A 144,179-nucleotide genomic window follows, 5' to 3' on the forward strand; every position below is an offset into this window, starting at 1 on the left:
TTGCCAATGCAGGAGATGCAAGAGATCTAGGTTCAGTCCCTAGGTATGGAAGATCCCCTGGAGTAGGAAATACAACCCATTCATTCTTGCCTGGAAACTTTCATGGACAGAGGAGCCTGGGGGGCTACAGTCCATAGGGTCACAAAGAGTCAGAAATGACTAAGCAACTAAGCACACACATTTCATTTGTCAAAGGAGGTACCTGGTAAATAACCTTAAAATCCTGGGCCCTTAGGAGAAGGATGAGGCATTTCAATTCTGGAATTGAGGCTAATAGAGTTCCTCATCTCACTTCCTATCCTGGGATAGAAAATTGAGACCATTCACACTCATAGCTTAACTATTGGCACTGAGAACTGAGGTCACCTGTGTCAAAATGACAAATTTACTCCAGGCAATTCTTTTCTAGGAAGACAATTCTATGAAATAGTAAATAATTTCACCATTTCCTTCAGGAACTTCTTAAAATGAGGTATAATACTTCATCTTCTCATTTTCCCATATTCTTCCTAATTTTTTAAGCTTGCTTTATATTTTGAACTAAGAGGCAAATGATAATTTTCAAGATAATTGTCATAAAATAAATGGCATTTTGAAGATAAGATTTAACTTCAAGTCATTTTATGTTATATTTAGCTAAGAGGAAAATTTTCTCTCCCCATCCCGCAATATTTTTTTTAATATACAGCCCTGGAATTTTTTATTTTAAATGTTAAGTGACTGTTATACATCTACTTAAATTACTTTTAATACAATTCACAAGCTATTATTCCTGAAAACCATTTCTGAAATGCATTGACAGTTGGCAATGTGTTCATTTCTTTGTTAACAGAAATGCCATTATTTTGGACTGCTCCTAAAGTCATATAATTAGAAATTTTGGTCCAGAACAAGAAGTAAATAAAAAATGTATTCATCTAATAGTAGATGATAATAGGTAGAGGTGACAAAGATGATGATAAGTAATAAACAACTAGATATAGACATTCATTTTACATTTTTATTCCATGTGTAAATTATTCTATTAATTTTAGCAAATAATACACTATGTTTTTCAGTGACTTAACAAACACATCTCTTAAAAATGTCTATAACTTTAATGTATAGACATTATGATCTCAAAATGAGCTGTACAAAATGTATTTTTATTATTTATACGTTCCTGAATGTGTTATATGAGATTAAGAGACAACTTCAAATAAATGAATTTTACTGTAAAGTTTACTATTAAATTCATAATCCCACAATTCATAGTCTGTTACTCAAATCATGATAAATATCAAATTATCTATAGTATAAGATTTTAAAATATTAAAACTAGACTGCACAAAGATAATTATGTTTTGTAGAAAATGGATTGGTAGGCATTTTATTTTTTTTAGGCATTTTAAATTGATGCTTATCAGCAACAAATTTTTTGCTGAATAACAATTATTTTTGTTAAAAAACTCCCTTGAGGCTTAATGTATATACTTTTAAGATCATTTTGAAGCATATTTATATAACATAAAATTCACCCATTTTAAGTGTAAAGTAGTATGGTTTTATTAAGTATATAGAGCTGTGCAACTACTACAGGTGTAAGCTTTGGAACACTTTACTCACCCTCCCAAAATCCCTCATTCCCCTTTGTGATCAAGCTGTTCCTCACCCCCCAGCCTCAAGGCAAGCACTGGTCTGTCTTCTGCTGTTGTATTTTGCTTTTTCCAGGACTTCACATTCATATTTCCTATGTCTTTTGTGTCATTTAGTTTTTTACTTGTCATTATATTTGTAAGATATTTCTACATCGTTCTGTGTGTCAATCGTTTATTTTGCTTTATTTGCAGTTGTATTCTGTTGAATGCATATGCCACATTTTGTTCACACATGGACCAGCTGATAGGTATTTGAATGTTCCTATTGTTTGGTTACTATGAATAATGCTGCTATGAACATTTGTGTACAAATCTTTGTGTGGACATATATTTTCATGTTACTAAGGTAAACCCGTAGGAGTAGAATCACTGCGTCACGTAGTAGGTGCATGTTTCAATTGTTAAGACACTGAGAAAACTGTTTCCAGTAGCTGAACCACTTTTCACTTTCACTAGCAGTGTATGAGAGTTTTAGTTGTACCATATCTTCACCAACACTTGATGTTTCAGTCTTTTTGAGAAATTCTACTATGAGTACAGTAGTATCTTACTGTGGTTTAAATTTGCATGTCCTTAATGACCAATCAAGTTGGACATCTTTTTGTGAAGTACCTGTACAGATCTTTTCCATTTCTTAAAATTGATCATTGAGTTGTAAAAGTTCTAAATTAGGTCTGGACACAAGTCCCTTGTCAGATATATGCTTTACACATATTTTTTCCCCAAGCTGTAGCTTGCCTTTTCATTTTCTTAATGATATCAATAAGCAAAAAATTTTAATTTTTTAAAGTCTATATATCAGTTTTTAAATTTATGGTTCATGCTTTTTGTGTGTTATCTCAAGGTCACAAAGTTTTTCTTCTACACTTTGTTCTACTCAATGTATGTGGTTTTGCTGTTACATTGAGGCCAGTGATCTATTTTGAATTAATATTGGTATATGGAGTGAAGAGCGATTAAAGTTCATTTGTTTTCCATGTGGGTATATAGTTATTCCAGAAACATTTCTTGAAACGCCTATTCTCTTCCAATTGACATTCTTTGATACCTTTACTGAAAATCAACTGACCACATAAGTGTAGGCCCCTATCTGGATGCTCAATTCTGTTCCATTGATCTATATGTCTATCCTTAATCCTGCAAAACAGGATAATGTTTAGAGAAAACTAATCATGTTCAATACCTTTCACTGAAACATACAATTTCTCTAAATTTAAATATAATAATAGGCAAACAAGGATGATTAATCTTTCCTTACAATGTATTCTTTACTACTGTCTAAAACAAAAGTGATAATTATTAGATCATTTTGGATATTTTTACTGGATGTGGAAAAAATAAAAGGAAAAACCTATTGTCTGTTGTAGTAAACTCTTATTAACTACTGTGAAGGGTAAATTCATTAAGAAGAATAATTTCCAAATTTAAGAGGGTTAAATAAATATGATTATGAGAAAACTAAAGCATAGTAAGAATACACATAGTTCTATTAAACTGGTTAAAGTCTAACCACAGATGAATTACAACCATGGGTATAAAACATAATATTAGGTGATGTAATGACAGAATCATTGTCAGTAATTTTGAGAAATGGAAACCACAAGACATGATAGAAGACTGAAGATGCACAGATGTTTTCATTTTCAAAACATAAAAAAATAGATTCTAGAAACTGAAGGCTAATAAGCATAATATCTAAAGCTGATAAAATTAAAGAGATAAAGATATATTTTATCAACAATTTTTTCAAATGATCATTGGGAGATAAAATAACTTTTCACCAAACTAAATCCCTTAAATCACACACCTGAAAATGACTATTACAGACCCTGAATTACTGTGACTAGTAAATATCTTTTTTTTTTTTTAAGTAAAGCAATCTCTTTCATGGGAAAGGAGGGTTTACTGTTTTCTGATAATCACAGGAAAATACATTTATCCAGCTCTAAGATTTCAGGAAGATGCCTTCACATGCATCTTGCTATATACCTTTTAAGTATATACCTTACAGATGTTGGAACTAAAGACTAAGAGTTGTGTTAAATATAGATTGTATGACCAGTAAATAATGCAATGGACTCTCAACTTGAGTCAGGTTCTGACTTTGATGTATATACTCTTCCCATATGTTACAATTTCTTTGATTAATCCAAAGACAAAGTAAAGCAAACTCAAACCTTTCTCTGAGAAATCATACAATGGAAAGAAAGAAAATAAATGAGGTAAACAAACAATGGTATCCAAACAAAATTATTTTTAAAATATTGTGTACAATTCTAGATTTAAAAAACAGAAAAACTTGGGACTTCCCTGGTGGTCCAGTGGCTAACACTCTGCACTCCCAATGCAGGGAGCTGGGTTTCAAGCCCTGATCAAGGAACTAGAATCCACATGCCTCAACTAAGAGAGTTCACAAGCCTCAACTAAGACACGGTTCAGCCAAATAAATAAATAAATAAACATATTAAATATTAAAAAAGTAGAAAAACTTGCTGAATGGTACTGTTCTCAAATTATCAAAATTGATGCCTCCTTCTCTGTGCATGGTAAGCCTAGAGACATCAAGCATGCATGTACATGCTCAGTTGCTCAGTCGTGTCTGACTCTTTGTGACTCCATGGACTGTAGCCCACCAAACTCTTCTGTTCATGGAATTTTCCAGGCAAGAATACTGCAGCAGGTTCCATTTCCTCTTCCATGGGATCTTGTCAGCCCAGGGACTGAACTCACATCTCCTGCATCTCCTGCATTGGCAGGCGAATTCTTTACCACTGAGCCACCTGGGAAAGGGACACCAAGTATAGACTAAGAAATACCCAGAAGTGGAATATATGAATTTTGAAGTTCAGGGAAGAGTTAAGGCTAATAATATGAACCTGGACCAGTCAGTCATTTGTGATATTTAAATCCATGAGACTGAAGAGATCACTAGGAAGCGAGTATAGACAGAGAAGACCAACAAGTGGGTCTTGGGACATTTGGAAACATAAGGGAGATTCATTAAGCAAGACTGATTGGAGGCAGCCAGGGAAGTGAAGAGAAAAACACAGGACTGGGTCCTGAAAACTAAATGAAGTGTTTCAACAGGTGGAAATGGTCCACTGTGTTAAATGCTTCTGAGAGAGCAGATCAGATAAGACCGAGACTTGAAGCAAAGTGGAGATGGGACAAGAACAGTTTCAGAGGAAGAGGGACAGAACCTAACTGGAGCTGGTTCAGGATAAAATGAGAAAGGACAAAACAGAGACAGACAGTACTTTTAAGAGTTTTTCTATAGTGAGGAGCAGAAAAAAAAAATCAGAAGTTGAAGGGCAATATATGATCAATGGGCAAATTGTTTGTTTTTTTAGGTTGAGAAATTTTACAACATGTTTCTAAGTTGGTAAAAAAAAAAATAATCCTATAGAAAAAGAAATATTGATGAGGTAAAAGAGAGGGGAAAACATTTTAGCAGAAAAAGCCTGGAGTGGTTTAGAAATAATAGTATTTGGTGCACAAATGGAGGATTTGGTGTGAGTTGGCAGTCCATCCATTTCACTCAAGCAAGGCAGTGTATACAGGTACAGATGTTGTTTGACCAATAGATTTAAGGAGGGTTTCAGGAAGCAGACACTGAGAAAAGTGAGGAACCTAAAATGATTACTGGGGAGTGACTTCTATGAAAGGAAAAGACATGGGTTGGGGGAGCCATCAGACCACTATGTAAATAAATTTTTAAAAAAACTACTAAGCTATCATTTTTTTAAAGACATATCCTCAGACATAAAAATACTTAGAAAAAATATACTACACATACAACTGTCCAGAAATTTTTTCTTGAAAATATGACAAATGATTGAGCAAATAATCAAAACAACTCTCAGAGGGGAAATCGTGTTATGAAATGGCTGGTAATCAAGTAAAACAAAATTAAGTCTAATTACTTGTTTTTAATAAATAGCTCTGCAACTTATATTAAAAACCAAAGGCTTAGATAACATTTAAGCTGGATCTGAAAACAATATTTAGACAGATGAAGAACTGGGAGAAGAGCATTACAGACAGAAGGAACAACATGGGAGCATTTCCTTAAGCCTGGAATGGAGATAAGCACAAATTAGATGTGACAGGAATCAGATCGTGCTGTCTTGCAAGCCATGTTAAAGATTTGGAGATTTAAGTATACTGAACATTGGTCATATATTTTGGGTAGAGGACTGACATATCTGCACTCTATTTTAACCACATCATTCTGGTTGCTCTTTAAAAAGGCAGGTGGGAGGCTGGGCAAGGATGAAAACTGAGTGGCTACTGAAGGTAAGAAATCATGCTGCTTGGACCAGGAAGGAATGTAGAGAAGTAAGAAGTGGTAAGCAGTTGATAAATTGGAACTCTGTATAGAGAGGCTCAATAGGACGAGCTAATGGACTGCACGTACATGAGGAAAAGCTGAGGGAGACTGCAGAAACAAAGATGCAGAATTTTGACTGGGAGGGTGCTAGGGCTGTTTACTAAAATGAGAAACAAAAGATTATCATGGTGGATGTTAGCATGGGGAAGAGAAATGGGGACCAAGAGCTCTACTTTGAACATTTTAAGTATGAGATGCTTTGGAAACATCCAAACGAAGATGTTAAGAAGTTCAGGATAGTGGTCTGAGTAAAAGATACATTTTTGGAAGTCTTGGCATATAGAAGATACTTACAACTACAGTAAATGAATATTACCTGCAAAATGAAAAATGAAATCCTAGCATATAAGGGTTAGATAGAAAAGAAGAAAATAAAGGATATGTAAAAGAAACAAACCATGACTTCAGAGAAAATCCAAGGGAGTGTTAGAATCATGAGTCAAGAGCAAGAAGGAAGTATTCAGTTGTGCAAAAACTACAAAAAGTCTCATAAATATGAAGACATGCACATTTTTGTCAGATGTTGCAACATAAAGGCTAATGATAACAAAAACAGTTTCAGTTGACTTGCGCTGGCAGGGGTGAAACTTCAGGTTGTGGTGGAATTGAGAAAAAAGAGAATGTGAGGAAGTGGAGACAGCTTGTTTCAAGTAACTCTTCTGAGAAATGTGGCCCTGCAGAAGACTGGAACAATATCTTGGAGAAAGACTGGAGAGAGACAAAAGCTCCAGAGAAGTTTGTTGGGTTTTGATTTTCACTTTAAGGATGGGAGATACAAGTATACATTTGAATACTGATACATAATCTGATAGGAAGTAGTTGAAGATATGAGGAAGATAGGGTTTAACTGAAGGAGTGAAATGTCTTCAGAAGGCTTTAAACCCACCAGTAGACTGAGAGAATGTAATCTTGTTTTCACCAGTCAATAGTTTTTGAGTGCTATATGCAAAGCTCACTACTAGGCACCAGTGCTGTAAAAGTGAAGAAGTGAAGTGAAGTGAAATGAAGTGAAGTCGCTCAGTCGTGTCCGACTCTTTGCGACCCCATAGACTGTAGCCTACCAGGCTCCTCTGTCCATGGGATTCTCCAGGCAATAGTACTGGAGTGGACTGCCATTTCCTTCTCCGGGGATCTTCCCAACCCAGGGATCGAACCCAGGTCTCCTGCATTGTAGACAAACGCTTAACCATCTGAGCCACCAGGGAAGTAAAAGTGAAGAAGATAGCCAATAAGCCTGCCCTCAAAGACTGTAATTTTTAATGTGGAAGAAAGAAAACATGTAAACAAGTAAATTAATATATAAGATTATTTTGAATATTAATAATTGCTATAAAGCAGTCAAGAGAGTCCAAGTACTAGAGCCAGACCATGCTCTGCATGCCTCCGTGTGTTAGCCAAAAACCAAAATCAAATAGGAGCTTCCAAATCTTGTGACCCAGGCAAAACTCCACTTCTCTTTCTTTTAAAACTCATAGCCTCACAAGCCATTCATCACAAGCCATGGTCTCCGTACACATCCCTCACTATCCAGCCATTAATCCCTATACTGATTTGTACATCACATTTCCTGAGTCAATCTTCCATCCCTCTCCAGTGCACAAAATCTTTCCACCCTGAGTCCTTCTGGAACACAAGTCATCAACCAAATCATATTTCCTTAATGTCTTCTTTAAAATATTCCTTCTACTAAATTTATTTACTGAACCCTGTCTCTTCGCTACAGCCCCTGCTTCAAGCAGTGGTAGTTTTCCCTCCCTGTCTTCATATCACAGATCCTGACAGTGCAGTCAGTGTTTAGTGCTTTATTAATGCTTCCAGAACATTTTCCTTCCCTCTCCCCTCATCTTTGAATCTTGTACTGTCAGACTACTGCACCCATTACCACTCTTGTTGAAGTTACCTTCCAACCCCACAGTTTACTCCTCCCTTGATCCTTGAACATTTTAGCTTCTGGACCACTTCACTCTAAGATTCCTCCTATTCTTACTCTTGGGGATTTTGAGATTCTCACTGACAATCCATCCAATACCTTGGCCTCTCAGTTCTTTAGTCTCCTCTCCTCCAATGACATTGTCTTTTACTCTGTTACTCACCCTAAAATCATTCTAGATTTTTCATTACCATTAATTAATCTCTATATAATCTCAATTTCCCTGGTGCCTCAGACAGTAAAGCGTCTGCCTGCAATGTGGGAGACCCGGGTTTAATCCCTGGGTCAGGAAGATCCCCTGGAGAAGGAAATGGCCACCCACTCCAGCACTCATGCCTGGAAAATTCCATGGACAAAGGAGCCTTGTAGGCTACAGTCCATGGGGTTGCAAAGAGTTGGACACGACTGTGCGACTTCACTTCAATCTCAATTTCAAACATTCCATCTTCTAATCTCTACCTTATTTCTAGAATCTCAATTCCAGACACCCTTCAATACCATTGGGATCTACAATTCATTGATCCTACCACTATCTCATTGTCTCTTACCCTTTCGCTCATCTCCTTATTTCTTTCTCTCTCTCTCCTTGGTATTATGGGTTGAACTGTGACCTCTCTAAAAATATGCTGAAGTCCTAGTACGTGTACATAGTAGTCCCCAGCAGCTGTGAATGTGATCTTATTTTAATATAGGGGCTTTGCAGATGTAATCAATTGAGGTCATTAGGATAGTTCTTAATCCAACATGACTAGTGTCCTTAACAGAAAGAGGAAAATTTGAACACCAACACTTAGAGGGAAGACCACCACGGGAAGACAGAGGTGAGATCTGAACTATACAAGCACAAGCCAAGGAACACCCGCTATCGGAAGCGGGAAGAAGAACACGGCCCTGCCAACACCTTGACTGCACATTTCTCACCTCCAGAACTCTGAGACAACACACTTCTGTTATTTTAAAGTACTAACTTTACGGTACTCTGTTACAGAAGTCCTGTTAAACTAATACACCAGGTTAAACTATATATGGTCAGATAATGACATTATGATAAAAGGTATTAAATGGCCAAATGATAAAATCATTCCCATGCATACACTCTGAATTAATTCCCTTGTCTCTCACTTTATTGTGCTTGACTAAACAATAAACACTGATAAAATTCCATTTTCATCTTTCTTCATGACTACACTTGCACAGTAAAGCCTGGTTTAAGAAAAATACACAACCATATTGATTGATCTTACATAAAATACATGGTTATTAAATGCAATTGGACTCTAATGGTCCTTGGCAATTATACTGTATTTCTCTAGTCCACTCATTCCTCCTTTCTCCTATGAAACTATTTCATCTCTCTCTTAAAAATCTCCAAAAACTCCTCCCTAATCCTTACTCAGAGTAAATGTCCTATTTCGATAAACTTTCTAAAAAAATTTCCACAAGCTCCCAGGACATCATCTTATCTACATGTCCTCATGTTATCTACAGGTCCTCATGTTCTTTGCCTTCCATCTGTGTTCTTAGCCCTTCCCTTTAGACAATACATTATCCCCTTCTCTACTCAAAGAAATTGCTCTAAAAATGTCCTTTCCTTCCTCTACCATAAAACTTTCCTTCCCTACCAGATCATTTCTACTAGCTATTATTTCTCCCTTCTTAAAAAAAAAAAAAAATCAACTTTTTCTCCCACTTTACTTTCAGCCATAGCCCTCTCTTCTTTTCTCCATAAAATAACATCTACTTCAGTTTACCATGACAGTTGCAGTTTACATTTTATTATTAAATACTGGTTTAATTATTAATAGTGCCCTTTTCAAATGCATTCCAGTTTGGATTGTAAATTACATAGCTAGCTTACCTCTTCGTGTAAAACTCCCTAAAACTGTTGTCTGTCTTCATTCTCTCCAATGTTTCACCTTTTATTTTCTCTTGTGCCCCACGACAACCAGATCTTGCCCCCACAATCATCTTTTTGACCTCTGAGCAGCATTTAACAGTCAGCCATTCCCTCCTTCATAAACATTGTCTTCATTAGGCTAAATTTTAGGGCACCACTGTCTGATTTTCCTTCCATCACCACTTCATGGTCTCCTGTCCTGGTTTTTCATCACCTTTCTGGCCTCTGAACACTGGATTGGCAAAGAGCTCATTCTTTAAACTTCTGCTTTTTATCTATATTCATTCTCTCCTTACTATTCTCGCAAGCTATTTAGGGATGGAACTAAAATCCATCATACCTCCCCAACAACACACACTCAGAGTAAAGAGATGCTAAAATAACAATAGATGGTTCTTAATTTTGTCTAAAGAAGAGACTTATCTTCAAGGATTTTGCTTTGCTGAAGATGGGTGTGTACATCACAGCTGAGTGTTTCAGATGCGAAGGCTGAACATTCTACTAGGCATTTAAGTAAGATGCTCACATTAGAAACCATGGATCAACCCTAGACTCTTAGCTTTCATATACCATGTCCAACCCAACAGCAAATTCCCTACAGCTGCACCCAAAATGTATCTAGGCTCCAACCACTTCTCACCACTTCTGTTCCTTTAACACCTTTGATCCTATACCTTTCAGTTGCTAATGTCACACAAAATTAACATCATTATACATTGTGTCCAAAAACAAAAACTAATAATTTTTAATGCATTGTCCTCAAAGTATACAGAAAATAAAATCTGGAGTTACAAACCAAAGTTACAATAATACTAGCCATTGAACTAATTTATTTTTTTAATGTATTAGTCTCTTAAATCTTGTATAAAACAAAGAGTGGAGTCACACACCATTGTTACAATAATACTAGATGTTATAATTGTCTATATATTTACTTTTACTGAAACTTTTATTCCTTCATATGACTTCAAGTTACTGTCTAATTTCCTTTCATTTCAAACTTTGTATGCCTGATTTTTAATGATGACAGTCACTACTGGTAAGAGTGCTCCTGAGGACACTAACTGTGTTCAAGCCTTTTGGAAAGTAGTTTCTATCTTGGAAAATTCATGGTCTTCGATGCAGTTATTCCATTTTTGGAAATCTATCCTAAGAAAATAATCCCAAAATATAGGCAATCTTTTCGAACAAAAATGTTTGTTAGAGTTACTTACATTAGTGAAACAGTGGCCAAGACCCAGATGATTAATAATAGAGCAACTGTTACATAAACTTAGTATATATACTCAATAAGTCTTATATAATAATAAAATTATATCTATAAAGCATTCAAAGTGCTATGGGGAAATGGTTCATAGTATATTAAGAAGAAAAACTATTCCATGATTCAGTTCAGTTCAGTCGCTCAGTTGTGTCCAACTCTTTGCAACCCCATGAACTGCAGCACGCCAGGCCTCCCTGTCCATCACCAACTCCCGGAGTTTACTCAAACTCATGTCCATTGAGCCGATGATGCCATCTAGCCATCTCATCCTCTGTCATCCCTTCTAGTCCTACCCCCAATCCCTCCCAGCATCAGGGTCTTTTCCAATGAGTTAACTCTTTGCATGAGGTGGCCAAAGTACTAGAGTTTCAGCTTTAGCATCATTCCTTCCAAAGAACACCTAGGACTGATCTGCTTTAGAATGGACTGGTTGGCTCTCCTTGCAGTCCAAGGGACTCTCAAGAGTCTTCTCCAACACCACAGTTCAAAAGCATCAATTTTTCGGTGCTCAGCTTTCTTCACAGTCCACAAACGTAAATGCCAGGCAATTTGTGTAATTATAAAATAAAATAATGAGATGTAACATTGATGAAAACATACTTAGTATACTCATATTATTAAGATACTTTAGAAGTGGACAATCCTAGCAATTATGCTAAAAAAAAATACAATGAGGTTGTGATAGGTAGAATAATGCCCCCCCACAATTCACCTCCCTAGAACTTTTTGTTGTTTTATGTGCAAAACTTTTTGTTGTTTTATGTTATTTGTTTTATTGCAAATATAATTTAGACTTTCAAACATGGAGATTATTCTGGATTATCCAAGTAGCTCAGATCTAATCATAGGAGTCCTTAAAAGCTATGAATGTTCTCCAGGGATGGGGGAGCCTGGTGGGCTGCCGTCTATGGGGTCGCACAGAGTCGGACACGACTGAAGTGACTTAGCAGCAACAGCAGAAACAGAAGAGATGAGACAGAATGGGAAGGTCAGAGAGATGTGAAGTGTGAAAAGGACTCAACCTACTGTTGCTCACTTTGAAGATGGCAGAAGGAAGTCTCAAGCTAAAGGATATGGGTGGACTTTGGATGCCAAGAACAATTCCAAGTTGGGAATGACAACCAGCAAAGAAATGGAACCTCAGCCAAACCTGCAAGGAACTGATGTTGGCCAACTGAATGACTTCAAAGCAGATTCAACCCAGGGCCTCCAGAAAGAAATGCAACCGGACTAACACCTTGATTTCAGATTCTCGTGACTCTCAGAAGCGTTCCCAACTGAACCATACTGTACCTACTGAACTGTGAAATAGTAACTTGTAGTTTCTTATGGCAACAGTAGGAAACTAATGCAGAGGGTGAAACATAGATCAGCTTAATAACAAATGACATAAGCACACTATAAAGAGGAAAGGAATACATACCTTTCACTTTTTTCTTTTTTTTTTTTTTTGCTGTGCTACACAGTATACGGGATCTTAAGTTCCTGGACCAGGGATCCAACCTGTGCCCCCTGCAGTGAAACGCAGTCTTAACCCCTGAACCACCAGAGAAGTCCCACCTTTCACATATTTTTGATCATGGAGACAACATGCATACTATAAAAGGAAGCTTAATAGTATTCCTGGATGGACTGAGAGAGTATTGTGCTTAATAAAATACAATAAACAAATACTTTGTTATTGCTAATATGTGGAATCTAAAAAATAAAACAAATGAACGTATTTTATATAACAAACAGAAACAGACTCACAGATACAGAGCACAAATTAGTGGTTATCAGTTGGGAGAGGGAACGGGGTATGGAAAAGACAGGGTATATTATAGGATACATTGTACAGCACAGCCATTATTCTGTAGTAACTTTAAATGGAGTAAAATCTATAAAAATATTTAATCATTATACTGTATCCTTAAAATAGTATTAAGAGGCTATCACCAAAAAGGGTTAGAAGGAGAAAAAAAAAGGTTGTCATGGGTGTCAAACCACTCTAATACAATGATTTGATAATGAAAAGATCAAACGGTCTGGTCATTCAAGGCAGTTTGGGAATTTGGGTGCAATTAAGAAAGGTAACTAAGCAGTGGATTGTTAAATACAAATGTTGAACCAACCTGTGAGCTTGGGTATCTGGAAGTAAATGTGCTGACTCTGATCAAGTCATACGGTTAATAAAATCATTTAATTATACTTGATCTTAGCCAAAGGCCAAGAAGAGGTATTAAAACCATTTAATTATAGATCCACATTGTGTCACTCTTTTCTCAGGTCAGCACCTCTAGATGAAGACTGACTGCGAAGACATGAAACTCATTTTCCTGGTGCTGTGTGCAAGGTCCTTGGGACGAGAATAATACAGGTAGTCTAGGTTTAGATAGGAACTGGCAGGCTATGGCCAACTGCCTATTTTTGTGAAGTTTTACTGGAACATCGCCATATCCATTCCTTTTCATATTGTCTGCAGCTGTTTTCACTCTGCGATGGCAGAACTGAGTAGCTGTAACAGATACCACATTGTCCACAAGATACCATTTGGCCCTTTACAGAAAAAAAAAGAAAAAACCCACCTGCTGACTCCTGGACTAATGAATACAAGGCTTAAATGAAATGAGGTAAATGGAAAAATGTACACTGAGGTTTAAAAAAAATAAATTACAAATATAAAGGACAGGAGAGACCTGACTCAGCAATAACATATGAACGAAAAAGTCCTAATGGTTACAAACCAGTACATATTTTGTATGGACGGGAAAAAGTCCTTAAAAACCAAGTAGACATATTCTTGTGCTGTGCTAAGTCACTTCAGTCATGTCCAACTCTTTGTGACCTTATAGACTATAGCCCGCCAGGCTCCTCTGTCCATGGGATTCTCCAGGCAGGAATACTGGAGTGGGATGCCGTGCCCTCCTCCAGGGAATCTTCCCAACCTAGCGATTGAATCCATGTCTTCTCTGTCTCCTGCATTGCAGGTGGATTCTTTACCCACTGAGCCACTTGGGAAGCCCCAAATGTACCCTTAGATTACCCTAGAAGAATCAGTATCTGGACCAGTAGTTGCAGTTCTTCTGGCATTAACCATGCTCCAATACATACTCTTCTCTCCAACCTGTTCTCTGCCTAGAACCTTATCATTCTGGTTAATGAACACATCTTTCAGACTTTAGCTTAGATATCATCTCCTCTGCAAAGCCTTTGATTCCCCAACTGTAGGTTACATGTACTTACCTATTGTGGCATTTAACTCATCATATTAAAATTGAAATTTACTTGTCTAGTTCCCTGTGTGGGAGATTTAATCCATGTGGGCAAGGACAGGTAGCTGGTATCCTAATACCAGACTCAATGCCTGCCATGTAATAGTTTTAAACATGTTTTGGGTTAATGAATCCCATTATAGTTCTCATCAGTTAGACCACATGGTATTAAGTATTCATTTGAGCAAACTGCTGGTTCCCCACTCAAATCTATCACTTCCCTGCAGGCAGAGCCCTAATTTTAACCAGTGGTGGTTTTGGCAGGAATGTGATATACTTCAGTAAGAGACATGACGGCACATCTGATGAGGAATTTCTGAAAAGGAATTTTACTTTTAAAAATAAAGAAAGTCACCAGTGTACATTTTTATATTATTTGTGCTTCAACTTCTAAAATGTTCACACAAATGGCCTCTGGGCATATTAAAGAACTGCACAAAAAGTGGATCAAAACAAAAATCAAAGTGGAAGCTGACTCAGCAAAATATATTAACAAGACACTGAATTCTGAAGGCAAAAAGTGGGGTAGAGGACTTTATAAGCATGTAAGAATTGTGAAGTATTAACTGGACCCCCACTAAAATTATAGGAAAGGCTTACACATATGATTACAGTTACTCTTAAACATCTGTGCTAATGCAGCAATTATCTACCACTTTTAAAAGATATACTTGGCATTGGCATGTTTTTATACTGAGAATATGGCAATGCCTAAATGGCACCCCACTCCAGTATTCTTGCCTGGAAAATCCCATGGACGGAGGAGCCTGGTAGGCTGCAGTCCATGGGGTCGTCAAGAGTCAGACATGACTGAGCGACTTCACTTTCACTTTTCACGTTCATGCATTGGAGAAGGAAATGCCAACCCACTCCGGTGTTCTTGCCTGGAGAATCCCAGGGACGGGGGAGCCTGGTGGGCTGCCATCTTTGGGGTCGCACAGAGTCGGACACAACTGAAGCGACTTAGCAGTAGTAGCAGCAAAGTTCTGTAAAGTTACAGAAAAAGGAAACTAAAAAGTTGCTTAGCTTGCTCATTCTGTTTCCCTCTTCAGAACCTTTTGCCTTGCCTTCATAGTTCTAATGCATCATACAGAAAACCTCTTGTTCAACAGCAAGGAAAAGAGAAAGTGAAAATAAACCAGAGTGAAGAAAGCACCAAATGATTATCACAATGTTACATACACTATTAAAAGCAAATGTATTTAAGACAAATGCTAAGATGCCACAATATTATTGCTATGCCAATAAAATTTCTCCAATAGCTCCAAGCTATTGGAAAAGTCCTGACTCACTTTTCTGTAGAAATTGGAATCTTAAGATCCCCACAGATATACTTTTGTGGGCAAATCATTTATAGAACTGAACTTCTGTACGTATGTGCCAATCTTTGCACACTGACCTGAAGACTGTCCGTTTCCATTTTGTTCTTTAGACTTCGGTTCTTATGACACACCAAGTGAATTTCTTCTCATAGATCTCTCTCTTAATGACTGGAATTCTGTTCAACATTATTTCCTTACACTGGATTTGCTCCCTATGGTTACTTTTAAAAACTTCTGCCCTGATAATACTATGTATATTTTAATTGGAGTTATTTTAAGTATTGTGAAAAGAAATTTGACTTTGATCAGATCCCTAATGCATTTACTTCACCTATATCCTTCAGGGGTAATTTTGATCTCTACTTATTCTTTAGTCATATGCGTTCTTATTTTTACAATTCTTAAGGTATCTTGAGTTCTTCGTTACATCAATAAAACAATTCTCCTAAGTGGCTGAAAGAAGGTTGATCACTTCACTGTATAATCCTAACCTCCAAAATGCTCAAGTATATTCCTTCACCTAAACCATCAAATATGTCTTCACATAAAAGTGAAGAATTAAAGTCAAGAATGAGAAATCTTATTTACCGTTCAATAAAATGAAAATAAAATCTAATGTATAAGTTACTTAGTATCATCTTTTTATTTAAATGGTTTCAAAATCTTTTAAAACCTATTACTCCTCTTGCTGATTCAATGATACTTTTTCTTCCATGACCAAAAAACTATCATACAAATGGAAAAAAAAAGACATTTAGTTGATTTCATATCAATATTTCTTAACATTATTCTCCTAAAAGAGTTTCAAATTCTCAGACTGACCAAAACTACACAGGAGTGTTGGCAACACTTATGCCGAATTTTAATACTGTAACATTAACATGAATTTCCCTCCACTGTACAATGATCCATTGGATAATACCTAATGCTTTCTAAAGTCACCACACATACATTTTTGCTTCATATTACCTTAATTTTTGTACTTCTCAAAAAGGCAGCAAAATTTTTTCAAATGTCAAGTATCATAATTTAATGAAACTGGTGTTTTGAAAACACTACTGCTTTAGTATTTCTATATATCCTGTATGATTCCAACTTTTCATATTTTATCCTAAAAGGAAATTGAAATATAGCTCAAAATTTACTCTCTTCAGCATCCCTGGGTGCAAGGTCAAATGAGACTGTTCATACCTTAAGAAATAAGGCACAACTGATCTTAGGTAACAATTTCTAAAAACTGAAAACTATTTCAGCCACTACTCTCTTGGCCTTACTTCCATTCTGTTTAGTGAACAGGACTGGCAGATCTAAACAGCCACAACACCATATGCTACAATCAAAGCCAGATGACATTCTGGCACTAGCAGTTGTAATGAAGTGGTGCTAATTTTCAGTTCTGTGATGATTTGCAATAAATTAAGTAGAATTTCAGATTCTCAAAACTCAGAAGAGTGTAACAGAGCAAATTTCTCCATTCTCCATCTTTTTTCTTGAAGCTTACTCCTCGGAAGAAAAGTTATGACCAACCTAGATAGCATATTCAAAAGCAGAGACATTACTTTGCCGACTAAGGTCCGTCTAGTCAAGGCTATGGTTTTTCCTGTGGTCATGTATGGATGTGAGAGTTGGACTATGAAGAAGGCTGGGTGCCGAAGAATTGACGCTTTTGAACTGTGGTGTTGGAGAAGACTCTTGAGAGTCCCTTGGACTGCAAGGAGATCCAACCAGTCCATTCTGAAGGAGATCAACTCTGGGATTTCTTTGGAAGGAATGATGCTAAAGCTGAAGCTCCAGTACTTTGGCCACCTCAGGCGAAGAGTTGACTCATTGAAAAAGACTCTGATGCTGGGAGGGATTGGGGCAGGAGGAGAAGGGGACGACAGAGGATGAGATGGCTGGATGGCATCACTGACTCAACGGCCGTGAGTCTAAGTGAACTCCGGGAGATGGTGATGGACAGGGAGGCCTGGCGTGCTGCGATTCATGGGGTCGCGAAGAGTCGGACACGACTGAGCGACTGAACTGAACTGAACTGAACTGATGGACACAAGCAGTCTGCCACTTTTAATAACTACCACCTCCTACTCTTATGCCTAATGTTTCATCTCCCTTCAATTCCAACTGAGAGGAAAAACATCCTTGATATCTCATCCATTATTTTATTATTTCAACAAATTTATTGGGAACCTACTACGTGCCAGGCACTGTATGAGGCACAAAGAATACAAAGTTGAACAATGACACAAAAACATAATTCCTGTCCTCATGGAGTTTACAATCTAGAGGCTCTACATTAATCAAACAAATATATATAAAATTACAAAGGTGTTCAACATTAAATAGAGGTCATGTGATAATGTAATTTTTTTCTTACTCTGAAAAAAATTAGGGAATGCTTCCCTGAGGAAGTGATGAATGAGCTGAGATCTGAAAGACAAAGAGGAGTTAACTAAATGATGAAGGTATTTCAAGCAAAAGAATAGCATGAACAAGGGTTCCTTTGGTGGAAGAAGCACTTTAATTCTCACTAGTTTCAGATATTTAAAGTGCAATAAGAGTCAAATACAAAGTAAATTAAACAAGGAGCACAATGAAACTAAGAAGTAGTAATAACTAACTTCTCCTAAATGCTTTTAAGGTGATGTGCCAGTCTCTGCTTTAATGTTTTGAGGTATTAACTCTTTCAATGTTCAGAATTATAAATAGCAGCCCTAATAATTGATATCATAGGTAACATAAAATATTTTTGTTTCCATCTAGAGTTAGGTGAGTTACCTTGATTAAAACTGCACTTCAAAAAAAAAAGAGAGTGAAATCTGCCTGCAGTTTAAAAATGAATCAGAAAGGTCAGAGTAGCTTAGGAAGACCAACTAGGAGGCTACAGAAGTAACTGCAGGCAAAAAGTGCTAATGTTAGTGTAGACCAGAAAAGTGGTAAATGAAGAGAAGTAGACAAATTTACTAGGTAAAATGAAAGGATGTGGTAATGAACTGATTGGGGAGGGGGTGGTTAGAGAGAGGAAGTTCTAGGTTACTAACTTGGGAACCACTGACCACTGTGATGGTGGAACGTTAGATTGGATACATTAATAAAAACTTAAAGAGGAATATTTAAGCCTTGTATTGACAAGTACTGAATAAAAATAACTACAATAAAAACCCAAAAGAAGTTCTGATTACTTTTGTCACATATATTTGCCTGCAATCATATAAAGCTATTCTTACATGGCTTAAATAATAATGTTCCATTACACCTAGTGTCACATGGTGATCTTTTGAACACTACAATGAGAAAAGATAAAAATACAATACCAAGAATATGTTTTTCACATATATGAACTTTAAAAGAAAAACACTAATATAATTTTCTTCCCCTGATTACTAACATCTCTGCTAGGGATTTAGCAAAGACAAGGCAATTTTAATTTTAATTTGTGGTCATTTAAAAACTCTAAGTTTATTACAGGTTGATTCTTATATTTCTCATACAGCAAAAAAGATTGAGACTAACTTAAAATTCTCCCCTTGTTTTTCAAGTAATTTGTTTTTATATACACACATCTTTTAAAAGCATTATATTCATCTTAAAAGAAAAAGATAAAAGACCAATAAATGATTCCTTTCCCTACCTCTGGAAAAATATATGAAATAAGGAATAAGGTTAAATAAAAACATATAATTGGGATTCCAGTGAAAAGAACAGGTTATTAATTGTGATTTCATTCAAGTCATTTGTTCTTTCTGAGCCATAAGGTCTTTATTAAACTTTTAAAATGTAAATAACACCTACCTCACAGGCTTGTTGTGGGAATTATACAATGTTTTTGGAAATGATTTATGAATTTTAAATCTCTATAAAAATAGTAATCACTATAAATTTTTAAAAATCTAACAAAGCATATAGAATATTCAGCTTCATATTAATTATTATCTCTACTGTTTATATGACTTTCTTGAGATGGCCAAATAAACTGAAAATAAGAAAAACATTCAGGATCTATAACAGTAAGTAATTATAATACATCATAAATTTAAAGTTCATATAGAACAAATATGTCAAATCTGAAAAACACTGCAAGTTCTAGAGAAGTTCATGTACCATCAATCTTGCTTTTCTATAATAGAGACTGCTTTTGTTGAATATATACCTATAGATCAAAAGTACTCTACTAAGGATATAAGCTATACATTCAAAATATTTAATTAGACCTTTGCTTTTAATCTAAAACTATACCACAGTCTTAGATTAAAATGGTTTAACATGATTTCTAAAATACTCTGAGGTAAAATAATAACAATTTAACTTGTTCTTTGCTATATCCTTAGCTCCCAAAACACGGCCTGTATTTTTAAATAATGTTAATGAAAATGCACATTAAAGACAAAAAAAAGAAGGCCAGTACCATTTTCAATAAAATCTAAAATCACTCTAACACTTAATGTAAAATGAAACATATTTCCTTCCCAGTATTTAGATATAGGAATGGCTATATAAGTCATGCCAAACAAGCAAAGCACCATAAAGTATCCTAATGTGGTTGAAAATATGAAATTTTTCAAGTAACTTAAAGAGCAGTCCAGCTGTTTCAGTTCTACCTTGATTATATTTATGTTTAAGAATGTGAATTTTAAAATAGACCCCACTTAGTTTAATTCTACCAGAAATATATTTTAAATTGTTAAAAGCCTCTGTTTCTTAAATACTCATAAACTTTTATTTCATAATGCATGATTGAGACTCTCTCTCATGTCGGTTTCAACCTTAACAATCCCTAGAAAATAGAATTCAAAATTTACCAGTTATTCTTATTTCAATATATAAGTCACATAGAACTTTAATCAAAACTAGCATTATAAATTCAACATGTGCAAACAACCACCTGTTAAGATACTGTAGGAATGGTATGAAATCATTTTATGTATGTGAAAAGAAAATTCTCTGAAAACATTCCCCTCCTTAAATAGAGGAAAGGCAAAGATAAAGAAATAATATAAATAGTATTAATTAAAATTCTTATAGTTACAAACGCTGCCGAATTTAGCAGGATAGTTAAATTACTCTTTGATGTCTAACAATACATGTTTAAAGGAATGTACAAGTAATGCTTTTTAAATCAGTTGGCCATATACTCTAATGCTTTGCTTTTTTACAGTTTGTGCTTTTTATTTTAACATTTGTACCATCTTCTTTCTTGAAAACTATAGCTTCAACTTATACAGCATACCCATCACTTAAAATGATTCTTTTTCACATTTTCAAGTTACCTCCCACGTTCTGTAGGGTGATGATTTTCCAGAGTTTTCAAACCCAGCAATTAGATAATTTATTAATTTGATTGGGCTTTTTTTTAAGTAATAGTTATAGATTTAAGTACATAATTTTAGCAACACTTAAAATGTAAGCCTCCTTTTATTTTACGTTAGCCATAAAAGCATCTGAATCTCTGTAAATAATAGCAAATTATTAACAAAGTGATAAATAAATTCAGCAATCTGTGAGAACACAATAGATTTTCATTTTTCTTTTTAAAAAATGTCTATAATGTAATATCAAAATTAGGAAATGACATCTCCTATTCATGAGGCATAGAATTCATCTTACAGTATGCACTGACTTCCCCTATATCACACCAGTTTAAAAGAGGGTTAAACCCTAAAACTCAAAACAACCGAAAGATTGTAATGCCCGTACCTAGTATTTTCTAAACTGGTTTTGGAATAGTCACCACTTCATTACATTCTATTTCATTTTATTGTCTTTTCATGAAAAGGAAAGTTTCCCATTAATTGGTAACATCACATTATAAATATAACCTCCACAATCCAAAGCTATAACTTGAATTTCTGGCTGCCACTCCTGATATTCAACTGATGGAGAAGAGCATCTTTTTCTAAGTGAGCCTCTGCAAGAGCCGTTTTAGCTTTAGCCAATTCTTGTTTAAGTGATTCATTCTCTTCCATGAGCTGAAATGATAAATTTGGAAAATAAGGAAATGTAACCATTTTCAGGAAATACAGACTATTTATACAGTATCTAAAGGTGTGACCCACAAGTCAGCAACATTACCCAATGCTGGTGAGGGTGCACTTAAGCTGAAAATTGCTCTGAGAAGTTATTTGGACGTACCAAGCACTTACAAATGTCTGTTAAGTTCTGACCCAGCAATTTAAAACACGAATTAACTCCTAAGTTCCAAATCTAATAGTGATTTTGTTTAATTTCAATTTGCCTTAAGACGCTGCTGACCTCACTCCTTCTTGCTAAGCCTCTCTCCTCTTTCACCTTTCATGTCACAGACATTTCTTGTTTACCCCACTCTACCTATGGACTTTCATCTTTCCCTCTGATGTTTAAGAACTCTTAAGTTTTCTGCATTCTATTAAAGTCCATAATTGGTGGTCTTCTCTTATCACGTGAGTCACTCTCTTAGATGTTCTCTTCTACTCCTGTGGCTCCAAAAACTATATAGTCTGATATAGGGCAAGCCTCTCTTGAGCTCCAGACCCACATTCTGAAGATCTCACTGGACATTTTCATCTAAATGTCAATAGGTCTTCTCTCATTAAGACTCAGTTCAATCCTCTTGGAACCATTCTCTAATCTCTAATGAAGAAAATGTGATAAAACCTTCTCCACAGGAAAAAGTATTTACACAGATACTTTAAAATATATGCATTCAACTTCAAAGAGTTCTCAGATTTCTTTTAGGTGCAGCTTAAGAATGCCTGTGTCACAGACCAAATTGGGTATTTTACCATACTTTCCTAAACTCTAGTACATATAACACATGTACACTGTGGCTACTGTTTACACACTTCTACTTTCCCATTCAATTCTGAGTTTCTCAATAGATAGGGAGTGGTATTCTCTTCCAATTCTATATCCTTAGCTTAGAGCTGACATCTAACAAATGTAGTTTCATCAAAGAGAATTAAAATCCTGCTGGATAGAATTTTATAATAGCAAAAAAAAAACAAAGCAACTCAAATATTGACAAATGTTAAGAGTAACCTTTAGAAATGATAATATATCCATACCCATATTAATGTGCCATTAACAATAAATATGAAGCATTGACTATACTTCAATAAATATAAAATAAAATAGATGAAGCATATGCAGCAATATGGAAAACATTTGTTAAACAACGTTAAGCAAAAAGTGCAGATTCTCTACCACCTGAGTCACCAGGGAAGCCCCACAGCATATATACTAGGATAGCAATTGTTTAGAAAAATTATGGAAAGAGACTGAGAGGAAAAATTAAAAAAATACTTATAGCACTATGGGAGGTTACAATATGTCAGAGATGTTTTAAAATATTTTTTCAAAATTCTGAAATATTATGATACTTTTGTAACTTAAAAATAAGACATCAAAATGAATATATCCTCCAATTAGCCTTCACAGATACCAGAAATGGCACTCTCCCACATTTCCTCCTTGATCTTCTTTTAGACTACAACTCCTGTGAAGGCTGGGAATGGCCATACCTTGCTCAACACTGTATCAACTAACTGCCTAGTACATAACAAGCACTCAACAAACGTGATTTAAATAAGTAATAAATAATGCCTAATAACTATGTTAATTGCTGAACTGAATGAGTATGAACTAGGTTTCCCATTACCTGTTCCCTAGTAAAGTCAAAAGAGCACTCAGGAAGGTTGGCTGACTGCGAAGGCCAAGGAACTTCTGGGCTCGTCTGAGTGGCTTGAGTGACACTGTTTTGTTTCTTCAGATCACACTTTCCACTGGTATGCAGCACTGAATCACTTTTGACATTTTCTTCCAAATCATTTCTAGTGTTAAGCATCTGAGAATCTAATCAGACAAATAAAATATTCAGATAAAATTTCTAAATACTTGATAAATCTTAAGTTCTCTTGTGAAAACCTATTTAAAATGAGTATGTCATAGTATGAAGACATTATTATGAAACAAAAAACAATAAAGTCAAATAAAGAAAAAGCTCATTCATTGGAAAGATTAACAAACTCAAAATCAAAAGCTCATCTGCTGAAAAGAAGAATAAAATTGAAAAAACCTTAGATATATAGACCAAAAAATAAAAGATAAAAAGAAAAAAATTACTAGAATCAGAAATGAAAGAAGGGACATTACTATTGTCCCTCTAACAGCAATAAAAATAACTATATAGGAATACTGTGAAGAATTGTATATCAATAAATTAGATAACTTAGATGAGGTAGAAAAACTTCTACAAAGACACAAACTACTGAAACAGACTCAATAAGAAACAGACTAAATCAGTAATCAAAAACAAAACAAAAATATATTCAGAGAAAAGCCCAGGCCCAGATATGGCTTCAACAGTGAATTCTACCAAACATTAAAAGAATATCAAATCTTTACAAACTCTTCCAAAAAATAGAAGAGGAGGAGCATTTTTTAACTCACTCTATAAAACCCTGATTGCAAAACCAAAGAAATCATAAAAAAGTAAACTAAAATCAATATACTTAATATAAATGAATACAAAAACCCTCAATAAACATTAGCAAACTGAACTCAACAATATAATAAAAATAATTATAGGCCATGGCCAAATGAGATTTACCCCAGGAGTGCAAGATTGATTTAACATTCAAAAAATAAATTAACATCACATCAACAAAACAGAATAAAACAAAAGCCACATGGTCATCTCAACAGATGCAGAAAAAAGATATTTGACAAAACCTAGTACTTTCTCATGATAAAAACAGCAAACCAGGAATAGAAGTTCCTCAATCTATTAAAGGAAATTTTCAAAAATTCCACAGCTAGTATCACACTTAATGGTAAAAGACTGGACGTCCCCCCTAATATTGGGAATAAGACAAGGACGTTTTCTCTCAATACTTTTACTCAACACTGTCCCAGAGGTCCCAGGCAAGGTAATTAGGCAAGAAAAGGAAATAAAAGGCATCCAGATTAGCAAGGAAGAAGTAAAACTATCTCCACTCACAGATGACATGATCTTGTACATAGGGAAAAAAAAATACAGAATCCACTAAAAACTCGTAGAGCTAATGAACAAGCTTAGCAAGTCTGCAGGATATATGATTAATATACAAAAATTAATTGTTTTTCTAAGCACTTGCAATGAATAATTCAAAATTAAATTAAGAAAACAGTTCCATTTAAAATGTTATCCAAAAGACAGGAAATAATTTTACAAATCAACATTTTTTCTAACTTTTTGAATCACAGAGAGTCAGAGCATATAGGTTGCAAGTGAACAGAAGCCCAAGTCAAACTTGTTTTTAAACAAGGAAATGTATGTTTCCATAATAGTAGAGTCAAAGTGATGGTGCTTCAGGTATGGACAGATATTGGAATTCTTATGATGTCCTCAGGAGTGTCATTCTGGAAACCTGACTGTACCTACTTTTCAGGTCCACTTCTCTCTTCTTCTGTGTTAGTCCAGTCATATGATGGCAAAGGTAACCTCTGGTGACCAAACAAGTAAGTTTTACAGCCTGTGACCCCTTTGCTCTCAGTGTCATTTTCAATTCACACACACAAGACTCAGAATGCTTGGTTCACAGTCCATTCATGTTATCATTCAGTGTCCCAAGGGCTGAAATCTTTTGACTGGTCCACCTGGGTCCCTTTCCCACTTTAGTGATAGGGCCATATGATTGTCAGGTTCAACCAAAACCACACTTAACTGTCGTGACAGAGAGGTAGTTTATCAAACCAAATTATATTAAGAAGACAGAAGAGTAATATCTGTTCAACATAATTTTTCCCCTTAAAAATATTCCCAGAAGGTGTCAGCTAGGTCAAAGAACAAAAATACTTTTTAAAGCTTTTGTTCATATTGTCAAATTACCCTTCATAATGATTCTAATAATTTTACCCCAATTTTTTATGTATCAAAATAGTTTTATGTACATGGGTAAATGTCACTGAATTGAGTTTTGGTCTGTTCTTGAATTCATATTACAGAAATCTCAAATCAGAAACTACTTTTTACAATATTGTCCTGTACTGATTATGTTTTTAGTAATATTAGTTAGAAAAAATACACAAGAACTGTTGTACTGGGTCAGACTAGCATACCATTCAGCTTGGTAGGGACTGTGAGGGAAATCCTAAAGTACTACACCATGAAAAAGTCAAATCCTCTACTCTTTCAAACTCAAGAAACTAGTAACACCCCTAAAATCTGACTTGATTATGAATTTATCACATACTTTTGTCTTTCAAACTTAGAAGAGCAAAACCCTTCTTTTAAATGAAATCTGATATAGAATGCTAATATAAAGTAAAAACAAAAAAAAAACAGCTGTTACATAGGCTGTAGTGAGGAAAACAGGGTCCAAAGCCCATTCTATTTAGCCTATATATCTCACCACTCACGGGATCCTAAGAATAATAAAAAACCACTGACCAAAACAACTCTGAAATCCATTTTATTTCAAACATTGGGAAATGAAACGAGGAGAGAAAACGGGAGCAGAAAGAAAGAAGAGAAGAGGAAGAAATATGGAAAGAGGAAAAAAAATGAGATGGAGAAAAAGGGAGGAGAGATTTAGAGAGTGGAGAAGAATGAGCATGGGAAAAAAAGGAGAGAGAGGCAGATGTAACTGGAGACAAAAAGGGAGAGTTAACTGTGAATCTGTTTCTGTTCTGCACATCCACTCACTTGTAGTATCATTTAGATTCCACATGTAAGTTAAATCAGATAGTATTTCTTTTTCTCTGACTTACTTCACTAAGCTTAATATTCTCCAAGTCCATCCATGTTGCTGCAGATAGCAAAATTCATTCATGGGTATCTGAAATTACCTGTTTGCTAAATTCAAATTTATATTTACATATATATGTGTGTGTATATAGATACTGGGTTGGCTAAAAAGTTCATTTGGGTTTTTCCATAACATCTTACACGCACAGAGAGAGAGAGAGGCATGTTAAAGTTTCTCTATGACAGTAGTATCTCAATATGCTATGATTCCATTTCTCTTTATTTCAAACAGCTTTCTTTTATACATTTTCAGTTATGCTGTTACATGGATACATACATTTCTTATGACTAAGCTACATTTTAGGAGATCTTTTATCAATATAAAATTTCTCTCTGAGGCCAATGACTTTAACAGGCACCTCACAAAAGAAAATAAACAGATGGCAAATCAGCATATGAAAAGATGCTGTACATAATATGTCATCAGGGAAATGCAAATTAAAACAACAGCATACCATGACACACCTATTTAGAATGGCCAAAATACAGAACATTGACAACACCAAATGTAAACACAGACACAGAGCAACAAGAATTCTCATTTACTGCTGGTGAGACGGTAAAACGGTACAGTCACTTTCTTCCAAAACTAAACATACTCTTGACCATAAGACCCAGCAATCACACTCCTTTGCATTTATCCATAAGGCGCTGAAAACTTATGTCCACACAATTCTTTACAGCAATTTTATTCTGATTGCCAAAATAAGGAAGCAACCAAGATGTCCTACAGCAGGTGAAATAAATTGTGTCACATCAGACAACGGAATATTATTCAGCAGGAAGAGGAAACGAGCTAGTAAGCCTCAAAAAGGCATGAAGAAACCTTAAATCATATTACTTAGTAAAAGAAGCCAATCTGAGAAGGTGACATACTGTATGACTCAGATCTGACTCTGGGTATCTCTTGAAGGTAGAGCGGATAAGATTTTAGGTGACCTATTATTTTTCACTTCAAAGATGAGGTTTTTAATTTTTACCGATTTCTAAGTAGTTATTCTCCATAAAAGCTTGGTCCTGTTTGAGTTCAAAATCCTATCATCTCTCTGAGGATATTAATTATATTTCTTTAAAAGTCTCAGCTTTTCTTCAGTACTCTGAAGTACTAGAACACTCTGTTCTCCTTTCTTACAAGGTAAGACTTGAAGTTTGGAGATCTTAAAGTATCTGGGAGCGACAGCCATACAGCCAAGCCTATCTTCTCACACTGAAGCTATCTTCGCCTGAGCTTTTATCAGTAATGAAGCTGCCATTTTGATCTTTTTCGGTCTGACTTCTGTTTGCTGTAGCTGTTCCCCAAATTGAGAGGAAAACTCTTCAATCAAGAGTTCCCCACAAACTGATTCCACCTCAGCAATAGTTCTCTCATGGTTTCTGGCTACAGAGTTTTCTAGTTTGCCTCTTTTCAGTCCCTCACATTTCACCCTCAATTGATAAAGTGAAACTTAGAACACCTAAGTCTACCAACTCAAGCTCTTTCCACACTACCTTATAAGACATAGTCCTTACATTAGAGACCTTAAAAATCCTATTAGAATGGAGATACAAAAGTTAAGCAGAACTAAATACACAGTAATATACTATAAAGTAACTAATGTATAGCAAATAAGTACTCAAGAACTTAAGAAGTCACATTAGGTTATGTGGAAGGGTTCACTGAAAAGTAGAAGCGTGAATGAACCCTGGAAGGATTTCATTCAAAACACATTTGTAGAATAGATACTAAATCAATTGTAGATGAGTTATTTCTGAGGTAGAGTTTCATACATGGATGATATTTTATCACAAGGTACTAAGTGTCCCTCAATCATCTACTACTACATATGTACATAAATATAAAATAGTATATAAAAGTATAAGTCAACAAAAATAATCAGCATGTAAATAATTTCAAATTTCAGTAGGTGTTCACTTAAACTGCTTTCATATATACCTCTGATATGAAAAGAGCCATCATCATTTCTCTCTACCACAAGATGATCAATATGAACAGTCACAGGAGCTGGTTGAAGGGATATCGTACTACTACGAGGACTGTCATCCTACGGGAAAGAAAATAGTATTGGCATGTTGCTATTGAAGTAAAAGATAAAATCAATCATTTTCAATTAGTCATTTTCTTAAACACTACTTCTACCAAAAATATTTTTAATGAGCTAGAAATATATCTTTAATATGCTTTAGTTGATACAGTGAGAAAACTGCCCATTTTATTTTGATATTTTCTAATTTCTAAGAAGAATCTCTACACCATCACCACAAGGACCAACAAGTTCATATTGTTAGGCATGAATCAAAGTCCAGTAGGCTAAATGAACATTTATAAAATGAAAATATAAAAATATTTGTTAACATACTTTTAAATTTATTTTTGTGTTAGAAACTTGTATTTTCATTGGCATCACTGTTGCGACTGTTTCATCTTCCAAAAAATGTTGAATATTCATAAGAGAAGACACAAGAAACTCAGTGCTAAAGTTTTCTATATGGCATTGCAGAAATCCATTCTTTTCTGCAAGCAAAGAGTGTATTACAGCACCAGGCCCACTTTCAAATCTCAGAGTAATCTCAGGAGAGGACTTAGAATGAATTACAGCTTTATGATCCGAACCTATGAAAAAAGAACAAATAAAAATTGTAACTTTATATTACAACTCAAAAACGTCACTCTCAATTATTTGTCATTAAGAGGTCACTGTCACTTTGAATAGTATTAAAGCAATAATAGATTACAATTTTAATATGTATTCTTAGTTTAAATGATTACAGTTCATATATAACACATGGCTTCCCAGGTCGCTGAGTGCTAAAGACTCCGCCTGTCAATGCAGGAGCTGCAGGAGATGAGAGTCAGATCCCTGGAAGGGATCAGGTAGATCCCCTGGAGGAGAACATGGCAACTCCTACCAACATTCTTGCTGGGATAATTTCATGAACAGAGGAGTCTGGCGGGTTACAGTCCATTTGGGTTGCAAAGACTGGGATATAACTGAGTAATATATTCAACCCTAATTTCCCTAATTTCCATTTTTACAGACAATCTTCTACTGCAATAATGCTGTCTCTATTTCTTATTTGTTTGTAACATGCAAAAACATGCCACAATATAAATCTGACATTCATAACTCAGGTATTTTGAGTGTGTCTGAGTGTGTACATATCTATACATTTATAATATAACAGAAAATTGCAATGAAGAAATAGTCATGGCATTTAAAGTGACTCAAGCCACTTCTCAAGAAATGACAAAAGCCTGAATATTTGTTTGTTCTTTATTAAAATCGAGCCCTTAAATAACTGGAAAGGAAAACAGAGAAGACCTCATTAAAATGTTACTATTGAATTACAATCTTAAAATTACATTTATACCAAAGGAAATACAGATATGTTTATGTTTATGTTTATATTTATATTTACTTATGCCTTGGCCTTTTTCTCAAAAAGAATTTGAGGTGGATTACAGAGCTATAAGGACTCAAGTTCAAAAAATGTTGTTTAATTTCAATAAAGAACCCATAGAATAGCTTTAAAAATAAGAGTTCCTCGTGGAACTACTTAAGTGAATCGGCCCTCATGGTAAATAAATATTTTTCTTTATTTTACATTATTTAGCTCCAAAAAGAATAAGAGGCAACATGTATATCGCACAATCAGAATTAAAAAATAAGCAGGGAATGGAAAAGTAAAATAGGTAGTAAGATTATTAACTTAAACTACATTATTTAAATTTCTGTGCCAAAGGTAGACCAAAAATAGCTTTCTAATAGCAAAGGGAAAATACAATCAGTTTCATAATCCATAGAACCCATGACGTAAAAACAAACTGTTCTGGAAAGGTGAAGCTATTTTATTTATTGAGGTTCCAAGTTATCTGTCCCATGGGCCCTTATAAGAAGACCCCACTAATCAAATTCATGATGAAAAGATGTTTATTTTCCCTCAGTATGTATGTAAATACTTTGGTCTTACAGAAGTCAAATGTATACATATCTATGAACGGGAAAAGGGTACAAGAAATTAAAGATATGTATATTTATGCACCAAGGATAGATCTCCTTACACAACACAAAGTGGAGAGTTGTTTTAAAACTTTTATTTCAGATAAAAAATGACATTTAATTAATGCCAGCTCTACTTGCTAAGATTCAAAATAAACAGTATAGATATCAGAAGAGTTCAAAAAGACTCCCAGGGAATTCTCCTGGTAGTCCACTGGGTAACACTTGCCAGAGGCCAGGTTCCATCCCAGATCAGAGAATACAAACCACATGATGTGGACAAAAAGAAAAGAAAACAAAAACTCTCAAAAAATTCTTCAAAAAAATTAAGAACTCATGTATTTTTAATTTTTTAAAATAGAAGGTAAAAGAAATGGCCACAAATTCATAATGGTTAATGTTCTTTCCTGTATCAAGAAAACCAAGAGTTAACTAACTTGTCTATTTAACAGTAAGAACAATTCAAAACAAACAACTTGGTAAATGTGATTTTATTTTGCCTTTTACCTGTCTATAACTACACATGTCTGTCTAAACACACACACACACACACACACACACACACAGATATACTCACTCCAGGGACCTGAGAGCCATAAATCATTTCGAACAAAAAGAGTATTTAGAGCAGAGATAAAACAAAATCACTCCTCCCTACTACCTCTTATGCCATGAAACTTTAAAAAGGCTTCCCACTAAAGGGATCCCAACTCTACACATTATTATAGAAAAACTAAAACAAAACCAAAAACAACTTTAAAATTTTAACTGTTCATGTCAGAGTGACAGTGTATATAAACTGTAAATCAAATTACAATCTTTGTTCATATGGCTTATTAATGTCTTAAATGTTCACTAAACTATTTTTTTCTCCTTTTCCCTTTATTCTCTTTCCCTTTCCTTTCTTTTTTGTTATTTTGTTTATTTTTAAACCAAGACAGCTGTAAATAATAATAATAAGGTATCAGACAGCACTGCCTGTACAACCCATACATACAAGGCATTTCAAAATAATTTCTACAGTTAGAAACAAGTGAAACAAAGCAATAGGACATGGTAATAAGTGGGGTATAAAGCAAAAAGCTGTGCAAAAAGTGTTTGGTTGGGTACAGAATAAGGTTTAGCTTTTGAAATTTAACATTCCATCTTTTTTTGTTGTTTTTTCATCTACTATAAAATCTTTCCAACTATATACATTGAATACTTAGCTTCTTTCATTTTGTATGCTATTGGGATTGACATTTCCTAATATGAAATTCATAAACTGCAAGGCCTACACATAGAAAAAATCAGGAGGTAATTTTCTTCTATGATTCTGGTTTATTGACAAATGGCACATTTACCTGCAATTCCCAGGATGTGAGGTGATAGCATGTTTGTTTGATATGCAGGATTGCAAGTATTTCAACATGTGTTATATCAGATATAGCATTCTGTATATGTAGCAAAGAAAAATATTACAGCTCAGTGACTTCAAAAGATTAAAAAAACTGAACACTGTCATTTAAATTTCTCAGTATAATTATTTTAATAAATTCATGTCTTTAAATGACTGAAAACTATGAGTGATAATTCCACATAAAGCTTGAAAAAGGAATGATTTAATGTGGTATACCTCGTCATACACTGCACGTTTTATTGCTTATATCCCTCTGTATCTAAGAGAATGTGTTGATCTTAGAATGAAAATCCACAAGAACAGGATACATGATTTTATCAAATATCAAGTACCACACCAGACTCAGGAAATACTTGCATATAAGCAAGATAATGGAAAATAAAGCAAGATAATTCAAAAGTCAAAAAACTAAGATCATGGCATCTGGTCCCATCATTTCATGGCAAACAGATGGGGAAACAATGGAAACAGTGACAGACTTTATTTTCTTGGTGAGAGAGTCATTTCCTAGGCAAGTTGATAAGAAGTCTAGGGGTCCCCAAGGAGAGAGGGGTCTGGAATTCTCAAGGAGGAAGAAAGGACAAACTTTTTTTTTCCCCTCTACATTCCTTAGGATTATGTATCCTGCCTGAGGACAGTCTCTGGATTAAACCTTCTGGCTAATCCTGTTATCTTAAAATGTAAATTATGGGAGTAGGTCTAGTGAGGTCTTTACAACCTCCAGACATTCTTTTGATTCATTGGAGAGTATATAACTCCATTGCTAACACTAGCAAGGGGGTATTCTTTCTGCCCCCTTCTGATGCCTATGTCAGAAGCTTTCTCTATCTCCTTTATACTTTAATAAAACTTTATTACACAAAAGCTCTGAGCAATCAAGCCTCGTCTCTGGCCCCGGATTAAATTCTTCTCCTCTGGAGGCCAAGAATCCTGGCATCTTTTCGAGGTTCAGCAACAACCTTTCATTGGGTTCCAAAATCACTATGGATGGTGACTGCAGCCATAAAATTAAAAGACACTTGCTCCTTGGAAGAAAACCTATGACAAACATAGACAGTGCATTGAAAAGCAGACACATTACTTGGCCAACAAAGGTCCATCTAGTCAAAGCTATGGTTTTTCCAGTAGTCAGGTATGAATGTGAGAGTTGGACCACAAAGAAGGCTGAGCACCAAAGAACTGATGCTTCTGAACTGTGGTGTTGGAGAAGACTCTTGAGAGTCCCTTGGACTGCAAGGAGATCCAACCAGTCAATCCTAAAGGAAATCAATCCTGACTATCCATTGGAAGGACTGATGATGAAGCTGAAACTCCAATATGTTGGCTGCTTGATGCGAAGAGCCGACTCATTAGAAAAGACCCTGTGATGCTGGGAAAGACTGAAGGCAGGAGGAGAATGGGACAACAGAGGCTAAGATGGTTGGGTGGCATCACCAACTCAATGGACATGAGTTTGAGCAAGCTCCAGGAGATGGTGAAGGACAGGGAAGCCTGGCTTTCTGTAGTGCACGGGGTCACAAGGAGTCAGATGTAACCAAGTGATACAACAAGACGACAATGGAATACAAAAATTGACACTTACTCTAGTGTGGAACTAATTTTGACCTTTCAGGATTACTTTATCACTCTTGTCATGTAAAAAAAATCTTAGTTTTCTCAAACCTATCATTTCAAAGAATGGAAAGACTCAAAAAATTAAAGATGGAACTTAGCAGAAACAAAAAGAAATTAGAGAGTACCTCTTCAATAGATTGTGTTTCTAATAACTTAAAGTACTTTATGGAAATATGATCATCTAAAAAAACAAATCTTTTGCATTATTATAAATAAACATCATTTTCCTTTATTTACATCAAAGGTAGAACTGCTGATGAGTCATATATATTAAAAAAGAAAACAAGCTTAAATCATATTAAAGTCTTACCTACTGGACGATGACTAAGGTAATGCCGTAGACTGATATTGCCTAACTGATCTGGTATCACTTGGTGCACTTGAAGACAGATTTCCGTATCTTCACCTCGGATGTCAATTTCCCCATTAACACCAGTAATTTTAAATACCACAACTGACATCTAATAAGGATTGCATAAATATTATTAGTATACCAAATAATTCAAAACAAAATTTAGGAGAAAAACAGGAAACTACTATAACCTCTAAAAATACAACTGTGACTTAATAAAATAAAAATATATTTGTGACCAACAGAAAGCAGTTATTATATTACAGTGATAAACTTCCACTTCCTTTCTTTCTGCTCAGTCAAGAGAATTGCTTTAGGTCACAAAGATTAAATATATGATGGCTTTGTTATATATTTTTCATTAGCTTTTCATTAAAAGCTGATCACATTTTCCAAGGCATCCATAAGAATACTTCATTAGGTAAAGAGGGCTTAAAATAAACCAGTAACATATTTCTTTTGTAGACAGCCCCTCATAAGGACTGACTACCATCCTTACTATCAAACTTTTTCACAGAAGATTTAATCAAATTAAAATAAAGGTCAAAACATAAAGAATGGAAAAAGGATAGAACCTTTCCTCTTCAACACAATTTTTAAAAAAAATTTAGAAAAATGAAAATCAGAGAATAACAATTCAGTAAGAGTGAAGGAAAAATTTCAAGAATAGGAAGAGCAAAGTAAATTACCCACAATCTCAGTCAACTATTTTTACATATCAATTCCCATAAATGGGTACATATTGAATATGAGATAAAGTTGATCGCATTTCTCTTCATAGAATGTGTCTGAAAAGATTACCAGGTCATCATGACTTTCTTGAGCACCCTCTGAATTTGTACTGATAGCGTCTGGAGAGGTTTCACCATAATTCTGTAGGTTTGCACTGGCATTTGTCTGATCAGCTGGGCTCTGGTAATTTGTAGTTGAGTTCTTTTTAATACCTGAAATAAGATAAAAATTAATAAATTAAAATCAGTTTATACATGATCCAATAATGTTACATTTATCTAACCAAAACGGACTGTTCCTTCAACTCTTTCTCAAGTATAGTCTTATTTAAGAAGAAAAGAAGCAAAGAAAAATTAAATTGCAGTTAGTCAGCAAAAAGTAAGAAATAACTTTCCACAATAAGGTGTTAGAGATATTAAACCCTAAACTTAGTAAGAAAAGAAGTCTGCCGTAGCCAACCACAGTCTGTGTTCTTCCTATTGCAGGTGTGGTGCTGGCAGTACCTAGTCAGCCAGCTTTGCCTCCTCTGTTCTATCCAACATTCAGTGATCCCAGTCTGACCATTTCATGTCCCTTTTCTGTATCCTACAGTTCTCCTACATGAAATTAATACTACTATTGTCAATGTGATTATTTTCCATCCTTACCAACCTGCCTTAATTCCTCAATGTGCTCTTTTTCAATATTTCTCAAACTCCCTGTGATAAAAGATAATTTTTTAAAATTTGTGTTCATAACAAATCAACACTTTTTAGAAATACCATAAAAAAGAACTATTGAAATGAAAATGAATCTAGAAAAATGAGAAGAGCCAAAGACACAAAACAAAGCCTCATTTTTTTTTTTCACTTCAATCATGCCTGGATTCTGACTTTATGTTAAAAAAAAAAGAAAAGTTAATAATTCTAAAAATGATTTCAAGGATTAATTCACTGAACGACAAAACAATCAAGTTAGTCATTCTCCAAACCCTTTTGCTTACATGATAACATTTTACAAAGCTTTACTTTGTTGTTGTTATAAACATCTTGATCATAAGTCTTCACAACACTTCACTAAATGCATTATGGAATGAGTATCATTTTCATTCACTGAAAGAACATTCTGCTGAATGTAACTTGCAAGCAGCTTGTTAAAAAAATTTTTTTTGAGATGTACTTTATAATTTGACATCTGTGTACACTACAAAGTGCACCATCAAAAGACTAGTTCACCATCCATAATGATAAAACTGATCTCCTTCATCCATTTTGACCATTTCCCCATCCCCTTGCCCTCTGGTAACAACTAATCTGTTTTTGTATCTATAAACTTGTTTTGGCTTTGTTTTCATGTTGGTTTTTAAAAAATATAACCCACAATATGTTTGAAATCATATAGTATTTATCTTTCTTTGTAATAATTTTTATTATATTTACTACCATATATAATCAGGTTCTAACTCAGTGCCTGACAAAGCAAGTAGGTGTTCAATAAATTACCTATTGAATGGATAAATAAAATGATTTTTAGGTCAGAGAAATGCATATAAATAAAACTGTAGTATGAATAAATTCCCACATTTCTCAGGGAGTTCCTAACACTGCCAGAGGTTAAGAAAATTTCACTAATAAAATAATATTTAGGATAAAGTAAAAAGAAAGAAAAAAAGACTATTTTAGAAAGACTGAGGAAATTTGTCATAGTGAAGAGGATGACAGACTGATATATACTGTATAGTAAATATTACAGTACAACTTAAGTGTAGTAAGCACATGGGAAAACAGCAGAAATGTAAGCTGGGGCCAGGTCACACAGAACATTGTCAGTAACATTAAGTTTCTTTTTAAATTAACAGCCTTATAGCAGTTAAAACTTATCAGGACTAAAATGGAAATTGACATGATAATATATATATTTTAAAAGAATATTCTGCCTATGAAATGAAAAAAAACTGGGGAGACTAGTTTGAAATTTGTGGCGGGCTGGCAGTACAGCTATGGGTTTGTTCATTTATAAATATGTATATATATTCAAAAATACAAATTCACAATATATATGTGTATGTAAATGTGTGTGTGTGTGTATATATATGTTAGTATTCATATGTGGAAACATACATGAAAGTGAAATGAAAGTGTTAGTCACTCAGTCATGTCCGACTTTTTGTGACGCCATGGACTGTTGCTTGCCAGGTTCCTCTGTCCACAGAATTTTCTAGGCAAGAGTACTGGAGTAGTTAGCCATTCCCTTCTCCAGGGATCTTCCCAACCCAAGGATCAAACCTGGGTCTCCTACCCTCAGGCAGATTCATTATCATCTGAGCCATCAGGAAGCCATGTACACATACAAACATGTATATAAAAACACAAAGAAAAATGTCTGGAATTATATATACCAAAAGTCAGTGGTGGCTATTTCCAGAATGGGGAATGGTATCAAGGGCAGAGTAATGGTGGTATTACAGTGATACCTTAAATTTTTACTCTAGATATTTCCATAACATCTGATGTTTCCTTAAATGAGAAAGAACTCATATATTTCTTGTAAAATTAAAACAAAACACAGAAAAAATAAGTCTTTTCCTAATGAAAATAATTTTAATAGAAAGAAAATTATTACAGTTAAAGAGAACTATGAATACACAGTCATACATCATTTAAGCGTTACACATAAAATCAAATGCCTTTGTATTTTTCAACATCCTAAGAACAGTCTACAGCTAGAATCTATTCTAAGACAGTTATTAGAAATGAAGATAAAAATTTATGAACAATGATACTAATTATAGCATCTTATAGCTGTGAAAAAAAATAAAAACAATCTAAATATCCAGTATCAGGGAAACAATTAAAAAGTCAGGGTCCATTCTTATGAAAATTTAATAATTTAAAACTGGTAAAAAAAAAGGCTGAAAACCATATATATGGTGTGATACTATATATACATGTATGGAAATATATATATATATACATTTACAAAATAAATTACAATTGGTATCTCTAGATTGTGGGACTTTTGGGTTACTCTCCAAATTGTAGTTTATATTTTCCAAATTTTCCACATTGAGTGGTAGTCACTTTTATTATTTAATTTTCAGAAATAAGAAAATCACTGATACTTTCTGAGAATAAATGGAGATGTTTTCTATAGGAACACTGTAGAAGCATCATTTGATCACAAAATAGAAATCTTCTATTAAAGTACAATCTTAAGCCATAAAGGGGGCAAGGGAACTAGGAAATAGAGCTATCTGAATCGAGAATATATTTCTATGACCCCTATCAGTACCTCATCTATATTTAACTGGTAAAGTATGCTGGGAAGATTACTGTGAATGGGCTACAAAAGGGCTTTTTGTTTACATATAGTAATCATTTCCCAAGTCTGGGTTGCTGGCATAGCATACTGGTTGGTTGAAAGCTTAGGTTCCTGAGTCAGACCAACTGAGATCCAAATCTGCCTCTATTACTTATCTGGACATTAATTTCTCCAAGCTTCAGTTTCTAAAGCTATGAGCTTTTCTAACCTAAGCTGTTTTCAACTATATCAATAGGCTTTTACTCTTCATATGCAAAGTAATTCATATTTGCCTCTCTTAAACTTTAAGGTCTGTACAGGCAACTATTTTCTGGCTACGGTCCACGGTTTTATTCCTGTTCACAAAGTCCCCAATGTCTCAGTGATGGGGATGTGTCTAATACTAAGTCATTCCTAATGGTCTGTACTGGGGCATTCATTGCTTCTGAATAAAATAGGGGAATCATGTAGTTCCATCATACACTATCATGTATGAAGGAGAATTCTGGTTATGGGACTCAAAAATCCATTCTGGAAAAATTACAGTCATAGAACCACAGTCACAGAACCACATAGATCCATTTGGGAAAAATTACAATCATAGAACACATAGACTGGAAAAATTACAGTCATAGTTGAGAATCCATCATGCAAATTAAGCCCATCTAAGGCTACAGTTTTTCCAGTGGTCATGTATGGATGTGAGAGTTGGACTGTGAAGAAGGCTGAGCACCAAAGAAAGAATTGATGCTTTTGAACTGTGGTGTTGGAGAAGACTCTTGAGAGTCCCTTGGACTGCAAGGAGATCCAACCAGTCCATTCTGAAGGAGATCAGCCCTGGGATTTCTTTGGAAGGAATGATGCTAAAGCTGAAACTCCAGTACTTAGGCCACCTCATGCAAGAGTTGACTCATTGGAAAAGACTTTGATGCTGGGAGGGATTGGGGGCAGGAGGAGAAGGGGACGACAGAGGATGAGATGGCTGGATGGCATCACTGACTCGATGGATGTGAGTCTGAGTGAACTCCGGGAGTTGTTGATGGACAGGGAGGCCTGGCGTGCTACGATTCATGGGGTCGCAAAGAGTCGGACACGACTGACCGACTGAACTGAACTGAATCAAATTCCAGATACAGGGGTCCCTGTGATAGAGGCTAGTAGCATTAATGATCTAAATGACTATATATAAATAACTTTATGATCTAAATGACTATATATAAATAACTGCTATACGTCGTCCATAAAAAGGAAGGAGTATCTGGTCAAAAGATGCACTAGAACAACTATTAGGAAGTTAAGTACAATGTTCTTTGTATTGTGTGTGTATGTGTGTATAGATTTTTTAGGCTATGACTGATTACTGAGTATAACTAAAAACACCTTAAATGGCACTTCTAAGATTTGTGTGTATATAAATTCTTAAATTGAATTGCTTTACCTTTTTCCAAAAATATATGACTATCACTTCCATCACTTTCTAATAGCTGTTCTTCCAATATCATGCTGTCAAGTGAAATGGTATCCAGTGAGGTTTGTGAGGGGCTTCTTCTCATGTTCTTATAAGAAATAGAGAGTGGAGCCAAGTTGGGTAGGCAACGTTCCTTAGGTTTTCCACTGTTAAAAAAACAAAAGTATCAGAAAATCATCACATAAATGGAATGAAAGAATATGTCAAAAATATATATATATATAATATACACAAAGTTTTAAAATTATATTATCTAAGGATAAGCTCAAAGTATTTTCATATTCTGAAAAACTTATTTTTCCATGTGCTAATTTTAACAATGCCTCATTTTTCATGGTTTTCTGTCCAAAGCCAAAAGATACTCATAAGCTCATGCACATGCTTGTGTGTTTGTGTGCATGCACACAACACACAAACATACACAATTAAACAAACTCCCAATCCAAATCCAAGAGTAAGTCATTACCTGAAGGATGATTGTGATTTAAGCGTTCTGATGATGGGTGCTTCTTCTTTACTGATTTCCACATTCTCAGAGAGTGAAGCTGTTTCTGGAAGCAAATCTTCAGCCTTAAAGATCGACTCTATGGTTTCACTTCTTTTACTAGTTAAACTATTTGAAAGTATGTTCTGATTACCACCATCATCAAATGACAGTATACTTGAATCTTCTCCGTAGTTTAAGACACTATTTGAATCTGTGTAAGATGAATCCTTTTTGCCACTTGTTTCTGATCCAATTTCTCCTGAGCCACTTTGGCAAACAAGTCCACTACTTTCATCTTCGCTTATTTTCCCTAAATTTTTATCTGATAAATAATCCGGGAAAGAAATATCTTTTTGCAGATTTGTATCACTAGCTGATTTAAAAAGCAAAGAATCCTTCATAGGGACATGGCTATGGTCAACACTCATAGATCTGTTGTCTGACATATGATTAAGAGTTACACTTCTAATTTGATTTATTCCACTACTAACTTGTTTTCTTTTTGAAGACAAAAATTCCCCATTTTCTGCAGGCAGATAATCCGGAACCATTGGGCTCACACTTTCAGAGACGGGAGACTTAAGAGTATTTGCTTGATCCACAGGATGTAGCAAAAGAGCCACTTCTGCACTTTTAAGTAAAATTCCAATGCAAACAGACATCTGACTAGCTGGACTGCCAGTCACAGCTTCTACATCTTTCCTTAAATTCTCTGAAAGCAAAATAAGTGACTCGTGGAGGAAAAGCAAGAGCAAATACTGGTAGTGATTGATTTGCATACTGACATGTTTACGAACGTGAACCAGGACATGAATATCTGCATCTGATGATGGTGAAAAAAATCTTAAAAATGTATCTGAAGAAGGTTTCTGATCACCACTGGTCAAGGGATCAGATTCTGTACTGTAATACTCCTTCAAGAGCTTTTTTCGCTTCCATCGGCCAGTCAGATCACTAGACTCACTTTGTGATGTATTTAGAGAGATTTGATTACAAGTCTGCAGCAATTTTTGTGACACTGCATACCTTTTTGGTTGACAAATCCAGATGGAAAGAGGGAAAGAATCTACAAAATTTATTGGTCTTCCTTTTCCACTTTTCATCCCTTCATAATCTATCCAAAATTGAGAAAAGTACACAGCCCAAACATCCGTGGCAGCAGAGGTTTTAAGAGTGTGTTTACTCAACTTGGGGGTAACATTGCCTTTATAAACTTCATGCAGTTTAGTATCCTGTTCATGAGCATGTCTCTGGAAGATTGGATGCAGAAGATTAAAATTGTCACCAGATTTGGGGAAACTGGTATATGTTTTACTGAAAAAATCACAATCTTTGAAGTCTTGAAATAAAGCTTCTAAATCAGAATGTCGACAGTTTGGACAGTGTCTTGTATTTGTAGCAATCATTTCAGAACTCTGAATAGAAATTGCACGTGGTTGATCTTGATGACATTCAGATTTCATTTCAGAAGGAATAACAAACTAGAAGAGAAAAAAAAAAACTAATCTAGCCTGACTTACAAATCCACACAGCTTGAAGATAAAATAATATGACAGCACAGAAATCCTTTTTGACATTTCTCCCCAAAACACTATTTTTTTATCCTGACATAAAATATTCTCTTCCCCCAAATTTGATTAAACCAAATGAAAAGGCTTAAATGATTAACAACTAAGAAAAGAACCAAACGGGAAAAAAAAACACAATGAAAGATATACGTAACACACATATTTGTAGACTATCACAAAATAAAAGGGACAAAACTGAATTAAGTCAAGTAAATCAATTATTAAATGCTTACTATGCCCTGAGTGTGTATGTATTTATGCCCTGAGTATATAAGTGCCAAGTTTGGAAAGAGAATTTTTTGTCATAATATTTTAAATTCAAGTGATCTGGAAGATGACTAGATAAGTAAATGGAATGACTGGATAATTGTCATTTGAGCCATTTATTTGGGAGAAAACTATTAAGAAAATAACATAGGAGTATAGGTCAAACTATTTAGTAAAATTATTTTCTACAGATAATAAAGCCCAGTCTTCAAAATACTTACAACAAAGAGTTCAAACTATACTACTATTTTTTTTAGCTTCCTTCCTTTAAAGTTCAAATATCCATGGAACTCTGATTATCAACTACTTGGTGGCAATAAAAAGGAACTTTCTATTATCTTTAGATATTAATAACAGAATAAATGCAACAAATAAAGCCCAGAAACAATTTTAAAACTTCACTGTATTATTTACCCTTATTAAAAAATTTTTATCAGCTCTGGTAAGAAGCGGGGTGAAAAAATGACATTTAGGATTTCCCTGGTGGTATAGTACTTTTTCCTGGAAAATCCCATGGACAGAGGAGCATGGTAGGCTGCAGTCCATGGGGTCGCTAAGGGTCAGACACAACGGAGCGACTTCACTTTCACTTTTCACTTTCATGCATTGGAGAAGGAAATGGCAACCGACTCCAATGTTCTTGCCTGGAGAATCCCAGGGATGGGGGAGCCTGGTGGGCTGCCATCTCTGGGGTCACACAGAGTCGGACACAACTGAAGCGACTTAGCAGCAGCAGGTGGTATAGTAGCTAAGAATCCACCTGTCAATGCAGGGTACACAGGTTCAATCCCTGGTCCAGGAAGATTCTACGTGCTGCCAGGCAACTAAGCCCACGTGCCACAAGCACTGAAGCCCACATTCTAGAGCCTGTGGCCACAACTACTGAGCCCACACACTGCAACTACTGAAGCCCGTGTGCCTACAAACTACCCTCTGGAACAAGAGAAGGCACCACTCTGAGAAGCCTGCACACCTCACTAAGAGTAGACCCTACTCACTGCAGCTAGAGAAAGCCTGAGCACAGCAACAAAGACCCAGTGTAGCCAAAAATAAAACAGATTATGAAGAAAAAATAACTTATTTCTACTGCTTACCTCCAAATGGATGAGCAGTGGAAAAAATAAGAAAAGAAGAAAAGTAGAGAAAGAAGGAATGGGGAAGAGAAAGGAAGCAGTCCCTTAAAGCTTCTATAACTGAAAACAGATTAAAATTAAGATTGCAGAGAAGTTGATTTATATTTGAGTACCCATCTTAAATCCTGGAAATTACAATGCTGTTAACTTTTCTTCTGTAAAAATGGTTTTATTCTCACAGCCACTTGTTTATATGGTACCTTTAGCATTAAGCCATCGACTCGAATATCAACATGCTCATCAGATTTTGAATTGTCATTCAACTTGTACACAGCCATAAATTGATTAAGACTTTGTTTTAAATCCAACACAAACTGATTTAACCATAAAATACTTCTTTCATCCACAGTAAACTGTAGTGCATTCAGCTGGCTATAAAGGTTGGGAGATGGAACTGTAGAGAAAAAAAATTTAGAAAGATTTTTAATAAACCAATAGTTCTAAATCTTCCCTGAGAACAGAAAATACATGTTTAAGCTTTATTCTTTCCACATTAACATTAAAATGTTTTACAATGTTATTTACAAAATTTAAGTGATACTATATGTGGAAGGGGATGGTAGCAAACATGTCTGGAGAGACAGGAAACATCTTCAATGCTTCACCAATAGAAAACTATACAGTTTGATCTAAATCTGACTGCATAAATAAGAGGTATTGTTTGGATTTCTTTTCCTAATGTTACAGTCACCAAGAAGCAAACTTCAAAAATTTTACCTTCTTGCTCAAAGTATCAAAGGATCACATCAAAGTTGTGATCCTCAGTCACATATTTCTACAAGGATTTACTATCTGACTTAATCTGAATTCTCTAAAATGAAAGGACCAAGCCTAATGACTAACTTCTTATGAAAGTGATAAGTGAGACACAAGTTTTATTCTCCACTTAATCCTAAGCCTAGAACAGTATCTGGTGCCAAGTAAAAAATCAAGTATGTCTTGAATAATCAAACAAATACACTCATAGATCCTCCAAAACATTGGACTCCTATGGGTTGAACAAATGTTTTAGTGCTAATTTATGTTAAACGAATATTCATAATTAGAGTGTATCACTCCCTGAAATCTGTATCTATTGCTGCATAAAAGCCATTATCATTTTCAGAGTATTTTGGTGAAGATCTTTTATTCCAAAATTTCAGACCTATTCACTTTTACCAAAGCAAACAGTATGAATATCTAGAACTTTTAAACTATGCTAATTTAAGGAAAATAACCACAAGGTGTGAGATACCAGTAGAGAAATGACATTGTAACAATGTCTTGAAGAGGATGTTTTTTCTTTTATTCATTTACTTTCTTTCAGCAGATTCAAAGAAGCCAGCTACATTAAGTGTATTGTATTAGGCACAAAGAATATATAAAAGGTCACAAATCTTTCCTTTAAAAGTTCATGGATGATTACAAGAGACATATATGAAAGGAGAAAAATTAAAGTACAACAGAGACATCTTATCAGGGATGTGGAGGTGCTTATCTTCTAGGATAGCAAGGAGGTGGGCTGCTGAGGCAATCACGTTGAGGGGAAAAAAGGAGAGGGAATCTCAAATATAGATTAGTGATAATGGCAGCCATAGAGAGAACTAGAGAGTAAATGTAGTTGAGAAGAACAGAAGAACTCTGACCGCAGATCTGAGACAGAGGAAGAAACTTAGTACACTAGGCAGTAAAAAGATCTATATGCAGTTTCTAACAGGGGTCTGCTTATGAGATAGGTTATTACATAGCTATTAAAGATACTTAAAATAAACTTGTAGAAAACTAGGATCATTAAGGGGAAAGGTCAGAATGTAAATCAAATATGTTAAACAAATGCACACATTCAAAACAGGACTAATAACACTATACTCACTGTTATGGTCTGAAATGCATCCCCTCAAAATAGGCACCCTGAAGTTCTAACTCCAAATACCTCAGAAATAACTGTATTTGGAGACAGGCCTTTTAAAAACTTAATTATGGTCGAAATGAGTTCATAGGGGTGTGCCCTAGTCGAATATGACAGGTGTGATAAGAAGAGATTAGAAAACGGACACACACACAGGAAAGATGTGAGGAGACAACCATCTAGAAGGCAAGAAGAGAGGTCTCTGAGGAAACAACCATGCCAACACTTCGACCTAGAATTCCAGCCTCTAGAACTATGAGGAAATGCATTTCTGTCATTTAAACCACTCAGTCTGTAGTATTTTACTATGGCAGTGTTAGCAAACTGATACACTTTTATTAGCAGAAGTTCTCTCTAAATTGTAAGCTCACTGGCATATTTCTTTTTTTTTAGGGGGGGGGTGTTCTTTATATATAATATATAATGAATGCACATTATATTTATAATTATAAAAAAAGATTATATATTTTTGAAGTTGGAGCACTTAACAGAAAGATGAAATGTGAGAACTGCAAATGAATCCCTCCCTGTACATAGGGATTCAATGTTATGTTCTTTATTTCTATATATGTGAAATTTTCCATAATAAAAAGTTAAAAGTAGTTAAACATAACCAACCAGTTTCACTCCTAAATATTAGGGGGCTAAGATTCAAATTGCTGTGAAGGTATTTTATATTTTTATCAGAAGAAAATGTATAGATTATAGAATATTTTAATTCCCCTGGTGCACATTAACAAAACTGATAAAAATAAATGTAGATTAGAAGTCAGAAATCTTGGAAACTATAGGCTTTACTCTGAAGAAAAATTACTAGTTCAATGAATGAGACATTATTTAAGGAAAACAATGGGGGGTGTTGGAAACAAAGGGATTATCCAATTACAGATAAATGACTGCAAACAACTAGAGGACAGTGAAATACAATTTGGGGGTGAGGATGGGACGGGGTGGGAAGAATTTTGATTTAGAAAACCTATACTTGAGTTTCAGCTGTGCCACTTTATTCTTTATGAGGTGCTGAGCAAATGCCTTAACCTATCTTAATTTTCACAGTTTCTGTCAAGAAGGTAGAAGAGAAAACACATTTGAAACATACAAAAAGACCATTGAAAAGCATGAAGATGGTGAGGATTAGATCCTAAACAATTGGTACAAATGAGGATTGAAATAAAATAGCTTGATATTTTTTTTTTCAAAGTAATTTCCAGGATATCTTCTTTTTTTACAAAAAAGGCATGAGCATCAGAAATTCCCTTTGAAACTAAAAACCTATATTAAGTGAATAATAAACAAATGGGCTAAGTAGGCCAGAGAATTTGGAGTTCTACTTAAAAATTAACCCACTTAAAATTAAAAATAACATAACCCATTTCATTTAAACACCTTTTTTCAACTATGATTTTCAACTGAAATAATGAAAAAGGTACCACATAAACAATGGCAAATTTTTGTTTGAAGAATCAGATGAATTGAGACAATAGCAAAGAACATAAATGTACAGTCATAAAGTAGCTTACAAATAAAAATTCATGTAATTCAATGTTTCTAACTAAAGACAAGTGCTAAAAGTTGTCCAAGGTATACATCTAGGTATCAAAACCCATCCTCCCAAATTCTCTACAGTTAAATGGGGAACTTCATCATTCATTTTTCAATGAAATATAGTTTTATATAAATGAAATATAAATGCATTTTACTGAAGAAAAAACATTGATCTTATTCTACAAATAATCTAACTTTCATTCATTCCTTCATTGAACAACAGCTGCTAAGAACAAAAATGAGTCAAACCACAGGAATAAAATTAAGCATGAATACTACACAGTTCTTAATATGAAGGATGCTACAAGCTAGTAAGGAAAAAGAACACAGAAACAAATAATAAGTATGTAAAAATGCTATACTAGAGTTATGTACAAAACGCAATGATTATAAGGGTAAAGAACAATAGACTTCTGTTTTTCTTTTTTCACATTTATAAAACTCAAAAACTTAGAATGAAAAAAAAAATCTTCATGAGTAATGAACAAATAAAAACAAAATAGGAAATGCTCTTACTTGGAAAATCCTTCCCATCTGGATAGTAGTACTCTGTGAACTCTATATAGACAGCTGACATATCTTGTGGAAGATACAGGGATTTTTTATTGCAAGAAATCATACTTTTAGGGGAAGATCGACATTGTTCTGCTGTAGAGACCTAAAAAAGAAATTAAGTTTATTGAAGTAACACTAAACAAAGCCCTTTCCACCAAAGATTTATGCAACACAAACATCACTTCAAACACTTAAAACTATTTCCAATAATTAACTGCCACTGTAATCTTTATTATATATTTAATTTCACATTAAACTCTTTTAAAATAATACAAAACAACTTATAAAACCATAACCTCTTTGGATTCTCATCAATTACAAACTCAATTCTGTTCAAATTTCTTCGCAAATTTACTACTCTGAGGCTTACAACAACAAAATATTTCTGTAAGACAGTATAAATATATAAATGGCAGAGTCAGGACAAGATTCAAGTTTTAAAGACTAGACTACTTCCCAACTACGTACTTCATAATAATTCTCTACTATAATTCATTATTATGAAAAATAATATAACTATATAAAGACCTTTAGTTTAGAATAATAAAAAAATTATGGAGATGGACAGTGGTGATAATCACACAATAATGGGAATATACTTAATGTCAATGAACTGTACACTTAAAAATGGCTAAAATGATAAATGTTATGTATATTTTACCACAATAAAAATTTAAAAATAACAGTACAACTATGAATGCTCCTGTCAAACAGTCTGAGCTTTCTTCCAAAAAAGCTATTAGTTTTAAGATTCACGTTACACATCTTTCGCTCTCCACAAAACAGCTAATTATAATTACATCAAAAGCATGTATACAAATCTCTCCAAAGTTCAACAGATAGCATCTTATCAATTTCATTTATTTATGCTTGCTTAGCAGACCCAGGGATGTACCTCAAAGTTATTACTTTTTTGTTCATTCAACAAACATGTATATTTCTCACACAAAGTAGATACTCTTCACTGGTTTGTTTCCTTTTTATAAATTGCTAATCAAACCTTCTGAGTATCTGTACAGTCTTCTTAAATTTAAGTCAGTCCCTTATACTATCTAATAAGTTTTTCTATGTACTCATGGAAAAAAATTCTTTTCAACTCTAGAGTGTCAAGTTATTTTAGTAGATAATAGTTTTTTCCTTTTTCTTTTAACAGTTAAAAAGTTTTTCAAATTGGGATGAACATACTATCTTATTTTCTTCCAGTTACTTTTGCTCTATTTTGGTTCTCTGTATATGTGGGATTTCTTTATTATACTTCATCCTTAATTATACTGGATTATGGGTGATCCTCCTTCCCCATTTCCATATGAACTTATTCAAATATAATGCATTACATATAGAATACTAAGAAAGAAACAATTGCACAATAAGAATATAACTCTTACATCAACGCATCTCCAAACTGGCATCATTGATATCTGAGGACAGATAATTCTTTGCTGTGGGGGCTGTAGAATGTTCAGCAGCATCACTATCTCTACCCACTAAACATCAGCAGCAACCCCCTCCAGATGTGACAACCACTCCCCAGCTGTGACAACTGTCCTTAAACATCATCAAGTATCCCCTGCAGAGCAAAACTGGCCCCAGTCATAAATTACTAAGTAAAATGAAAACTTTTCAGATAAAACCAAGTTTCAAAGACATAGACTTATCAAAATATACCAGAATAATTCACAAATAATTTATACTTGAAATTCTTTATTAAAAAAAAAAAGGGTCATGTCCCTATTGTATCGGTCTTAATGATTGGGATGTCAGACCATGTTGTATAATTACAGCCTGAATAATACTGTTAGTATAAATGGGACAGAGTTCTTAGCTAAAAGTATTATTCACAGGATAACCAATACTTAGTTTGATTAAGCAAAAACTGTATTTTAGTTTCCTCCATGAAGACCTTTGTGTAATATGGAATATGGCCTCCAAAGAGAGGTCTGTCTGGTCTTTGTTTCTGCTCTTAGGAGCTAATTCTAAACTCTTGGAATTTCCTATTCATGGAAGACCTCTGAGACCACAACTGATAGTACATGCTTTACAAAATGACTCAGAATGGGACTGACCACACTTGATAGTCTTAGTGGTATTTAGAGGGTGAAGGCTTGTGTCATCTGGAATCAAGTCCACCCATAGAGACTGAATTCAACTACATGGGCAATATTTCATGCATATTATTAAATGTTCATCCTGGGAGGCAAGGATGTTCTAAACTTGGAGCCCTCTCAAACTTCACTCTAGGCTCTCTTCCTATTGTCTAATTTATATCCCTCCCCTGTAATAAATGAGACACTGAGCATAACTGATTTGAGTGTGTTCTGTGAGTTTTTCTAGTGAATTCTCAAAGCCGTGGGCCATTCAGGGAAATCCGAAAACCTATGGTTGGAGTCAGAAGTCTTGTGCAGACTTAGCAGTATGGCAAACTGAGCACTTAACCTCACATTCTGCCTAATTCTGGGTAGCCATGCAAACAAAAATCAACGAACTGGTATTTCTACTCTAATTTAGTCATTTCACAAAGCTGGTCAAGATATTTATAAATAAAATGGTGGCACAATTTATAAGAGCTGCTTGCAGGAGATACTAACGGTGTTTATCAGAAGATTTAATTTAAAAAATAAAACATACCTGGTATATATTGAAATCAGCAAGTCTAACTACAACAGAACTAGACATTAACTTCACTTTGGATTGTTGAGATAACGCTGAAGGCTTTTTAGAAGCCCCTTTCAGAGCTGAATCTTTCTCTGTGGGAAACAAAAATTCCTTTCAATTTAGAGTAAAATTATTTTCAACAGTCACTCTTCTATTGTTAATCAGCTACTAGAAATACAGATGAACCCTAATTTCTCAAACAAGATAACATATGTGGAAACACTTTATATATAAACTGATACAAGAATGTAAGTTGTTATGATGATTACTTTCTTATTTGTGATGACTGTTCTTTAAATGGGAATCATACTTCTATCACACTTAAGAAACTCTCATACAATAACTTTTAGTAGAACTCCTGTTAAAAAGAGAAATCTACCTGTCATTTAGGAGTCTGTAATATTCTACAGGGGTATTACTTCTATTAGTTATATTAATTTATAAAGTGCTTTTATTTATAATCCTATGATCTGAATGAGGTACAGGTGTTCTAGACATTAATTAAACACAATACTTATTTACAGAAAATACCATATGGTGAACATACACACACATTCACACATATACACACACACAATTAATATTAGGGGAATGACATAATGTTGTTATAGGTAAAATACCTGTTTGTGTGTGCTGGGGAGAGGCATGTGTTGGGGATTTAGGAGGTGAACCTACATTATGATCCTTTACAGCCTGTTTAAGCATTTCAACGTTGCACTCAAATTCATGTAACAACTCATTGGCCCATCCATTTTTTGTTTTGGTTGCATCACTAAAATACATCCAATGATTACAACTATCTCCTGTAAAATGAATAACAAGTATTTCACTGAAAAATACACTTTTCACATATTCCATTATAGCAAAGCTTCTGATGCTCAAGCTGAAACTCCACTCCCTAGAAAAGACCCTGATGCTTGGAAAGATTGAAGTTGGGAGGAGAAGGGGATGACAGAGGATGAGATGGTTGGATGGCATCACCGACTCGATGGACATGAGTCTGAGCAAGCCCTGGGAGTTGGTGATAGACAGGGAGCCTGGTGTGTTGCAGTCCATGGAGTCACAGAGAGTCTGAGCAACTGAACTGAACTGAACTGAAAGTTTATAGTAATATATTTATTTTCTCAAGGGATTCTTTAATCTTTCAATAAATTTGAAGTTTTCACCGACTACAGACATTAATCTTCCTATAAAATATGAGTAAAATATTTAGAATTGAGAGAGTATTAAAAGAAAATAACCTGGGAGGATTTGTATCTAGAACCCAGGCTTAGCAGACCATCACTCAAAGTTTCAATAAGAAGCAGCACTGGCGGTCAACCTCCATTGAATGCTCACCCACCTGGCATAACCCCATTAGATAGAATCCTGGAAAATACCATAGAGAAAAAAAGATTCTTCATCAAAGACGTGTTGTAAAGTAACTGCTGATATACTGATATATATATATATATATATACATATATCTTTGGAGGAAAAATTTTAAATCAGGATTATTAGGTTTTTCTGTAGCAATTAAGAGAAGTAATATCTAGGTAAAAGGGTTAAGAAAATAAAATCTACTTTATGACTATAAGTTTTACCTTGCAAATAGGAAAGATTTCTATGGTAAAAATTATATTCAATATATGTAAGTAACCAATGAATCAGGAGGACAGACAAAGCAACACAAAGTCCTTCAAACAAAACTCTAAATAGCACAACCTTTAAATTCTATCAGGTACTGACACAGAAATGAAAAATATTGGAAAATTGAAATTGTGAAGAGAAAAATTTGATCATATTTTAAAAGTCCTAGAAAATTCTTTATAGCTATCTGTTTTTCCTTATTTGTATGAATTAAAAAATAAAAAGTCACATATCACCAAAATGCAAAAATGGATAAAAGGTCAAATTACTTAATTTGGCCATAAACATACATATTTTAGTTTTCATTATTTGGGGAGGGGGAGTATCTATCAATATGTGATTAAGGAATCTGTTAAATCGTACCTATTGATGAAATTTAGAAAGTACAGAAAAGTTTCAAAAAAGGTACCTGGAATCCTAAACTTAACTAAAATCACTGTTACCCTTTTGCTTTACTTTATTTTTGAATATACATAATTTAAAATGCAAAACATATTAATAACTTTCTTTTGTCACAGCTAACAAAATAGTACAAATGTAGTCTTCTATATTCTGATCTTTCTCAATTTCTAACAATTATACTTGCTAATAATCTACATAAACCTCAACATAAGCTACATGAATGTTTTCTATGGCAATTATATTTTCTTCATAAGATACTGGCCAGGGGAAAAAATATCAAGTGTCTTGATCTGTTTTCTCCTTAAAAAATTAAATAAAAACAAATGCAATAGATTGGCTATATAATTTAAAAGCAAGATTTACATAATTTAAGGAAACTATTATACAAACCTGCTTTGTGATAAGGATAATAATCTATAGTTAGCTGTGTAAAAGACAGTTGCATAGCCCCTCCAGTGATACGTCTGTTTGACTCTGGGGAAAGAAAAAAAATGAAATTGAAAGAGAGATAGAGAAAGAAGGATTAAGCAAATATCAGAAACATTTCACTTACCACATTGGCAGTCCAAGCAGTGACAACTGTCTCTGTTACCAAGGTTAATACAATAAGAATTTTAAGAAATGCATTCAATCAGTAAATATTTATTGAGCCCTTATCATATGCAAGTACTAAGCTAAAAGGTAAGGATACAAGTTAGCAGAACTTTTATATTTACAACCCTAACCAGAGGCCAAGCACTGTTTTAAAATTTTTAAGTGTACTTATTTGTTCTTCATGACGAACCTATAAAACAGGTAACATTAATATGTTTACTTAACAAAATTAAATAGGTCAAGGTTGTACAACCAGTAAGTGCAGAGCTGGTTTTGAAACCAGGAAATCAACCACTACACTACACCATCTTGCCTCCTATTGAAGAAGCAATTGAATCTACTAGTTTAGGTGAGGAGAAGGCAATGGCACCCCACTCCAGTACTCTTGCCTGGAAAATCCCATGGACAGAGGAGCCTGGTGGGCTGCAGTCCATGGGGTTGCAAAGAGTCGGACACAGCTGAGCGACTTCACTTTCCCCTTTCACTTTCATGCACTGGAGAAGGAAATGGCAACCCACTCCAGTGTTCTTGCCTGGAGAATCCCAGGGACAGGGGAGCCTGGTGGGCTGCCGTCTATGGGGTCGCACAGAGTCAGACACGACTGAAGTGACATAGCAGCAGCAGCAGTTTAGGTGAATTATCTAAAGTCACATAGCTACATTAAGATTGGAAGTATCTAAAACTGTTTCTATTCTGTTACGTCTGTTCATATATTTTGTGTTTTAGATTGCACATATACATGAGTTATAGATAGGGTAAGGGAGAACGGGATAAAGGCAGTCAAAAGGTATAAACTTTCATAGTTATCAGATAAGTAAGTACTAGGAATATAATGTACAACATGATACATATAATTAACACTGTTGTACGTTATATATGAAACTTAAGAAAATAAATCCTAGGAATTCTCATCACAAGGAAAAATTTTTTTAATTTCTTTAATTTTGTGTCTATATGAGATGATAGATGGGCACTACATTTACTATGATGGTCATTTCATAACATAAGAAAGTCAAATCAATATGTTGTATGCCTTAAACTTATGCAGTGTTACATGACAATTATATCTTGATAAAACTAGAAGGAAAAAAATTAAAAGGTTAAAAAAAAATCCAAAGTAAACAGTCAGTTTAACTCCAACATAAAAATCAAATATTAAAACAGCCCGGACAGTATTTCCCTAGTGGTGTAGTAGATAAGAATCTGTCTGCCAATGCAGGGGACGAGGGTTCGATCCCTGGTCCAGGAAGATTTCACATGCTGTGGAGCTATGCTCTAGAGCCCATGAGCCACAACTACCAAACTCACAGGCTCCAACTTCTGAAATCCAAGAGAGGCCACAGCAATGAGAAGTCTGAGTACCACAATGGAGACCCAGCACAGGCTAAAATAAAAATAATAAAAAACCCAGCACGGACTAAACAAATACAAATTACTGTAAAGCTATGTACATACTCTCTATATTAATTTAACTCCAATTTATCTCACCTGGCAGAATTTCTAGTATAGAACTACAATCACATATTTAAAACACCTAGAGTCAAATTGCTTCAGGTTTTTAGTAAAGTAATATGGTATGTATGTGAGGGTGTATGTGTGTGTTTGTACATACACACAACACTGCCAGCAGGTTTTGAGGCAGCACAAAGTAATGCGTGCTAAGTCGCTTCAGTCATGTCCTACTCTTTGCGACCCTATAGACCATAGCCCGCCAGGCTCCTCTATCTATGGATTCTCCAGGCAAGAATACCGGAGTGGGTTGCCATGTCCTTCTCCAGGGGATCTTCCCAACCTAGGAATTTAATCCGTGCCTCTTAATGTCTCCTGCACTGGCAGGAGGGTTCTTTTACCACTAGCACCACCTCAAAAGTCTACACAGAGTAATGAAAGACAGTAATTCTTCAGCAAAACTCAAGTATTTATACTAAGTGGGTAAAATAAAGATGATAAGTAGCAACATGCTCATTAGATAAACTTGTGCCAGAAAATAAACTCTTTACAAACTTATGAAAAAGAATTTCAGGCCCTTCTGGATTTTAGAATAGCAGAAAACTGATTATAGATCTGTAGTATGAGGAAGCTATTTTGGCAGAGGGGTTTTCTCCTTAAATAACATCTTTTATTCTATAAGGGACCAACCTAGACAGCTTATTAAAAAGCAGAGACATTGCTTTGCCAACAAAGGTCTGTCTAGTCAAAGCTATGGTTTTTCCAGTGGTCATGTATAGATGAGAGAGTTGGACTATAAAGAAAACTGAGTGCTGAAGAATTGATGCTTTCGAACTCTTGAGAGTCCCTTGGACTGCAAGGAGATACAACCAGTCCATCCTAAAGGAAATCAGTCCTGAATATTCATTGGAAGGACTGATGCTGAAGCTGAAACTCCAATACTTTGGCCACCTGATGGGGAGAACTGACTCATTTGAAAAGACCCTGATGCTGGGAAAGACTGAAGGCAGGAAGAGAAGGGGATGACAGAGGATGAGATGGTTGGATGGCATCACCGACTCAATGGACATGAGTTTGAGTAGAGCTGGTGATGGACAGGGAGGCCTGGGATGCTGCAGTCCATGAGGTAGCAAAGAGTTGGATACAAGTCAGCGACTGAACTGAACTGAACTGAACTGATAAGGGAATATAGAATGAGGAATGTAAAAGAGCTTAGAAAATACTTTTCTCTGTTTTTTGGCTTATCACTTAACCTTGACCCCTCATTTTGATATTTTGGTTTGTTTTAACTATTTTTAATTTGCCTTTCAAATCAGTAAAACAGAAGATGCCACCTATAAGCCGAATGACACAAAGGTAGACAAACAAGACAACAAATCTCTCCAAACTTCAAATCTTCTTTAACCTTTTCTGCTCCACCTTTTTATTTGGCAGCTGATATCTGGTTGCCTGAGAAGGCAGGATAACATCTATGGCTAAGTATCAGGGGTTGGTCTCAATATTCATTCTCACAGTTATAAAAATCCAGAGCAACAACTTTCATAGACATAGTTTTTGATTCAGGTCGGAGGCCCACAGGTTAGATACCTCCATTTAAAAGAGTTTCAGCTTGGACTTCCCTGGTGGCAAAGCAGACAAGAATCCACCTGCAATGCAGAGGACACAGGTTCGATCCCTGGTCTGGGGAGACTCCACGCACTGTGAAGCAACTAAGTCCGTGTGCCACAATTACTGAGCATTCTAGAGCCTACAAGTTACAACTACTGAAGCCGAGTGCCACAGCTACTGAAGCTTGTGCCCTCTAGGGCCCACGAACTGCAACTACTGAGCCCATGTGCTGCAACTACTGAAGCCCGTGCACCTAGAGTCTGTGCTCCACAAGAGAAGCCACTAAAATGAGAAGCTCATGCACAGTAACGAAGAGTAACCCCCGCCTGCTGCAACTAGAAAAAGCCCACACAAAGTACTGAAGACGCAACACAGCAAAAAATAAAATAAATAAAAATTTAACAAATCATAAATAAAAGATTCTCAGCTTGATTCTCGTGCTCATCAAGGTTTGAGAACCAATGTCTTAGAAGTAGGACATTGAAACCTTCTAACAATTATGGGCCAGGGATGCTCTGAAGGATATACAGAAATGCCTAAAACCTAGAATACAGAAACACAGATTTTCAAAGTGACCAAAGGCAGCTCCCTGTTAACCCATTACCTGTGTCCACTAAATAAGGAAAAATAAGAGAAGCTAAAGCTAAAAGAAAACACTTTCCTAACTGGAATTTGGCTTCCTGACCAAATTTAGGGAAGATCTGGAGTAAGGAGACAAAAAAATTTAAACAGTCACATAGTTGTGTTTATATGCACAGTTCAGTATGCACAAGGGGGTAGAAAATAGTAGATAAACCATCATGCTGAAAATACACATGTATCACTTTTCAGCCTTTGGGCTAAAATCAAGTGAAAATATATGTGCAAATAATTATGACTTGAGTATGGACTAAAATTTAATTTATGAACAATTTCAAAATTATGAGAAAGCTAATTCAAAGGCAAGTCTAATTTTTCATTATCTTCTAAGGATGTCAGTCTTTAAAAAAAAAAAACTAATTTTACCATTAGCATTGATAGCTAACAATTAATTATGTTGAGGCACTAAATAGCAAAGCAAAATAAAATTTTATACCAGTATATAATCCTTAAAATTATACCTTTCATCTATGTATCTCAATAAATGACAAAATTATGACCAGTTATTTTAAGAGTACAGACTATTCATTACATATGAAAAACAATCCAGATGTACATTAAATTTTAGAGAAAACCAAAATTGTTTCAAATAGCAGTTTTTATTACCTTTTTCTTTAGCATGAATATCATCACATATGTGTAGATCTAGATGAGAAATCACTAAATGATGGGAGGTTTCTTTAACATCAAAGTCACTGAACAGTTTCACAATTGCGTCATTTAGATCAGGAGCATTTGAAGTCTGTGGTGTCTTCGCATGCTGGGTAGATGGGGCTACCGCAGAGCTCTAAAAGATTTAAAGCTGCCTTGTCACTGGAAGTTAAATATTTGTCATTCCCCACTCAAGAAATCTTAAATATTTTTAATAATAAAGTCATAAAAAATAAGCAAATACATTTTATTTTGCATTAGTAACTAAGTTTCCCTAAAATATTTTCTAGATTATATAGGAATAAAACTAAAACCTAAAAACTAGAGAACCATAAACAATCTGAATATGAACCTAATCTGTTTTAGTAAATATCTGAATAGCTATATTCACATATTTATAGCCCTTCCTGTTTGAGAAAATATATTTATTAACTATTAAAGGCAGCTTATTTAAATATTATTAGTTCTATATATTAAAAATGAAAAAAATGCAAGCCCTGTGTACATTAGCTACATACACTATTATATGCCCTGAAGAAACAAATAGTTACTTTGTAAGACCACTTGTAATATAATTTAGTACCACACGTGCCCTTAAGAGGTGTGGTATGTCTTCTGAACTTGAAGAAGCCAGAAAACAGCAGAGGTTTATAACAGTTTGTGAGTTCACATTCTTTTCTCCCCGAAGAGAGAAAACATAGTATACTGCTGAAGTACAAAGACATTTGTGAACGTTCAATAGCTTAAAATAATTCTATATATATAACTATACTATGAGATGATCTGTATATCTGTTAACCATAAAACTATACATGAAGCTTTGGTAACAATTAAAAGAAGACCATATTTGTTATTTAAAATATTTTTAAACTTTCTAAGAACAATTTGTTAACAAAAGTATAGTAATTTACAGAAAATTAAAGTACTATATACACAGCTTATATACAATACATACCTTCTTCATAGTAAGAACTATAATCATACTGTAAAAAGAATTTCAAAGTGTACTCAGTAAATGAGAATCTCGATGAAAATGACTGGGGCCACATTATTTAAAGGAAAACAAAGATGAAACAGTTGTGAAGCCTTAAATTCTAGGGATTCAAGTAAGCTTTTTTACTAATTATTAAACTGATTTTCATCAGAAAAATCACTTTTTCTTATGTTTTCCCCCATCCACCTTTAAAGCTTTACAGACTATTTATGTCTATGATGGTAATATTTTGAAAGAAAACACTCTCCTGTATTGCTTTAATTATATTTCCTGTCTTTCATCAAGATAAATACTGATACAGATAAAAACATAAGCATTAATCTCCCTACAAACTCTTTTCTTCGAACTAAGGTACATTCAGGCTTTTGGATGCTATTTGTAGGGGGGGGAAGTGGGCCACTATAAACTCTTACCTCATGAATAATCTTTAAAAAATTCTCAATGTTCAAGTTCGCAAACCTCTCAAGTTCTAAGCTGAGCAAAGGAACACAACTACTTCACTCTCTAATGCACACTCTTGGCACCTCAAATGACACCTAAAATAGTGATGTGACAACTACCATCGAAGAAAGAGACTCCGCAGCAATGTCAACGCTAAGTGTAACTACTAAAAATATTAAGGAGCGACCAAAAAAGACTAACTACTAATGCCATGGAAGAAAACTATAGCCATTTGCTACTACATCCTTTCTAAACTATGAAATAATGCAGATGCTTAGGCAAAAAAAAATCTGTACGGAAATAACTCAAAATGCTAACACTGGTTTTGTTATGGTAGTAGCATTATAGAATTTTGTCCTTGTTTCTCATTTTCTAACCTGTATCTTTATATAGCTTCCTAATCTATATTCTATTTTATATAACGACATCTATCTACATATTGCATAAATAAGCTATAGTAACAACACTTTGTCTATTGATGTTGTCTAACATCAACACTTTGTCTATTGATCTTTCATTTCAATTATCATCTCTGTTAATGACATCCTAAATTATAATACACAAATCGTCATTGCAAGCTTTAACAGGCTAGTGTTATGGTGGTAATACTGCAAAATATTACCTCCTGTACTTCCTCAATTATTTTTTTCCACTCCAAAATGGAACTCATTATTACCTTTTCTTAGCCTTATGTTCCCTAATCAAACCTGCTTCCTTCTGTACTTATTCTTCTGGTTAATGGAATTACTAAATATTCAAGAAGTTTTCAATTTTTCTCTCTTCTCTATCCTCAACTGATAAAACACTCAAATATCTTTCCCCAATTTGGCTTGTTTTTTCTTCTTTCAAACCATTACTAGAGATCCAAGTCTACCCCTTCCCTAGAGTGGCAGCCTTCCTACTCTTCAATCTACCCTCTTATAATATCACCATGTCATACTTAACTTTTGTTTCCTATTTAAAAACTTCCATTGACTTCTATATGCCCATGGGAAAAGTAAACATATAATGCCCGTCATGTCTACTGGCCACTTCTGCTTAAACTCAGGCTAGTTCCCTAGGAAAACTCTATTCTATGCTATGATCCAGTACTCAGTTCATCAAACTTGTAAAATTAGATTCCCACACAGAATTATATATGAAGACATCTTATTGGATAAATATTAATTATTTGGTAGAATGAAACAGGATTCACCATCAATTCTGTTTTTATAGCTTAAAGCTCTGGGAAACTTTGTTCACATCAATAGGTAGGCTGGAATGAAATCAACTTTATTTTAGCAAAGCAACGTGATCCTTTGAACTCTTTCAAGTTACATGCCAGGATTCACATAGTGATCTACTGTAAAAAAAATTATTTTTAATAGTCTAGCAGCAAACATTTATTAAATCTTCCTTCAAACATGTTGAAAGCAAAGAAGTGGAAATCACCTAATGTGTTAGTTTGTCACTGGTCATTCACATCCTACATGGACAGCAATATTTCAAATTGCCTGTCATTTCCCATAGATTTTTGGGTCAAAACCCTCCTGTCCGCCTCACCATGCACCCCTGACAAATCTATCACAGTGAGAACCACGATGAGTAAGAAGAATGCTTTTCATTTGTAAAGTAGGATACTAGGATAGGCGTAATTACGGAACTGGAAAACCAGACTGACATCTTAACACAAGAAAGAGTATACATCAAAATGAAAGATGTGAAACAATTTTCTTAAAACGGGAAGCTGTCACATTCACAAGGCATGTGTATGTCACTCCCAAAAATAATGCTCTAGTAACACTAAACCTCTTATCTTTATCAGATAATACCATGCTCTCTATCACCATTCCTACTTATGTAGATTCTATTTCCTCATTTGAAATATCCATTTTCTCACCTGTAAACTCCTACTCATTTTTCAGACTTAACTTCATTATCCTCTTTGTGAAACCTTTCCAAAGTCCATCCACAAGCAGTTGATTAAAACTTCTCTATCCTTCAATAATCTCATCCCTCTTTTTTTTGGCTGCTCTGAGTCTTCATTGCTGTGTGCAGGCTTCCTCTAGTTGCAGTGAGCAGGGAGCTACTCACTATTGTGGTGTGTGGGCTTCTCATTGCAGTGGCTTCTCCTGTTGCAGAGCACAGGCGCTAGGCATGTAGGCTGCACTAGTTAGGCTCACACGCTCCAGAGCATAGGCTCAGTAGTTGTGGTACACGTGCTCAGCTGCTCCACTGAATGTGGAATCTTCCCAGTTGTTCTTGTTGTTCAGTTGCTCAGTTGTGTCTGACTCTAAAGACTGAAATCCCACAGGCTGTTCCATCCATGGGATTTACCAGGCAAGAATACTAGAGTGAGCTGCCACTTCCTCCTGGACCAGGGATCAAACCCACATCTACTGCACTGGCAGGCAAACTTATCCACTGTACCACCAGGGAAGTCCCTCATCCCCATTTCTAATTCTGCACTCTAGCATTTATGTTGGACTGCAATGATCTGTTTTACATTTGATTCCCCATTACATTCCGAGCTCCTTGAGGGCAGGTTAAGACAATATTTATTTTCACATCAGCAGCATCTAGCCCTGCACCTGATGACAAAGCAGGCAGGCAGTAAACAATGACAATTTGACAGGCACAATAAAGCCTAAATTACCACGTGTCAGCCAGATCACCAACCAAGTATGCATCTAAGATGTAATTATTCTATTTCCAATGACATAATTCACAGAAGTATGATTTCACAATATCCACTAAGTTTTTATTGGACAGATATAAAAAGTCAATCGTATTCATAAAATTATCAAAAGACACTACACACTGGGATTTCCAATTTCCCTTCTACAAAAATCTTCATGTTAAATTCTCAGTATTTAGTACTAGGAAAGGTTAGAAAACTTTTTCTTTTTAGGAAAAAAAACTAGTAATGCTTCTGATTTTAAGAAAGTGATCATTATAGCTTCCTCATTTTTGTCCCAGCCATCAGACAATTCTAATAGCTTTATGTTCACCTTCAGCAATTCCCTAGGGCTTTTATGTCAATCCTTACATTCTCTCCCTTGACTATAATTACCTAGGATTTTTTCTTTTGGACTTTAGTAATTTTTAACTACTGTATTTTTTTAAATTTCCTGAAAATACGTATTTATAACAGCAAAATACTTTTATGTTATCATTAAGCACAAGACCAAGCACAGACCTGCAAATAAGATATGTACTATATAGACAGAAATATATTTGATATATAAGAAATTTTAAGTATTATAATCTATTTCACATAGAGAAAACAACTAACCATTCTGGTTTTTAAACCACTTACATGTAAAGTGAAGTGTTTTTCCTATTAACATTTAAAAGCATACCTGTGTAGGTTCAGGAGCCATACTCTTCCTCTGTTCTGTTGATTTTTCTATTGCTTCACTAAGAGATTTTGCATATTGTACCATAGCCTTCAACTGGGAATCCGTTAAAACCCATAATAAGTCATCCAATATTAGAACTAACTTTGTTGCAATGACATTGCAGTCCTTTAACTGTCAGGGAAAAATTATTCATAAAATTAAGCCAAGTAATAAAACTTAGAATGCACTTATATTTTTTAAAAGTTAAAATTTTTTCAATGATTTAAATAAACGCTTCCTTTATCACCAAATATTTGTTGAGTTCCTATAATATGGAAGAAATATTTCCTAGTATTGGAGATACAGTGGTAAAAAAAAGACTGACAGGTTCCTTTACCTTAACAGGCACATGTTACACAGGTATAAGCATTTATATAATTTAATTCTGCATGTATAGCTAAAATCATGTAATTACCAATGTTAATGCAACCCCAACTGACCACTGAACAATGCAGGGGTTAATGCATAAAACTTATAGTTGGCCCTCTGTATCCAAGGTTCCTCCATATCCAGGGTTCCTCTGCATCCTCGGGTCCAACCAACCTGGACCATGCAGTACTGCAGTATATGCTATTGAAAAATATCCACATATAAGTGGACCCATATAGCTCAAAACTGTGTGGTTCAAGGGTCAACTGTAATTCTAGCAGAAAAGGAGGCATTAAAATTAATTAACTAAAATGCTATTTTAACCACATTTCACAATGTTTGTATTAAGTGGCATACTCTGAAAAATTCTTTCAATTGAGCCATGTTTTTTAAAAAGTGATTACCTTCCCACATTAGATTTCATCAAAGTCTATGGTGGATTTTCAAATGTTGACATCCTTAAGCAGCTATCTTCCATATTTATCTAAATATCCAGTCATATCTTAATAGCCTTCTAAAACTAGTAGTTTTGGTTACTAATAGTGAAGACTTTACTGTTTACCCACTCCTGAGGAATATTCAATAGGAGACATAAAATTATAAAAAAGCTACTATTCAATAAATATTTTGTAACTGAGAAATCTATTCAATTTATCAAAAATAAAAATACTAATATTAAACCTAATGCTATCATCACACCAGATTTCTTCAAATATTGCTTGAGGTACTATATTTCCTTTTATTTTGCACTGTTTTAATAGGCCAATATATCACCTATAAATAATTTAAAATTTTTCATCAATTCCAATAGTTAGCACATGAATCAAAAGGCAACCCTGTTAACTTACTCTTCTTTTAAGTGTGACTCTGATTTTTGATTGGTTGGTTATTAATCGAACAGGAGCAAGCATAATTTCAAGATGTGAGCTTTGGGTAGCATCTGCCTCTATTCGAATCATCTGCCAATTTATTTCCTTAAAGGTCAAAACCTAAAGGGAAACCAAGAGATTAGTTTCACAAACACAAAATGGAATAAGAAAAAATGTAGATTTATAAAAACAAAACAAAAAAGTTGTTACAAAAATGTATCTTGTGGGATTTCTCTGGTGGTCCAATTGTAAGAATCCACCTTCTAATTCAGGGCACATGGGTTCAATTCCTAGTCGGGGAACTCAGATCCCATGTGCCATGAAGCAACACATGTCACAGAGCAACTAAGCCCCTGGGCCAATTAGAGAAGCCTGTGGGCAGCAACGAGTGAAGACCCTGTGTGTCACAACTCGAGAAAAGCACTCATACTGCAGTGAAGACCAAGTGCAGCCAAAAAAGAAAATGCATCTCTTCACAAATTTTCACATGATATTCTAGATCTATTCATTATGCTTTAACTTTTAATTATATACTTTCAAATTCAGTAACACATCTCCATAATTATATTCATCATCTGTAAAGCTGCTGACACTTTTATTTTAAGTAATTTAATTTTAATATAAAACACAAAGAACATCTGAATTATGTAACCAACAAGAATTTAACAAAACATATTTTAATTTTGTAAATTTAAAATTCAATTCTGAGTAGCTTAGAAGTTAAAATAGGACTCATTAACTCTGTAAGTTGAAAGACTACAGTAAAAACATTAAAAATGTACATTTTATAGTTAAACAAAAATAATACAGAGAAAAGTATAGTTTACAGAAAAAAGTAAATCTAGTAGTATGTGAATATAAGCAACCATAAAAAGTAATTATTTTAAATGTACCGTAATATTAATCAATGCTAAAACATTTTTAAACAAATAAAGAAAAACTGAATCTTTACCTCTCCTCTCTGTGGATCTTGAATACGAGTAAATCTTAAATCTCCATGTTCCCAGTTTGCATTTACACTATAGATTCTTAGCTGGGAAAGTTCAAAGGAGGCATTAAAGGCTTTTGCTCCAATGCGAATGACAATAGAATTTACAGAAACAGTAATTCCTTCAACTACTTTTTCCGCAAAGCCATATTCACTGGGAAAACACAGCAAAATATAATGCATTAAAGCCAAAAACAAATCATTAAAAGTGAAGAAGTTTTCCGTTAATATTCTCACACAAGTATACAAATTGCCATATTACTCATTTTTGTTTAATAAAATGAATTTTTGTTAAAACAGTCTAGTCTCGTTGCATGCAAGTTACAAAAGAAAATGCTATTTCAAAATGTTAAAGGTTTTTAAAATTGGTCTCTCTAAATTATTATAATCGCCATCCAAATTTGTCTGCTTTAAAAAGCATTAGTGTAGAGAACTGGCATCAATAAAGTAAATAAGATGGCTAAATTCCTGACACAAAGAAGGCTGTAAAGGCCAACTGGAATATAATCTCGCAGTTTAGGGATAAGGCCAGAAAAAGTTCACATTATAGAATTCAATTCAATAAATATTTACGGAGCATCTACTATGTGAACAATGCGAGGACCTAAGAAAACCAAAACAGAGTTGTGGCATTATGGGGCTTGAAAGTTACTTGGGGAGGAAAAAAAAAAAAAAACATATCCTAGTAACTGAAACATGAGAGAGTTTGTCTTTAGGTGCTTTTTTAAAAGGAATCACTGGTATACTCAGTAGAGGAAGAAACTGTTTATAATTAATGAGAAATATATCCAGAAAAGAAAGATGAACTTTTCTCAAGGAGAGATAAGAAGGAAGGAAAATCTTAAAACAGGGAAAAGCACAAGCAAAGAACAGAGAAACGATAAAGGTCATGTTTCAAGAATAAGTATACATGTATATATATTTAAGTATATAAGTATGGCTGAGTCCCTCTGCTGTCCATCTGAAACTATCATAACATTGTTAATCGGCTGTACTCCAATATAAAATAAAAAGTTTTTAAAAATGGTAAGTACAGCAAGACTTAAATACAGACTAGACTATCGATACATTTTTGCAGGGGGGTGGTGAAAGTTTTTGCAAAATTGGCACCTTACTTCAATCATGACCATTATTCCAAAATCTGTATCAGATTTATTGCTGAAACTTAAGACTATAAAATTCAAATGTCCATCAGATAGCTCTACTTGGCTGCTTCTCATATATTTCAAAGCCAACATCCATAAAGTGAGGTCATCACTTTTACCGATCATGCACATTGTTCCTCTATACCTGTTACGCTTCTTGATTTACTATCCTAATGAATAAATAAAATTACTTATCTTTCCTAAAATTCAGATGACTTATCTTTTAAATCAGGATATACTTTGTAGCTTACATTAGGACTGTATGAAATAATGCTTAAGAAGCAAGAAGACCATCCCTGGACTCATGATGCTTTAAAAGGTGTTTAAGTATTATTTGTAGTATTATAAATAGTAGTATTCCCAAACATGTTTGGGAACGCATATACACCCGTGCTGGATTCATGTCAATGTATGGCAAAACCTATACAGTATTGTAAAATAAAGTAAAATAAATAAATAAATAAATAAATAAATAGTAGTATTATGGTATTATTAATACTATTAGAAGTCTATGAGCCTCAGTTTCCTCACTTGTAAAATGAAAATAATAGCTATTTCAAAAGGTTGCTGTGGTCTTTAAGCAATATGTTATTTGGGAAGAGTTATTATGACCCTAAGAACAAATATTGGTCACTTAGAAATATTTCTGGAGTTGGAGGAATATTTTTATAATAATCTGAGAATACCCTTTGGAATATTCAAACCCATCTACTCTAATCTATGCACATTAAAAAGTTTTACAATTCTATTGGAGGATTTACCATCAGAAGGGTAAAGGCTGAATCAGTGACTAAAGTCTACATCTTTCTGATTATATCATCCAGTATAAACTAAATTTCAGTTTACAAAAATCTGAGTTTGGTTAATCTCTACATAGACATCTATCTCCATGTGAAGTGAAAATCAAATCCCTGAACTTACAAAGTTTACTAAACTACCAGTCTATGGGAGCACTGTTGGCTTACAGGTCCTACAAAGAAGGAAGGGCCAGCCTATTCATTGTTAATTTCCCTCTATTTTAATCTCTTAGCTAAAAACAAAATCAAATGGATCTGTTTTTTCCTAAATTGCATGACTATAAAGAATTGAAGATATATATTCATATTCTTGACAACCATTCTATGAATCATTCTATGAACCATTAATGAATCATTAATTTCAAAAAAGGAGCCTAAAAAACCCTGTAGATTTTTATAAGCACCCTAAATGACTTACAATTTGGCAAGTGCGGAAAACATAGAAATAGATTAACACACAAAGCCAAAATTATAAAGCTTGTTGGTACTATAAAAACATCAATCAGGAAATATAATGTCAACTGCTTAGCATACAATAATACCTAATTTGTGCCACACCTAATTAAATCATTTGTTTATAACAACTTTCCTGATCTACTTTTTCCCTTTTAATAGTCTTATAAACATCTCAGTTTTTCTCCAATATTTCTGACTAGCCGATTTTAAGATCAACTGCTCCTACCTGGGCTTCCCTGGTGGCTCAGCTGGTAAGCAATTCACCTGCAACGTGGGAGACCTGGGTCCGATCCCTGGGTTGGGAAGATCCCCTGGAGAAGGGAATGGCTACCCACTCCAGTATTCGGGCCTGGAGTTTTCCATGGACTGTATAGTCCATGGGGTTGCAAAGAGTCAGACACAACTGAGCGACTTTCACTTTCACCTTTTTCTCCAATATTTCTGACTAGTCAATTTTAAGATCAACTGCTCCAACCTACCTTACCTAACCTGAAATCATAATCTAAACTTTAAATCTCAAATTACTGGAAAATACATAGACTACAAAAATGTTAATGTGAAAGCTCTTTTCCCCATCACTATTACCTATAGTCCAAATATAAACTGTATATCTGATAAATCTGGCTTTCAGTCAGCTCTCAGCAGTGGATGGATCACCATTCGATTCCCATGTGAAAAGTCACTGATCAGACTGTAGGTATTCTCACAAAATGCATTAATATAAAGATGGTTCAACCTTGGTAAAAGAGAAGGAAAATGTGAGAGAGAGTATGTGTGTGTACCTGTATGTGCACATTCAGTCTCAAGAAGAGTTTATCACTGGTTCTACACAGCCCCTAGAATACTGTAAATGTCCAGGGCTGCCATGTTGTACAACTTGAGGCACTAATCACATTAAAATCTATCTAAACTTTTTACATGAAAATCTGTATCACCCAAAAATAGTGCAGAAAATCTGTTTTGAAGAAATTATGTATAAAACAAGATTCAAATTTACTGAATGCAAAGATAAATAGGCAAATTTTTAAGTATCTATTTTTTAAGAACCATTCTAACTTCTCAAGATGGCTTTGTGAAATGCTCTCCTTTACTTTGTGAAATGCTCTCCTTTACAGGCTTCTACTTTATTAGCATCTGGTTTTTATCAAAATTCAATCTGTATAAAGTGTGAGTATTCTATATTTAATGAATTTTAGAGTAACCCAAAAGGTCTATACTTTTTTAAGGCATGAACTTAACTCTTAAGAGTCATAAAAGAAAGGTCCACTGATGCACAGAACAAATGTTAAGCAGAGAAAGTGCTCAGAGACCAAATAAGAGACTATCTGATTTATAGAATGCCTAAGCTCTTCTTCCATTTTCTGCTGCTGTTCTGCCTTTGACTGATCATTATTATTTAATATCAAGGAAAGCAAGATGAATGAAAGAGGCTAAAAATCAATTCCACTACTTTTGCAAAATGTTTACTAAAACTATAAAATGTTTGATGGGAGAAGTGACTGAAATAGAGACTGAGGCTATGAAATTTTATTTTATGTCCTATTACTGCAGATAACAGAGCTGACTATAGAAAAAAAATTCCCTTTGCCAATTATACATATTAATGGATAGCTTACCTTTGTCCTGAAGCAGTTGCAATTGGTGATGGGCCATTTGGGTTTCGTGGTTCTTCACATGTACTCATTTCCATTATTACTTTATCCAAGGACTAATAAAAACACATTTAAAATATAAACGTTAGATATTTTATTTTATGTATAAGGATATTATTTAAGACTACTTTCTCACTCATTTCTTTAGAAGCAAAGAAAATAAAGCAGAGTCATTTTAAATGTCTCTCTAAAGGTCTAAAAAGAGAAAATGCTCAGTCCTTTCTCAAGGCACTTATCTGCTGGAAAAGCTTATTATAGGAGTACAGGAGAAAAAAACTGTAAGTAGTAGCCATATCGGAGAAGGCGATGGCACCCCACTCCGGTACTCTTGCCTGGAAAATCCCACGGATGGAGGAGCCTGGTGGGCTGCAGTCCATGGGGTTGCAAAGAGTCGGACACAACTGAGTGACTTCTCTTTCACTTTTCACTTTCATGCATTGGAGAAGAAAATGGCAACCCACTCCAGTGTTCTTGCCTGGAGAATCCCAGGGACAGGGGAGCCTGGTGGGCTGCCGTCTATGGGGTCGCACAGAGTCAGACACGACTGAAGCGACTTAGCAGCAGCAGCAGCAGTAGCCATATACTGCTGAGACCATCAGGTTTCACAGAAGCATAATTGCTAACCTCAGAATGTACATTACTAATTGATAAATTACTTACTTGTAAACAGGACTAAACAATCTCTAAAAGCTTCTCCCAATCTAAAACCTGAGATTTAAAACATGTAACTATAAAAATATGAAATATACAAAAATACGAAAAAATAAACACTCTCATAATGAAAAAATTCCTCAGGCTAAGTTTTTCTTGAAGAAAGATCACATATCCTTAGTAGTCATCACTAACACATCTCCAGTCATCTCTTCATTCTCTATTTAATGTTGAACTTGTCTGAAACTGCCTTATGTTGTTTACTTGTTCACTGTCAGTCTCCTTATAAAAATATAAGTTCCCTCAGGGCAGAGGGGAAGCATTCAGTAAGTTTTGGCGGAATGAATGAATCAGTAAATGACCAAACAATCAACTTTCCTTAAACAGTAAAGTACATTAAAGAACATATTATATATTATATCAGTAAAAGCAGAAACATAGAAAATCTGGATCAAACTTTATTGAAAGAAGAAGCCCACAGTATGTCAATAAAGAGTTAAAAGATACAATAAAATATACTAACTTAAAATATAATATTCTAGACATGAAGAACTTTAAAGACCCTCTCATTTTAAAGTTTAAATTTCCCATTTAAAGACTGAGAAAACTAAATGCTATCAAAATAGAATGAATGCTAACAAAGCCATAAGGTACGTTTCTAAGGAACAAAATATTAACAGAGTAATTATACACAAATATAAATGCTTATTTCTGAGGCAATTCAGAACTTACCAAACAGATGGGATGTGTTTTCAATTTTGTCCATGGTATCTATAAAAGAAAATTTTTCTTTAAAATGAATCATCAAAAAAGTAATTTAAAACAGTAATCAACACAAGATGTTTCCTTAACATAGTGATAGACATACCAAATTATATCAGATGACTTAAACTGAACAATTCATTTATATTCTTGAAATCAGCTACACCTATTTTATTTTTAAAAAGATTATTATCCTTATTTTCTTGGTCATCTTTTTAAATAAAAATTTCAGGTTCTACTAACATTAATATTATCTAAAAAATAATATGGTTTTTTCTTCAGTTCTGAAAGTACATTTTGATTTTATACTTTAAGAATTCTCGGCAAAGCTTAATCAGTGTTTTGCTCATTTAATAATCTTTTAAATTCTAGAATTCCAGCCAATTTCCTTGTAGATACTCAAGACAAACATAAAAGTGAGACCATTAATGTTAAATGGAAGTAATAGCAAATAAATAATGCTCAAATAAATTCTATAGTAAGGATATTTTTTGAAAACATTTGGGTTTGTGGAAGATAGAACAAAAATTAAAGGTGACCATCAAAGGATATAGCAAACTTTCCACAATCATTTCTGTATCACCCAATTTTAATTTTAATTTTAGCATGCAGTATTTTTACTGAGTAGGCTCTCAAACTAAGCCTAATCTTTAAAACAAAGAAGTGATATGATATGATTAGAGTCAAAGGTAATAAAAAAGCTTAAGTTTTAATAAGCAGGAATAATATTAAAAAAAAAACTTTAAAATTATCAAAATAAGAAACAAATGGGGAAAAGAGACAAATTTTCAAATAAAAGTATAATGTCCAGAATAAGATAACTTATCAGTCCTTATGCCTTCATTTGAAGTAGACTCTACTTACTACAAATTTAAGCTGTCCCATTTGACAACAAATTCTATGAAGAAAACTTAAAATATGTACCAAATTTTAAAAATTATTTTAATAAACTATCAATATTGCTTAAATATGAATATTAAATTTTCAATAAAATTAATAATTAATACAGAAAAGAAAATATTTATTTTAAATGATAGGGATGAAATAAATAAAATGAAAACAGAAAATGCCTTGTACAGATATCAAAGTCTCACCCTAATCGATGCTTTATTACAAAAAACTTTGTTGATAGCAAGCCATGTTGGCAAATCCAACATGTTCTGGAGCACCTCTTCATCCAATTCCAAATTCTTTAGTTCACCTTCTCCTTTAAGGGTACTAAGATTTATCTTGTCAGGAGATAAATTTTTGGTAAATCTGAAAGAGAATATATATTGACATTTATTTTAGTGTTAGTTACTGTACTGCTGAGTCATTCTTGAATATATACAGAGCATTAAGAATGTAATAGTGGACTTCGCTGGTGTCCAGTGATTAAGAATCCGTCTGCCAATGAAGGGGGTGTGGGTTCAATCACTGATCCAGGAAGATTCCACATGATGCAGGGCAACTAAGCCCGTGCACCACGACTACTGGGCCCTCACTCTAGAGCCTATGTGGCTCAACTACTAAAGCCTGCACACCCAAGCTTGTGCTCTGCAACAGCTCTGCAACAGGAGAAGCCGGCACACTGCAACGAAGAGTAGATCCTGCTCACCGCAACTAAAGAGAGCCTGTGAACAATAACAAAGACCCAGTGCAGACAAAAATAAGTAAATAGTAAGAAAAATGAATGTAATACCAGCATGGGCTTCCCTGGTGGTTCAGCTGTAAAGAATCTGCCTGCGGTGCTGGAGACCTGGGTTCAATCAATGCATTGGGAAGATTCCCAGGAGAAGGAAATGGCAACCCAGTCCAGTATTCTTGCCTGGGAAATCCCACGGACAAAGGAGCCTGGCAGGCTACAGTCCCTGGGGTCACTGAAGTTGCTGGGGTCACAAGGGCAGGACACGACTTAGTGAATAAACCACCATCATACATTTAAATATCTTAGAACCAGATACATTCAAGCTCTAGTTCTTATTATCTTTCAAACTTATGAATAATTGGTATCTACTATTTTTCATGTATTATGCAAGGATTTGAGCCAGCCTCTACTACATTTTACTTTGCTATAGATAATATCACAGCAGTGAATATTCTTATTTTACCAACCAATCCACAAGTGAGGTAAGGAAATGCTGTCATTGTTCAGTCACTAAGTCAAGTCCAGCTCTTTGCAACCCCAGGGACTGCAGCACACCAGGCTTCCCCGTCCTTCACTATCTCCCAGAGTTTGCTCAAACTCATGTCCATTGAGTTGGTGATGCCATCCAACCAACTCATGCTCTGTCACCCCCTTCTCCTCTTGCCCTCAGTCTTTCCCAGCATCAGGGTCTTTTCCAATAATTCAGCTCTTCGCATCAGGTGGCCAAATTATCAGAGCTTCAGCTTCAGAATCAGTCTTTTCCATGAATATTCAGGGTTGCTTTCCTTTAGGACTGACTGGTTTAAACTCCTTGCTGTCCAAGGGACTCTCAAGAGTCTTCTCCAGCACCACAGTTTAAAAGCATCAATTCTTCGGCACTCAGCCTTCTAAATTCAACTCTCACATCCATACGTGACTACTTGAAAAACCATAGCTTTGACTATATGCACTTTTGTCAGCAAAGTGATGTCTCCATTTATTAATACACTGTCTAGGTCTGTCATTGCTTTTCTTTCAAGAAGCAAGTATCTTTCCATTTCAAGGCCACAGTCACTATCCACAGTGATTCTGGAACCCAAGAAAATAACTGTCACTGTTTCCTCTTTTTCCCCATCTATTTTCCATGAAGTGATGGAACTGGAAGCCATGGCCTTTGTTTTCTGAATGTTGAGTTTTAAGCCAGCTTTTTCCTTCGTCTCTTTCATCCTTATCAAGAGGCTCTTTAGCTCCTCTGCTTTCTGCCATTAAAGTGGTATCATTTGCATATGTCAGATTATTGATATTTCTCCTGGCAATCTTGAATCTAGCTTACGAGTCATCTAGTCCAGCATTTTGCATGATATACTCTGTGTAAGTTAAATAAGCAGGGTGACAATATACAGCCTTGACCTACTCCTTTCCCAGTTTTGAACCAGTTCATTGTTCCATGTCTAACTATTGCTTCTTGTCCTACATATAGGCTTCTCAGGGACACGTAAGGTCATCTGATATTACCATCTCTTTAAAAACTTTCCACAGTTTTTTGTAATCCACATGGTCAAAGGCTTTAGTGTAGTCAGTAGAGCAGAAATAGAAAACTGACCTTTTCCAGTCTTGTGGCCACTGCTGTGTTTTCCAAATTTGCTGGCATATTGAGTGCAGTACTTTAACAGCATCATCTTTTAGGATTTGAAATAGCTCAGCTGGAATTCCATCACAAAGGAAATGAGATATAACTCTTTAGAAGTAGAAGCAGCAGCAGATGCCACCACAGCCATTCATCATGCCAAGTAGTTAATGAAAGTGCCAAAAGTCACATTAAAGATTTGACCCTGAATTCTAATTAAAGAAAGCAGATTCTCTATAATGATTTAAAAAGGAAAGTTCTTAAACTTAAAAGAACAGACTGAAAATAATAACAGAACAACAGCAAACATTTTCCAAGGGTTTAATGGTACCAGACTCTTCTCTTTGAGTGCATGCATTACTGATTCTCATGATAACCCATTAGAGTCAATACTACTTTTATTCCCATTTTTTACAAGATTAAATACGAGAAACCAACTTGTTTGCCCAATGTCACAACCAATAAAGATGATATTAGTAATAACAATAAATTATACATGTATTTTAAAGTACTTTCATATATATTAATTCTTAACACAACCCTGAAAGGTTAAAAAACTGTTAACTTTACCCAGCTTTACTTTTTCAAAAGTGAAACTATTGACAAAGTTAACTACTAGCTAACAAAAAAGTTATTAGCCAGGCTTCTACCTTTTTTTGATATTAAATATTAAAGCAACAAAATGTACTGGGTTATTTACATGCCCCACACACCAATAAGAATCAATACACACATTCTTCTGCATTGACTCGAACCAGAATTTCTTGAGTCAGATCTTATCTGGATTCATATCTTCTCTCAAGATGTCAACACATTGACTTTGTCAATATAAAGTTCATGTTTAACTCAGAGTTGATCAATAATGCCAAGTTGTTTCAAACTTACCACAAATCACGTTTGATTTGAAAAAACAAAGTTTCCTGATAGGCTGCCATTTCTAAGCACATAGGAATGACCTATCATTGCCTCAAGGCAGAATATTAGCGCTTGAAGGGAGCTAAATCAGTAAGTATTGGGTTGGCCAAACGAAAAAAATCTGAATGAACTTTTTGGCCAACTCAATACTTCCCGAGGATTCGCTATTCAGACAGATACACTGGCAAGCAGTATACTCCAGGTTCCTGCCTTTGTGAAGCGCTCAGTTTAGTTGGTGAGGGAGATCAAATAGCGTGACCAAGACTGAATACAGCAGGGGTTCTTAATCCAGAGGTTCTTTGAAATAGGGACTTTTGAGCTGATATCTAAAGGATGAGTAGTAGAAGTTAACTAGGCAAGAAAAAGAAGGGGACAGGAAAGTGTTTTCCAAGTAGAGGGAATAAAACGTACAAAGGTTCTGAGGCAGGAGACAGTATAAAGTAGAACAGAAAAGAGATCAGCATCTGGAATGTAGCAAGAAGACCAGAGAAATAGAAGATAACTCTTGAAGGACAAAGAGAGGGCTGATTACACATTCGTCATTCAATAAATTTTAACCAGTATCTACAAAGTTAAATATATAATAAGTCAGAGTCTGATAACTATGGAGGAAAAAAAACAAAGCAAAAATAACATAGGAGGATGTTTTCATTTTTAAAAGAGTGGACAGGAAAAGCCTCATTAAAAAGATAACATATGGGTAAAGAGCTGAAGAAAGCCAAGGAGCTAGCTATGCAAATATCTAGAGGAAGAAAACTCTAGGCAGAGTTAAAGCTAAGGACAAAAACTTGAGGTAAGAATACACAGGTCTGCGGAATAGCAAAAAGGCCAAGGTGGCTGGAGGAAATGAACAACGGCAAAATGAAAAGAGATAAAGTTAGAGAAATAACAGGGGCCAGATCACGTGGGGCCTTTTAAGCCACTCCAAGGACTCAAGTTTTTACTATGAATAAAAATGAGAATGACTGGAGACGGTTTTGACTAGAACAGGATAGCAATTTTTTTAAGGATCACTCTATCGAGAAGAGATGAAAGAAGTACATGGACAGAAGCAGTGAGCCCAGACAGGAGACTACTACCACAATACAGGTAACAGAAGATGGTGCCTCGGATCAAGTTGGGAGAGTAGGAAGTGGTAAGAAGGGAACAATTCAAGACATACTCTGAAGGTAAAGCAACAGGATTGGATAATACATACTGAAGGCAAGGATGGCTCCAAGGTTTTTGGTCTGAGCAAAGAGGACAGAGTCACCAATTATGGGATTAAAGACAGAGACAGAGAATTAAGTTTTGGATAAAGATTCAGAATTTAGGCTTAGAATAGTTTAATTAAGAAACGCTTATCAGATATTCAAGAGAAGATACCAATTAAGTAGCTAGATATTCAAATCTTATTCAGTAGCTACAGATACAAATTTAATAATCACCAATGTTATATATGTGCGTCTACAAGATAGAGACAAAAAAATGAAATGGCTCAAAGACTGTGGTCAAAGACTACTAAGAGGCCAAGGAGCCAACAAAGGTGATTAAGAAGGAAGGGCCAGTGAGGTAGGAGAGAAATCAGTTTTGCTTTTTTTGGTGGGAGAAAATTCAGCAGGCTTGTATGTGGACAATAATGATGCAGAAAAAAGAAAACTACTGATGGGCAGACAACTGATATAACAAAATCCTTGATTAGAAGACAGAGTACACAAGAAGACAAGCTGGCTTTGAAGAGTTTTGATTTTTGAAAGGCAAGTTAATATTCTACATATGTAAAAAACAAAGTAAGAAAGAATGTGAAGAGGAAAACACCTAAAACTGAAAGTAACTTGAAAAAAATGAACCTAATTGTATTTAAAAAAAAAAATACTGTAACCATACTGAAGGGGAAGATGGGAAGAAAGGACAAATGGACAGATGAACAAAAACTAATCTGAGTAACTCATAACTACCAACATCTGACTATGTATCTTTAGTGTTGGGCAGGGAAGAGTTGTTAGCGGAGAAATCAGGCAACATCTTAACTGGCTATGGTACAGGAATGTTCGTCTCAGTGATATTTACAAAAGGGAAAAAGCACCTAAATATCCATAATAGTCCCTTTAATTGTGATATATTATACCTACATATATATCAAGTGTTGTGTGTGTGTGTGTGTGTGTGTGTGTGTGTGTGTGTGTGTGTGTACGTGCGCGCAGCTCTGCCCTGTCCAACTCTTTGCAATTCCATGGACAATACAGCCCACCTGGCTCTTCTCTCTGTGGAATTTTCCAGGCAAAAAAACTGGAATGGGTTGCCATTTCCTACTCCAGGGTTCTTTCCCGACCCAGGAATCAAACCCATGTATCTTGTGTCTCTTTCACTGGCAGGCAGATTCTTTACCACTAGCATCATCTGGGAAGATAGTATCAAGTAATATACGTTGCCAATTATATAAAGAAATAGTTACACTATACAGCCTGATGAAAATTCAAGGTTCAAAATTATATACTGTGATTTCAACTATATAAAAAATGCATTATAAAATCTCACATCAATAGTACCTATCATTGGTGAGATTTTAGATTTATTTCTTCATCTTTATACTTTTCTGTATGGTTTAGTATTTTATAAGGAGTATATGTAACTTTGAAAAAGACAAAACTTCAACAGAAACCCAAAAAGACAAACCAAGCAAAAGTGGTGATGGAATGATTAAAACATGTTATTCACAAGAAATCCTATTTTCAATTTAGTTCATACCAAAGGGACAACACCTGCAAAGAGCGCAGACCTTAAGGTCAGACAAACAGATGTGAACTCTAGTTAAGCTACCTGCTGTGATATCTCTGCCTCAATCTGCTCATCTGTAAAGTGGAGAAAATAATACCAACCTCAAAAGATTTTAGTGAGGATTAAAGATAATACATAAAGTATTGGGTACAAAACAGACATTGATAATACATAAAGTAATGGATACAAAACAGACATTCAATTAAGAGTCTTCTTTCTCCTGCCCTGCTTTTCACTGAGATTAAATTACAAAGGCACTGAAGTTCTCTGGTGGTCCAGTGGTTAAGAACCTGCCTGCCAATGCAGGGGACACAGGTTTGATTCTTGGTCTGGGAAGATTTCACATGCTATGAGGCGACTAAGCCTGAGCTCTAGAACCCACGCTCTGCAACAAGAGAAGTCACTCCAAGGAAAAACCTGAGCACTGCAACTAGAGAAAGCCCGGGCACAGCAAGGGAGATCATGCACAGCCATAAATTAATTCATTTAAAAAATGTGTTTAAATAAAAACGTATGAAGGCACTGATTATAGCTTTTTAACTGGAGCAATAACAAAAGTTCAAGCTTAGGAACTTCCTGATGGTTCAGTGGTTAGGGTTATGCACCTTCAGCACTGAGAACACAAGAATTTGATCTCTAGCCAGGGAACTACTATCCCACAAGCAACAGGGCCAAAAAATAAAGTTCAAGTTTATCCAAATAGTACTTTAAACATGTTAATATTGCTCATCTATTAAAACATTTTGAAGAGAAAGCTGAAGATATAATGCTGTCACATCCACAGCTATGAGAAAGTTGGTTTCTTATACTGGGTAGGCCACGGACACATCAAATTATTTCTCTGCTATTATTCATATGTAAGGCTTTAATTTACATATGTTTCAGTTTTAAACAAATGTTTCCCAATCATTTATTAATATAATTATGTTCCTTCCAAAAACAGAGACAGGAGAATGGTTCCTCAGTCACATTTCTTATATTTCTTAATTGATGGAGGAAAAATACACTGTAAGTGTATGCTAGGCAAACAAAGGAACAAAAACCCACAAAATAACATCAAGGCATGGGGGAACTATGTCTCTACCTATGCTTTGTCCAAGTGTTGCTATAAGCTCTTTGGACCAAATTGCCACTCCAGATAATTGTATTTTTCTACTAAACATTATAATTGAGCAGGGTTATAATACCAGAGCCTGATCCTAAAGAGAATCAATTGTTATCTGAAATAAACCTCTTTAGTTCACTAAAGACTCATTTAAAGCTCTAAAAGGTATATAAACATTTTAAACCAAACGTTTTAAAAAATGGTAAAACTCTAAGTCAATGAATTAAATTTCTGAATAATTAATTATTTGGTTGAGATGAGGGAGAGGTGGGAGATTAGAAACACGAAATCTATATAAAACCAAAGTAGATATGTTAAAGACTTAAAGTGAGGGTAAAAAAGAAAACTGATTGACCTGAAAATGTCAAAATCATAACAAATGCAGAGAAGAAAGTCAAACATAATAAAGATAAAATTGGCACAATTCTTACTGATTTTATTTTTAAAATTAGAACACACCAGAATGTCCCATTACTATGTATATTATGCCATGTAAAGAGATTTATTTTAAAATAAGCAGGTGTTATTTTAACATTGGTATTATATGAAATAAAATTTAAAGGTGAATGTATACATTTTACTGGTTAATATTATATTTTTAACAATGTACCAATTTTAAAGCTAACTTAATACCTGCAAGCTAATGTCTATTTCATCCAAAATCTTCTTTAATTATATATATTACATGAAAATAAACTTACTAGTTTTTTCATTATTAACAACAAAATAGCTAAGTAAAGGAATAAAATTTCCAGGCAAATGCAAAGAACAGGTTTGATTTATATTATATACATTTTACAATCAATACATAATGAGAGTCTAAATTATGTATAAAGCACTGTGCAAGGTAAATATTTAGGACAAAACAGAGGTATAAATTTTGTATCTAATGTTATTGTAAATTTTAGTCATGATTTATTTGAAATTTCATCAGATCCATTTCATAGCTATACCTAAAAAAAAGATTATAAATTATTTTATTTGCTAAAGCAATCTGAAACAGATTTATGAAATGAACTATCTCTAGGTTAACTGTACTATTTGGGGGTAAATCATAAAATTTTAGTGTTAAAAACCATCTTAGAACATAGTTTATAAAGCCTTTTCTGAACTACCTACCTTCTTCCACAATTATCTCTTCACATTCAGATAACAAATCCTCGGACATTCTTTTAAAACTTCATCAGCTAATACACATTTCTTGAATTATTCACCTTCTCCTGAAAGTTTTTATGGTTCCTATTATAGTACATGTTATTAGAGATTCACATCAATGCCTACTATTTTTCTAAACTTAGGAAGTGGCTATGCTACTTGATAATATTTTTCTCAAATAACAACTATTATTAGAAACAATCATTTTAATTCTGGTAATCCATGCATGGAAAACTAGATTTTACAGGTAATTTAACAACACATGTTGAACTGTATAATTTAAAAGTTTAAAGCAGGCACAATCTAAAGTTCTTGGATAGGCTTCAAGGGGGGTTTTGAACACCACAATGGCCAAGAACCATTGCTTTAAAGCAACACGATTAATTTTAACCATCCAGAAAATAAACTACCACAATACCATTGTGTTTGATTTAATTAACTTATTTTTAAATTAATTTATTAATAATAAATACCTCCTAGGGTACCTGCCCAGTTACTAGTGATTCCATCTTCTCAAAGGCTATAAACATAGGGAAAACATACAGATCTAAGACACGTTAACATACGTCCTTGGTTATAGGTGATTTGATCTAGAGAATGACAAGGCATTTAGATTCTTTAATCAGATTTCTTCCTTCAGAAATTTAAAACTAAAACACTACATTAGAACCAAACTGACAAATAAGAAAGATGATGACTGAGAAACACAAATCCAACATTTTAAAACTTAAAAGATACCATAAAGATTCTTCCCCCATCATTATTCCATTCTCTCCAATTGGGCCCAGCTAAAATCCTGAAACAAACTAGTAAGTGAAATCACTAACTAGTATCTCAAGACTGTGTGTCCCTACAAAAATTACATTCTCACTGTATATGAAAAGATATTATAAGAACCAAAATCTTTATGTAAGCAAATCTAACAATAGCTTCTGCCTGACTTTATTAAAAATAATATTTCTAGAAGAGTACCTTAAGACCATATGGTAAAGTTGTACAAGACAGCATGCTATTGCAGCACGCTCCCAAAATCTGCCAAGTCCTTTGGCTAAGATCATTAAGTTGTTAATCTTCACCTAATTACATCCTTTCACAGACCATGGGCTTCATCAGGCAGCCATAAAGATTTCTCCAATTGGGATTTCCATGATGGTCCAGCAGCTAAGACTCCACACTCCCAATGCAGGGGGGCTGGGTTCAATTCCTGGTTGGAAAACTAGTTCCCACATGATGCAACTAAAGATACTGCCTGCTGCAAAGAAGGTCAAAGATCATGTGTGCTGCAACTAAGACCCAGCACAGGCAAATAAATAAATATAAATATTTTTAAAAGATTTCTCTAATCAAAACTAAGAAATAAATGAGGCTTTTCTAAAGAAACCCCTATTCCGTTTCTGCCTTATGTGCACGGCAAGTTGCTTCAATCTTGTCCAACTCTTTGCAGCCCTCTAGACTGTAACCCACACCAGGCTCCTCCATCCATGGGATTCTCCATCAAGAATACTTGAGTGTGTTACCATGCCCTCCTCTAGGGGATCTTCCCAACCCAGGGATCAAACCCATGTTTCTTATGTCTCCTGCACTGGCAGGCAGGTTCTTTACCACCAGTGCCACCTACCTTACCCAATACCCAGTTGTACCTCCTTTAATCAGGCACCCTCCTCTTAAGGCTAGTTGCCTTCTTGCCCCACTTTGTGCTTCATCATCTTCAGGCTCAAAAAGTGAATTAGTTGTTTTCAAAATTTTGGATATGAACTACAGTACATACATATGAAACATTTTCTTGAAGTAAAGTTTAATATAGTCTGAAATTTTCCATTCTATTTCCTTCTTTTAAAATGGTCATCAACAACACTGACTGTACAAGGCAAACTATGACCCACAGTTTAACAAACAATATGTAAGAAGTATATACATCATGACCAAGTATTCATTCCAGCAATGAAGGCTGGTTTAACATTGAAATCAATTAATATAATTCACCATATGAAAAATAAAATCACATGATGATCTCAGTAAAGGCATAAAAAGGCATTTGACAAAGTTAACACCATGAATGAACACATAACTCTCAATAAACTAGGAACTGAAGAGAACTTCCCCAAAACTACAAAGAACTTGTACAAAAACTCTAGAGTTACAATCATACTTATCAAATGCTTTTTTCCTAAGACAGAGACAAGACAAGGAGGTCAGCTCTCAATACTTTTATTCAACACTGTATTAGAGGTTCTAGCTGACATAGGAAGGCAAAAAAAATAAAAAATAATTTTAAAATAATAAAAATAAAAGTCATTCAGTTTAGAAATAAAATAAAACTATTTTTTTCCAGATGAATTATCATTTATGTAGAAAATCCTATGAATCTTAGGACAAAAACAAACCCAAACTACCAGAACTAATAAATGAGTTTAGCAAGGTTATAAGATATAAGACTAACATAAAAAAATAAAATGAATTGAAGACACAAGAAAGACTCCCAGTGGCCAAAGCTGGAAAAATCTAGGCAACAAAATGCAATTTATTGGATTATAACTCAAAGTATAAAATAAATATATGTGAGTCTACATAGATAAAAACGTATGACTGAATAAGTAAATAACTGGGGGAAAATTGATAAACCTCCTGCACAGAAAAATTTTTAATTGCTTGTAAAATATTCCAACCTTACGGAAGTGGAGCAGAATTCCTCACTCATTTTGTGTTAGCTGCATATAGTACTTCCTTCCTTCCAAAACATATGGTATGAAAGTGAGGAATAGAGTAATTTTATAGTGGATAACCTGACACACAGTTATCAATCAGATGATCAATGCAACATCACCAAGAAGAGATCTAAAAACACATATAGACTGAAGGTCAAGAGAATGAAAGAAGATATTCTAGGCATGGAAATCAAAAGAAAGCCAGAGTAGTAATAATATACCACAAAAAGTATACTTTAATACAAAGACTGTAACAAGAGACAAAGAAGGAATTATATAGTGATCAAAAGATCAATCCAAGTTGAAGATGCAACAATTGTAAATATACATATATGCACCCAACATGGGTATCCCAGGTGGCGCTAGTGGTAAAGAATCCGGGAGACACGGGTTCAATCCCTGGGTCAGGAAGACACCCTGGAAAAGGGCATGGCAACCCACTCCAGTATTCCTACCTAGAAAATCCCATGGACAGAGGAGCCTGATGGGCTACAGTACATATGGTCACAAAGTGTTGGACACGACTGAAGCGACTTAGCATGCACACCAAACATAGGAAAACCTAAACATGTAAGCAAATATTAACAGACAAAGAGGAAGAAACTGACAGTAACACAGTAACAGTAGGGGATTTTAACACCCTACTTATATCAATGGGCAGATGATTCTGACAGAAAAATCAATAAGAAAACACTGATCCTAAGTGACACATTAGAATTACAATCACATGAGGCTGATTGATATTTACAGAGCATTCCATCTAAAAACAGCAGAATATAAACTATTTTCAAGTACACATGGAACATTCTTTAGGACAGATCACACAATAGATTATAATACAAGTTTCATTAAATTTCAGAAGACTGAAAACATGAAGCATCATTTTCAACCACACACTATGAGACTAAACATCAACTACAAGGGAAAAAAAAAGAACAAAAAGCACAAACATGTGGAGGGTAAACAATATGCTCTAAACAACCAGTGAGTCACTGAAGAAGTCAAAGAGGAAATTAAAAAATAACCTACAGACAAATGAAAATGAAAACACAATGACCCAAAATCTACAGACTCAGCAAAAGCAGTAACAAGAGGGAAGTTGACAGCAATACAAGCTTATGTCAGGAAACAAGGAAAATCATAAATCTAAAGAAACTAAAAAAAGAACAAACAAAACCCAAAGTTGGTAGAAGGAAAAAAATCATAAAGATCACAGCAGAAATAAATAGAAAGAAAAAAATAGAAAAGATAAATAAACGAAGAGTTGGTTTTTTGAAAATTTAAACAAAACTGACAAACTTGTAGTCAGGCTCCTCAAGAAAAAAGGAAGGGCCCACATCAGCAAAATCAGAAATGAAAAAGAGGTTACAATTGACACCACAGAAATATAAAAGATCATAAGAGATTACTACCAATAAATATGTCAATAAAATGGACAGCCTAGAAGAAATGACAAATTCCTAGATATGTACAATTTTCAAAGACTGAATCAGAAAGAAATAGAAAATATGACCAATTACCAATAGTAAAAGTGAATTAAATAATTTCAAAAACTCCCAACAAACAGAAGTCCAGAACCAGAGGGCTGGCTCTTCCTCCAGCTGGTAGAATTCAGCTACAGGAATTCTACCAGCTAGAGGAAGAGTTAACACCTATCTCTCTCAAATTATTCCCAAAAAACACAGAGGAAGAAATACTTCCAAACTCATTCTACAAGGCCTGCATCACCCTGATATCAAAACCAGACAAACACATCACAACAAAAGAAAATTCCAGGCCAAGATCACTGATGAACATAGATGCAATGCTCCTCTAGAGAATTATTAGCAAACCAAATTAAGCAATACATTAAAAGCATCACACAGCATGACTGAGTGGGATTTGCCCCAGGGATGCAAGAATGACTCAAAAGCCACAAAACAATCAATGTGAAAAACCATATTAACTGAAGAATAAAAACATATGATCATCTCAACAGATACAGCTTTTGATAAAATTGAACAATTATTTATGATAAAAACTCTCAACAAAGTGGTATAGAGGGAACATAGCTCAACATAATAAAGGCCATATATGACAAATCCACAGCTACATCATACTTAATGGTAAAAGCAGAAAGCATTTCCTCTAAGATTAGGAACAAGACAAGGATTCCCACTCTTGTCACTTTTTTATTCAGTATAGTATTGGAAGTCTTAGGCACAGAAATCAGACAAGAAAAATAAATGAATAAAAGGAACAAAATTGGAAAGGAAGAAGTAAAACTGTCACCGCTTGCAAATAACACGGTACTATACATAAAAATCCCAAAGAAACCAAGAAAAAAATACTAGAACTCACTGATAAATTCAGTAAATTTGTAGGATACAAAATAATATGCATAAATTATTGTATCCTTATACACTAACAATGAACTGTCAGAATGAGAAACAATCCCATTTACCACTGCATTAAAAAAGAATAAAAGACTTAGGAATAAACCTGAGGAGGCAAAAGACATGTCCTCTGAAAACTGTAAGACAATGACAAAAGAAAGTGAAGACACAAATGTAAAGATATAATGTGCTCTTAAATTGGAAGAATTAATATTGTTAAAATGACCATACTACCCAAGGCAATCTATAGATTCAACGCTGCTGCTGCTGCTGCTACTGCTGCTGCTGCTGCTGCTGCTGCTGCTGCTGCTGCTGTTAAATCACTTCAGTCGTGTCTGACTCTGTGCGACCCCACAGACGGCAGCCCACCAGGCTCCCCCGTCCCTGGGATTCTCCAGGCAAGAACACTGGAGTAGGCTGCCATTTCCTTCTCCAGTGCATGAAAGTGAAAAGTGAAAGTGAAGTCTGAAGTCGCTCAGTTGTGTCTGACCCTCAACGCAATCCCTAACAAATTACCAACAGTATTTTTCACAGGACTAGAAATAATTTTAAAATCTTAAGAAAACACAAAGCCCTCAGACAGCCAAAATAATCTTGAGAAAGAACAAAGTTGGAAGTATCACACTGCCTGATTTCAAAATACTCTACAAAGCTACAATAATCAAAACAGTATGGTACTGGCACAAACACAGACACATCTATCAATGGAAAAGAACAGAGTTCAGGAATGAGCCAACACTTGTATAGGCAATTAATCTACAACAAAAGAGGCAAGAATATACAATGTGGAAAAGACAGCCTCCTCAATAAATGATGTTGATAAAACTGGACAGCTGCATACAAAAGAATCAAATTGTACTAATTTCTCACACCATGCACAAAAATAAATTTAAAATGGATTAATAAAGACAAATGTAAGAACAGAAATCATAAAACTTCTATAATAACACATAGGCAGTATGCTCTTGGACACTGGTCTTAGTAATATATTTTTGGATATATTTACATATCTCTTCAGGAAAGGGAAACTAAAGCAAAAATAAACAATGAGACTATATCAAACTAAATAGCTTTTATACAGTGAAGGAAACTATCAACAAATAAAAAGGTCACCTACTGGATGAGAGAAGATATCTGTAAACAATTTATCTAACAAAGGGTTAAAACACAAAATGAAGAATTCAAACATTTAAAAAAGGTCAGAAGACCTGGATATTTTCCCAAAGAAGGCAGACAGATGATCAAAAGGAATCTGAAAAGATGCTCAAAATCAGTAATCATGAGGGAAATGCTAATCAGAACTGCAATGAGATATCACCTCACATCTGTAAGACTGGCTATTATCAGAAAAACCACAAGTAATAAGTATTAACAAGGATGTGTAGAAAAGGGAACCCTCATGGATTGTTGGTGGGGCTGCAAATGGGTACAGCAACAATGGAGAACAGTAAGGAGGCTCCTCCAAAAATTAAAAACAGAGTCGCTCAATTGTGTCTGACTTTTTGCAACCCATGGACTGGAGACGGCCAGGTTCCTCTGTCCATGGAATTCTCTAGGCAAGACTACTGGAATGGGTCGCCATTCCCTCCTCCAGGGCATTACCCAACCCAGAGATAGAATCCAAGTCTCCTGCATTGCTGGCAGTCTCTTTACCATCTGAGCCACCAGGAGCTATCACACAATCCAGCAATTCCACTCCTGGATATTTATCCAAAGGAAACTGAAACACTATTTAGAAAAGATATATGTACCCCTATGTTCACTGCAGCATTATTTACAATAGCCAAGATATGGAAGCAACATGTTTATCAAAGGAATGTTACTCAGCCATAAAACAGATACAGAGAATGAATAAGCGGTTGCCAGAGGGGAGAGGGACAGAAGAAGAAGAAAAATAGGTGAGGGACATTAAGCAGTACAAACTTCCATTCACAAAATGAACGAGTCATGGGTGTGAAATCTACAGTGTGGGAAATACAGTCATAAGTATGTAATATCACTGTATGGGAAAAGATGGTCAACTAGACATCGCGGTGATCATTAGGAAATATATAGAAATGCCGAATCACTATATTTTGCAACAAGAACTAACACAGTGCTGCAGGTCAATTACACTTCAAAAACAAATAAACTTACAAAAAAGAGATGAGATTTGCGGTTACCAGAGGGCAGAGGGAGGGGTAACTAGATGAAGGCAGTCCAAAGGTACAAAAGGAAAGTTATGACCAACCTAGACAGCATAGTTGGACTGTGAAGAAGGCTGAGCGCTGAAGAATTGATGCTTTTGAACTGTGAAGTTGGAGAAGACTCTTGAGAGTCCCTTGGACTGCAAGGAGATCCAACCAGTCCATCCTAAAGGAGATCAGTCCTGGGTGTTCATTGGAAGGACTGATGCTGAAGCTGAAACTCCAATACTCTGGGCCAACTCATGCGAAGAGTTGACTCATTTGAAAAGACCCTGATGCTGGGAAAGATTGAGTGCAGGAGGAGAAGGGGATGACAGAGGATGAGATGGCTGGATGGAATCACCGACTCAGTGGATGTGAGTTTGAGTGAACTCCGGGAGTTGGTGATAGACAGGGAGGCCTGGCGTGCTGCAGTTCATGGGGTCGCAGAGTCAGACACGACTGAGTGACTAAACTGACTGAAAGGTACAAACTTCTAGTAATAAGATAAGTAATACTAAGGATGCAATGTAAAACATGATACAGATAATTAACACTGCTGTATATTAATATGAACATTAAGAGAGTAAATCCTAAAAGGTCTCATCACAAACAAAATTGTCTTCAATTCTTTAATTCTGTATACATGTGATACGATTGATGCCCACTAAACTTATTTTGGTCATCATTTCATGATGCATGTACATAAAACAAATTATTATGCTAGAGAACTTAAACATACAGTGCTATATGACTTCAGTATAATTAATTATATATCTCAATAAAACTGGAAAAAAAATGATAAAACACACTGATAATATGTACCCTAAATTTGACAATAAAAATGGCTCTCTACTTTTGTTGTGTTTTTGCCAAAAACCCATAACCCATTCTAATTATGAGAAAAAATAGATAAAGCCTGTTGGAAAGACACTGAACAAAATATCTGACAAATATTACTCAACTCTCAAGGTCATGAAACACAAGGAAGTCTGAGAAACTGTCACAGCCTGGAGGGGCCTAAAAAGATACAGTGATTAAATATAATGTAGTATTCACAATGGGTTCGTAGAACAGAAAAAGGATACTAGGCAAAAACTAAGGAAATTTGAATAAAATATTGGCTATAGTTAATAATAATTTATATAAATATTTACTCATTATTGTGGTAAATGTACCATACTAATGTAAGATGTTAACAATACAGGAGATGCGCTAGGGAATGTATGCAAACTCTCTGTACTAGCCTTAGAACTTTCTACAAATCTAAAAGTATTCTAAAGTAAAAATCTCATTTAAAAAATCATTGAACTGCATATGGGAAGTTTATCTCAATAAAAAGTTACTGCAATAAAAGTGTTAATTATGGTTCCATATGCTAGCAACAAACAATCAGAAAATTTTAAAGTATCATTTACATTAATCAGGAAGCAACAGTTAGAACTGGACATGGAACAACAGACTGCTTCCAAATAGGAAAAGGAGTACGTCAAGGCTGTAGATTGTCACCCTGCTTATTTAATTTCTATGCAGAGTACATCATGAAAAACGCTGGGCTGGAAAAGCACAAGCTAGAATCAAGATTGCCGGGAGAAATATCAATAACCTCAGATATGCAGATGACACCACCCTTATGGCAGAAACTGAAGAGGAACTAAAAAGACTCTTGATGAAAGTGAAAGAGGAGAGTGAAAAAGTTGGCTTAAAGCTCAACATTCAGAAAACGAAGATCACGGCATCTGGTCCCATCACTTCATGGAAAATATATGGGGAAACAGTGGAAACAGTGTCTGGGAGATGGTGATGGACAGGGAGGCCCGGTGTGCTGTGATTCATGGGGTTGCAAAGAGTCGGACACGACTGAGCGACTGAATTGAACTGAACAAGTTTGAAATTTTGAGAGATAAACCTGACAAAGGGTTATAAGACCTACATACTGAAAACTAGAAGATACTGCTGAGAGAAATTAAACAAGACATAATTGTATAGAGAAATAAAACAAGTAGGTAGATCAGAAGACAGTATTGTTTAGATGTCAGTTCTCTCCAAACAGAATTATGGCTCCCAAGCAAATATCCAGCAGACTTTTTGGTAGGAATGATGAGCTAATTCTAAAATTTACATGAAAATGCAAAAAACCCAGCATGTCAAAATAACTCTGAAAAAGATAAATCAACTGGAGGCCTTGTCCCACCAATTTCAAGCTTATTTAAAAGCTACAATAATCAACACAGTCTGATATTGGAGTAAAGACAAATAATCAGTGGAACAAGCCCAAGTTTATAGTCAGCTGATTTTCAACAAAGGTACAATATCAATTCAGTGAGAAAAAGATGGTATTTTCAATAAATTGTGTTAGAGCAACTGTTTAGCAATATGCAAAGAGAAGGAAAAAAGAACTTTGATACTTAATCACACCACAAATAACAAATTAAATGGATTGCAGACTAAAATCTAAGAACAGAAAGTATAAAACTTTTGTAGGAAAATGCTGGAGAAAAAGACTTTGAGCTTGGTAAAGATTTCTATAACACAACAAAAAGTTCACAAACCAAAAAAGAAAAAAATCAACAAATTATACTTCAACAAAATTAAAAATTCTGTGCATCAAAAGATACTATTTCTACAAAACAAGCCACAGACTGGCAGAAAATATTTACAAACATATATCTGAAAAAGGACTTGTATCTACAATATAGAAGGAACTCTTACAACTCAAAAGTAAGACATCTCATTAATTAAATAGGTAAAAGATTTAAATAGACTCTCAAACAAAAGAAGTCATAACAGATAGTGTACAAGCACACTGAAAGATGTACATCATCAGTCAATGCTGCTAAGTCGCTTCAGTCGTGCCTGACTCTGTTTGACCCCATAGATGGCAGCCCACCAGGCTCCGCCATCCCTGGGATTCTCCAGGCAAGAACACTGGAGTGGGTTGCTATTTCCTTCTCCAATGCATGAAAGTGAAAAGTGAAAGTGAGGTTGCTCAGTCGTGTCCAACTCTTTGCGAAACCATGGACTGCAGCCTACCAGGCTCCTTCGTCCATGGGATTTTCCAGGCAAGAGTACTGGAGTGGGTGGCCATTGCCTTCTCCATCAGTCAATAGGAAACTGCAAATTAAAAACCACAATCAGATACCGCTACTTATCCACTAAACTGGGCAAAATTAAAAGACTAAACTGAATGCTAGTGAAGAATGGAGCAAGTGGAACTGTCACACAATTGCTGGTGAGAATATAAAATATAGACTTTGGGACACATTTATTTAAGAGAAATGAAAAGTATATGTCCTCACAAAGATTTAAACATAAATGTTCACAGGAGCTTTATTTGTAACAGCCCAAACTAGAAAGAACCCAAATAACGATTAACAGGTGAATGGATAAACAATTTTATTGTGGAACTGTGGCATACACACAATGGAATATACCCAGCAATACGACATAATGCATAAAACAACATAGGTTAATTGCAAAATAATTATGCTGAGGGGAAAAGGGCAGGAAAGAAGTATACTAAATGATTATATGAAATCCTGGGAAATACAAACTAATGTAAGTGAAATAAAGTAGATCAATAATAATAACAGATAAGGCAGGAAGACAGGATGGAGAAGACTACAAAGGAGTATAAAGAAATGTTTGAGAGCACAAATCAAAATTTCAACAAACTGTACACCTTCAATATGTGCAATTTATTGCACAAAACAACTATATTTCAATAGAGGTATTTAAATCAGATATTTATATAGGTAATTATATATATCCATATATATATATATATATGGCTTCCCTTGTGGCTCAGCTGGTAAAGAATCCGCCTGCAATGCGGAAGACCTTTGATTCCTGGGTTGGGAAGATCCCCTGGAGCAGGGAAAGGCGGCCTGGAGAATCCCTTGGACTGTATAGTCCATGGGGTCACAAAAAATCAGACACGACTGAGCAACTTTCACTTCACTTATATATAACTGGTTATACTAGATTAGTTGACTTTAATTGTATAATATAAAAATAATCAAGCCAAACAAACTGTAAAGCAAATATGTGTGGGTGTGTAATTCTTAATAAAAAAGAATGGACTAGCTAACTTAATAAAATATAAGGAAATGAGAATTACTAAGGTCTTTGAACCATGGCTTTTTGAAAACCACACCATTGCTATTGTCATCTAGATTTAGAGCCAAGTGAAATAACTTAGTAGAGCCATAGGAAGTATTTATACAAGAAAAGAATATAAAATAATTTTACAATTTTAGTGCTGGAAAAGTTTCTCTAATTCAAAGTCCTCATTTCACAGCAGAGAATGTGAAGCCAAGAGAGGTTAAGTTCATAGTTCAAGGTCACACTAAGGCAAAGCCAAGACTACAATCAAATTTGTACAATTTTAACTTAAGAGGTATTTTAGGATCAATTACCATTCCATTCCCCTTCATGGATCTCAGCCTTGTCGTGACAAAGGGGCTTGCATAACTCAATGAAGCTATAAGCCATTCTATGCAGGGCCACTCAAGACAGATAGGTCATAGTGGAGAGTTCTGGCAAAACATGGCCCACTGGAGAAGTGAACAGCAAATCACTCCAGTATTTTTGCCCCAAGAATCCCATGAACAGTATGAAAAGGTAAAACGATACTATGCGAGAAGATGAGCCCACCAGGCGGAAGGCACCCAATATGCTACTGTGGAAGAGTGGAGAAATAGCTCCAGGAGGAATGCAGAAGCTGGGCCAAAGTGGAAATGATACTAGGTTGTAGATGTGTCTGAAAGTACAGTCAGACGTGGTGAAAGTAAAGCCTGATGCTGTAAACTGAACAATATTGCATAGGAACCTGTTAGGTTCCTAAATCAAGGTAAATTGAACATGGTCAAGCAGGAAAAGGACAGTTTTCATTCCAATCCCAAAGAACGGCAATGACAAAGAATGTTCAAACTATCATACCACTGCACTCATTTCACATGCTGGCAAGACTACGTTCAAAATCCTTCAAGCTAGGCTTCAGCAGTATGTGAACCAAGAACTTCTAGATGTATTAGCTGGGTTTAGAAAAGGCAGAGGAGGAACCAGAAATCAAATTACCAACATCCACTGGGTCATGGAGAAAGCAAAGGAATTCCAGAAAAACATCTATTTCTGCTTCATCAACTATGTGAAAGCCTTTGACTGTGTGAAGGATCACAACAAACTGTGGAAAATTCTTAAAGAGATGGGAATATCAGATGAGCTTGTCTCCTGAGAAACCTGTATGCAGGTCAAGAAGCAACAGTTACAAACAGACATGGAACAACAGACTGGTTCCAAATTGGGAAAGGAGTATTCACCCTGCTTATTTAAAATCATATGCAGAGCATATCATATGAAATGCAGGGCTGGATGAATCACAAGCTGGAATCAAGATTGCTAGGAGAAATATCAACAACCTCAGATATGCAGATGATACCACTCTAATGAAAGTGAAGAGAAACTAAAGAGCCTCTTGATGAAGGTGAAAGAGAAAAGCGAAAAAGCTGGCTTAAAACTCAACATTCAAAAAACTAAGATAGCATCCAGTCCCATCACTTCATGGCAAATAGATGGGGAAAAGTGGAAACAGTGGCAAATTTTATTTTTTTGGGCTACAAAATCACTGCAGCCACAAAATTAAGACACTTGCTCCTTGGAAGAAAAGCTATGACAAACCTAGACAGCATATTAAACAGCAGAGACATTACTTGGCAGACCAAGGTCGGTATAGTCAAAGTTATGGCTTTCCCAACATGTATGGATGTGAGAGTTGAACCATCAAGAAGGCTGAGCACTAAAGAATTGATACTTTTGAATTGTGGTGCTGGAGAAGACTCTTGAGAGTCCCTCAGACTGCAGGAGATCAAACCAGTCAATCCTAAAGGAAATTAACCCTGAATATTCATTGGAAGGACTGTTGCTAAAGCTCCAATACTTTGGCCACCTGATGTGAAGAACTGACTCACTGGAAAAAACCCTGATGCTGGGAAAGACTAAGGGCAGGAGGAGGATTGGGGCGACAAAGGATGAGATGGTGGGATGGCATCACCCATTCAGTGGACATGAACTTGGGCAAACTTCAGGGAAGGCTGGCATGCTGCAGTGCATAGGGTCGCAAAGAGTTGGCCACGACTTGGCAACTGAACAACAAATTTGTTTTAAAAAACTTACAAGGATGGGACAAGGATCAAGATATGCTCATAATAAATTCCTCCCCCCCTTTTTTTTGAGCATTCACAATTTGCAGAGTTTATTTGGCTTGGTTATTTTTGTAATATGCATGTAAAGAAAATCAACCAATCCTGTCTAACTAGTTTTTCCACAGAAACATTCAAAGAATGGAAAGGCTGCAAACTGGCAGCCTGTGAGCTGTGTTTTGCCCACAGACATGTTTTGTTGGGCCTGCACAGTGTTTCTAACAACCAGAATATGTGGCTAACATTTAAAATGGGTAGATGTTACGTTAAACCTGGGTTTCTAAATTTCGTTGAAATGTCAGAAAACCTGACACAATTAGATATACATTCTTCAAGGCAAAAACTGAGCTCTGATTAAGCTCTTGGGTAACTTAGACAAATGAGACAAAATTAATGCTTTCAAAGACCTCATGATTTACTATTAGAAGCAATCACAGAAATTATTGTAATGTTTTATAGTCATACTATGTGTCAGGCAATGAGTGACAGATATTATAATAAAAATGAGACTAGGTTAAGATGGAGGAGGGAAGAGGTCATCAACTTTGTTAAAGAGCCTACTGCTTTGGAAAGGCTTCATGGAGGAGGCAGCACTGGAGCCACGTCTTTGAGAGTAACTTTTTGCTAGGTGACCAGGGTAGAGGAGGACATTTCAGATAAGCAGCAGCATGTTCAAGGTTATCATATGCAGCCAGCACAGATGAAGCACAAGGCTAACAATAAGGTAGTTTGAAAAGCATAAGGTAGTTTGAAAAGAAATGATATGTTTTGAAAGCATAGCAGCAGCCAGATCGTGAAGAACTCTTGTATCTCATGCCAAGGAATGCAGGTTTCATCCTACATATCAGTATTATTCCCACAGTGCCCCTGAGGAGACTGCTCATGATTCAACCTAGGTGGAACAGAAATAAAAAGGGTAAAGATATGCCAGCTGAACCCCACTCCCAATTGCTGTTTCAACTAGAATGAGCCCTACTACTATTCTACACAGTAAAGTTCTATTTATATTTCTTTGGACAAAAAATTATATTATAAACCAAAAAAAGAAAAAAAATTTTAAAGCTTGAACATGAGCTACTGAAAAATATTTACCAAGAAATTAAATAAGATTAGTATTTTGTCAAGATCTCTCTGGCAACAGTTTCAAGAATGGAATAAAGAAATATGAGAAGGGCTTCCCCGGTGGTCCAGTGGTTAAGAATCCACCTGGCAATGCAGGGGATACCAGTTCAATTCCTGGTCCCTGAAGATCCCACATGCTTCAGGGCAACTAAGCCCATGCACCAGAACTACTGAGCCTGCAATTTGGAGGCCGCAAACTGCAACTACCAAGCCCATATGCCAAAACTACTGAAGCCCGGGTACCTAGAGCCCATGCTCCACAAGAGAAGCTATTGCAATGAGAAGCCTGCAAACTGAAATGAGAGAAAGTGCGCAGGCAACAACGAAGACCAAGAGCAGCCAATAATAAATAAATAAATTTATTTTTTTAAAGAAGCATGAGAAATGAGAATATTTAACCTCAACTGATCCAAGAAATTATGATTTAAATCTGGGTAGTGACAGTAGAGATATTCAAATCTTACTCATATCTACTTTGTAGCAAATAATCTGCTATATGCTATATTCAGGATAAAAAGATAAATTCAAGAGTTATTTAAATAAAAAGAGACAATCACTGATTAAAATGAGAAGGTTAAGAAGAAAAAGGAATTAAGCTTCGTAGGTGACTTGAATAAAAGCAAAGACAGATGTGATTTAAGCTTAGACGAAAATCACTACACCTTACCTTCAATAAGCTAAGCACAAACCAGACCAAAAAAGAAATGCTAAGGGGGTGTAATCTAGGCAAAGCAAAATTTACAGCCATGACTATACTTCCAAAGCAAAGGTCCCAGAGGATTTGCTAGAGGTACACACAAAATCAGAACCATCCTTGAATGCCACCAGAAACAACAGAAGTTCTTAACTACCAATATCTTAACAATCTCAAAGGTTTTTCTAACAGTCTACTAAAAGATAAAGCTTGGCATTCTTCATTGGCAATTTGGATAAGATCCAGATAACCGAATGATGATGGAATCAAGAATATTGGAAAGCAAACTGTCGGGAGCCACGTTAGGCATTACTGACAAAATGGAGGCAGGGCCCCAACCCCCTCTCCTCATCCTGCAGGCACGGTCCCGGGATGAAGGAGTCAGGTCTTGTGATTCTGACTTGTTCTTTCCTTTCTTCGGTTAAGTTGGCTGGGAAGAATGTTAAGGTGCTTATTGTTTTTGAGAAAAGCATGAGAAAGCACAAAGCCTTCTGCAGTTGTGCCCAGAAAATAATCTATAAAGTAACCACTGACATTTGTTCAAGGATCTTTACCAAGAATGTTCCAGGATGAGCAAGTAGGCCGCAGCTTGTGGCCATGGGAAGGATTGTTATCTGAGACCTGTTTGTGAGGGGAATGTTTATGGCAAAAGAAGTTTGCTGAGCTTAGGGTTTAGGAATAATTAAGAATAGCTAGAAGCCTTTTTAGGAGATAGTGAGCTTAAGATGCTAGGGGCAAAGAGGATTCAGAAAGATAAGAAATAAACTGAGGAATGTGGTATGCAACCCAGACATAAACATGAGTTACCATGTAATCACAAGTTAAGAATAGGACAAATAAGAGGAAGTAGATAATAGATAGTAAAGCTTTCACCAGGAGTAGGGACTCTGAAGCAGGAACTCTGTTTGAAGGGCAACAATGATTTCTGGAGATAATAAATCTGGGTGAGGGGGAACTAAAAATGTCAAACCTCTGACCTAATGCTTTTGTCAAAGTATAAAAGAAAACCTGAAGCTTGAAATAAACATGCAGCCCGGCACCTTGAGTCAGAGACTACATCATTCCCCGTAGACACTGCTCATCCCTTCAGGCTGATTGCCTGGCTGCTGGAGCTGGACTCTGGCAGCATGCAAGAATAGTGGAAAATAATATTTAAGTCATCACACCTACAACTGCCAGCCAATAAATGGTCAGCAGGTTTGTCAACTGTTCCATTACACCAAGGATAAGTATGTAACAAGTGGTTCAATTCTGCTCATGACTAGTCTTCAATTATGAATTTCTTAGTAGACTTTTAGAGGTCCAAAGTATTTAAGTGTATAAATTTCCCAAGCATGAGAAGCGTTCAAATGTAAGTTTCTAGGTTTTTCATTGAGTCCTAGACTAAAAAATTTAGCGCTATTTCCATGATTCTGGTTTTATAGCATAACTGTTTTCCCTGATTTTTAAAGGGCAGTGGGAGAGAGAAGAAAAGATTGGGGTGGGAGCCCTTACATTCTTCAAAATGAATTCTGTTTTCACAGCTGTTCATGAGAGTTATTTCAATGTCTTTGATAAAAATTATAACCAACATTAAAAACACAAAACTTTGAAGTTCTTCAGTGAATTGGTCAAAACATTCTCTTTATGAAAAGAGCCTTCATACCTCATTAATTACATTAGACTATAATGCCTAACCCATTAAAGAGTAGATAATGTTAATTACTATTTCCAAGTAGCTGACAATAAGTTAAAAAACTCACTCATGCAACATCAGAAAGACCTGGTTATAACTTTAAGTGCATTGCCAAATCTTATCTATTAGAAGACATTCTAAGAGAATTGCATGGGCCTGTAGCTACATAGTTAAAAAAAAAAAACATGAAATTGGAGTCTGACTACAACAAAAAGAATTAGAAAATATTCTCAAACTATCTTTATGTGGGCACAGGAAGTGCTTGCATTTACAGAGAGAGAAGAAAAAAAAATGGGGAATAGAAGAATTACCTGAGGGCAGGAAATTCAGACAAAAGGTCCCTACTCCTGGTGAAAGCAAGTAGTCAGTTGCCAGGATTTCTTAGACTCCTCTGGGACTCATTTGGGTGATTATGAAATTCACAGCACACCAATCTCCACCACAGCCAGCAGGGATCGCTGCAGGGAATGGGTACACAGGGGACACAGAAGGGAGCAAGTTTAAGGGAAGGAAGAGGAAAGGAATGATATGATAAAAATATTTAGCTGTGAGTCACTTTAAAGAAAATACAGTTGTATTTCACACTGGAATAACTATAGGCAAATGCTGCTTAAAATCTAAGAAAAATTAATCATTTATGATTTTCTTCATTCTCTCTACCACTGGTAGCACTACTACTCTATTAAATCAATATATTTTAAATTTTATATTTAAAATAATATTTAACAAAAATGAGACAGCTTTGCTATACAAAAGTTACACAAAGAATGAACTAAATAATTCAATATTAAATGAAACCAATTAGGACAAGCACTCTAAAAGACAAGCAACCTACAAACTGTCAAAATTTTAACTGCCAGAAGGCCCAGTTAAAACTATAATGCTAATTTCATTTCATAAAGAATACTAAAGAGTAAAGCCACCTATGAAAAATAACCCACAAACATCAAGACTGTAATATTGCTAAAAATGTATGCAGCTTTATAAATACATGTATTTATGACCTATGTGTTCTATGATGGCAGATGTATAAATTTGCAATAGTATAAATCTATTTCTCCAGTCAGCTAAAAATGTTTCTGAACAACTACCATGTACCACAGTACTGTGGCAGATGCTAAAGATACAATAGCGAACCACACAAGCACAGTCACTGCCCTCAGAATTCAGAGCCTATCAGGGTTATGCTGCCCTTAAAGAGATGACAGTCTAGGAACTAATAAACAAGAAGCTTTTGTTCTAAAATAAATAAACAACAGTAGAGGAAAACACCATAATGTTATAATAACAGTGGCAGAAAAGAAGTCACAGATTCCTCTCTTAATGGTACTTTTGGGTAGAAAAAAGAGTATATTATACATACAGCCAAAATTGTCTTAAAGGATAGACTAATATAGAGGTTTAAATTTTTTATACAATATTCTTTTTGGCTGGGAGAAGTCTCAAAATGAGTCAATGAATTATGAGACAGACCAATAACAAGTATAATGCCTAAAAAAAAAAATACATCCTGGATCATATTTGCTCAGCTCTTAATTTTGTTTTAATAATTTGGTCTTGATATGATAACTGCTCGTATTTCACTTATGGAAATGGTGTCATAAAACTTGCAAAGTGAAATGAAAGTTGCTCAGTCATGTACGACTCTCTGCAACCCCATGGACTATACAGTCCATGGAATTCTCCAGGCCAGAATACTGGAGTGGGTAGCCTTTCCCTTCTCTAGGGGATCTTCCCAACCCAGGGATCGAATCCAGGTCTCCCGCATTGCAGGTGGATTCTTTACCAGCTGAGCCACAAGGGAAGCCCCGTAAAGCTTGTAACTTACATTCAATCTGAGCTAATATCAACTTGTAAATACCAATATTTAATAGAAATATTAAATTACTCATCTTAAGTAACATAGTATGCAAACTCTAAAACATAAACTGCTAAGAGATCAACTTACTGAGGAAACATTTAGACTGGAAACTGCAATATTAAGGCAAAGTGTAATACTGCAAAAAAAATTATGCAAGTAAAAAGAAATGAATGGAGAAATTGTCCTTCCTCAACTTTAAAGAACTGCTGAGTCAAAAGACTATGTTTTCCAAATCCCTAAAGTCAAATGATTTCCAAGTAATAAACAAATCTCCTAAGGGATATTGCAACAGGATGATAAAATACCATAAAGAAGTAATACAGAAGTGCTGAAAACTCAAAGAAAAGCAAACTCTTAGGTGCAAACTACAGCCTGAACAGGAAGTATGAAAGTGCAGTGAAAGTGAAGTCGCTCAGTCATGTCCGACTCTTTGCGACCCCGTGGACTGGGCTCCTCCATCCATGGGATTCTCCAGGCAAGAATACTGGAGTGGAGAATAATCAAATTATGAAGGTGCTGGATAAGTGACTTAACTACTCAACTGTTACTGTTAAGTCACTTCAGTCATGTCCGACTCTGTGCAAGCCCATAGACGGCAAGCCCACCAGGCTCCCCTGTCCCTGGGATTCTCCAGGCAAGAACACTGGAGTGGGTTGCCATTTCCTTCTCCAGTGCATGAAAGTGAAAATGAAAGTGAAGTTGCTCAGTTGTGTCCAACTCTTAGCGACCCCATGGACTGCAGCCCACCAGGCTCCCCCGTCCCTGTCAACACTACCTGTTAAATCTTAGGAAAGTCTATAACCTCACCGTTTTAATAACTTCCTTCTAGGTGACAGAAACAAATACCTTCTGATTCTAGGATAATAGTATTATAATATCCAATAAACCACGCATTCAATCTCCTTCTCACCGTAAGTTTTCAAATCAATCTCCTGAAAGTAACTTTTCTAAGAATCAATATCTGGTTGTAGTCGTAAATTAACATGAAAGAAACAGGCACCCTGCTCAATTTTAGATGCTTCTATGAAGTGTACTTAATAGAAAAAAAGAAAAATCCACCCCCTAAAATTCAACTCACAATTCACTTTTCTGTAATTACTGGCTAAACCAAAGGATGACCACACACAAAAAACACTGACATCACTGTTGCCAAACTATAAGAGGCCCAGTCTAAATTAGCTTACAAATAAAGGGATCTCCATTTATATACTTATTAGACAATCAAATTAACATATCCAGAGCCAAACTCCAGATCTTTTTCCATAAACCTGCTCCTTCTGCATATCTTCTCCAACTTAATTAATAGCAACTCCATCTTCCCAGTTGCTTATGTCAAAGTCATCCATGACTGTTCTCCTTTTCAATCCACATCTTATTTATTGGCAAAACCTGTGGCTCTGCCTTCAAAATACGTTTAAAACCTGACTATGTATCTCAGCAACTTCACTGCATCCACCTAGCTCCATGCCAATATTTTTGTCTCATCTGGATAGTTAACACTTTTCACTAGGCTCCTCCTTTCCCTGCCCTCCAATTATTTATTTCCCACTTGGCTGCAGAGTGATCAATGGTTCAAAGCCTTCCAGTGGGTTCCCGTCTCACTCAGGGTAAAAGCCAAAGTCATTACAAGGTCCCACAAGATCTGGCCCTTGATTTATCTTTGATCTTATCTTCCTCTACTCACCTCAGTCCTCATTCCAATTCACCTATATTGGAGGCATTAATGTATTTGCCAAAAAATGACAAGTAAGCTTCCTCTTCTGGATCTTTGCATTTGTTCGCACTCCCAATTTCAGCTCTCTCCTCAAATAACACCTTCTCAATTAAGCCTTCTCCATCACTGGATTTAAAATTGCAAAGTCTGTCCCCCCACCTCCATGCACTTCCTACTCCCTTTCTCTGTTACTTTTTGCAATAGCAATGTACTTCACATTTAATTTAAATGTGAAGGTTTATTAACCTAATTACTCTCAGCCTTCTCTGATTAAAATGTAAGCTCCACTGAGGGCAGGGAGTTTGCCCCAACATTATGGACTAGTACCTGGTACAGGGCTTCCCTGGTGGCTCAGAGGATAAAGCATCTACCTGCAATGCAGGAGACTCAGGTTCGATCCCTGGGTTGGGAAGATCCCCTGGAGAAGGAAATGGCAACCCACTCCAGTATTCTTGCCTGGAGAATCCCATGGACAGAGGAGCCTGGTGGGCTACAGTCCACGGGGTCGCAAAGAGTCGGACACGACTGAGTGACTTCACACACACTTCACACACACCTGGTACAGAGAAGCACTCATTAAATATACTGTGAGGCACTCTAATCTCCCTTCCTTTTGCCATTCAGTCACAAGATCCTGCAAACACTCAACCTTTCCTAATCTCCTTAATAAATATTCCAAATAGTTAATCTTCTCAGGCCACTCTCCCTTTCTACTTATTTCTTCCGCTTTGTTTAGGGTGTATGTCTTGTTGAGACTGTCAAGAAGTTTCTTTTACCTCAATCCTTGGAGCTGGCCGGTATCCAGGCCTTTCCCAAGTCTGTTTCTCTAACCTTCTCATAAATTCTGTGGAATACTGATATCTTTCTACATTATTTTTCTACTTAACCTAATCAGAGCACCGCTATAGACTCTAGGTTTCCAACCCAGAGAAATGTTCCTGAACCTTAGACTGCAAATCAAACTCATAACCATGTACCTTTCTTTAGTGATCATGTCCCTCTTTAATCAGGAATTCTTTATTAGCAGTCACCTCCTGGGATGAAGTTCAATTTCAATTTCCCTAACACAGCAAATGAGGCCCTCCAAAACCTAATTTTGTTCAGTGCCTATTAAAGACACCAAACGGAGCAACAAGCCTGACTCTAAACAGTTCTTCCCATGACCACATCTTTGCTGTACAACCCTTTGCCATTGCTAATTGACCCATGGATAAACAGAACTGGGTCAAACAGATTCTCTCTCTGAAATCCGAAACTTCAACAGGAAAGATCAGACTGGGAGTTGTGAAAGATGGGACAGCACCCTAAAGTAATGGTTCTCAACTGAGAGTCGTTGTACCTTCCAGGGGACATCTGGCAACATCTGGAGACCTGCTCTCATTGTCAAGACTGCGAGTGCTACTGGCATCTAGTGGGTGGAGACCAGAGGTGCCGCTCAACATCCTACAATGCACAGAGCAGCCTTTCACAAAGAAGAATCCTCTGGTTCAAATGTCAATAGTGCTGAGGTTCAAGTACTCTTCCAACGAGGCCCTAAGCCTTGGCTCTTGCAGATTCTGTGACCCACACTAACAGCATTCTATTACATTTCCTCTTTTAGCCTAAGTGAAACAGAGCATGTTTTTGTTGTTTGCAGACAATATAACCTTTTTTTTTTTTTTACAGTTTTTTTAATTGGAGTATAATTGCTTTACACTGCTGTGTTAGTTTCCGTTGACCAATGAAGTGAATCAGCTCTATGTGGGTGCTAACGTGCTTCAGTCGTGCCTGACTCTTTGTGACCCTCCTGGCTCAGCTGTCCATGGGATTCTCCAAGCGAGAATACTGGAGTAGGTTGCATGCCCTCCTCCAGGGGATCTTCCCCACCCAGGGATCAAACCCTCTTCTCTTACCTCTCCTGCACTGGCAGGTGGGTTTTTTACCACTAGCACTATCTGGGAATCAGTTACATGTATACATATATCCCCTCCCTCTTGAAACTTCCTCCCACCCCTCCCCTCTTAGTCATTACCTGAGCACCAAGCGAAGCTCCCTGTGGTATACAGGACGTTCCCACCAGCTATCTATCTAACACACGGCAGGGGACAGGGGAGCCTGGTGGGCTGCCGTCTATGGGGTCGCACAAGGTCGGACACGACTGAAGCGACTTAGCAGCAGCAGCAGCAACAGCAGCAGCAGTATATTTATGACAGACAATATAATCTTAATTAGCCCAGTATCCTAGTCCAATAATCTGACACACATGTGTATACTTTAAATCAGTTTCTCAACCTCAAAACTATTGACATGTAGGTCAAATAATTCTTTCTGTGAGAGAACGTGCTGTCCACCATAGGATGTTTAGCAGCATTCTTGGCCTCTACCTGCTAGTTACAACCCCAAGACCCAACTCTGCCATGTCATGACAAATCAGAAATGTCTCCAGACATTGCCAAATATCCTCTGAGGGGTCAAACACCCATTTTTCATAACCACTGCTTAAAACTATACAAAGACTACACTCAGGTGTAGTGTATATCTTTGCAACACCCACTTCTATCTCCAGCATAATATGCCTTGAGCCAAAGGGGGAGCGGGGGAGCATTTGTATCTGAATCTTCCCCATCTCTTTTTACGTCCTGGCTTAAATTACCCCATCTTCAAGCTTTTACTCCCTGCCCTTCACCTTTGCTGGAGCACATATGTACACATACCACAGTAACAGGTAACGAGGACTTGAGCTGAAAGGTAAGCTCCTGCTTTTATTTTCTTTCTTACACTTGTTCTAACTTTTCTTTAGAGCTTTCCATTTCCTTGGGGAAAAAATACTCTCCTAGAGAACTCTCCAAAACATATTATGTGACAGTTATAGTATGAAAGATCAGGGTAAAATCCCCTTCAAAGGCTTATCCTGTTTCACTTCTATTAAAATGTAACTACTCTGTAACTAATCTGCATGTGTGTGCACATGAACTCACACACACTCACTCACTCACTTGTCCTCTTCAGTTTCAGATCTGTTTCAAGTATACAAACTTTTTATTAACAATGAAAGAGATGCTTGGAATACAAACTAAACAACTAGATAGGGAATAAGTATATAGATTTACACTTCTCAAATAGTTCATCATTTGCTTTAAACATTTGTTAATCTCTAAAGAATAATTCTCTTATCAGTTCAGTTCAGTTCAGTTCAGTCGATCAGTTGTGTCTGACTCTTTGCAATCCCATGGACTGCAGTGTGTACGACACTTTGCAACCCCAAGGACTGCAGCACACCAGGCTTCCTATTCTTCACCAACTCCCAGATCTTGCTCAAACTCACATCCATTGAGTCAGTGATGCCATCCATGTTGTCCCCTTCTCCTCCTGCCTTCAATCTTTCCCAGCATCAGGGTCTTTTCCAAGGAGTCAGTTCTTTGCATCAGGTGCCAAATTACGGCTTCAACTTGAGCATCAGTCCTTCCAATGAATATTCAGGACTGATTTCCTTTAGGATTGACTGGTTTGATCTCCTTGCTGCCCAAGGGACTCTCAAGAGTCTTCTCCAACACCACAGTTCAAAAGCATCAGTTCTTCGGTTCTCAGCTTTCTTAAGCCCTTGTATCTGAATAACACTGGTTTTAATCTTACAATTTCACCACACTTAAACCTCCAAGCTCGGAGTAAGCACACTTTTTCTCCTGTTTGTTCCTACATTATCTTCTTTATCTCTTATATAAAGTGTCATTTTCTTTCCAGGATATCAAAGGCACCATATTTATTCAATTATTCAATTGTCCATTATTTCCTAAAACCACAGGAAAATTGGCCATGCCCAATATCTGTGATAATATTGGTGGCTTAAAAAAAAAAAAAAGAAGTGTGAAGCACAGTCAATTCATTGTTGCCATTCATGCATTCATTCAAAAAATAGTCATTGAGTACCTACATTATTCTAGACTCAAAAAAAAAAAACCTGCCCTCATGGAGTTTACATTCAGTACAGAAGACAAATGAACTGCAAATAAATAAGTACATCTTATTACAGATGAGGATGAGTGCTATAGAGAAAAGAATGGTCAGGTAAGCCCTCCATTAAGAAACTACCATGAGTTCCATTCACTAGTCATAAGAAATGCCTATTATCAGAAGATGGTATGTTCTGAATATTTCCAATCAAACTGTGTTCCGGATGGTTAGATCAGTATAGTGACATCTTTATTACTGAATAATCTATAAAATTAAGTTTGACCTAGATAATTTCAGAAGTTCATCACTACCTAACAGTAAATTATCACAACACCCACCTTGTTTCTTCTATTGTCATCCTTTATATCTATAAATAACTGTATTTTTCTTAGGAAATGACAGCAACAGCAGTAAGGTTAATATCTTAACCAAGAAGATGAATTAGATACTCTTCAGTCACTTGACTTAAGGAAGTTTTGAAACATGAATTAACTGAAAACTTAAGTGCTTCAAAAACACACCTCAAAAAAATCATTAGTTAACAGTGCAGTTATTAGAAATCATACAGATTTAAAAAGTAATCCTCTATATGTATAACTGATTCACTATGCTGTATACCTGAAACTAACACATGGTAAATCTACACTCTATTATAAAAAAAAAAAGTAATTCTCAAGATTCAATTCTGAATGTGTCTGTTTTGTGAAGTAAGCCATTACCTTTACAACTAATTTGTAAGAGTCCTTCTCAATGGGAGTTCTATAAGAGAATTAAACTCTATAATGTCCTAAGGTTCCTAATGACTGGACAAACTTTTCTTCAGTGCATCTAAAATGGAACTAGCTATGTAAATACTGTCATCCTCGGGAGAGTGAGAAAATAGAAATTCAAATCATTTTCTGTAGGTGTAAATTTTCTTGTGAACTGAGTATGAGAAAGGCTGGAGGACATCTGCAAGTCAGATCTTACTTAAATCATACAAAATAATGATAAAGTCTTCTACCAAAATGAAGTAATTCATTATTGGATCATATGGACAATTTCAAAAGAAAATTTCCAATTAGTGATGCTATTAAGAAATATATAATCATCAGTGTTTCTATACTTGGTTACTTTAAAAAAAATACCTTTATCTTATTCAATGTTATAAGTGAGGAAAATATTTGCTGAATCACAGAAATAATTTTGTTCTCCAGGATACAACCTGTGGTATACAACGATTTGGACAACCAAGCGCTCTCTTTACTACGAAAAGTATATCATCACACCCAAGTGTTTTCCTAAAATCAGTTAAAAGTAATCTTTATCTTACAAATAACAGAGAAAAGGGTCATAATCAAGCATTCTGAATTCGCTGTTAACAACTTGGAAACAAGATCCTACATTTAGCCTGTGTTTTGAGACAAATATGGAAAAGTCAGGGGCAGTAACAAACTGCCAGCTTTACTGAGTCATGATTCTGACTAAAACCGCGTTATGAAATGGAAAGGATGACAAGTCTTGGGTTTGTTACCACAGATGTTGACTCCCTGAATTTATGGATCTTAGATTTAAAAAAATAGTAATAAACTCTGTACGAATAATGTGGGGCTAAGAAAAAACTTGCCACAGTTGGTAACTCTGACTATTTACCTAAAACAAATCCTAACTGTGCAAACAGGCACACCCTCTAATGCACAGACTGGGAACGGCGAGGCAGGGTGAATTCAGAACAATAACAAGGTTAACATTTCAGTGAGAAGACAAGGCTCAGCCCTAAGAGTCCACACTGCGCTAGACGCCCTGGGTTAACGGAACCGCTCAGCTCCGAATGGAGGCGAGCAGACACCGAGCACCTGGGCGACGTCAGACCATCTCCAGTCTCCGCACAGGACCGCCCGAGAGGGTCCTCCCGACGCCCCCCAGAAGCCGCGTCGGGGACGATCCCAGCTATCAGTCTCTCCCTGCCACCCAACACGCTCCTCCGCGAGCCGATCGGGGGAGAAAATCCATCTAGGGGCGCCGTCCAGAGGCGAACCTGTCTGTGGGCGACCCCGACCGGGGACGACCCCATCAGGCGCAGACTCGCGAGGCCAGCCCTGAGTGCAGGGGCCAAGGGAGATCAGGGGGCGCGACCTCTGCCCCTCTGGAGCAGGGAGTCCAAGGGTCGCCTCCTGCTCGGCTGCCGGTCCCCGCCGCCCCAGAAGCCGCGGGTTGCCTCTGGTACCCTAGGGCGGAGGCGGGCTTGTGCCCACGCTCGAGGCTCTAACCTGGAAAGGTGCTTCAGGATCTGTTTCTTGATGAGCCCAGCCATGGTGCCGAGACGGGAGGCGCCGCGCTCTCTCTCTGTTCTTCACTGCCTCCTCTCTTCGAGGCCGTCTCCTCTTTGTCCGGATTCACCCGGCCGGAGGAGAGTCTCCTGAGCACTCACGCCCGGGACAGACCCGAGGCCCCGGCCGAGGCCACAGCCGCCACCGCTGCCGCCAAGGACCCGGAGCATTGCGCTCAGGCAGCCGCGGCCGCCGCCGACGCCATCTTGGCTGCAGCATCACCTAAGAGACCTGGGGGAGGGCCCGGGAGCCGCGGGCGCGAGGCGGGGCGGGGCCGGCGCGAGGCGGGGCGGCGCGGGGCGGGGCAGCGCCGGCTCGGGAGGTTTGTTGTCCCGCTTCCCTTGCAGGGTCTCGGGTCCGGGGTACTACACGTCTCTGACTCTTGAGTAGTTTAACTCCCAACCTCAGAACCTTCTGGGTTTTAGACCTCCATCTTCAGGCTCTAGTGTCCTTCACTGAGTGCTTCGTCCAAATCTCACTTTTCTGTTTCATTTCCTTGTCAGAATTGACTCCACAAAAGTGCGGATTGCTTTGCTTTCTTTACTCTCAGTTTTCTTCATATTCTTCTTTGCTTAGTCTGCGTTACTCTGGCCAAATGCTATAATTTGATGTTTCCTCTAGAAATTCTAAGGAAAGTGAAAGTTGTTACGGTGTGTTAATAGAGTCCAGGACCTGGACATTCAGTTCAGTTCAGTTCAGTCACTCAGTCGTGTCCGACTCTTTGCGACCCCATGAACCTCAGCACGCCAGGCCTCCCTGTCCATCATCAACTCCCGGAGTTCACTCAGACTCACGTCCATCGATCGAATCAGTGATGCCATCCAGCAATCTCATCCTCTGTCGTCCCCTTCTCCTCCTGCCCCCAATCCCTCCCAGCATCAGAGTCTTTTCCAATGAGTCAACTCTTCGCATGAGGTGGCCAAAGTACTAGAGTTTCAGCTTTAGCATCGTTCCTTCCAAAGAAATCGCAGGGCTGATCTCCTTCAGAATGGACTGGTTGGATCTCCTTGCAGTCCAAGGGACTCTCAAGAGATTTCTCCAACACCGCAGTTCAAAAGCATTCTAGTTTTGTCTCTAGCATTTTCTAGTTACATTAACCAGGAGAAAATAATTTCTTACTTTTAATTATCTATACAATAGATTAATATCAGCCTTATCCAACTCCCTAGGTTGCTGTATCCAGAGAAATAAAGGTGTAAAATTTCACTTAAAATTTTCTATGAAAAGGAAGGAAATACTTGAAATCAGGGAGAGCTGTTACAGCTCTGCACCTTCACTCGACCCAGCTCCAAACCAACACTTTAGAGAGATGAAAATGACCATCCAGTGACATCTGGAAAGGGGGGAGGGGGGAGGGAATTACACTACCTCTGAGGGATGTATCAGAAAAGTCTGTGGGAGTGTATGGGAATGGTAAGGGGATAGTTTACATATAGTCCAACACCTGACCCTTTTAAAGCAAGGGAAAGCAGATACTTGTGGATTGACTATTTACTCAATTTACTCATTTATGACAGTGAAGTTGTTCAGTCGTGTCCGACTCTTTGCGACCCCGTGGACTGTAACATACCAAGCTCTTCTGTCCATGGGATTTTCCAGGCAAGAGTACTGGAATGGGTTGCCATTTCCTTCTCCAGGGGATCTTCCCGACCCAGCGATGGAACCCGGGTCTCCTGCATTGTAGGCAGACGCTTTACCATCTGAGCCACCAGGGTAGCCATGCTGCTGCTGCTAAGTCGCTTCAGTCGTGTCCGACTCTGTGCGACCCCATAGAAGGCAGCCCACCAGGCTCCCTCGTCCCTGGGATTTTCCAGGCAAGAGTACTGGAGTGGGGTACCATTGCCTTCTCCAGGGAAGCCATAATGCACTACAAATAAGGGACTATTCAAGTAACTAGGTAGCCTGAACAAAAACAAACTTTTCCTGTCATCAAGAAGTTAATTAACAGCCTCAGATGAAAGATAAATTCGTATGCTAAGACCTTGAGCTCTGTAATTAGACTCTTGTTCAAAGGCTGACTTAGCCACTTTGTAGGCAGAATGTAAACTTGGGCAACTTATTTCAGTCTCAGCCTCAGTACCTCATCTACTGGAGATAAAAGTATCTCACAATTTTGTGAGGATTAAAATATATAGCGTTCCACAAAGTACCTAGCATATAGCAAGCTCTTAATGCTAGTATTATCCTTGGCATAATTGGAAACAGAAGAAAAGGGTCAAGAGAACACAAAGGATGGAGTGATTCTATCTTGTTTAGTCAGAGATGGGATTTTAGTGGAGATATTATTTCAAGGGTGAGAATGTCAGCTTAAAGTTAAATGAACTGGCTCCAAAGTCAGACTTGGATTTGAAACTTCACTCTATAAGCTGAGCCACAAGGGAAGCCCAAGAATACTGGAATGGGTAGCCTTTCCCTTCTCCAGTGGATCTGCCCAACCCAGGAATCAAACCAGGGTCTCCTGCATTGCTGGCAGATTCTTTACCAACTGAGCTATCAGGGAAGCCCTAACCTTAAATGAATTGGCTCCAAAGTCAGCCTTGTATTTGAAACTTCACTCCGTGGATTTTTAGCTTTGTAATGGTAGGGAAAGTACCGAACCTCTCCAGCCCTGTGGTATTATTTACCTTCATGAGGTTGTTGTGAGGATTAACTAAGCTAATACAGGTTAAATACTTAGAAAGCGCCAAACACAACAGAATGTTGGCGATCATTACTAACTCACTAGGTGGAAAAGGATGTTTCAAGCAGCTGGAACACCATCATGAAAAAGGACAGAAGTGTCAAAATTCATGACTTCTAAATGGCAAGTATCTAATGTGCTGGAACAACATGAGAATTCCTTCTCAAAGTAAGAACTATTAAAGAATATTTCACGTTAATAAGTATAGTTACAATATCTTTTTATTTAGAAAACACATGGCAGTAATTTCAACTTGACTATCCTTTAACTGAGAGAACGCTTGTCATAAACCAACCATAAATTCTATGGTTTAAATTTACATTTTTGTTCATTGCTACTTAATGTTCAAAGTATGATTTTCAAAAAATTTAAAACATGACTGTCATACAAATGTATAATGCATGTGCATCAAAAATTTAACTCACATTAATGCAGGAACCAGCAAGATAGGATATAAAGTTAGTTCGCTCATTAATGCAACTTAAATATTTGCACATGTTCAGTATGTATATCAGAGTGATATTTTTAACCCTTTTAATATTACACTGCCAAAATATACATGTATTTGAAAAGTAATAGTCACACGCTTGAGATTATGTGTACTAAAACCTGGAGGGGTGAAAAGAGGGATTGCATGGTGTGAAGGTGAATGGAATCAGAGCTTTTACTGAACAGTCTGTGCTGATGTTGGCTTAACTTCATATTCAGCCAGTTCATACCGGCTCATGAACCAGTTGTGCACGTCTCTTTCCAACTCTGTGTTCCAGTGTTTGGTAACTTCAGAAACGCTTGTAATCAGCCATCGTAACAGTATTTTCATCGCGTAAAATGGTAAACACTACAAATCAGGACTTTTTCCCCTGGAGATCCAGTTGTTAAATATTTACCAGCAGACAATGTAGAATGGGTGAAAGGGAGATGAGATTCCAAGTGCATGGATATTATTTCATAGGCAGTGTCAAGCCTTGGAAAACTATGGTGATTGAATTTGGGAAATATGATGAGATCTGTGATTTAGAAAAATATTTCTGATAATCATACTGGCAGTATAGAGGACAGAACATATTGAGAAGAGAATGGAAATAGGAACCTTGAGAAGCTTGTAACATTACTATTTCTGGTGAAAGATAAAGCAGTATCAGTAGAGGCAAACAACCAAAAAAAAAAAAAAAAGTCAAGGAGAAATTCCAGGATTAAGTGAAGGATTGCAGTTGAAGGTAATTGAGGTTTCTAGTTTGAGGCACTAGATATATATTGGGGCATACCACTAATTGAGACAAGTAATAGAGGTGGAACAAGCAGTTTTGGAGATAAAATTGTTTTGAATGTTACCTTTAAGGTTATTTCAGGCTGTCTGGAGAGAAACATTCAGGTTGCAATTGGGGGTAGAAGTTCTTTAGGATTTACTCAAGGATAGCTGAAGCCAAGAACAAAAATAATCTTGATCCGGGATCAGGGAAAAATGAAGGAAAGCAAAAAGAGAAGCTTAAGTGAGAAAGGGCTTAAAACCAGTAGACATAGAATGGAAAGAGCATATCTTAAAAGATGAGAGGTGAATGGAAATGGTGACCACTCTATGATGTAAGATTGATAAAATATTTTTTACATGAGGGAGCCTATCAATTTAATATTGTTAGAAAATTGATTACTAAAATTGGGTATAACTAAATTTGAAGTTTCAATGACTTTTTTTTACAAAGAATTATAGACATCTAGAGTGCCTGAGGTGTTGAAGAAGACTCCTGAGAGTCCCTTGGACTGCAAGGAGATCCAACCAGTCCATCCTAAAGGAGATCAATCCTGGGTGTTCATTGGAGGGACTGATGTTGAGGCTGAAACTCCAATACTTTGGCCACCTCATACAAAGAGCTTACTCATTGGAAAAGACCCTGATGCTGGGAAGGATTGAGGGCAGGATGGAAGGGGACAACAGAGGATGAGATGGTTGGATGGCATCACCGACTTGATGGACATGGGTTTGGGTGGACTCCGGGAGGTGGTGGTGGACAGAAAGACTGGCATGCTGCAGTTCATGGAGTCGTAAAGAGTCAGACACGACTGAGCGACTGAACTGAACTGAGAGTGACCAACTTTGAGAAGTTTGCTATGGCAAAGGCAATAGAATGATCATAAAATAAAAGGATGATGATGGCAATGACAATGATAACTACTACCAGGTACTTGACTTTTATCATTTACTCTTCATAAATCAATTCTGCAAGGGGAAATTATAGTACTCTAATTTATAGATGAGGAAACTAAGGTGTAGCGAGGTTAACTAACCTGTCCAACACATGTAGTGGCAGAGTCAGGATTTGACCCAGGAGTTTGGAAGAAGAAACAGCACTCTTAACCACTATCTTTGATTTCAATAAAAGGACCTACTTCAAAAATTGTAAAGATTAAGAAATACACCCAAAACCCAAAATTTAACCACATACTTTAAATGCTGTGTAAGTAGTAACCCTTATCTTCACTACCCAAGGTTACACAGCCATTTTGTGGCAGGGTCCGGATTCCAATTTAAAATTCATTCTCTTAACCATTATGATACTGTGGAGTGAGCCTAAGTCACCACTGGAACACACAGGAGGAATACCTAATTTTAGGAAGGGGAACGGAGAGGGAGTGTGTCAGGTGTCGAGAAGCTTTTTTAGATAAGACACAAAGCTCGGTCCAGAAGAGCAAGTGGACAGGGAAGAGTGTGAGTAAAACAGCGAGGCGGTTGACGGAACAGCGTATTTGTAACAAGGTGACTGGATCCAACACTCGGATGAGCAGTGGTGCATGATGAAGCTGAAGAGTCTTCATACCCAATTCCATGCTGCGGTATGGTTTTGCAATGTATTTTTCAAAAGACGCCACTGAATAATACTATTCGAACACACACCTTCCCTCCCAACCCTCCCACAGAGATGGTTCCTTATAGGCATTATAAGAAACTTCCAAGAGCAACTCAAATCTACAAAAGTAAAGAACAATCACGAATTGAAAGGAAAAAAACTTTAGCATTTTCTCTCTTATTGGATCTGGCCAAGAAGTAAAAAGGTTAGAAAAGGAAGGAAATACGGTATAACTCTTGCGAGCAGATGGGGGGCAGTGCAACCTCTGGTTTCCGGCGTCCTCGGTTGCTAAGGAAGGCCGGAAGCGCCCGTGTGCTCGGCGGATGCAACCATAGAGTGCCGGAAGCAGTAACCATAGAGGGCTGTGAAAAGCGTGAGCAGAGCGGTCGGAGAAGAAGCTGCGGCGACTTGGTTTCCGCTGAAATGACGACGTTAGTGCTGGATAACGGAGCTTACAACGCCAAAATCGGTTACAGCCATGAAACTGTCTCGTAAGTGTTCGCTGCCCGCGAGGGACAAAGCATATATGCTTAGTAGTTACGCTTCATTTTGTGACCTCTGTAAACTGCAAACGCCCCCACGCAGCTCTCACTCTGTTTGAGGGATGCTCGGCTTGGAACTGGTGGCTGGGAAGCTTTGAAGTGGGACTTAGGTTACTAATTTTGGACTTTGTGGCCCCGGAAGTGGGATGTGTGTTTCGTTTCGTAACAGGAAATAGGAAGGTAGGCTTCTAAGGAAGAGGTTCCCAAATGAGAGACCTGTACACAAGGTTCCTGAGCCGTCAGGAATCGTGGGCAACGTTTTGCGTGTACATGCATTTTTGCTGGGAAGCGGTTATGGCTTCCGTGAAATCCTCCACGTGTTCAGTGCCCGCCACCCCAGCCCCCGCAGGTGTAAAAACCACTGTTGTCAGTGACTGAAGACTTTGAAGGCTTTGTATTCAAGCCTTTCTAAATGCTCCCTGACTGACCTGGTTGATTTAGACTCGGTTACACAAAGCCATTATGGTCAACAAAAGAGTCCGAAGCAGTACTTGGATGCAATCTCAAAAAGGACAGAATGATCTCTCTTCGTTTGCAAGGCAAACCATTCGGTTTCACGGTGATCCAAGCCTATGCCCCAACCAGTAATGCTGAAGAAGCTGAAGTTGAACGGTTCTATGAAGACCTACAAGACCTTTTAGAACTAACACCCAAAAAAGATGTCCTTTTCATTATAGGGGACCGGAATGGAAAAGTAGGAAGTCAAGAAACACCTGGAGTAACAGGCAAATTTGGCCTTGGAGTACAGAATGAAGCAGGGCAAAGGCTAATAGAGTTTTGCCAAGAGAACACACTGGTCATAGCAAACACCCTCTTCCAACAACAAAAGAGAAGACTCTACACATGGACATCGCCAGAGGGTCAACACCGAAATCAGATTGATTATATTCTTTGCAGCCAAAGACGGAGAAGCTCTATACAGTCAGCAAAAACAAGACCAGGAGCTGATTGTGGCTCAGATCATGAACCCCTTATTGCCAAATTCAGACTTAAATTGAAGAAAACAGGGGAAACCACTAGACCATTCAGGTATGACCTAAATCAAATTCCTTATGATTATACAGTGGAAGTGAGAAATAGATTTAAGGGACAAGATTTGATCAATAAGAGTGCCTGATGAACTATGGGCGGAGGTTCGTGACATTGTACAGGAGACAGGGATCAAGACCATCCCCAAGAAACAGAAATGCAAAAAAGCAAAATGGCTATCTGAGGAGGCCTTACAAATAACTGTGAAAAGAAGAGAGGAGAAAAGGAAAGATATAAGCATCTGAATGCAGCGTTCCAAAGAACAGCAAGGAAAGATAAGAAAGCCTTCCTCAGTGATCAATGCAAAGAAATAGAGGAAAATGGCAGAATGGGAAAGACTATAGATCTCTTCAAGAAAATTAGAGATCCCAAGGGAACATTTTATGCAAAGATGGGCTCGATAAAGGACAGAAATGGTATGGACCTAACAGAAGCAGAAGATATTAAAAAGAGGTGGCAAGAATACACAGAAGAACTGTACAAAAAAGAGCTTCATGACCCAGATAATCACGATGGTGTGATCAGTCACCTAGAGCCAGACATCCTGGAATGTGAAGCCAAGTGGGCCTTAGAAAGCATCACTACAAAGCTAGTGGAGGTGATGGAATTCCAGTTGAGCTATTTCAAATCCTGAAAGATGATGCTGTGGAAGTGCTGCACTCAATATGCCAGCAAATTTGGAAAACTCAGCAGTGGCCACAGGACTGGAAAAGGTCAGTTTTCATTCCAATCCCAAAGAAAGGCAATGCCAAGGAATGCTCAAACTACCACACAGTTGCACTCATCTCACACGCTAGTAAAGTAATGCTCAAAGTTCTGCAAGCCAGGCTTCAGCAGTACGTGAACCGTGAACTTCCAGATGTTCAAACTAGTTTTAGAAAAGGCAGAGGAACCTGAGATCAAATTGCCAACATCTGCTGGATCATGGAAAAAGCAAGAGAGTTCAAGAAAAACATCTATTTCTGCTTTATTGCCTATGCCAAAGCCTTTGATTGTGTGGACCACAATAAACTGTGGAAAATTGTGAAAGAGATGGGAATACCAGACCACCTGACCTGCCTCTTGAGAAACCTATATGCAACTCAGGAAGCAACAGTTAGAACTGGATATGGAATAACAGACTGGTTCCAAATAGGAAAAGTAGTACATCAAGGCTGTATATTGTCATCCTGCTTGTTTAACTTCTCTGCAGAGTACATCATGAGAAACGCTGGGCTAGAAGAAGCACAAACCGGAATCAAGATTGCCAGGAGAAATATCAATAATCTCAGATATGCAGATGACACCACCCTTATGGCAGAAAGTGAAAAGGAACTAAAAAGCCTCCTGATGAAAGTGAAAGTGGAGAGTGAAAAAGTTGGCTTAAAGCTCAACATTCAGAAAACGAAGATCATGGCATCTGGTCCCATCACTTCATGGGAAATAGATGGGGAAACAGTGTCAGACTTTATTTTTGGGGGCTCCAAAATCACTGCAGATGGTGACTGCAGTCATGAAATTAAAAGACGCTACTCCCTGAAAGGAAAATTTTGACCAACCTAGAAAGCATATTGAAAAGCAGAGACATTACTTTGCCAACAAAGGTTCTAGTCAAGGCTATGGTTTTTCCTGTGGTCATGTATGGATGTGAGAGTTGGACTGTGAAGAAAGCTGAGTGCCAAAGAATTGATGCTTTTGAAGTGTGGTGTTGGAGAAGACTGTTGAGAGTCCCTTGGACTGCAAGGAGATCCAGCCAGTCCATCCTAAAGGAGATCAGTCCTGGGTGTTCATTGGAAGGACTGATGCTGAAGCTGAAACTCCAATACTTTGGCCACCTCGTGCTAGGAGTTGACTGATTGGAAAAGACCCTGATGCTGGGAAGGATTGAGGGCAGGAGGAGAAGGGGACGACAGAGGATGAGATGGCTGGATGGCATCACCAACTTGATGGACATGAGTTTGAGTGAACTCCGGGAGTTGTTGATGGACAGGGAAGCCTGGCGTGCTGTGATTCATGGGGTCATAAAGAGTACAGGACTGAGCAACTGAACTGAACTGAAACAAATAATACACTGGCATTCATAAACTACCTTTGAGTTAAGACTAAGCAAATTTAAAGACTGGCTTTTCCTGTAGTGTATTCACAGGGGACCCAGGGACTTTTTTTACTTCCTGCTTTCCTTTTGTTTTTTTAAGAGAACAGTCAACTGAGTAAAAATGTAAATTGTTGCAGTCTTATTTCTGCAGTGTGTATTATTGTGCTTATCTTTTAACAGCAAATCTCTTATCATTTACTTAAGAACTAGTTTAAAAGTCTTGATAAGAGTAAGTGCAGAATACTCAGGCTTCCCTAGGGCTCAGACAGTAAAGTATCTGTCTGCAATGAGGGAGACCTCTGGGTCAGGAAGATCCCCTGGGAAGGAAATGGCAATTCACTGCAGTGCTCTTGCCTGGAAAATCCCATGGGCCGGGCCTCAGTATAGTGACAAAAGGTGTGGGGAAAGAAGCATGCTAAATAATCAAGGATAGTACATGGACTAAAGTAATACTATAGCCATAAGATTGACTACAATGCAGGTTTTAAAAATCATGTCCGGAAAGATTATACACTTTCACTGTATTATCTCAATTAATACAAGGATTTTGATTGACTTTAGTGCAAAGTAATCCTCAGGTCATAGTGGCATATTTGAGGGTGGCAAATTCTGCTCCCCCTCACTTTCTCTCTATCCCTCTCTCTCTTTCTCTCTCTCTCTCCCCCCCCATATATATATATATATGCGCACACAGACGCATACAATACATATATGTGTAGACATGTATGATGGATAATAGCTCTAGTTTGTCTTCCTAACCAGATTGTAAGCTCATGGTGGGCAGCAACTATATTTAAAATTACCTTCTACTTCTGTACCCTATAATATCTTGCAACTGAAGATCTTTTACTTCATGGAAACTTAATTTTATGGTCAGAATTTTGAACTTGCTTTTTTTTTTTAACTAGAATGGTATTAAGAGTTTTTTTCAGGAACTTTAACTTTACTTCAGCCCCTCTTCACCTGTGTGCAGTGGCAGAATCAATACCCACCTGTAATAATATCTTGAGGATTATATGAGAAAGATAATGGGTCCACTGCAGGACCTGATATATGGTGAAAGTGAAAGTCCCTCAGTTCTGTCTGACTCTTTGCATCCCTATGGACTATACAGTCCATAGAATTCTCCATGCCAGAATACTGGAGTGGGTAGCTGTTCCTTTCTCCAGGGGATCTTCCCAACCCAGGGATCCAACCCAGGTCTCCTGCATTGAAAGCGGATGCTTTACCAGCTGAGCCACAAGGGAAGCCCAAGAATACTGGAGTGGGTAGCCTATCCCTTCTCCAGCAGATCTTCCCAGTGGAGGAATGGGAACCAGAGTCTCCTGCATTGCAGGCAGATTTTTTTACCAACTGAGCTATCAGGAAAGCCCTAGTATGTGGTAGAGCATTAAAAAAAAAAAAAGTCATTTTTAAATATTTTGAAGACAGAATGAGAAACACTGGTTCTGGAAATTTTTGTGTTCTTTCTTTTAGAAAGTAAAAGTGGTTGTTAAGTAATTGTATGTTTAAGAACTAAGTATTTAACTAACTAAGGGAATAATTACATTATTTGTTTCTTTGTAGAGTTATTCCAAACTGTCAGTTCAGATCAAAAACAGCACGTCTTAAAACTTTTACTGCTAACCAGATAGATGAAATAAAGGACCCTTCTGGACTCTTTTATATTCTTCCTTTTCAAAAGGTAATCCAACACTATGACATTTATAGCATTAAGGACCTGCATTTAAAGATAATTTGAAATGTGTTGTAAGATTTTGTGTGTTTGAAAATATTTTTAGATCTCTGAGAAAGCATTATTTAAAGTTAAATTAAGAGCTTATTCTTGCCTGGAAAATCCCATGGACAGAGGAGCCTGGTAGGCTGCAGTCCATGGGGTCGCTAAGGGTCAGACACAACGGAGCGACTTCACTTTCACTTTTCACTTTCATGCATTGGAGAAGGAAATGGCAACCCACTCCAGTGTTCTTGCCTGGAGAATCCCAGGGACGACGGAGCCTGGTGGGCTGCCATCTATGGGGTCGCACAGGGTCGGACACAACTGAAGCAACATAGCAGCAGCAGCAAGAGCTTATTAAAACCAAAAATTGAATTTAAATTGTCATGTTAAAAAATAGCCATGAATAATTATACCTCTATTGAAAAGAATCAACTATATTGCAATAAATAAAAATAAATGACCATAATTTAGTTACTGATTGTGGGTACTGAATTTTACTTGTTTATGTTAAAGCTAGATGAAATACAAACATTAAAGAAAATAAATATAGAGGGGCATCTCTACATATTGGTGTGTCTTTTGAGCCCTTTTATGTTTTGGTTATTGTTAATTTGTAATGTTTTGAATTTTTAAAAGAAGAAAAACATAGCAATGTAATAGTGTTGAGATTCAACTAGTATTAGACTGGTAAAGAGAAAATAATTAAGAGAGTAATCAGTGATTTATAATGTATTGATCTGATTATTTAAAAATTCTGCAAATATTTTTGATAGTTAATTCACAAAACAAATTTTTTAGGGCTACTTGGTGAATTGGGATGTTCAAAGACAAGTTTGGGATTACCTTTTTGGAAAAGAAATGTATCAGGTAACAAGTTGGAGTATGTATTCAAATTTCTATTTCCATGTCTCATTCAAGTGAAAAATCAGAAGTTATATTTTAAGATTTATAAATTTTTGAATATTTCTTACAGTATTTAAGTCACTTAATCTACTGTGCTTAGCTTTGATTTTCTAAATAAGTGCAAGTGCATAGAATTTCTATTGTGAAGTAGAATTTGAGGTTGAGAAGAGCTAATCTATATGAAATTTAAGATTAAAATTTTACTTCAGATATCTGCTATTCTTAGATCACTGTATTGTCTCATTTTTCACAATAAAATTTTTTTGCTCATTTATCTGAATGTGTGAATGATACAGTGTTAGAATTTTGTGCTCTTAATATCTTTAGTGTGACTTTAGGTATCCTGAGAGAATGTTCACATTTTAATGCTTCTTTAAGAGTATGTGGGAGAGAATTGTGTAAACATTAAATATCCCAAAGTTTCTCACCTTTTCCCTTTTATTTTTTACCTTTTAACTTTTAAAAACAAAATACCAGTTCCAGTGCTTGCAGTTCTATCATTCATTACTTTTGCATAATTATCTTTAAACAATTTGATGGTACCATTTTATCAGTGCTACCATTAGGAGAGTTAAATAATAGTTGAAGACCATGAATGCTGTAACCAGACTTCCCAAGTTCAGTCCTAAGTTTGTCATTAATTAGTTATATGAACCTCGGTAACTCATTCAGCTCTTCTGTGTCTCAGTTTGCTCACCTTTCAAAAGGGGATAATAGTAAGACATGTCTTCTAGGGTTATTGTGAGAATTAAATAGATGTACATACATAAAGCAGATGTTTATAATTATAACTATAAATCTACAAAACTGGGAATTTTTTTCCTCTATAGGTTGACTTTTTAGACACTAATATTATTATCACAGAACCATATTTTAACTTCACTTCAATTCAAGAATCAATGAATGAAATCTTATTTGAAGAATACCAGTTTCAAGCAGTATTAAGAGTAAATGGTGAGTTAAATTGAAATTGAGTTATGTGAATGTGAATAAACTCTTTAAATCCAAGAATATTGAGTGACATTCTTTTAGATTTGATGAAATTTAAAATTAGATGAAGCCCTCGAGCTTGTTAGTCTGACTTCTCTCAACTATATCTTTTTAATATAGTATTTCTCCCTAATGAAGTTAACTAGCAACATATTTCTAATCTCCGAAAGTTTATTTTTTCTGAGATAGTTGTCTTTTCTATCACTGATGTGTTTGCTATTCTTATTATTGTTTGAAATAATGTTAATAGCTCAGACTGCCAATATGAGGAAAAACAATCTATACATATCATCTAGAAGTTAGTTTTCTAAAGGCTAGAATTAAATGACTGTACAAAGAAAGTATTCACCTATTTAGCATGTAGCATTTAAGTCTGTATAAACAACAATATACTGTAATGGTTAGGAACATAAGCTTTAGAACAGTGTTCTCAACCAAGAGTGATATTGCTCCTGGGGACATTTAACAATGTCTGGAGACGTTTTTCATTATCACAACTGGGATGGTACTTCTTGCATCTAATATATAGAGGACCAAGATTCTGCTAAAACAGTGCACAGTAAAGCCCCCAATGCTGGGGAAGTATCTGACCCACAATGTCAGTAGTTCTGAAGTTGAGAAAAACTGCTGTAGAGTCATACTGCTTACGTTTGATTCCTGGCTCTGTTATTTTCTAATCATATGACCTTGGGCACATTATTAACATCTCTGCTTCAGTTTCTACATCTGTAAAAATGGGATTGTTGTAAGGATTAAAACACACATACTCACGGAGTTTAGAATAGTGCCCAGCATGTAATAAATGCTCAGCAAAATTATTTGCTATTAAAATAATTATTATAAGTTGTGAAGTAAATATTTACCTTCAAAGTTGGTCACAAAATTTTTATCATTTTCCACAAAAATATCATGTTTTAATGTTTAAACATCTGACAGAATTAGGAATGGTATTTTAGATTAACTTTTTTTTTACAAAGGAAAATTTCTGTCTTTCTGTTTGCTTTAGTTTGCTGCTTTTCTTTACTTATTGTTTTAAATTAGTTGTACTTTATTCAGTATGTTTATTTTTTCTTTATCTTTTGTTTCTTAATAGCTGGGGCTCTCAGCGCACACAGGTATTTCCGAGATAATCCTTCCGAGTTATGCTGTATCATTGTAGATAGTGGGTATTCCTTTACACATATAGTTCCTTACTGTAGAAGTAAGAAGAAAAAAGAAGCGATTATTCGGTGAGTTGCATTCAATTTTCATCTTATTTCTTATAATAAAACTGGATGAAATGTGTGGTAAACTGAACTAAATTTGAATTCTTCCTTTTTAGGATAAATGTGGGAGGAAAACTCCTAACCAATCATCTAAAAGAAATCATATCTTATAGGTAATACTTAGCTTTGAGATGCTGGGGGTGAAATTTTTAAAGTAATTTAAAATTATTCCTTGCCTTTAGTTCTAATTTCAGGCAACAGTTCTGAATTATTGCTTTAAAGACTGTATTACATAGATACTGGGTTGACCAAAAAGTCCATTTGGGTTTATCTGTAACACCTTATGGAAGAACTTAAATGAACTTTTTGACCAACTCAGTAAATACCAATGATGTTCAAGTTAAAAAGCTTTCTGACATATGAAATGGTAGTGTCCACCAAAAAGACATTTCCAATTTCTCAGGAGTTTAATACATTAATAATATTTTAAAACTGCAGATGTACATATACCTTGTAAAACAGTTTACAATGCATATAAGGAAATAAGGGTCTAAAAAGAAAATAAATCTCTGCTTCCCTTTTCCATTTCTCTTGTCAGTTCTCCATACACAGTATAATACTTAAACTTTTTCTTTTATCCTTTTTTAATCTCTAAAAGCCTTAATAATGTGCACTGCCATGTATAAAACAATAGCTATAGGAACCTCTTGTATAGTACAGGGAGCTCAGGTCAGTGCTCTGTAATGACCTAGACGGATAGGATGTTGGGGCGGGTGTGGGAGGGAGTTCCAGGAGGGAGAGTCTATATGTATACGTAATAGCTGGTTCACTTTGTTATATAACAGAAACTAACACAACATTGTAAAGCAACTATACCCCCTCCCCAAAGAAAAATACATAGATAGATATGTTTCTGGATTAGCCAATGTTAGTTGACTGTCCACTATTAAAAGATTAGGAATTAGTGTACTTAGTCACCTCCCAAAGAGGGCATAGCAACCCACTCCAGTATTCTTGCCTGGAGAATCCGCATGGACAGAGGAGCTCGATGGGCTACCGTCCATGGGATTGCAAAGAGTTAAACATGACTGAGTGACTAAGCACAACTTAAATAAGATAATGGAATGGGTATTCCATAAAGTTAAAAATATTTTACACATTCAAAAATTTAATAGTTTTTAAAGATCAGTTACCTGGAAATTTAATTCCAAAAAAATACTTTCAATGATAAGTTGCAATTAAATTTTTTTCATTTCACATTACCATTTTTATTTCTGTTTAGACAGTTACACGTTATGGATGAAACTCATGTGATTAATCAAGTGAAAGAAGATGTATGCTATGTGTCTCAGGATTTTTATAGAGACATGGATATTGCCAAGTATGTATAATGGTAGCCTAAAAATTGGAAAGTTGATTCTTGGCTAATGTTAAGCATAGTTAAAATACTTCATAAGTCTCTATTTTGTTTTCCAGGTTGAAAGGAGAAGAAAATACAGTAATGGTAGACTATGTTTTGCCTGACTTTAGTACAATTAAAAAGGGCTTTTGTAAGGTAATTTTTTAAAAAATTTTATTTTGTATTAACATGAAGTTAATTTATAATGTATTAGTTTCAGGTGTATAATAAGTGATTCAGTTATATGTTATTCTTTTTCAAGTGTTTTCTCACTGTTATTACAGAATATTAAGTTGAGTTCCCTGTGCTATACAGTAGGTTCTTATTGATTATTTATTTTAAATATATTGTGCATGGATGCATATTTAGTTGCTTCAGTTATGTCCATCTCTTTGCGACCCCAGGACTGTAGCCTGCTAGGTTCCTCTGTCCTTGGGATTCTCCAGGCAAGACTACTCGGATGGGTAGCCATTCCCTTTTCCAATGGATTTTCCCGACCCAGTGATGGAACCTGAGTCTCCTGCGTTGCAGGCAAACTCTATACTGTCTAAGCCACCAGGGAAGCCCATAGTAACTCCATGGACTGTAGCCCACCAGCCTTCTCTGTTCATGGAATTTTCTAGGGAAGAATATTGGAGTGGGTAGCCATTCCCTTCTCCAGCGGATCTTCGTGACCCAGGGATTGAACCTGAATCTTACGTTGCAGGCGGATTCTTGACCATCTGAGCCACCTATATAGAAGTGTATGTTAATCCCAATGTCCTAATTTATCCTTCTCCCCACCTTTCTCTTTTGACAACCATAAGTTTGTTTTCTAAGTCTGTGATATAAGGTAATTTTTAAGTTTTTTTCAAGCGACCACTCAGGTTTGAAAAGCATCTAGCTGGGATTGATGAAATGTCAGAGTTGTTGATGATAGCCTTCTTGCCTGTTGGCCATTTCTGTAGACACCAGAGTATGAATGATTTAATTAATATCTGTATTAAATTTGTTTAGAAAAAGAACTATCCACTGTGATAGCTTATGGGACAAATCTGGAGATAAACAGTAACTTTACCTATATTATGGTTTACCCATTTCTGTTTTCTTAAGAATTAGTGTAAGTCCAGTTAGATTATTTGCCTGTTGTGAATGTTATTGACACAGCAGACCCAGGGCTGTGGTATCAGATTGTAGTTGAAAAGGGCAAAATCCAGTGCATTTTGAAAATGTTGAATAGGGTTTATCTTGGATGTCAAAACAATATAATTTCTCCCTATCTTTGATCAGCTCAGTTTTATGTTTGGGTAAATGTGAAGTTTGCCCTTACAGTTACTGGCTTGGTGAGGACTTTTAGCAGTTGAAAGACTTTGGTCAGAAACCTAAGCACACAGAGATATTTTCGCAAGGAGACATTTATGGTAATGTTCATTGCAGTATACATTGAGTGAAAAATTGGGAAGAGCCTAAATACTCACTAATGGAAGAAGAATAAATTTTTATTTATTCATGTTATAAGTGAAAGTGTGAAGTCACTCAGTCATGTCCGACTCTGCGACCCTATGGACTGTAGCCTACCAGGTTCCACCATCCATGGGATTTTCCAGGCAAGAATACTGGAGTTGGTTGCCATTTCTTCTCCAGGAGATCTTCCTGACCCAGGGATTGAACCCTAGTCTCCCACATGGTAGGCATTGTAGGCAGACGCTTTACCATCTGAGCCACCAGGGAAGATCCTCATGTTATAAAAAAAGCAGTAAAAATATAGTAAGAGGTATGTGATCATGGATAAATCTCAGAAATGTATTTCTGTTCAGAAGACTATATACCATTTCAGGATATGTAGAATAATTCTTTATATGTGGGCATTTATAAAAATGAAGTAAAAGTATAAAAACTGTGTGTGTGAATGATAACACCACATTTAAAATGGGAGTGTTATCTGTGAAGGTATGTTAAACTGACTGATGGATACATGGGTTTTATACAATTATTTATGCTTATTTTTATGCCCGAAGTTTAAAAAATAATTTATTTGGCCAGATTTTTAAGGTGAAATACAATAAGAATTCAGAGAAGGTTACCCCCTTAGAAATAGATCCTTGTGGAAGGACCAAGGCTAACTTTAAGAAGTGAGAATTATGACAGATTATGGAATCTGGTTATCTGGACATGAACTGGGGAGAGGAACTGGCAGCCTGAATCCCACATAGAATATGGAAGATGTATTTTTTCTTTATAAGACAAGGAAAACTGCCCCAAACATATAGATAGCAGGCATCTTTCTCATCAGGCATGTTTGATCATCCTCATACAACTATAGCTGTTTAAAGCAGTCCAATGATACAAACACCTTATAGAGAATTTACAGCACTCTGAACTTATGATGATAAAGTAATCGGTATTTCTACCAGGATGGACCCTGAATGATGGACCCTATGTCTCTAAACCTGACTGAAAATCACCTGGGCCACTTGAAGAACAATTGATATCCATGTTCTTTGTTCCTGTCCCTGGAAATATTTAGGACCTAAGTTTGGAAACTTAATCTATAAAAGAGAAAAAAATCTCTTCCAGGTGATTGGACTATTAGCTAGGCTTGGAAATCCTTCTCTTTTGTAAAACGTATTTCTCTATGACAACTTACCAGTTTATTGGACATTATCTGCTGAACCCTGCCAGTTTCCTTCCCAAGCCATAAGCCTTGATTTCTCGGCACTGCACCGTACATAGTGAGCTAGTAGAGGTGTGGTTGTTCCATCAATTGACTGTTGTATTGCTTCTCATCAGAGAAAAAGACAAAAGCCACATTGTACTGTTTGCAGCTCTTTTATTGACTTTTGACCTTGTGATCAGAATCTTGGTGTGACTGCACTACTATGGACTCCTTGTTACATGTACAATTTAATATCAATTGAGTGGACATAGTTGGACTGGACTTTTACCAGATGATGGAATGTTACCTCAAATGTCTGTTTAAAAAATAACGGTTTAATTTCTACTTTGCCAATTAATATTAAAATTTATATTTCACTACATGTTAAATTGTGTACATCGTAATAATTTTTAAGGTTTAGAAATGACTATATTTTGTATATGTTAGGATTACTCCTAAAATGTGTCTTTTTAAATTTAATACTTGCTAAACTTGTTTTCATTGTTGCCTGATAATCAAAATCTTTGATGAAAGCTGATAAAATATGTTTGAAATTAGAAAAGCCATACTGCATAAAATGAAAGAGAATTTGTTTCAGAGTCTTTATACTTAGAATATTGTTAAAACTTGGACCTTGATTGTTTATTCAAGAACATTTTTAAATACTCAGGAAAAAGTTACAACCTTGATTTTCTAGTATTGATGACATCAATATGATGAAGTCTGTAATATTGTTACTAATTACAGCTGATAGAAATTCCAGTTTTATTCTTTAACAGAAAGAGAATGCCTACTAAAGTGTAGTGAATGCTTTACTGACCTTAATTGAGAAAATTAAGTTAACAATTACTTAATAGTTACTAGTTGCCACTTTTAAACATTTTTTTCATGCTACCAGAATGAAATTTATGAGGACTGTACAGTCAGTCATGGCCTGCATTAACTAAAATAGCAACTCCCAGCAGCCCTTTTAAATTTCTTCATCTATGTCTAAAACAAAAATCATTTTGGAATTGTACTCTTAGAAACAGAAACTGCTTGTAGTTCCAGATTACATATTAACAATGACTTCAGAGCTAACATTCAGCAAGGATTTCTACCTCTGGCTCTTTCCCATAGTTAGATATTTGACCCTAGGTCAGTCACTTGATCTTCTGTAAAATTAGGGGTGTGGACTAGAAAACTTTTTTGTTAAATGAAATTCTCCATCTCTGTATCTGTCTCAAGTTATTTTGAGTGTTGACAAGATGAGTTATATCCTGTACACTCAAACCAATATCATTTTTAAATGAATTTGTAAATATATAGGAAATATTTTCCATTCTTCTTGAGAAGGAAGAATACTTTATCTGTAAAGAAATAATATTCTTCTCTTTGCCAGTGCAGCAGTAGTTTAACTGAGTAAAAAATGATGTGTAATTTTACTTGTTCTTCCTAGAGTATTGTGAATTTATTGTAGTTTTTAGGATATTTTTATTTTAAAATAATGTTTCAAGTGAGAAATTTCCAAATGATAGCAATCAGAATCATTCATATCCAGGTCAGGAGTAGCAATGTAGTGCATGCTTGCTAAGTTGCTTTAATTGTATCAGACTCTTCGCAACCCCACGGACTATAGCCTGCCAGGCTCCTCTGTCCATGGGATTCTTCAGGCAAGAATACTGGAGTTGGGTTGCCATGCCCTCCTCCAGGGGATCTTCCTGACCCAAGGATCAAACCTGTGTCTCCTATGGAATGTAATAGGAGGAAATACTGTGTGTTTTGGGGTTATTAGCTGAATGATCTTGAGCAATTCACATAACCTTGCCTAGCCCAGTTGGATCATTAATAAAAGGAAAATATGCCTGCCTTACTGGGTTATATAAGAATTCAGAGTGATAATGTATGAAAAACGCCTAAAGAAAATTCCACATTGTTGGCTTGCATGCTATACTGGGTAGCGGATTTGTGATGGTGAACAATATGGACAACAAAGGATAATAGAGGATGATTACTGGAGGGACCTTTTATTTGGGAGTCCGAAAAAGCCTCTCTGAGGAAGCTGAAACCTGAACAGAGAATGGATGACTGATTACATTGAGGAATCTGTTATAGTCTTTATCTGCTTTACTGTCTAACAACAAATTAATATTTCTTTTCATACATTTGAAATAATTTTATATTTATATAAGGATTTGGATATAGTCAGTTACAGGTAAAAATGTATATATGAGTCAAATGAAGTTTATGTCCTTAACCATCTAGAACAGCTGATGATTCTTAGTACAATTGAGAGGAACCATTATTTTAATGATGTAGAATGTTATAAAAGGAAATTATTTTTTTCCTGGGCCCATCAGGAATTACAGCTCACAGAGTTGAATGGGTTAGCAGAAAATAAGTAACAGAAGAATTTCAGTGATAAAGTCCATTTATTTGCCTAAATCATTTGGTAACTGATTTTTGAACAGAGATTGAATGCATAATAAAAAAAATTTTTAAGTATGTTCTTTGTTCTTTAGAAAGGGATTCACTCTGCTATTATAGATAGATTATGAAATTCCTTCTGCTCTATTATCCTTTTCTTTGTTTGTTTTAAAATGTGTGGAATAAAGCCAGCTCATCTTTGGGGGAATAGCTACATTAAGAGTAAATAATCACTTAATTGTGTGGTTTAGGTAACAGGAGAGAAGACTGCATTTTTCTAACTTTTGAGAATCCTGAAACTTCTAAGAACATGGTTAATATATTGGTATTTCACAGTATTAAGATTACTAAATGTTATTCATTATATAAGCTAGATAATGTAGCATACTTTTCATCTTATTTTTCTTTAAGCCAAGAGAAGAGATGGTGTTAAGTGGAAAATACAAATCTGGGGAACAAATTCTTCGTTTGGCCAATGAGAGATTTGCTGTTCCAGAAATACTCTTCAATCCTTCTGATATAGGCATTCAAGAAATGGGGATTCCAGAAGCTATTGTCTATTCAATTCAGAACTTACCTGAAGGTACATTAATAAATTAATGAGGAATAATGATATCCTTGTTGCTCAGCTGGTAAAGAATCCACCTGCAGTGCGGGAGACCTGGGTTTGATCCCTGAGTTGAGAAGATCCCCTGGAGAACAGAAAGGCTACCCACTCCAGTATTGTGGCCTAGAGAATTCCACAGACTGTATGTATAGTCTACGGGGTTGCAAAGAGTCGGACGCAACTGAGTGAATTTCGCACAATGACACTTTTTTAAAATTATAAGCTCTCTGAATCCTAAGAAGTCAACTGTTTCTTTTGAATAATTTGAACAAATGGCTATTTTATTTGCAGAGACTTCCAGATCCAGTAATGTACTTGAATGATTCTTTATTGGTCCCAGATGATAAATTTGATATAAGTAATTATGGTCTATTTAAACTTAAAGTAATTCATCTCTTTAAGAGTATTAAATTGCTATATCCCTTTTAGAAAAGTTTTAAGCCATATTTGCACAGAATAGAAATTTATAATTCAACAATTTAATGGTTTTTAGTTGTTGATGAGATTGGTTTATTCCTTCTGTTATATTTAGATTAATATACTGGAAGTTAGGGTTTTTTGTTTTAGAAGTTAGTTTTATTGAAATTAAAGTATAATGCTTCACAGTGTTGTCTGGGTTCTCTTGAAGCATGATTTAATGAAATGATGTTCTAGAGTTTTGGAGTACTTTTATACCTTGAAAATGTCTCCCTTCTTCTTAAGGAACAATTTAGGCATTGTAGAAAATCTTACACATGCAATGCCCTTTCCTCTCATTAAAAAAAAAAAAAAGAAGAAAAAGAAAGATAATGCCATGACCTTAATATAGCTTCTCCAGGATATCTTTCCAACCCAGGGATCAAACCCAGGTCCCCCGCATTGGGCAGATCTTTTTACCATCTGAGCCATAACTAGCCAGTTGTTTTAATACAGTTATTTTACAGTTATTTTCATATTAATATTTCATGTTGATTTCTCATTTTATATAAACAGTATTTTTCACTATCTGTGTTACACAGTAAGTATGTGTGTCTCAGTGAGATAACATGGAAACTTGAATTCTCAAGTTAAAAATGGACCTCCTGTTTATCTTTACACCAGCTAACCATCTCAGCCTACATAAAGACCTCTTCCATTTTATGGAAGAACAGTTGTAATTTTCATATGTCTGGTACTAGAATTTTACTCATTTACATAAAGCTTATGTGTATATATAATAAATTGCTAGTAGTTCAACCCCTTTACTTTTGCCTTACTTTTAAAGATTTATGAGATCATATTTCTATTTAATGTATTTATTTGTTTAAATGATAATCTCATTACAACATCTTATAATTTATATGGTTGTTAAAAAATGGTTTCCCAACTAGTAACTTGAATTCCTAATTGCTTTTACCTAAGCCCACCTCCCTATTTCTCCAGAAAGATAAGTAAACAGATTTTCTAATGTCTCTTTTCTCTATCTTTTTTATCTCTTTTAAAAGAAATGCAGCCACATTTTTTTAAGAACATCGTTTTGACAGGAGGAAATTCCCTTTTCCCAGGATTTAGGGATCGCGTTTACTCAGAAGTTCGATGTCTCACTCCAACAGATTACGATGTTTCTGTTGTGCTGCCTGAAAAGTAAGTCTTGGCATATATAGAAACAAATCCTGGAAGTTAGTTTGTAGATAAAAGAGGTCTATAGGCAGACTTGAGTTTAAAGCCTAGTTGTACCATGTTGGCAGGTTTATTTCACCTTTGGGATGCTCATTTTTCTTTTCTCGAAAATTGAAATGACAAACCTTACATTTAAGTGGATTAAAATGGGGTGAAATATGTAAAGTACTGACTGACCGTCATATTTAGTAAATAACAGGTGCTCAGTTAATATAAGATCATTTCCCTGTAGTCAGTCAGTCCTCATTCCTAAGAAATTTTTATAGACAAAGCAGTTAGGTTATTATCTATTTGATTTCTCTGAGCTGTCATTTTTTGAGAGTTTCTATCAAGAATACAAATAAGAGGATTTAACCAATAAGATAAATTATGTCAACTGATAAGTTGTTTTAAAATAATTTATAATATTTAAAATAAACTTTTAAATTTAAGTAGTCTTTTTTTTAAAAAAAATTCAAAGCTATTTCACATGTACCCCCTATCCTGTTTTATGAGAAAAAGCAGATAATTAAGGTAGAATTTTAGAGCTGTCAGAAAGGCTTACAAATCTGTCTAGTTCTATGTACTTACTTTCTAAATAAACAAGGGCTGGTGAGTTAACAAAGGCCTTATGGTAAGTTAATTGCAGTAACCAGACTAAAATTTAGTTCTCTTTAGTTGGAGTCAGGAATTCTCACCAAATTCTAGTAATCCCCCCTCACTGCTCCACTGTAGCAGAGTTGAAAACAAGACCCCACACACCTGATGTGGGCCACAAGGCACATGGGATCTTAGTTCTCCAACCAGGGATTGAACCCACATCCCCCTGCATCGGAAGCACAGAGAATCTTAATCACTGGACTGCCAGGGAAGTCCCCCAGATATCTGATTTTTAAGTTTAGAATTTTATTTTAAAGCTAAAGTGGAGTTTTTTTTAAATCAGTAGCAGTTAATAGAAGGCCCTCATCTGGTCACTTAATTTGATAGCCATCAGATAAAAGAATAAATAACCATTAGATGTTGGAATGATTTTTATCAGCATTAATGTTCATATACCCTTTTGAATATGAAGTATATTGAATTTTTATCCTGAATTTTAAAATGCAAGTCATGAACACACATTATGGATATGAAAAGAGGAATAGTTTTTATTCTTTGATCCGTCAGATCTTTTTTGCACATCTTTACAGATAGATCTAGATACAGATTTAGTTTTTTTAAGCTTAGGAAATGCAGTAAATACAATAAGGAAATCTTTCTGTATCATTTTTCAGATTTAAAATTGAAGTAGGGGAGAGGAATGGTAGAATTACACAAAGTATAACCAGTATAACCTTGGTTGTTCATAAACTGAAAGTCTGATGTGCTCTGTTTACTTAGTGCACTTTCCGACCGTGTAACAGGTTTGTCATGCACTGTGCTCTCTTTTTTTTCTTTTCTTCCTCTTAGTATAGTAACCCCTCCCCTGCACTGCACTGTTTTCTAAATGTCTCATTTATTAGAGGGAACAAAGTGTAGGAGCAAAAGCACACACTGTGAAAACAACTCCAAGTTGAGTGCTAGTTTCAGTCTTAAGCTCTTTGAACCTCATTTTCCAGATATATAAAGTGAGTTTTTAATAGCAGTTCGTCGGTTGTAGGGTGAATTGATGACATGATGTATCTTTGCCGCATAAAAAAGTTAGACTCAGATATATTCCAGTTTTTCTTTTTATGCATTTTTGATCTTTTGTTTGTATTCTTGATTTTTCTTAGAAGATCCATAAATTCAAAGCACAGGGAAAAAGTAAAGAAGAGCTATTTGTAGTGGTAACTAAGTTTCCTTCCTTTATGAGTTTCTTGACTTCTTTGAAAGTGAAAAGTAAAAGTTAATCACTGTTTGCAACCTGATGGACTATAGCCCTCCAGGCTCCCCTGTTTACAGAATTTTCCAGGCAAGAGTACTGGAGTGGTTTGCTATTTCCTTCTCCAGGGGATTTTCTTCACCAAGAGATTGGACTGAACCCAATCTCCTGCATTGCAGGCAGACTCTTTACCATTTGAGCCACCAGGGAAGCCCCTCCTCTGAAGTTTATACTTATTTTCACACTTGAAATGATTTTCTGTTAAATCAAGTTGGGTAAAGATTGCCACATTTTAGTTACTAATTAATGTTTCTGGCATTTCAGTTCTGTAAAATCATCTGAGTTCATTTATTTTACCTTTTTTTTTAGCCCTATTACTTATGCCTGGGAAGGTGGAAAATTGATATCAGAGAATGACGATTTTGAAGATATGGTGGTAACAAGAGAGGATTATGAAGAAAATGGACATAGCATCTGTGAAGAGAAATTTGATATTTAAGAAACATTTCTGAAAGTTCTGACTTTCTATGACAAAGGTTTAATTTTCAGCGTTCTTTTTAAAGGAAGTTAAGGACCTGTGTTAGCTTTCATCCCAAGATAACATCTTGAACTTATCTAAATACTTTGATCCCTGGCTAATTTTCAAAGGTTTCTTAGCTAGGTTAGTAAGTAAACTGTAACTCACCCCATATTTTCATTATTTTAGCTAGACTTATTCTAACAATGCTTATGCTGTTTCTGAGAGTAAGTTACCTTTCATTAAAAGATGAAAAAGTGAGTGTAATTTAAGTTTGATTCTTTATAGCCAAAAGCACAAACTTAACCGTCTCACTGGTCAGGTTTCCCTTAGAAGGTAGTTTTGTGTGACTGACTCAGAATTGACCAGTGTGTGTTCATCATTTCCCTTCCCCAGTGGAGATACAATTTCTCTCTTTTAGAACTAAGTATTTTATTTTTAAATTGTCATTTTTATTTATAAATACTAAAGTTGGAAAAACTAATCTATGTTTGTATCATGTTCTTTTTTATTTGGCATAAGTGTGAAAAGATGACACTGTAAACCAATCTAGTCGAGTGTTTTTGATCACTACGATGTTTCAGAAGTGTATTATTTTGCTCATAAAAACACTATACCATTTTTTGTTTATTTTTCTTATACACCATTTTTCAGAATGAAATTCTTATGTCATTGGGCTCCTGAATCAAATTACTACCAGTCTCTCTACCTTAGCTAAAATCTTGCGCCTACCCCATGGCTTCAGGGATTTTAACAGCCTAGAATGAAAGAAGGTAGTTTTCCAAAGGAAAATTAAGACAAAGAGACAGATGCTGGGCAGGGTGAAAGAACTGTCCATTACAATTACATTTGGATTATATGGATGGTCCCTGACTCAACAGTGGTTCAACTTAATGATTTTTTGACTCTACAATGGTGCAAAAGCAGTATACATTTAGTAGAGACTGTTCTTCAAATTTTGCAGATTGATTTATTTATTTTTGGCTGTACTGGGTCTCTGTTGCTTTGTGTGGGCTTTCTCTGATTTTGGCGAGCAGGAGCTACTCTTCACTGCAGTGCATGGACTTCTGATTGCTGTGGCTTGTTGCAGAGCACAGGCTCTAGGCGCACAGGTTACAGATGGTGACACTTGGGCTCAGTAGTTTTGGCACTCAGCTTTAGTTGCTCTGCACATGTGGCATCTCGCTGGGCCAGGGATTGAAGCTGTGCCCTCTGCATTAGCAGATAGGTTCTTAACCACTAGAGCACCAGAGAAGCCCTATTCTTGGAATTTTGAATTTTGATCTTTTCCCAGCCTAGTGATATGTGGTATGTTACTTTCTTGTGATGCGGGGCAGCATTTGGGCACATGGGTATTCATTATATTAGAATGTTATCTCATAGTTTTCAAGTCTCTGATCCACTAGTTCAAACCTGAGCCGTCATCGCCAGCCATATCTTCATGCAAATTGAACGGCCAAAAATGCTACTGTCAGTTCTGCTCTGGCATCATTTCCCTTCCCCAGTGCAGGTTAGGCTTGTTCAGTGGCATGCTGTGTCAAGTGGAAGTGCTCTATACAAGACTGGACTCAGGATGGACAAGTTAATCACTAGAGCTCTCACTTAGAGCATTTATTCTTACTATACTGTTCACCTTTCTCTCAACCCACATCTGACCAAAGAGAAAAAATTTAGGCTTAGTTTATGAGTGAATTATGCATGATATGGCTGGCAGTAGCCAGAAGTGGAGTGCTGGCAAAGATTAAAAGTTGAACTATCACACCCATAAATAAAGAGTTGCCTCATAGTATCACTGGTCACAGAGTTTAAGTGACAAGAGTTGATCTGTAACAGCAGCGTTTTGGTTTTTATGTTCAAAAACCTTCTTAGCACATAAGCAATTACACAAAAAAGAGGTCTGAAGAATGGCTTTCACATTAAAAAGAATGAAATGCCATTTGCAGCAACGTGTATGAACCCAGAGATTGTCATACTGAGTTGAACTAAGTTGGACAGAGAAGGAGAAATACAGTGTGACATCCTTTATATGTGGAATCTAAAAAGAAATGATACAAATGAACTCACAAAGCAAACAGACTCAGAGAAGGAACTTACAGTTGTGGAGTTGGGGGAAGGGATAGTTCAAGAGTTTGGAACAGACATGTACACACAGCTATATTTTAAATGGGTAACCAACACAGACCTACTGTATAGCACATGGATCTCTTCTCAGCGTTACGTGGCAGCCTGAATAGGAGGACAGTTTGAGGGAGAATGGATACATGGACATACATGGCTGAGTCCCTTTGCTGTTCTCCTGAAACTATCAAAACATTGTTAATCAGCTATACCCTAATACAAAATAAAAAGTAAAAAAATTTAGAAAAGAATGGTTTTCAGTCTTGAACATTCTTTTTAATTAATTAATTACATTTTTATTTTTGGCTGTACTGGGTATTGCTGCACATGGGCTTTCTCTAGTTGTGGCAAGCGGGGTCTACTCTCTAGTTGCAGTGTGTGAACTCATTGTGGTGGCTTCTCATTTTTCTTTTTCTAATTTATTTTAAATTGGTGGATAACTGCTTTACAGAGCTTCTCTTGCTGCAGAGCACAAGCTGTACAGTGCATGGGCTTCAGTAGTTGTGGTTCACAGGCTTAACTGCCTCACCACACGTGGAATCTTTCCAGACCAGGGATCGAAACCATGTCCCCTACATTGGCAGGCAGATTCTTAACCGCTGGACTGCCAGGGAAGTCCACTGAACGTTGTTTATGTATGTAAATTCTATGAGATAGAATTTTTATCTCAACATTTATTTATCCAAGTTAAATAACATCTATTTCTGCTTTATTGACTATGCCAAAGCCTTTGACTGTGTGGATCACAAGAAACTGTGGAAAATTCTGAAAGAGATAGAAATACCAGACCACCTGACCTGCCTCTTGAGAAATCTATATGCAGGTCAGGAAGCAACAGTTAGAACTGGACATGGAACAACAGACTGTTTCCAAATAGGAAAAGGAGTACATCAAGGCTGTATATTGTCACCCTGCTTATTTAACTTCTATGCAGAGTACATCATGAGAAACACTGGGCTGGAAGAAGCACAAGCTGGAATCAAGATTGCCGGGAGAAATATCAGTAACCTCAGATATGCAGATGACACCACCCTTATGGCAGAAACTGAAGAGGAACTAAAAAGCCTCTTGATGAAAGAGGAGAGTGAAAAAGTTGGCTTAAAGCTCAACATTCAGAAAACGAAGATCATGGCATCTGGTCCCATCACTTCATGGCAGATAGATGGAGAAACAGTGGAAACAGTGTCAAATTTTATTTTGGGGGGCTCCAAAATCACTGCAGCTGGTGATTGCAGCCATGAAATTAAAAGACGCTTACTCCTTGGAAGAAAAGTTAGACCAACCTGGATAGCATATTGAAAAGCAGAGACATTACTTTGCCAACAAAGGTCCATCTAGTCAAGGCTATGGTTTTTCCAGTGGTCATGTATGGATGTGAGAGTTGGACTGGGAAGAAGGCTGAGCACCGAAGAATTGATGCTTTTGAACTGTGGTATTGGAGAAGACTCTTGAGAGTCCCTTGGACTGCAAGGAGATCCAGCCAGTCCATTCTAAAAGAGATGAGTCCTGGGTGTTCATTGGAAGAACTGATGCTAAAGCTGAAACTTCATTCGAAGAGTTGACTCATTGGAAAAGACTCTGATGCTGGGAGGAATTGGGGGTAGGAGGAGAAGGGGATGACAGAGGATGAGATGGCTGGATGACATCACCAACTCAATGGACATGAGTTTGGGTGAACTCCGGGAGTTGGTGATGGACAGGGAGGCCTGGCGTGCTGCAATTCATGGGGTCGCAAAGAGTCGGACACGACTGAGCGACTGAACTGTACTGAACTAAAATAATATTTATCTGAAGAGGGCCTAAAAATGTGAATAAGAAGTGTTAAGCAGGGTGAATCATGATGCTAATTGTCATGAACATAATTTACTGAATATTCTAATAGGAGATAAGCTTTTCAGTGATTGGAAATGGATTTTATTTATACAGGGAAGAAAAACTTTGTCCCTACATTGCTCAAAAAGGTTTAGCTTAAAATTGAATGACAGTACCCTTGGGAATTTGCTTTAAGCCTGATAAACTGTATGGAGCTGACACTAGGTGGAGTAACTGGGATAGGAATTTCTCTTTAGGAATTAATGCCCCAGAACCTTCAAAACCATTCAGTAAAAATCATTTTACTTTGTAAACAAGTTTAATTGAACAGTAGTGTATTCAAAATAGTCTCCGTTAGGGAATGCTATAGGATATGTCATTCAAATTAAACATTTCAAGCACTAGTGATTCTACTATTTCTAAATCGGATTTTATCTCAACCCAGGGTTCTCACTTGCAAACATTTTCCCTTATGAACCCAAATAGGTCAGGTAGTAAATCCAGTCTCTGACCCCAGAGCACAGACCCTTGTTCCCTACCACACTGTCTCTCAGGCCTTTGATATTTCTGGTCTAGTCTTATAAACACAAATTATGCATGTATATTTTTATTCTAGAGATTAAAAACAAAACAAAACCTCTGTTCAAGGTTATAAATAATCTGAGCAGCAGATCCAAGGACACAGTAGTATCTTTAACACATTTCTAAAAGTGTCATCCATTAGTGGTAGCTAGCAATTCACCTGATCAACACGCAGCATTAAAAAGGAGACTCCTAATAAGGAGACGTTCCCCTGCACCCTGACTAATAATGAGGGTTGGGCTGCATGTTTCCACTTTTTTCCTGTCTAGAGTCACCCTCTCAGCTCTTGCACTGGAGGTATACTAATTTCCTCCCCAATTCAAAACAACCATATACATGAGGACAGTTAATATCTTCTAATGTCAGAATTGTTCTACTTTGTCTTTGTTTTAAAGTCAAAGGAATTTAGAATTCATCTAGCTAACGCTCTTATTTTAACGTGACACTTTAACATTTAGACCAAGAGTTTATCCACAAAGTAAGAGCAAAATTTGGAAAATATATAAATATAGGTCATTAAGGGCCTTAAGTGTATTCTCTGAAAACAGAATAAATAATGATTCTCTAACCCAGTGGTTCTTAATGTGCTTCACTTATAATTCCCTTGGAGAATCTGGTGGAAAGCTATGAATCTTCTTCCTAGAGAAATAAGCACATACACGCACAAAGTCGCATACAACCCCAGAAGGTACACTGTACTTCAGCACTCTGAAACCTGTTCATAGACTCTTAGGTGAGAACGTTGACCAAGCATTCAAATTCAACCCAACTGGTACAGTTTTTACACAAAAAGACAAAACTGATGACATTAGTTATATATGTTTCAAGTACTTAACGATACACACTTCTCTTCCCTGTGGTCAAGGCATAAATTAAGACCACAGAAGAATGTACTTTTGTGTAAGCTGCAACAGACTGAATCCTCAACCTGTGTCACACTGAGAGAATGATCCCATAAAGTAAACTAATCAATTTTAAAACAGAGGGAGAAAAGAAGAAAACCATAAATACCTTGATGGACTGAAAAAGAATCAGAAGGCAAAATCATGGTTTTAGGTATTCATGAATTTTATATTTGTGGCTTTTAGTCTTCTGCTTAACAAGCATTTCCTTCTTAGATGATTCACAGCATTTAAGTTACAGTAGCCTAAAGGGGTAGCTTAAAAGTAATATGTACTAAGGAAAATACATGCTTTCTTTGGAGAACTCATATATAAAATGTTCTTTTTCTGTGGAAAAAAAATTCTAAGGAAATCAACTGTCAGATCCCTAATAATAGCACCACATTTAATAAGCAGCATAGTAATTAAATGAATAAGCATACAAGAATTTAACTTACATTCCCTTTTAAAGATAAAAAACATCCTTTACAGTTTTTTAAAGATCTACTCTCTTAGCAACTTCCAAATACTAAATAGAGTATTGTTAACTATAGTTGCTATGCTATACATTACATCCCAGGACTAGCGTATTTTATGACTGGACATGTATACCTTTTGACTCTTCCTTAACAAAGTTTAAGCATAATTACACTTTAAACGCTTATAGGCTATCCTTTCTACACTACAGTGTGGGTATTGGCAGTTTGAGAAATCTACCAGAGTTCTTTATATTAACAAATTATAGTTTTTTCTCCTAGAAACATTAGTGCAAAACCTCTGAATGGTGTTTTTGGAATTCTTTAATTAATTTAGTTTTTCATTTCAAAGAGATACTAGGGTTACTATTAATCTCAAGAGCCGACTGGTGAATATATTGGCTTGTTCTTTCCTTTTGTTTTTCAAACTCCTTGTATGTCAAGCATTGGCAAGATGTGAAACCTAAAAAAAAAAGTACAGTTGGAAAAGCAAGTTAAGAAAATCATGAAAATGTACCTATTCAAACTGGTGTTATGTTGGACTTTTTTCCTCAAATATGGTAGATGACATTACTTATATTTTCTTGGCTTCAGAGTAATACTGTTTCTTTACATGTGCTCTATACTTTAGCAAAACATACCTTGTCTTATTTTACATACATTATTTGATTTTATTTCCAAAATAAGTCTATGACGTAGGAGAACCAATGTACTACTATTCTAGTTTCAAGTGGAATACACTGGAATTTAAATGACATGACTCACAAATTGAAGGTGAAGGGGAGGAAAAAGTTTTCCTTGACTTTCTTAGGGTCCCTGGCTAGGTCTGAGAAGTAAACTGATAAATATAAAAACGAGAAAAAGCATACAAATGTATTTAATAAGTTTTATGTGACATAGAAGCCTTCATAAGGAAATGACTCAAAGAAACAGACGTTTATACTTTATGCTAGGTTTGATGAAGAATTGGAGAAGGAAATGGCAACCCACTCCTGTACTCTTAACCCTGGAAAATCCCATGGCTACAGTTCATGGGGTCGCAAAGAGTCAGACATGACTGAGCGACTTCACTTTCTTTTCTTTGATGAAGAATACACAGTCCCGGAAGAATGTGACAAGGTAAGGTATGAGGTAATTGTAATAAACTGGGAAAAGTTAGCAAAGCCTGTTTGTTCAGATTCTTCTTGACTTCCCTTTGCCTTGGGAGATAAGGATAGTCCTTTGCTGTTGGTGTAGAGAGGGCATCTTTCATATGAAGGTGTTACAGCCTATTTCAGGGAGAAATGGCAAGAGGGGAGTAGGTCAGAGCAACCCTCCTGCTTCTGCCATTTTCTCAAACTCTTTCAGCTTAAAATATTCAATGTCATGTGCCATGTTTTGGGGTAGTGTGTCCTGAACCATCAGAAGCATGTACAAAACATGAACAAAGAATTTCATGAATGTGAGCAGTCTTTTTTGCATCTCCCTGTCTTGGAGAAGGCAATGGCACCCCACTCCAGTACTCTTGCCTGGAAAAGCCCATGGATGGAGGAGCCTGGTAGGCTGCAGTCCATGGGGTTGCAAAGAGTCGGACATGACTGAGCGACTTCTCTTTCACTTTTCAGTTTCATGCATTGCAGAAGGAAATGGCAACCCACTCCAGTGTTCTTGCCTGGAGAATCCCAGGGATGGTGGAGCCTGGTGGGCTGCCGTCTACGGGGTCACACAGAGTCGGACATGACTGAAGTGACTTAGCAGCAGCAGTGAGCTGTCTTAGCATGTACAGTCAACTAAGCCTCTCTCTATGCTGATCTACAGATGGGGACACCTTAGTCTCTAGACAAAGCAAAGCAATTCTCAATCACTGTAAACTTCTGAAATCCTACAGCCCATTAATATTAGGTTTTGTGGGTTTTTTTTTCTTTTTATATTTTCACTATAATGGCCTTTGCTTAAAACACACATGGTGACACTCTGGAATTACATTGCCTCTGAAAACTTAAAATCTTACACCTAACTCTGTGTTCAGAATCTACTGTCCTTCAAATAATAATATAATAATAGCTTACAATGAATGTTTACATATATCAAACCTTTTGTACTTTTTCTCACTAAATCTTCAATGTTCTAAGGTGTAGAGTTGTTGGCATTATTATTAGCCCTGCCTTATCAATAAAGAAACAGAAGCTTGGACCACATGGCTGAGCTAAGGTCTGAACCTGGGATCGCCCCACTCCCAGGGTTTGGAGTCTCTATACTATACCATACTGCCTTTAGCCCTGTTACAACTCACACCAATCTCAGAACACGAAAACCTGCCATGCCATTTTTCTTTGTTCATCATCTTTTTTCCATCAGACACATATCTGATCATCTGAACCACTTTCTCAGTCAGTTGATTTTAAATGTTTCTGATATCAAATATTTATCCCTGTCTTTATAATCAAGATAGCACAGGTAAAGCTCTATAATAGGAAAAAGCTTGGCTTGTTTGAGATTCCCTATTATAAATACCCCATCTGGAAGCAGCAATGAGATACAGAAGGTATTTACCTTTTTAGAAGAAAGGTAATCAAACAGAGGGCTTCCAAAAAGAACTAGAGAAGAACTTACTCTAGAGATATTAAAAAATAACCTTAATGTAACCACCTTTTATAGCATTATACATTTATTACATACTCACCCTTGGTTCCCTTCCAACTTTTGTGACTATAACAGTCACTTAATGATATAGAAAGAATAAGTCTGAGTCAATACCTGATATGGCATCTGGATCTTCTCCATGCAGAAGCTTCTTAAATTTCTTACTAACCATATCCAATAAAGTAACTGGTGTCTACATAAAAATAGATATTTTCCAGTTTCTAATATGAATTTTTCTAGCCAGTAATCTAATACAGAGGGCTTCCCTGGTGGCTCAGATGGTAAAGAATCAGCCTGCAATGCAAGAGACCCGGGTTTGATCCTTGGGTTGGGACGATCCTCTGGAGAAGGGAATGGCAAAAAAAATATCAGTTTTTTTGACCAATGGATAGGGGAAAAGGATTACAGATGGGGAAAGGGGGTGGGTAGCAGAAGGCCTCTGAATTATAAAGGGTATATAAATACTTGAAACTTTTTTAGAATTCTTAAAATTCTATTTTCTACTTCCACATATGTGGTATATCTGAAACTAGGTTAACCAATCATTAGTGCAGTGCTCTACTATAATAAAAATTATTTGTACTTCCATAACAGCACTGGACTAGATAATCTGGCACTGTAATCACATGATCTATATGTAAATAGTAGCTCTAAAATACGTAATAATATCATTCTCCTAAAATAGATATATGCTCTTTTTCCTGTCTTAGTTATCGCACAAAGGAAATCCCAGATTACAACGTGTATCTGGGGAAAAAAATTCCCTCAGCTAACATTGTTATAGAGGGTAGACCTACCAATGTTGAACCTCATATCCACATAGCTCCTTCATCTTGAGCCCCAAGGTAGGTAACTTTCCATTAGCTTCTATTGCCCTGAAAATTTTCAAACATGAAGCCATCCCCATCAATTCATTCTGTCATGCAACAAAAATTTAGTGATTGATTTCTATGTGCCAGGACAGTTCTAGGTGATAAATAAGCACATCAAGTCTGAACTCATGGAATTTGCATTCTCAGCCATGACAGCACATGAGATAAAGACAATTTCAAAACTCAGCAAATATATAATTTCAGGTAGTGATAAGTGCCATTAAGAAAGTTAAAGCAGGATACAAAGCTAGAGTGAAGAAGATGGGTAGCTATCTTAGTCAGAGAAGATAGAAAGATACCCCTTAGTTACTGAGAGACTATCATTTTGAGCAGAGGCCTGAAGTGATGTGAAAGAGTGAGGCCATAAAAAGACTGAAGAGAAAATGTCCCAGACATACCCAAGACAGCACCAGTAAAGCCCTGTAACAGGGAAAAGCTTGGCTTGCTTGAGATCCCGTATTATAAATACCCCCATCTCCATTTCCCTGAAATACTTCGTCCCCTAATCTCCAGAAACCAGTCATTGGAGTCACTTCTCCCTGCTTCCTGAATTCCATACCAGCATGTCCTCCAGCCCATGTCAAGTTCCTTCTCCCTTTCAGTCCTGCTACAAAATTTGAACTAGTATCTTTCTTTATGACATTGCTAGTTCTGACATGAGGGGGAGGTAAAAAATCCTTCCTAACTTCTCAACCATATGTAGCAAAGAGGAGAACTCATTTACCGAGAGGAGGAGGCAGAGTGAGAAGAAAGTGGAGATGCTAAGTGGTAAGGAAGAGGAGGAGAGAAAACATTCTTTCTAAATTCCTGGTTGGATCTTTTTATAAGTAAGGAATAAACATGAATTATGGTTTAGTGACTGTAGAATTAAACATTTATGTAACCACTGCCCTAATCTCTATTTATTATATTTTATGATGAAAAATGAGGTGCAGAGTAACAATTGATTTTTAAATGAGCTTTAGAATATATTTCATTCAAAAATCATGAAAGAGGGACTGCTTCTATTGTATATACTTAGTACCACATTTTTCTCTGAAATAATGGAAAGAAACTTCAGTTAAGGGTGAGAGAACTGTTACAAAGCTCAAACCAATGTATTTCTAATGACATGAGATAAATTTTTTACACACAAAGAAACTGAGAAGGGAACAATTTGTTTTAAATATATCCACACTCCCCCAAACTCCCCTCCCATCCAGTTGAGAAGGGAATATTTCTTTATAGAGGCTTTGGAGAAATAATGCCACTAAAAGTACCAGTGTCTGGTACTAAAATAGAGTAGTGAGGCTAAAAGGTAATCTTTTTATAAGATTACCTTAGAAAAAAGTAATCTTTTTTCTTATGTTAGGAAAAAAAAATCTTTTTTTAAGATCTTTTTCAAAATATATCAAGAATTTGACAATGGCTCACTAACTCTATTGCTACTCCTTTGTTTCAAGTCACCACATTTCTTGCCCAGATTATTACAATAGCCTCCTAAAAGATTTTTCTGCTTCCTTCCTTCCCCCTTTATAATCTGTCCACAACACAAAAGCCAGTTGTCTTCATAAATATCAGTCAGATGAGCCCACTGTTGTGCTCAAAACCTCTCACGATTCCCCACTTTATTCCAAGGACAGGCAGAGTCTCTCCAATGGTCTACAAAGCCCACCTCTCTGACCTCATCTCACACTACTCTCCCCTCTGCTTACCACTTCCTTGCTCTTGTTCCTCAGCACCCAGCAAGCATCACCTCCAAGGCCTCTGCTCTAGGAACCATTTTTTCAGCCCTAAACCAACCCCCCAACCCTCATGGCCATTTAATTGACTGTCCTCATGCCACTATCTGTTCAAATCTCACTTTCCCAGTGAGCCCAACCTTGGCCACACCATTTAATACCATAAGCTCCTACTAACCCCTACCCTAGCACCTCAAAATTCCCTAAAACTGCTTTTTTTTTCCTATTGCATTTGTTGCTTTTGATCAAACTATATGATGATAACTTATTAGGTGTGTTTTTATTTTTGTCTGTGCCACATAGCCTGTGGAATCCTGGTTCCCTGACCAGGGATTGAACCTGGGTCCCTGAAGCAAAAGTGAAAAAGGGCCTGCATCTTTGTGTTTTTTTTTGCTAATGTGTTCCAAGCACCTAAGACAGTGCCTGGCACATAGTAATGCAGCAGAAATAGGTTAAAGAAATTAATCAGTATACTTGTAAATATCAACTAAACACCAACTTTGTTTTGAATCTGCTTCCTTCTCTTTAGTGGGTGTGGGGAAAGAGCATTCCTTCAATCTTTGCCCATTATAGGTACTCAGTAAATAATTTATTAAGTGAATTCTTTGCTTTTTCATATGACACAAATAGCTTAGTAATAAGTGTGTCCAGGCAAAATGCCAGACATACCTTGAAGAGCTCATAGTGGAGCTCCAGTAGGAACAAGACTAGTTGTCCTGGCTGTACTTTTAATAATGACTTGGATTGCAAAACTGCTTTGGCAAGAGTTTTCAGGACCACCATTTTGTTATCAAATTGTAAACAAAAAGATTCATTAGCTTGAATTGGTTTTAAATGAAATAAATAGGTTTTAAAACTGTTGTTGCAATTTTTTCACCAGTTTTTTGTACTTGTTGGCATTAGTTTCTGATGCAATTGCCCTGAAAGTAAGTAGCCACTGTAATTCTTCTCTAATGTTGGGACAACAACAATCTTAGATATAGTTGTGTTGCTTCAAGTGCTTCTGTTCTTTTTGCATTTTCTGTTATGTGGGTTTACAAAGAAGACAAAGCAAGGGGAAAAAATAAATGCAGATTATACTACTTAGCAGTCAATTAAAATGCTATGATGCTGTAATTGGTTTGCAGATTCATTTTTACATTGAAAAAGTTTTTATTATAAAATATTTCAAACATATAGGAAATTATCTATATAATAGGCCAAACACATGCATAATTATATCCAGCACTGTCAAACATTAATTTCTTTTTTCTTTGCTGCATGCCACAGCCTGTGGGATCTTAGCTCCCCAACCAGGAATCAAACCCACACCCTCTGCACTAGAAGCACAGAGTCTTAATCACTGGACCACCAGAGAAGTCCCCTTAATTTGTTTTTAATGTGAAATTATATGGCCACCTAGATAACTAAAAAAAGACATGATATGTCACTCAATTTTTATTTTACTAAAAGGTCACCAAATTAGTACATCAGAAATTAATATTTATAGACACCTCAATTCTCTAGTCCTGTGAAAGTGAAAAGTGAAAGTGAAAGTCGCTCAGTTATGTCCAACTCTTTGCGACTGTATAGTCCATGGAAGTCTCCAGGCCAGAATATTGGAGTGGGTAGCCTTTCCCTTCTCCAGGGGATCTTCCCAACCCAGGTATTGAACCCAGGTCTCCAGCATTGAAGGTGGATTCTTTACCAGCTGAGCCACAAGGGAAGCCCCTCTCTAGTCCTATAGTGTATCAAAGTATTTCTTAGAATGTCCCTATGATAGAATTACCTTAGATCTAATTCCTATACTACATTATTACATTTGACATTACAATTTACATGACAGGGAAAAAGTAGTGAAAAAATAACTCTATGAGGGAATTTGCTGGTGATCTAGTTGTTAGGACTCCATGCTTTCACTGACAGGTCCCTTGGTTTCGTCTGTGGTGGGGGAACTAAGATTCCATTCTGTGGTCTTTGGGAAAAAAAAAGACTCCATGAAGTAATTTGATACCATAGAAAAAAATATTAAAATGCAACATTCAGGGAATTCCATGGTGGTCCAGTGGCTAGGAATCCATGCTTCCACTGCAAGGGGCATGGGTTCAGTCCCTTCTTGGGGAACTAAGATCCTACCTCCTGCAGAGCAGAGCCAAAAAAAGCAATACTCATATAATACATATAATTTTCCGCAACTCGTATCTTCAGGTTTTATTATTATGCAATAACTGAAGTTTAAACATCACTTAACTAAAAGTTCAATAATTCCTGAATAAATACCAATATACTCATCAGTTAATAAGCAGCCTCTCTCCTGATTTGGAAAACTCAGCAGTGGCCACAGGACTGGAAAAGGTCAGTTTTCATTCCAACCCCAAAGAAAGGCAATGCCAAAGAATGCTCAAACTACTCCACAATTGCACTCATCTCACATGCTAGTAAAGTAATGCTCAAAATTCTCCAAGCCAGGCTTCAGCAATATGTGAACCGTGAACTTCCTGATGTTCAAGCTGGTTTTCGAAAAGACAGAGGAACCAGAGATCATATTGCCAACATCTGCTGGATCATTGAAAAAGCAAGAGAGTTCTAGAACAACATCTATTTCTGCTTTATTGACTATGCCAAAGCCTTTGACTGTGTGGATCACAATAAACTGTGGACAATTCTGAAAGAGATGGAAATACCAGACCACCTGACCTGCCTCTTGAGAAACCTACATGCAGGTCAGGAAGCAACAGTTAGAACTGGACATGGAACAACAGACTGGCTCCAAATAGGAAAAGAAGTACATCAAGGCTGTATATTGTCACCCTGCTTATTTAACTTCTATGCAGAGTACATCATGAGAAACACTGGGCTTATAGTCTACAGGGAAGAGGGAGGCAGACAATAAATAACAAAAAGTAAAATATGTCTGTGTCAGTTTGTATTAAGTTCTCTGGAGAGAAATGAAGGAAAAAAGGAGATCAGACTACACTCTGGGATTAGTGTTGTGATTTTAAATAAGATGTTGGAAAAAAAAAAAGATGTTGGGAATTATCATCAGGAAGATGATATTTAAGCAAAAACCTGAAGGAGAGGGAGCAGAGAAATGTGCATGTCTAGACATATTAGCCAAGTGCAGAGCTGATAAACAGAATAGCTAGCTCCATGTGAGGAAATTAAGACTCAAGAAGGATGTTGTGGCAACACATACAGTCACCACCATATTCTTAATGGCACATTTCTTATCCAATCATCTCTGTGCTGGGTGAAAGGGATCCAAGGGGACACACTTCGCATTTGAAGAGCATACAATCCATCCAGTGTTTAGGATAGCCTAAAC

The 144,179-nt window shown here is 36.1% G+C and overlaps 2 protein-coding genes across 3 annotated transcripts; one reads left to right on the forward strand and one right to left on the reverse strand.

The window, feature by feature from the left end:
* Positions 1-18,000: 18,000 nt before the first annotated feature.
* BLTP3B (bridge-like lipid transfer protein family member 3B) lies at positions 18,001-71,831 on the reverse strand. Its single transcript, XM_068971474.1, has 21 exons — positions 71,806-71,831; positions 69,961-70,123; positions 68,837-68,875; positions 67,418-67,509; positions 63,368-63,557; positions 62,395-62,535; positions 61,139-61,309; positions 56,318-56,498; positions 51,812-51,895; positions 50,011-50,193; positions 49,364-49,482; positions 46,700-46,841; positions 42,951-43,144; positions 39,762-41,263; positions 39,266-39,441; positions 34,618-34,760; positions 33,775-33,925; positions 28,811-29,064; positions 28,387-28,495; positions 23,325-23,518; positions 18,001-21,657 (listed from the first exon to the last, which is right to left on the reverse strand). Exons 1-21 carry the CDS (start codon positions 71,829-71,831, stop codon positions 21,523-21,525), a joined length of 4,389 nt encoding a protein of 1,462 aa, XP_068827575.1. The 3' UTR covers positions 18,001-21,522.
* Positions 71,832-110,685: 38,854 nt separating this feature from the next.
* ACTR6 (actin related protein 6) lies at positions 110,686-130,170 on the forward strand. 2 transcript variants are annotated; one of them, XM_068971179.1, is made up of 11 exons: positions 110,686-110,795; positions 115,516-115,633; positions 116,468-116,536; positions 117,403-117,526; positions 118,656-118,791; positions 118,884-118,940; positions 120,050-120,148; positions 120,244-120,322; positions 125,619-125,790; positions 127,278-127,416; positions 129,644-130,170. In XM_068971179.1, exons 1-11 carry the CDS (start codon positions 110,728-110,730, stop codon positions 129,771-129,773), a joined length of 1,191 nt encoding a protein of 396 aa, XP_068827280.1. In that variant the 5' UTR covers positions 110,686-110,727; the 3' UTR covers positions 129,774-130,170. The 2 variants fall into 2 exon arrangements, with proteins under 2 accessions (XP_068827280.1, XP_068827281.1); XM_068971180.1 differs by lacking the exon at positions 118,884-118,940.
* The last annotated feature ends 14,009 nt before the right edge of the window (positions 130,171-144,179 follow it).

The sequence above is a fragment of the Capricornis sumatraensis genome, chromosome 4 (assembly GCF_032405125.1).
Source record: "Capricornis sumatraensis isolate serow.1 chromosome 4, serow.2, whole genome shotgun sequence".
NCBI classification, from domain to species: Eukaryota; Metazoa; Chordata; class Mammalia; order Artiodactyla; family Bovidae; genus Capricornis; species Capricornis sumatraensis.

What these genes read in the sequence shown, in the direction of transcription:
- BLTP3B (XM_068971474.1), bottom strand. Translation starts at nt 71,831, where the DNA reads ATGCAAAATGCTGGACTAGATGACTC. An exon ending in TGGCTCCTGAACCTACACAG is followed by an intron (nt 56,499 to 61,138) that starts GTATGCTTTTAA and finishes TAAATCTTTTAG; the next exon opens with AGCTCTGCGGTAGCCCCATC. An exon ending in TATTCATGCTAAAGAAAAAG is followed by an intron (nt 51,896 to 56,317) that starts GTAATAAAAACT and finishes TTCTTTCCCCAG; the next exon opens with AGTCAAACAGACGTATCACT.
- ACTR6 (XM_068971179.1), top strand. Translation starts at nt 110,728, where the DNA reads ATGACGACGTTAGTGCTGGATAACGGAGCTTACAACGCCAAAATCGGT. An exon ending in TTGGAAAAGAAATGTATCAG is followed by an intron (nt 116,537 to 117,402) that starts GTAACAAGTTGG and finishes TTTCCTCTATAG; the next exon opens with GTTGACTTTTTAGACACTAA. An exon ending in TTAAAAAGGGCTTTTGTAAG is followed by an intron (nt 120,323 to 125,618) that starts GTAATTTTTTAA and finishes TTTTTCTTTAAG; the next exon opens with CCAAGAGAAGAGATGGTGTT.